This window comes from Rattus rattus, chromosome 7, assembly GCF_011064425.1.
Source record: "Rattus rattus isolate New Zealand chromosome 7, Rrattus_CSIRO_v1, whole genome shotgun sequence".
In the NCBI taxonomy this organism is placed as follows: Eukaryota; Metazoa; Chordata; class Mammalia; order Rodentia; family Muridae; genus Rattus; species Rattus rattus.
The window spans coordinates 21614208-21758386 of record NC_046160.1 but is presented as its reverse complement, the minus strand read 5'-3'; the positions used below and the strand labels follow the sequence as shown (position 1 = coordinate 21758386).

General features: G+C 42.3%; 2 protein-coding genes across 6 annotated transcripts; both read left to right on the top strand.

Annotated features, from left to right (window-relative positions):
• Positions 1–54194: 54194 nt before the first annotated feature.
• Positions 54195–86570, top strand: Ppp1cb (protein phosphatase 1 catalytic subunit beta). Of its 2 annotated transcripts, XM_032908963.1 has the most exons (9): positions 54195–54301; positions 54453–54595; positions 70976–71107; positions 73376–73606; positions 75875–75979; positions 77895–77966; positions 78524–78675; positions 80189–80323; positions 83978–86570. In XM_032908963.1, the coding sequence occupies exons 2-9, from the start codon at positions 54544–54546 to the stop codon at positions 84080–84082; spliced, it is 984 nt and encodes a 327-aa protein (XP_032764854.1). In that variant the 5' UTR covers positions 54195–54301; positions 54453–54543; the 3' UTR covers positions 84083–86570. The 2 variants fall into 2 exon arrangements, with proteins under 2 accessions (XP_032764854.1, XP_032764853.1); XM_032908962.1 differs by having other exon boundaries at positions 54257–54595.
• A 5165-nt stretch (positions 86571–91735) lies between these two features.
• Spdya (speedy/RINGO cell cycle regulator family member A) lies at positions 91736–139289 on the top strand. Of its 4 annotated transcripts, none has more exons than XM_032908957.1 (7): positions 91736–91848; positions 95733–95982; positions 98314–98372; positions 101570–101655; positions 107454–107625; positions 123465–123762; positions 137557–139289. In XM_032908957.1, the coding sequence occupies exons 2-7, from the start codon at positions 95751–95753 to the stop codon at positions 137859–137861; spliced, it is 1152 nt and encodes a 383-aa protein (XP_032764848.1). In that variant the 5' UTR covers positions 91736–91848; positions 95733–95750; the 3' UTR covers positions 137862–139289. The 4 variants fall into 4 exon arrangements, with proteins under 4 accessions (XP_032764848.1, XP_032764852.1, XP_032764851.1 ...); XM_032908961.1 differs by lacking the exon at positions 137557–139289 and adding an exon at positions 133884–134840; XM_032908960.1 differs by lacking the exon at positions 137557–139289 and adding an exon at positions 133881–134840.
• Positions 139290–144179: the final 4890 nt, after the last annotated feature.

The window sequence follows — 144179 nt, the reverse complement described above, 5'->3', positions numbered from 1 at the left end:
CGTAATAGAAAGTAATCACCACATATCTGGAGACCGTGGAATCAGTGTGGCTCAAGCAACTAAAATGGGGGATGTTATTTGTTCGTTCGTTTAATTTTGTACCCCACCCCCACCCCGAGACTATGCTCAGGAGGACTGGAAACCAGAAAACAGCTTAGAGTGCTGTCGCCTTTGAGAAGCTTCAAAGCTGAAAAAACAGAGACCACGTAACATCCGGTCTTTTCTGGGCTGCGAAGTCCGCCTGTCCCGTCTAGTTCCCCTGGTTACTCATTCCTTGAACCAATATTGACCGAGCTACCCCATACAGAGCCTGTGCTAAACACCGGCACTCAGTCTGCACTCTCCCTTTTCTCTCTCTCCCTTCCTTTCTCCATACCTGTCAGCCTCTCTCACCAGCCCCCTGCTTCCCCCACATCTCCCTCTATGCTTCTTTCTCATTAGGAATTCAGTGAACTAAGGCCGAAAGCTCTAGATATTTCCTTGTAGATGAGAAGCAAGGTGCACAAGGTCCTCCAGAACCCACACTTTCACAGTGAGCCCTCAGAATGCCAAGCAACCAGTAATACGCCCTGACCAACCGAAAGCATGTCCCCAGCACTCTCCCACATGTGATTTAAGATATGCACACAACCTCACTATATAATAGGTTAGGTGTGTGTTTGGTGGGGCTATTCCACTCAGGAGGCAAAAGCAGGAGCATTGCAGGTTCAAGACCAGTCTGGAGTGTGGGGGGGGAGGGGAGCATCTCCTCCAAGATAAACAGTGACCCCACCTCTGTAAACTAAGCTGCCGGTGTTACTCAGGGACCAATAAAGAGAAGAGAGAACCTTTGCGAAACTTTCCGATGAGAAAGATTTAATCAGGAAACTGGAACACAGGCCAAAGAAGCCACTGGGAAATCAGCTAGGAGGTGAGGTCCCAAAAGCAATCCTCTCCCACAGTAAACTGGGAGAGAAAGAGCTAGAGGCAGCAATGGACACAAGTCCAGAGTCAGTAGGGCCTGCTAAATGTGGGAGTCGTGGCCAGGCATGTCCCTGCAGGAGCCGGGGTAATGCGGCCAAGCTGTAAGGCCGGGAAGATCCCCACCCCCTGGTTTCCCATAAGAACATCTTACTGGTGAAGCCCAGCCACATGGCACTGGCATAGCAGGGTGGGATAGCCCTCCCAGGGTACTGAGCAAGGGCTGGCCCAGGAAGGAGCAGGTGTGCCCAGCTGGTTTGGCTCTCACTGTATGTCCAGGTCCACAGGTCGGAGCACTTTCATCCTTGAAGGCTTATATCACCCACCCCCTGCCCACTTTGAACACTGACTTCTGGATACTTATGCTGACTTGTTCCACCACATGGTCCTCTCTGCCCTCATCCCCTCCCTCCTCCTTCCCCCTTGCCTCTACCCTTCCTGGACTTCCCCACTTTCCTTTTCTTCCCTTCCTTTCCTGTCTCCCTCCTCCCCATCCTTCCTCTCTGCCCTCTTTCCCTCATTCCTTTCCCTCTCCTTCCTTCCTCTCGTCCTTTTCTACCTCCTTCTTCTGGTCTCTCATTCGCCCTTTTCATGTCTCACTCCATGTGCATCAGGCCGAGCTTTGGAAACTTGTTAGAGAAAGAGAAATTCTCACTACCCTCCCCACGAATCCCTGTGCTCACAATCTCCTAAAGCAGCCTGCACAGGGCAAGCACACCCGTGTACCCCTAGAAGTAGGTACTAGGTGGGTGGTAGCATGGAAGGTGTGGCCAGCTGTGCCTGAGGGATGGGGAAGCAAAGCTGTCCAGAGGAGCCCATGCTGAAGTTAAATCTTGAAGATTATCACAAAACGAAATGAGCAGATAGGACATTCCTTGCCGAGGGACAATATGCACAAAGGCATGGGGACAAAGAAAAGGACTACAACCAAACGGGCAGAGGGTAAGAATGTGAGGAGGGAGAGGGGCACATGAAATGGAAAGGCAGTGCTAGTTGTTGAAGGGTTTTCAGAATATTTCTTTGGGGAGCTAGCAAAAGGTTTGACGCAAGATGTGAGTGTATCAAGGCTTCAGGCCTGTCATTCTGGCTACTCGGGAGGCTGCGGCAGGTAGATGAAAACCTCAAGGCCTGCTTGGGCTCTAGAGTTCAAGGCTGGCCTGGCAATGAAACAAGACCCTGTCTCAAAGGGAAAGGGGGGAGCTGGAGATGTACCTCAGTGGTTGCGAAGAGTGTATGAGGTTCTGGGTTCCATCTTCAGTACTGAAGAGAGAGGGACAGACATGGACACAGGGGATATTCAGCCAGTCCAGCTCCTATTGCAAAATGCCATAACTTGGGTGGTCAATAATCAAGAGCACTGTGTTCTCGACGGTCTAGAGTCCGGAAACCCAACACAGAGGCACTAACAGATCCATACCCCTTCTGAAGGAAACCGTTTCCCTGTGCACAGGTTGTCTGGAGTTTTGTGGGGAAAGAGGAAGCCAGCTCTCCTGGGTCTCATTTCTCTTTCCTCCTATTTCCTCCCCTCCGGATTCAATTATTTGCCAACCCCAACTCCCAGGCGATCACCTTGGTGGTTAGGAGCAAACACATGAATCTAGGGGACTGGTCATAGTAGGAAGCTCATTAGAACTGAGCGTTATTAGCAAGGTCACTCTGTCTACCCCACCAGAGATGCCACCTGAGGGTGGTAGATGGGAGCATGGGCGTGGTAATCCCAGGAGGGAAGGCGAGATGATTGCCCCTCCTCCCTCTGACAGTCAAAGACTGAGAGAAGAATCAAGGGGGGGATGAGAGCTAAAGGGGGTGGGTGAGAGGAGGAGGGAGGGAAAGAAAGCTGGAAAAAAGCAAACAAACCTGCTTGGGGAGAGTTAAGCTTTTCTCCAATAAATCAGTTGTCAGGGGCTGGAGTTGCTAGGTTACAGGAAGGCGGAACAGCCTGCACTGGCTCATTGCTAAAAGGAGCTTTGGGGGAGGCCAGTGCAGTCAGTCAAGTCTTCCTCCTCCAGGCCCAGATCCCTGAGCCTCACCCTAGGTAGGATGATGAGGAGGGTGAGGGGGGTGGGGTGGGGAGGGAGTGCTGCTCTACCTCCAGGCCAAGCCAGCAGGTTCAAACCATGCAATGTAGCACAGGACAGCAGCAGGGAGAGGCCTGAGCTTCAAAGGCATGAAATACATACATCCTCGGGATGGAGCACCAAAAGCCCAGGCAGCCCTCGAATCTAAAGATGTGTAGGTGAGCTGGGCATATGACTTACCAAGGCTACACAAGAGGATACTGGGCATCCATCTCAGGCCAGTAGCACAGGACCCTTCTGCTGTTTGGGGTAGAAAGTACAAAGCATTCATTCACTCACTCATTCACTTCCTCATTCATTCATTCATTCATTCATTCATTCATTCATTCATTCATTCAGTTGTTTCTTTTTTGAGACACGGTTTTTCTGTGTAGCTCTGGCTGTCCTGGAACTCACTTTGTAGAGGAGGCTGGCCTCGAACTCAGAGATCCGCCTGCCTCTGCCTCCTGAGTGCTGGGGTTAAAGGCGTGCACAGCACCACCTGGCTCACCAGTCATTCTTCTTTTTTTTTTTTTTTTTTTTTTTTTGGTTCTTTTTTTTTTTTGGAGCTGGGGACCGAACCCATGGCCTTGCGCTTCCTAGGCAACCGCTCTACCACTGAGCTAAATCTCCAACCCCACCAGTCATTCTTCTAATGTGTGTTTAGACCACAGGTTTTTCTAGCTCTCTAGTATTCTGGATTTGCCTCGTATAAACAAAGTTGCTTTGTAAAAACAAAACATAACAAAAACACCCCAGTTGATTATATTGTAACTCCTATTCCAGGGATAGAAGCATGTATGTGCAACATCGTATGTCACAGGTCAACTTTGGGGAATCAGCGCTCTCCTAATGTATGTCCTGTGACTGGGACTCGGGTAACCCTGCTTGGCAGCAGTGCCTTTGCCCACGGAGCCATGTTGCCCAGGCTCCTGTTTTGTTTTGTGTTTTGTTTAATGTAGCTTTTAAAACAAATTCATATCAATGTTATGAGGAGAGCTAAGTGATAAGGAGTCCAGGAACGGTTACTCATTTTGCTTTCTTAGACCAAGAACGAGTGAATGGATGGCTGTGCCACAAAGATTTGAGTTTGACACCACGTGGTCTTCAGTGCATGTGTTGGGGTTCAGAACTTTCTGGACTAGTGGCCTCCGGGTCTTCAACTCTTTCCCATGGACACACACATGCACATGCTCATGCGCACTCATGCATGCACGTGCAAGTTCTGGGTGTGCTGTAGACAAATAGATGTTACAGAGAGCCACCTAAAAGTCACCTGCATCAAGCCTCCTACCTTCTACTTCAGCATTCAGTCAGGCCTACAAGCTCCTCCAGGTCTCTCCGGGCCCAGGGCTTCTGGAGGCAAAGTATTGGTTGCTGAAGGAGATGCAGATGGCTGTCCAGGGTCAGCCTCTAAGAAGGATGGGGAAGAGATGGGGACACCAGTGGAGTGCAAGCCGGGACGGTAAGGATGGTGAGATCTAGGCTTGAATGAGATCTTGCAGTGTAGTGGGTCAAAGAGAACTGCTATACCCTCAACAGATCTAGTTTTTCGTGTCTATAAAGAAGTATGGAAAGCAGGGCTCCAAGAGATACCTGTGTGTCCATGTTCAGAGCAGCTTCATTCGCAATAGCTAAACTATCAGGCCAATCCAGCATCTGTCGATGGTTAAGTGGATAAGCAGGTAATGTCTAAATGCACAATAGGCTATTACTCAGCCTTAATAAGGGAGACAATTCTAATATATACGACAATAGGGGTGAGCCTTGAGTACCTCAATAGCGAAGTTAGCTGATCTCAAGAGGATGAGTACTGTACACATCCACTGGTGCGAGATACTTAGGGTAGCCAAAACCAATGGACAGGAGGTAGAATAGTGGTTGCCAGGGATTAAGGAGGGAGCAGAGTGGAGGCTTACTGTTTAAAGGAGAGAATTCTTCCATTTCCCAAGATGAAAAGAAAATAATTTGATGGTAGTTGTAGGCACATAATATTGTGCTTTAAGCCACTAACCTGTCTAACAAACATGGCTACCATGAGGTCAGGATATAGCTCACCTAGCAGAGTGTCTGCCTAGCATTCATGAAGCCTGGACTGGACCTACAGCACTCCCTAAAAGCAGGCATGGTGTCACATGCTGGTAATCCCAGCACTTGGGAGGTGGAAGCAGGAGAATGACTGAAAGTCATGTAATTGACAATAAAAATGCGAAGAAAGAGGCTTAACATGGAAAGTCAATTGAGTCACAAAAGCTACCATGCAACACAGTGATGGGATGAGTGTCTCTTGACAAGGCCTGAGGCGGGAGGGGAAGCTCTGGGTGGTTGTGCACATTATAGGCCTGTGAGTTGCCACTAATGCATCGAGAAAGGAGTAAAGTACTTCCCCTTGGAGCCGTTTAACCAAGAGGGAGTCTAGACTTCAATTCTCCCTTTCTCTTTCTATTGCATGAGTTTGGGTCTGTTTGCCTGAAGGGCGCCTGTGAATCTGTCTGTCCCTGTGTGTGACCGTATCATCCGTGTGTTCTGACAGTTCGTATGTCTGTCTTGTGTCTCTATTACGTGACTGTGTGTGTCTGTCCCTCACAAAGGGCTTTGTTCTAACCTTATTGTATAACAGAAAGCATCACATACATACAGAAGAAACGGGAAGTCATTAACAGAGTTTTACTGGCTCTGACTGATCTCAACTGACCCGGAAAGCAAATAGTACTACAAACACCATTGTTTATCAACCAAGAACCATGGATTTTTTTTTTTTTACCTTTGCAGTAGAATTAAGAAAATTGCTTTCAACATCTGTGTGTTTGCTGCAGTGAGCAAAGAACACGCATGCATTGTTCTGAGTCAGGGGCATGAAAGAGAACGTGACTTCAAGCACCAGCTTACATTGTAAAAGTTGATTCCATGGGAAACCCGAGGCAGGTAAGGTTGGTTCTTACACTGTTCCCTTGAAAGCAGGTTAAACAGAAGGCTGAACACACAGTAGGGCAGACGCCTGAAATCTGCAGTGACCTTACAGTGTTTTACTAACTCTGCTAAGAGGTTCCAGTCTCTCGGAGATATTTTCGTCATCACAGATGGTTGAGGAGGAAATAGTCCTCAATGCCCACTGGGCCCCACCCTGTGTAACCATGAAAGACACAAGAGTGGCCCAAAGCCAGACCTCGTCAGACCTACAGATCTCCTCAAGCCCAAAGAGACTCCTTGAACCTCCCTCTTTTAGAGACTGTGACTGCCCAGTTGGTATCTTGGGGACACCATATGACTTAACCTCACGGTGGGTCTGATTCCTTATCAATAAGATGAGGGGATTCTCTAACAGCTCTGTCGCAGTCATTAAGCAGATAAATGGCCTCGAAGTGCTTAGGACAGTATCTGGCACGTGAATTACTCAGGAATGTTAGCCCGGGTTTCTATCAGAATCACTGCCATCTTCTCCCTATTTTATGCTCAAAGCGTGAAATAAATGGAATGAAGCCGAAGGATGCCAAATCCCTGCCTGAGGCCACACAACTACATGTCGAAGCCAAGATTGTGACTCAGGTCTGCTCTGCCTAAAGTTTAGTGTATCGAATTCATGTCCCTTAGCTCCTGGTAAGGTCTGTGCTATGTGTGGGGAGCTCAGAAACGTTGTGCACAGGTAGCGACATTCAAACTGTGAAGTCGGGCTCTGGACAGCTGGGTTCCAGGCCTCACTGCTAGCTATGCAACCTCGGACGTGCCAGCTTTGCCTCGGAGTCTCGACTCCTCCCCACCCCCACCTTCTCACCCTCACCAGGCAAAATGGGTAATGCGTGCCACCTTTGAGGGTAGTGTCCAAATGGCAGTGAAGTCACCGACTGGAAGGGAAACAGTAATTCTGTGTCTGGAGCAGACAGTTGAACATCATTAGATTGGGGCCGGGGATGTGGCACCCACGAAAGCCTGGGTTCAATCCCAAGTACCCTGCAATGGGCTTGATGGCGTGTGTCTGCAATCCCAGCACTTCAGACAGGAAAGCAGGGGGGTCAGAGGTTCAAGGTCATTTTTGGTTACCTTGTGAGTTTCAGGCCAGCCTGGGCTCACATGAGGTGCTATACCTCAGCAGGGCGATACATGAGACCTATGCTCAATCCCGGAACCACAAAAGAAAAAGTAGATTGTTCTAAGCCTTCTTCCCAGCAGCTGTGACCACCTCGCCTGCTTTCTCCTGGCTCCAGCCCCTGCCCTGGGGACTCACCTGCTCCATCTGCTTCTAAAACACCTCTCTGCCCCTTGACCATCCCTTGTGCTTCTACTCTCATTCCCTGGAAGTTTCTGTCTCTCTGTGTGACTACCCCCCCCAGTCCTCGTCTGTAGTTGAGGCTGCTTCTATGCCTCCTGGGGAAGTAATACTATCTCATCGTAAGGTCCAATCGCAAGCGAAAACAGTGGCTTTGGACAGAGCCTGCCTCTAATGGCTCTATTTTTGTGCCCCAAGCAAATTGTGGTGGCCTTTCCATTCCCATTTCTTCCCTGTGGCCAATCCCAAACTTGGAATTCCTTCCCACTCAGGAACAAGTGATGATCACTAACACCTCCCAAGAGCGTGGTTGTTGTGAGGGCTGGAATCTCCTGCTCAGGCACCAAAGGCATCAACCCCACTTCACATCTCTCACCTTTGTATCTCCAAGAGCTTTGGAAATGTTAATTAATACAAGACACCGCCTAGGACAGCAGACTTGCGGGCCACTCCCTCTCTTCCCAGTGGCAGTTTCTTTCCTACCTACCACTCTCCATTAAGAAGGAAAGTCATGGCTTCTAAGGCCCAAGCCAGCCCTTGTTCCAGCACAGAGGTCACATGCCCCAGCCTGAAACACAGTTTCAGCAACTCTCCTACCTGGTTTCAAATGACTGCTTCGTCCCGTCTGTATTAGGAGCTTACATTAACGTATGGGTTCCAGACACCACCACCCCCAATCCTAAGGGGGTCATGACCTTTCTGCCTCAGTGGCTTCATCTATAAAATGACATAATAGTTCCCAACTCTGGGGGTTGTTTTGAGCCTTAAATGAGATAATATTTACCGGGTGTCTGTTTAGTTCCTGTGTCCCACCCTGCTCCTCCCTCTTATTGACGCCGCCTTTCTACAAAGCTGTGCAGAGAAATAGGAGAAAGGTCATTTGTCAGTGCCACCTGTTCCAAAACAAGACGCGTGTGGTCACTAACTGACCTAGATATAGTCCTTTCTTAAAGTCCTCTCTAGAATCACCCTTCTGTACATACAAAAAGGACAAGACAGCATGAAAGATGCCCTGAAGGGCTAGCCGCAGAGCGGGGCTTGTTGTCATGTGTTAGACACACCAAAACACAGTGTTTTGGCCAGAGATTGCTTATGGTCTACCCTATCGTAATTATTAACCTGACCACGGCTGCAATGAGTAAGAAAGGCCCAGCAAACACACCTCCTTCAGAAGTCTCTGACAGGTAGCACAGAGTCGGTATTCATTCATCTCAAGAGCATAATAACTTAGAGACACTTACCCAGCCCCTATGGCCTCCTTTAACCTTCTCTGGGTGATGCCAGGCAGATGGGACAGACCAGTAACTGGGTATCCCTGACAGCCTCTGAATATTGGGTTCACGCTAATAGAGCAAAAGCGGGGATAGAAGTCTAATGAACAAATGGGAAACGACACTTGGAAGGCAAATACCCTGAGCCTCCTTTAGAAAGCAGAAAGGCAGGGGACACGAAGTACTTGCCCAGCATGTGAGAGACTCAGGGTTCAATCCCAAACAGCTCTCGGTGGGTGAAGGCAAGAGGGTCAGAAGTTCAGGGACATCCTCCAACACAGGTCTAGTGTGTGCCCTGCCTAGCCTGCACCTGTCTCAAAAACAAAACAAAACTTATGTTAACAAGGAAAAAAAGAAAGGAAAAGAAAGCAGAATGGGAAGCTGGGGGTGATGTCCCCGACGGTGCTTCTAAATGGAACCGTGGGCACCAACTGATCCAGACATGCCAGCCTGGGACGGGCTTGTGGTGGGATGTTGTGGTTTGCCCTGGAGTTATCTGTATTTTGGTGCTAATTCCACTGCCCCAAGGACAGCTGCCTAGTCATGTACTCAGGACTCAAGTGACTTCACCAGAGCCTTCTCCCCTTGAATTTGTAAAACATAGGTGAGGGGCAGGTACAGGATAGAAGGAGGCCTGCCATTGGAGGAGAAGGAAGGATGGGCGGGAGAGAAGTTAGAAGGAAGAGGAGGAGACTGGAACGGAAAGGAGAAGAGAGGAGGGAGAGGGCGTGAAGCCATGGCAGGTGACGTCAAGCTTCCGCTCTGTGTATTTACAGGTTGTTATTAACGTTCTTAAGGGATGGATGGTACTGGGCTTTGTATGTTTAGGTGGGCAACAATGGGAGCCAAACGCCAGCCCTGGAAAGGGGAGGGCAGCTGAGGGAAGACGACCTTGGACCAGGGAAGCTGAAGCAAGCAGAACAATGACAGAGAGGCGCACTCTAGCTTTCTGTCCACTCACGAAAAGCCATACTCACCTGAGAGGATGGAACTTCAGCTGAGAAAATGTCTCCAGGCAGCCAGGCTGCAGACCAGTCTATGGGCCAGGTATTAATGAGTGGGAGAAGGAGGCCCAGTCTACTGTGGGTGGGGCCACTTCTGGGATGGTGGTCCTGGGTTCTAGAAGAAAGCATGAGCAAGCCATGGGGAGCAAGCCAGTAGGTAGCACCCCTCCATGGCCTCTGCATCAGCTCCTGCCTCCAGGTCCCTGCCCTGTTTTGTGTTTTTGTTTTTACTTTTTATTGACTCCCTGTGAATTTCACTTCATCTACCCCAATCCCACTGAACTCTCTGTCCTTTCATGTTTGCCCTCTGCCCTTGCAACCTCTCCCTCAAACACAAACAAAAAGCACAACAAAAACAAAATCTCATCGTGGAAGCTGTAGTGTGTCACTGTGTGTCACACGGTACCCCTTTTGTCCACACATCTTTACCAGCAAATGTTCATTGCAGTAAGTCATTGGTCTGGTTCGAGGGTCTCGGGCTTCTGCTACTCCAGTCCTGGATCCTCACTCGGACTCCTCTCAGATATCATGTTGTTGGCCTGTGTCATGGAGATCTGCAACTTTGGATCTGCAGGACTGGCCCCTTCGTGCACTCCAGTTCATAGATGGGGTGGGCCAACCCAAAGCCCTGGATCTGCTTGGGTGGGAACTGAGTCGGTCAGCATACCAGCTCTCATGCACACACCGCCAGGGCCAGCTCTACTGTGCTGCCCCGGACAGCTCACCTTTCTTGTTCGTGCCAGCCTCTAATGGCTCCCTGTTTTTTGTCATGTGATATCCCCACACACACATCCGACCCCAGGTTGGTTTTTCTCTGCGTCCTCTCCTCTTTTCCCTGTGTCTCTCTTTGGAAAGCTGTTTCCGTCAGATTTAAAGCCTGTTAAAATAACCGAGAACACTCTCTGCCTTAGCTTTTCTGTCTCCAGGACAAACTGCCAGACAGAAACAACCTAAGGAAAGAAAGATTGTCTCGCCCATGGCTTCACAGTTAAATCCATCAAGGGGAAAAGGGCATGGCACAATAGAGTTGTTCAAGTAGTGCCAGCCAGGAAGCAGAACAAAGGGAATCGTGAAGGACCCGGATCAGGAAGCTGCTAAAACACCAAGACAGAAACAAACAACACCCACCCTCGTGGTCTGTTTCCTTAATTTCTAGGGTCTGCAGAAATTCCCATAGAGCAATCTCACTTCTAGATGATTAACCTTTGTGTGTATGCAGACAGATCTTCTTTCCACATTCTCAGCTCCCAGGAGCTTGGCTTCTGTCTGTGGACTCTCATTCAACTTGCTACAACTCATTACCAATCCACTGCACCATGCTTCCCTCCCATGGGCTCTGAGATGTTAAATATTAGGAGGAAACAATGCTTTGATTTACTGTGTCCCCTCCCTGTTGTAGTAGACAGTGCCCAGAGACTTGGGTGCCTGCTCAGAGGGTCACTAGCCACGGCAGTGGTTCTCGACTTTCCTAATGCTTCGACCCTGTAATACAGTTCCTCACGGGAAATTATTTCTGTCACTGCATCATTACTGCAATGTTGCAACTGTTAGGAATCACAATGTAAATTTCCAATATGTAGGGCATCTTATATTCAATGTCCTCCAAAGGGGTCATTACCCACAGGTTGGGAAATGCTGGTGTAGAGGTTGTAATTCCAGGCCCCTAAAGAAGACAGAGGAATCTCCTGAAGTCCTACCTTCAGCTTGTAGCTCTCAGGGGATTCATGCCTATTTCCCCTTTTCTAGGACTCGTGGGAAAGCTTCAAATGCTCTCTGGTTTCTTTCCCCATCTCTTACAGATAACCTTTGCTTCCTGGTCACTTACCTTTTCCCTTCCTGTACATCAGCCCTGGCTGTCCTGAAACTGTCTTGGTAGACCAGGCTAGTCTCGAACTCATAACCTCCCGAATGCTGGCATTAAAGGAGTGTGCCAACACTGCCTGGTGCCTTCTCTCAATAGGGGTCAAGGACATAGTTCAGTGCTCATCTAGTATGTTAAGGCCCTGGATCGATCCCCACATCAGAATAAACCAGATGTGGTGGCACAGGCCCACAATCCGATTGGGAGGTGTTAGCAGGAGGATCAGAAGTTCAGCGTTATTGTCAGCCAGCCCAGACTATCTGAGACAATCAATCAATCAATCAATAAATCTACTTAACAATAGCCACCTGCTGTGCTGTGTCATTAATAAGTGTCTTATTTAACTCTGATAACTTTCCTCTACGATAAGTACTATTACTTCTGCATTTTGCAAAGAGAAATTGAAGTTAAAGTCAAATAGCAGAGCTAAGACTTTAAAGATAGGCTCCTGTTTGCCTTAAGCCCCATCCTGACAGCCCTTCCTATGAAGCTCCCAACAGATCCTTAAGTAACCTTTCACTTGGCCCAGGTTTGTATGCCAAGAGCCTGTGAGAGGTGAGGAGGGTGGGTGGCTGCTGGTCTCGCTTCCTGGAAGTCAAAGGTGGTTATTTGCAATGGGGGTCAGTGGGGGTGGGGGTAGGGGGCTAACTGTGAGGGTGGGGTCAGGCCCACCACACTCACGGAGACCTTTCTACTTAGGACTGAACCACTTCAGTCGGACAAAGCTTGGCGACAAGGAAAGAGTGGAACAAAGCAGTATCCCTCGGGCTGTTTTCCCATGCGCTCAGGGGACAGCAAGAATGAGGAAGTAACATTTAGAGTTGTGGCAGGGGAGCCTTATTTCTGGTAAGGTAGCCAACCCTTCCTCTCCCTGTGTCCCAAACAGCACTGTTGTCTCACCCTGGGGCAAAAGAGCACACTGCCCTTCATGGCTAGCCGAACGGCCTCACCTATTAAGTAGACGAGAAGTCAATGTTTATTTGAGCAGCTAGGTTCTCAGACTATCTGCTTTGCATTATTAATCCTCCAATGGATCCTCTCAGGAAGATGCTCCTGCCCTCCTTTTACAGATAAGAAAATGGGGCCCAGGGGGCTGAAGTGGTTTAGCCAATGCCTTTCAACTAGTGGGTGGCAGCAGAGGGACAGCGTCTTATTACACGGTGGGGCAACCTAGCCCAGGGGAGGAAGGTTAGGCAAGGTCTTGGGGATCTGGGCCTCTCACACACCCCACCTTTCCCCTGAGCCCTTCCCGTGTACTCAGGCTAGCCTCAGACTCTTCCGTATCCCACTCTGTGTCCAAGTAACTTGTACCATGACATGCCCCGACCAGAGACTGTTGCTGGGCTCCACTGTGTCACAGCTCCTCTGATGTCACCCTAGACATTGCCTGTGAGAGTCCCACCGGCCTCCTGTATATCTCCCTGGTCTTTCCTGCTTTGTTTCTAACAACACAGGCTGGCCGTGGCTTGGATTTGACATTGCCCTGGTGACACCTATTCTCTCCTCCTCATCACACTCCTGTCCTGTCCCATCACTCAGGCAAAAACAACAAAACAACAACAAAACAAACAAAAAAACCCAAACAACTAGAATTCTCTCCCAGGATAATGGTTGCCCCAGTATTAGGCTTTGGACACGTAATGTGCACAGGAGAAAGAGGCAGGCAGATCTCAGTGAGTTCAAGGCCAGCCTGGGCTGCACCATGAGACCCTGCCTTGAAGGAAGAGGAGGAGGAGTAGGGAGAAGGGAATAGGGAAGGAAAGGAGGGGAAGGAGGACAGGGGAGGGGGAAGAAGAAGAGAGAAAAATTAAGATCCTTTTAATTAGAGAGAGTAATGGCAAGATTGTCTTAGATAAAACCTAAGTATAATCCTGACTCTATCAGTTAAAAAATTAGGGAGATTTTTCACAAACACCACACACACACACTCACAAGCACAGATGAGTACACACAGAGAGGGGCTTGTATAACCTAAGGCAAGGGAGTGTGGTAACCATATGCCAAGGAATGCCCATAGCCAACATAAACTAGAAAGACACAAGGCAGCTCCCTTCCTCCAGCCTTGGATGGAACATGGCCCTGGGGACACCTTGCTTTTGATGTGATGATACTGGTTTTTTAGACATTTGGCCTCCATAACCATGAGGGAATAAAATCTTGTTTTAAGCCACCAAGTCCCTAGCAATTTGCTGCGGTAGCCAGAGGAAACCCGTACAGGCCCCATAGGGCTCGACTTGCTTTCTATCTGCCTTACTCGAATTACTGTTCTATCTTCCTCCGTCCTCTGGTTTCACAGCCCCTTTCCCTGAGAGCTGGAACCAACAGCCTGCATTTACCCTGCACCCCCTCCATGCCCCGCACTGAGTCAGGAGCTCCACCTGGGCTGTGTCACATTAGCCCACAATCACACAGCTAGAAACTATTAAAGCTGAAGTCTAAACACGGCTCCTGCTAACTTCAAAGCCTGTGGCTGCAACCCTGCTGTCTCACTGCCCAAGGAGGGGCCTTTTCTAGGTACTGGGACATTAGTTCCTGCGTGTCTTTTTCCAGAAGGCCATTGGCATCTCATACAATAAATGGTGTGTGTAAATGTGTGTGTGTGTAGCAGTGTGTGTGTGTGTGTGTGTGTATGTGTGTGCTCACACACTTACATATGCTAAGCCCTGTGCTTAAGACATTGGGTATAACGTTTTATGTTTATCATCAAAGCAACCCCATGAGGTAGAAGCTATTTGTAGACAAGGGAACAACCTCTCCTGGAAGAAGCAACCCTCGGCCCTGGCCTCCTGGGCTTCAGGACCAGTGTTATTTCCTCTGATCTCCCCAGCTTCTCGTTCACACCATTGCACTGGGCTATAATTTGCCTTGGACTGTGTTCAGACTTCTGAAAGGTCTCTGTGTTGTCCAAAGTTTGGAGGACTTCCATCAAGTCCATGTGTGGAGCTTGTCAGCTTCCAGAAAGTTCAAAACACCCACAGCGCCACATAAATATCCCACTGCTTGTACACTCGCTCATGCCCGGGCCGTGTTTTCCAAGGCCTCCTTTGCCTCGTCCAACAGGCTCCTTCCTTCCCCTCCTCATCAGAAACGTTGTGACTGGTTCTCTACAAGATCAATATAGTGTGGAGTTTGCAAAGGATTTATAATCACAGAACATCACAGTGAGGATCACCATCTAAAATGTAGGCAAAGGAAATGTTAAAGATTTCACAAAAAAAAAAAAAAAAAAAAAAAAAAAAAAAGGTTTCACCAAAACACACATCTAAATCTTTCACTTAAGAATGCGTGTTAATGCAATTGGGATAGGGGCGGGGGGGGAGTTAGGGGGAGGGGGAGGGGCAGTGCTCTGCGTGTACAAACCCAGGATACTGAAACTGATTAATTTAGTGTCGGTGGTAATTTGCATATTTTTACTTGAAATGTGGAAAACCTTAATTGAAGAAGCAGCCAGCAGAAGACAAACTGCCTTTGGAAGTGAATCAAGACTCCCAAAAGGTTCCTGGATCATCCTGGTTTTGCAAAGAAGCAAGACTCAACGAAAGAGAAAAAGACTTCTTCACAACTGTGGGAAGACAGGTTAATAGCAGTGAAAGCTTTCCAGCAGGACCCCAGGACTCCGGATTCCAGTCCCAGCCCAAATACACACTTGCTGGGTGGTGCTGACTAGATGTTTATCTTCCCTGGGTGTCAGTTTCTCCCACCTACAGGTAATTTCCGAGGTGGTGCCTACAAGTTCCATGAGGACATTTTAAAATGAGAATAATGGGCTGGTAGTAGGGATCAGCAGGCAAACGCATTTCCTGCCAATCCTGATGACCCGGAGTTTAGTTACCAGGGCCCATGGAGTAGAAGGAGAGACCTGACTCTAAAAAATAGTCCTCTGATGTCCACTTGAATGTCACGGTATACACACACACACACACACACACACACACACACACACACACACCACAAACATAATAAACAAACCCAGAAACAAACATTTTTGAGAAAACGAATTCCAGTCGTTTTTGAATTTTATAAAAACTTAGTGTTTGTGTAATATGGGGGGCAGGAGGGTGCCCGTGTATTACAGCCTACGCATGTGCCATGCCAAGTCAGGGGATAACTTTGTAGAGTTGGTTCTCTGTGCACTGAGGGTTGCAGAGCTCAAGCCCGGGTTGTCAGTCAAGCCTGTGCCACAAGCGCTTTTGCCAGCCGAGCCATCTCGCTGGCCCTCAGCCACGATTTCCATCTTCTATGTCTTTTCCCCACAGTTATGTAACCCACTAAGAGACCGCGGCAAGGAGATCGACTTGCTGTCCCACAGACCTGGGTCCGGAGGGCTGACTACTATATATAACCTGGTCTTCTGAGAAGCGCCGAGTCTCACACACAAATCTCAACTTCAGTGGCACCGCTCTCAAGATGCCAGGGGAACAGCCCTGCCAGAGAAGAGGTTGACGGTGACCTCTGTCTGAATCTTTCACTAGGACACTTCCAGAAAGCCGCCCTGTCATTAAGTCTGCAAAGTAAACCCCACCCTAAGCGGAAGCCCAGCTAGGAGTCATCCGCGGTCGTCCCTGCCGTCCCTGCCGTAAAGGGAAGGCTCTGGCGCTGTACAAGTTCACCAGTGCCTGCATTCAAATGGGCCAGCCTTGGGACCCTCAAGGCTCTGCCCAGACTCCTGGGGCTCTTGGCAGCATTCAGAAGTACATTTCACTGGCCCGTTTAGGTTTCTCCGGGAAAGAGACAGACACAAAGGACCAAGGGATCTGTTAGCCAACCACCAAGAAGAACCCCCCTGGAGCTATAGGCAGAATTTACATATTCAGGAAATCTCACTAAATTCGGAGGCCCAGAGGGTAGTTCCATTGGTACAGAACATGAGGTCCCGAGTTCAGCCCCCAGCACCTCATACATTGGCTGTGTTAGCTCATGCCTGGGAAGTGGAGGCAGGAGAATCAGTAAAGTCATCCTTGGTGATTCAGTTTGAGGCCAACCTGGGCTACATGAGAGAGGCCAACCTGGGCTATGTGAGATCCTATCACAAGGAAAAAAAGTCCATAATTCAGATTTGTCAGTATGCATGTCTAGCTTTTAATGTCTCTCACACAAGCATCATTTTGCTCTTGCAAACCCGCATGAAGCTTCACAGTTAAGAACTTGCATTTGTCCTGAATCCGTCTTTCTAGCGAGTTCTTTTAAAGTGGAAGCCCCAGCTGTTGGTTTTCCCCAAACCTAAAAAAAAGAACCAAAAAAAAAAAAAAAAGCCCCTCTAAGCGGTTCTCACCTTTTTCTGTGGCCCAGCGAGCAGTGTTTCCTCCTCCAGGTCTGAGTAGGGCTGGGCATGGTGGCCTCTGGTCCCAGCACTTGGAAGGCTGAGAGCAGGCAGGAAAACCTTAGGTTTGGTTTGAAACCTAACTATGAGATTCCATCTCAAGTACCTCCTTAACTGCCCCTCCTTGCCAAACAAGCAAACACAACAAGAACACCTTTGGCAGTGGTATAAGTTCCTTCACAGCCCAGAGCGTTCCAGATCCCATTTTTTTCTGAGGTGATAGCAAGAGCGGGACGTTTATTGGACACTTCCATGTGGTACTAAGTACTTTATCTGTGATATAATATCCAGGACAACTCTAAACAGAGGCCTCATTCCCATTTTGTAGATTAAAACAAAACAACAACAAACAAACAAACAAAACCTTCAAAGTATTGAGCTAAGAGATGGCAGATTTAAATCATGTCTGGCTGACTTGCATCTATCCGTCTGTTTGTCTATCTGTCTATAGACAGGGTTTCTCTGTATAGCCCTAGAACTCGATCTGTAGACCAGGCTGGCCTTGAACTCAGAGCTCCTCCTGCTTCTGCCTCCCTAGCACTGGGATTAAAGGCAAGCACCACCACTGCCCGGCGAGCCCCATGTTTTTTTTTTTTTTTTTTTTTGAAGAACACGAGGTTTAATGTCCTAGTACAGAGCTGGGGTTGCCCATGGTCTCTTGATGTACAGAGCCCAGACGTTCTGCCAGTTTTCTTTAAAGACACCTGAGTGTTGATAGCAGGTGGATGTTATTGACCAGCTTACTGTCATCTTGTGCCAACCTTGACAGCCTAACACCTTTTCATCTGGAACTTAATTGTGGACCTCAACTTTGGCCTCATGTTTTCCCATTTTGTCAGCATTAAAACAAAACAACAACAAAGGCCTGGGCCCAAACAGGGAACTTGAAAACCTTCGGAGGAAAAAAGGCATCATACTTCTTGAGCTAAGACTTCTTGTTCTTGTTAAGCTTCTTAAATCATGTCCATGTGGATATGACGGCCTTGCTTCATCCAGTGCTGTTTGGTCCCCATCTGTCTACGGAGACAGGGTTTCTCTGTCTATAGCCCTAGAACTTGCTCTGTAGACCAGGCTGGCCTTGAACTCAGAGCTCCTCCTGCTTCTGCCTCCCTAGCACTGGGATTAAAGGCAAGCACCACCACTGCCCGGCGAGCCCCATGTTTTAATGTGTAGGATACATGGCTCTACAAACTAACGTGTAAATTCCCTGAAAGCAGAGATTCCGTGTTTTCTGCCTTTTGTACAGCCTAGAGGAAACATTAACAATAGTGGATTCTTAGCATTTCTGTGTCAACCAACCCATGATGAGGCATCCCTACCTAGAGTATTCAAACGCCCGAGGTTAGACTGACTGAGAAGGTTAACTGGCTAAGAGAATTTGGAAAGCTAATCTTAGCGAGCCTGATTTAGGATTCCAGAAAGCCCTAGCCAGAAAGGTAGACTTTTTCCTCTGAATTGCTCCAAGGAACAATAAAACATTCAGACCATGCAGGCCTAGGAGTGGCCATGGGACCAAACCTAATCCAACGTCCTTGACATCGGTGGTCCTGAAGGAGCTAGTGCTGCTCTTTGGGACAAAAGCTCCTTCCCTGTGCTGGCTGTCACCCAGCTTGGAAAAGCTCACAGTGCACACTTGTTCCTGTCCTTTGGGCAGTCCCCTTCCTCTTCCGACAGTGACATGAGAAGGAATGTCGCCCTGCATTCCTAACATTCACGTCTCTGTGTTTTAGTCATAGGGCAATCGCTTGGAGCTGTGAATGCATTTCCCATAGGAAAACATGCTATTTATAGAGGTTGGTATAGAGACTGAGTCTTTAAGGCTTCAGTAGTAGTTTTGCTTATTTGTCTGTTTGAGTTCTGGAAATGAAACCGTGGAGCCTTGTTCATGCCAGTCGAGAGCTCTACTCCTGGAACAACATCTACTTTTTTTTCTTTTTTCTTTGTTTGTTTTGTTATTTGTTTGTTTTTCTTAACAGGGTTTCTCTGTTTAGGTTTGGCTGTCCTGGAACTCTGTAGACCAGGCTGGCCTTGCACTCAGAGATCTGCCTGCCTCTGCCTCATAGGTGTTGGGATTAAAGGTGTAAACCATCTTTATCTTTTCTTTATTTTATCTTGGGCCTGTGAGATGGCTCAGCAGGTCAAGGCGTTTGCCACCAAGCCTGCCAACATGAGTTCAGTCCCTGGAATCCAAATGTTGGAAGGAGAAAACTGACCCCTTCAAGTTGTCCTCTGAAGGCTATACATACATACATACATACACACACACACACATACATACTAAAACAAACAAATAAATATTTTTTAAAAGTAACAGCATTTCACGTTCTGCCACAAGGGCTGGAATTACAGACCTGCATCAACACACCCACTTGTATTTAGTCTCTTATTAATCATTCCAAATTGGTCAAACACAGGCATCCTGTGCTGGAGGCCTCTGAGCTAGAACTGACTTGACTGAGGCCTGGCTTTTATGCTGTCAGAAGGTTCCATGCAAGCTTCCAAGGGAAGTGTGTGTGTCTGGGTATGCATTTGCTATGTAGTCCAGGCTAACCTTAAACTCACAGGAGTCCTTCTTCCTCAGGCTCCCCTACACCCAAGGAATGGATTATAAGCACTAACCATCATACATGCTGTGCCTGTTTCTTTCCTATTTGTTTATCTATATATTTCCCCCCAATAATGGGGCTTCAAGTATGTGGTCTAACATGGAGCTGTATGCCCCGCCCTTCTTTTGTATTTGTTCACAGTCGGTTTCTACATGCCACAGCAAATTAAGGAAGGTTTGGCAGTAAACAGAGACAAGTCACGGGAGAATGGCTTCCTCTTAAAGTCTTGCCCCACACAGCAGCTCATAAGAACCTTCCCTGGCTTAACACCCCCCACCCCCTGGGAGCACAAACTACAGATTCCATTTTTCTGGATCCAGTTTCACCCCTTGTTGACTCATCATTTGGAGAACCTGCTGCTTGGCTACCAGACTGCCTTGGTGGCCAGTGGGAATTGTTATAAAATAAAGCATTGCCACTCCTCCCCTCCCCTTCCCCTCCCCTCCCCTTCCCCTTCCCTCCCCTTCCTCTCCCATTCCTTTCCCTTCCCTTAGTTACTCCTCTTTCCTGATGACACAGAGGATAATTATAAATACCTCTGGAATCTTTCCCCTTTTCCAATTTCTAGAAACTTTAAGAAACAAAACAGAGACGTGGGTGGCGTTGGCCTTTAATCCCAAAAGTCAGAGAGGCAGGTGGATCTCTGTGAGTTTGAGGCCAGCCTGGTCTACAGAGCAAGTTGCAAGATAGCCAGGGCTACACAGAGAAACCCTGTCTAATTTGAAAAAAAAAAAAAAAGGAAAAAAAAAAAGAAGGAAGGAAAGAAAGAAAGAAAAAGAACTGAAACAAGACAAGAGAGCTTCCATCAATCTTCCCGCATAAGCAACACTCCAGACCTGTTTAGGAAAAGGAAACGTGTGGTCTAGCATTAGGAAACAATGGAAGAGGGTGTGTTGGGAAAGCCCAGTGTTGGGGCACTCGCCTGGCATACACAAAGCCCTGAGTTCCTTCTCTAACACCAGAGAGAGAGAGAGAGAGAGAGAGAGAGAGAGAGAGAGAGAGAGAGAGAGAGAGAGAGACAGAGAGACAGAGAGACAGAGAAACAGGGAGAGACAGAGATAGATGGAGAGAGAGAGAGAGAGAGAGAGAGAGAGAGAGAGAGAGAGAATGAATTTACATACCATGCATGGCATGCTTAGCACTGGGGAGATAAAAGGTTAGATTTCAAAGATTACATATGTATGTATGTATGTATGTATGTATGTATGTATGTATGTATGTATAAAGGCTACAAGCTACTCTGGTCTACGTGAAGCAGTCTCAAAGTCTCAAACAAACAAAACATAGAAAGCCAGCTATATATTTTATATAAGGAAGGGTCTTACAAGAATCTAAAGACTAAAATGCCAGGAAACAGAAATAAGGGGGAGGGTGGAGAGATGGTTCAGTGGTTGGGAGCACTGACTGGCCTTTCAGAGGACCCTGGTTCAATTCCCAGCACCCACATGGCAGCTCACAACTGTCTGTAACTCAAGTTTCAGAGAACCTGACACCTGCATTCAGACATACATGTACATAAAATAAAAATAAAAATCATTTAAAAAATAGAAATATAAGGGGGGGAATTTGAGCTGGTAAATGGCCCCTTAAAAGCTAGCTAGTGTGGCTATTATTACTATCCAATAGTGAGTTTAAGATGAAAAGTATGTAGCCAGACCTGTAGTTCCTGGACCTTTAGTTCATGGATCTATAGTCCTAGCACTCAGGAGCCTTCAGCAAGACAACTGTAGATTCTAGACCACCATGGGCTCAACTAAGGAGCTCAACTAAAACCCTGTCTCAACTAAGGGCAGAGGAGAGGGGAAGAAACAAAAGGCATTATTAGGATAAAAATGAGTCTATATTTTAATGGAAGTTCTCATTCATCAAAGAGGTGCAAGAATTGTAACCTTTTTTTTTTTCAGTGCTGGGGTCCAACCCCACAGCCTTACACACACTAAGCAAGTACAATACCCCTGAACCAGAGCCACAGCATACTCCCAACTCAGATGCATTTAACATTCGACAGTGTATCATCTGAATTTGATACACTTTTACTTATGCTTCAGACTGGATAAAAGGCCAAGTACTCAGGGAAGACTGGGAGTTGTGCCCCACTCTTATAACACCAACACTCGGAAGACTGAAACAGAGTGGCAGGCATCGGAGGCCAACCTGGGCTATAGAGTAACTTTCAGGACAGCCTGGGCTACATAGTAAAACCCTATCTCAAAATGGGGAAAAGACAGAAACAGAAAACAAGGGGGCAGACTGGAGAGATAGCTCAGTGGTTAAGAGCTCTAGCTGCTCTTCCAAAAGACCCAAGTTCAATTCCTGGGACCGAAGTTCAATTCCCGGCACCCACGGGCCAGTTCACAACTGTCTCCATTACTCCAGTTTCAGAGTTCCAATCTTCACACAGACATACATGCAGGAAAAACACCAATGCACATTTAAAAAAAATGGAAAATGGGGGGGGGTAAAAACAAAACAAACAAGGAAGCTATAGAAATGAATAAAGAATGCACCGTTGTTTTAGAGGACCAAGTTCAATTCCCATGCCAGGTGGCTCGAAAATCAGGAGGGGGCAGGTGTTAAGAAAAATCACTTAGGAGAAGCCATTTGAAATGGCTCTTGAAGGATAATGGAGAAATAACCAGGCACATAGGGGCAGAGGGGAGAGGACCAAGGAAGCATCCCACTCTGAAAGCCAGTGGTGAGGCCATGAAGCTTGGGCAGAGCTCTAACTATACGGAGAAAGAAAAACAGTAGCGATGATTTCACACGCACACAGTCCTAGAAGCCACGACACTAGGAAGAGCTAGAAGACATTCCCCTTCCATACAGAGCATCATCACTACAGAATGGGGGAGGGGTGGTCAGGAAGAATGACAGAAACTTAATAAATAGTTTCTTCTCCCCTGCAAATCCTGCATGACAGGTATGTTGTGTTCTGTGTCATTTACTCTGGTGAGGTCATTTTGGTCTCAGACGATTGCACACTCTGAACAATCACATGACTAAGACCTTTTGGCTGTCAGCAGGAGGTCTGCATAGCAAGAGAAACCTAGCTCAGCTTCTCAGGTGCTAGCAAGCTGCTTCCTTCCGTCTCTCGTTCACTTAATGACAATCTCACTTGGTGAGTGTAACACACAGAAGAGAAGAAAGGGGAGAGAAAAAGTTAGGCGACCATCCCCTGGTAGTGCTCTGACCTAATGCGTTGGCTTGCAGTTGGCAAAGGAAGCAGAAGATCCAGTTTGACAAAAGAAATGATGAACAGTTAGTTACACAATGGGGTTCTGAGCTGGAACATCTTTTGTACATTGCTGGTTTCTACCGTGACGGGTAATTCACTCAATTATGAGCAAACACCTTGGAGAGTAGCGGAGAAGTCTGAGGAGGCAATGAGCACTTTGGAAAGGACTGTCTGTCTTCTTCTTTTTTTTAATCCTTTCAGACAAAATTACAGGTAGGTTGTGTCTCAGATTTTTTTTTCTAACCTAAGCAATTGTCCAGTTATTTAACATGAAGTGGGAATCGATGCCCGTGTAATCCGTTTTTATTTTTATTTGGGGAACAACAACTGAAAGCCAGGATGGGAAGACTAGAAGAATAGACGAGTAATGGAGGAATTGTCCCTCAAAACAGCCTCTTTTAACTGGCCACGGTGGCAGGAAGCAGAGACGAGCAGGGCCTCAAATCAAGGCCAGTCTGGTTTACATAGGGAGTTCCAGGTCAGCCAGAGCTACATAGTGACAAACTGTTTCAAAGAACCAAAAAACTAAACAAACAAAATCCATTTCTTCTGAGTAAGCCTGGTCTTTACTGGTCCTGGATTCCTTGCTTCCTCTCCAACTAAGGGTTTGGTTCTGTGTCCTGAAAGGTGCCTGGTTCTCTCTTGAGAGCTTTTCTTTCTTGTTCATTCTTTAACTCCTTTGTGTGTGTGGGATGGGGCCGGGACTTTTTGAGACCAGGTTTCTCTGTGTAGCCCTTTCTGTCTTTGAACTCACTCTGTAGACCAGGCTAGCCTTAAAGCTCAGAGATCCGCCTGACTCTACCTCCCAAGTGTGGATTAAAAAAGCCACCACTGCCTGTCTCTTTAGCTTCTTTCTTGCCCAACACAGAATGGCAAAGATTATGCAACCCAGGGCTGCTCACGGAGCTGCTTCAATGAAGCAAAGATTCACAGAGGGCCAGGGCCTGCCTTGCCCTAGATGCTGAGAACCCTCCCCAAAGCAGCCCAGCTGTGCCAGGGAGCCAGCGGGGAAGCTGTCTGGGCTGAGATGAGAATACAGGCAGGGAGGGATCCCAGGCGAGAACAGCTGCTGGAGTGTTAATCAGAGGGGCCAGCCCAGCTTCCAGAGAGAGGCCCACACTTTCCCAGAACAGGAAGGATATGGCTGGATGTTGAGGAGAAATCCAGCAGTGTGAATTAGAGGAGATGGAAAGTGGAAAGTAGGAAATAAGGAAGCTGGCGGTGAGAGGCTTCTTGTCCGCCATCTAAGAGGTGCTCTGGAGGCAGAGGCAGGAGGATCTCTGTCAGTTCGAGGCTGACCTGTTCTAGGACTGACAGGATACCTAGAGAAACCCTGTCTCAACAAACCAAATCAAAAGCACGTGTGGTTTTGGCCAGTGAGATGACTCAGCAGGCCACAGCACTTACCTCCAAGTGTGACGTTCTGAGTTTGATTCCCCCAAACGGCTTGGTAGAAGGAAATAACCAACTTCTGAAAGCAGTCCTCTGACCTCCGTCTGTTCCCTGTGACACACGCACACGCACACGCACGCATGCGCACACACACACCTCATCAACACACACACACACACACACACCATCAACACACACACACACACACACATCAACACACATACCATACCACACATACACACACACCCACACACACAGCACACACACACACACACACTCCTACACACACACTCACACACACATACACACACATACACACACACACACACACACATACACACACACACACACACCCTCACACACACACACACACCACATCAACACACACCACACACACACACACACACACACACACACCACCACATCACACACACACACACACACACACACACACACACACACCACATCAACACACAAATGAATAAATAAACATCATTTTGAAAACATGTAGGGTAGAGTGATTGCCCCGCATGCTTGAAGCCGTAGGTTCCATCCTCAGTATCTTACACAAACAGACACGGTACATGCCTGGGACTCCCGTATTCAGGAGGTAGAGGTATGAACATCAGAAGTTCAAGACTGTCCTTAGGATCAGAGTGAGCATGAAGCCAGCCTGAAGACTGCTTGAGACTCTGGAGGAACTATTTGGAAAGATATAGGGGACTGTGAGAGAGGCCAGGTAAGAGATGGTGTTGGGGGACCACGTGATTAAAGCACATGGCACATGTGCATGCGAGTGTCATAATGCAACCCCTTAGTTTCAGTCTAGTACACCTGTTCTATCTTATTGTTACTTGTTATTGTTCATTTCTTAGTGCTGTTTCTTAGAACTCAGCCTGACAGCAAAGGCCTTGGTGGCTAAGTCTTCTAGACTGACCCTAATTATTTTTAACCAATGAGTTCTGTCAACTGAACACAAATTACAATAGCTAAACTCAGTCACTTTGCTACTTTACATGGGTTAATCATACAAACACCTTTATATCCTATAAACATCATATTTAGACACCTTTTGTGATGGTTTGCATATGCTTGTCCCAGGGAGTGATACTATTAGGAGGTGTGGCCTTGTTGGAGTAGGTGTGTCACTGTGGGTGTGGGCTTTAAGACCTTCATCCTAGCTGCCTGGAAGCCAGTATTCTGCTAGCAGCCTTCAGATGAAGATGTAGAACTCTCAGCTCCTCCTGCACCATGCCTGCCTGGATGCTGCCATGCTCCTACCTTGATGATAATGGACTGAACCTCTGAACCTGTAAGCCAGCCCCACTTAAATGTTGTCCTTAGAAGAGTTGCTTTGGTCATGGTGTCTGTTCACATCAGTAAAACCCTAACTAAGACACCTTTATGCCATATAAATGTCGTATAAACAGCTTACACATGATTGTAGAGGACGTCATTGATTTGCTAATGTTAAAGCGTGTGGGGCATTCCATTGAACCTTGTAGGTTTGATTTCTACCTCCTGAATTCCTAAATGCGGATGGACACACAGCCTACTTTACATCTTGCTCTGCCTGTGCTAGAATGCAGCCTTCCTTCCCAGGGAGCCCCAGGTTGGGAAGTTAGCCAATCAAAGGGCTGTGTTGCATTTTTTAGTCAATGCCCTTACCTTTCTAGAATTAAAACTCTAGATTTTTCTTTGGGTAGTCACACTTAACAGAAAACTGGAAAGGGGAATAACATTTGAAATATAAGTAAAAAGAAATAGGGTTGGGGATTTGGCTCAGTGGTAGAGCACTTGCCTAGCAAGCGCAAGGTCCTGGGTTCGGTCCCCAGCTCCAGGAAAAAAAAAAAAAAAAGGAATAAGTAAAGAAATATATCTAATAAAAAAAAAAAAAAAAGTAAAGCCAGGGGTTAGGGAGATATCTCAGTCAGGAAAGTACTTGCAGGTGAAGCATGGGCAGCCTAGTTTGATCCCGAAAGCCATTTTTAAAAAGAGCAAGCCATGGCGGTTCGAGCCTGTAACCCCGTGCCCAGCAAAAAGAGACAGGGAGATTCCTGGGGCTCACTGGCCGGTGACTCCAGCTGAACTGGTCATTTCCAGGTTCGGTAAAATACCAAATCTCAAAAGACAGACTAGAAAGCAATTGGAGAAGATCCGAGATGTTGATCTCTGGCCTCACACACATGTGCACTCTCACTCCTACACATATATAGCTACATATTCATGTATGCACATATGTATACATGCAAACAAACATTAATTTAAAATGAAACTCCACCTAAGAAGAAAGTATCTGTGGGTCTTCTTGGAGTGAATGGGCAGAGGGAGGAACTGGGAGAGGAGCGTGGGGGCTGGGCAGAGGGGGCTGGACATTTTGCACCCAGATTCTACACACGTTTCCACAGCAGAGTGTCCAGTGCTCACACTTTCCAGTGGGTGCTAAGGAAACCACCCACACCCTCCCTCACGTGGGTCCACAGAAGACTTGACTACCTGGTAACAGTACTCCTTAGGGTCAACCCTGGGACCCTCAGCCAGGCAGAAGCAATGCACAAGAACCTGGAAGATAAGAAGGGCCCCCAAAGTCTTCCCAGAGCATCTCTGACTCCTGACTATAAACTAGTTCAGACAACCCTACTTCATAGAGCAGGTGAAACTCCAGACGGGCCTTCTCCTCCTCGAGGAGGCGGCTGTATGTAGCCTGGGAACTGAGTTCAAACCGCTAGTCGTCCCCCTGGCTCTTACCCAGCACAGGACAGAACCTGCATTGCCATGCATGTGTATGGCCTAACCTGGGGCCATCATACTGGGGAGGGCAGGTAGCCTAAGCTCCAACAATGGCACATCAGAGCAGGGAGTACCATACTTCATTCCTCACAGCCCCTAGGTTTGACCTTCCACCTATTCGACATGTGGACCCCAGAAAGCCCCTTCCACACCGCTGTAGCGAAAGGAAGGGTTTGGAGTTTTGTTTTAGGAAAAGGGAGTATACAAATGGATAACAACTTGTTTTAAATTGCTAATGTAGACTGGCCACCTCAGGAGTCAAAGATGTTCTGGGAAGACTTTGGGGGCCACCTCTTAGTCTCCGGAAGTGTTGGTGGGAGGGTCAGGAAGGGGGGCGGTGCTCAGCAAAGACTTCCGCAATCCCTGCCTCTTGTCTACGATCTCAGAGGCAGTCAGCACACCTCTCCGTGATCTGGGCCCACACCAGGCAACTGAACTCTCCAGATTTGTGTAGACTTCTCCAGGGTCTTCCTGGTGTATCTTAAGATTGGGCTTTTATTAAACCTTTCACATGACCAAGCTGATATGCAACATAGGTGTTTTAGCATCCGTGTTAGAAAACTTTGCTAACTACACACGCCGCTGTAACCTACAGCGTGAGAAGCCGCCATTCCATTCCTGCAGCTTCATCCCTAAATTTAGAAGCGAATGTTTCCAGAATATGAAATTAAACCGTAAAGGTCAGAGGACAATGAATAATACGTCGTTTGTGGCTAATTATACTGGTTCTAAAAAAAAAAAAAAAGCAAAAGCTATCCTTCTTCACTATCAAAACTGTGTGTGGTAATTTCACTCTGAAATGTCACAGGGTTGCCCGATTTAAAAAGGAAAGTACAAAGGAACACAAGAATATTTATGTAATACTGAAAGAAAATATTTCTTAAGAGAGTATGACATTTAATTCTTTGTGGCTTCTCTTGTCCTCTGGCTGGTTATAAATAACACAGCTCTCTGAGCTATGGGAGTTAAAGGTTTGTGGTGATTTTTTTCTTTTTCTTTTCTTTTCTTTTCTTTTTTTTTTTTTTTTTTTGTCTTTTCAGAGAAAAGGCCAAATTATTTAGATGACTGTTTCCCAACAGCTATTGGATCCAGTGAACCACAATAATCATACAGTAGATAGGATGACACTCCATCTTTTTCCAGGATGAGATCACCCATACTTTTAACCCCAAACAAGATGCTGTTTTTATCAACCCATGATAGTCCAGACTTCAAAAGTAAAATATTTCCACAATACCCGAATGAAAGTCCTTCCCCTACCTAATTTTTACTTCTGTTGTAATTAAATAGGGGCGCTTAATTGGAAGTGATTTCATCCTAACACCCTGTTCAAACAAGCAAGGCACTGTCGCTGGTAACCAGGAAGGACGCGAGAGTAGCACAACTATCCGGCCAATACTGACTTGATGGGTAGGTACCCGAGGATTCACCTTACAAAAGGAAAGCAAGCTTGCTTTTGCTTTCTGCATGGTTCTGCCCGCCATGCCCTGGAAGAACTGAGAAGGAGATTTCATTCTACATGGGAAACCACTACGCTAGAATTTAGACTCGTGCTCCTGTTTGCTATAGCAACGGCATTGAACAGTTACTATCAGATGCTGTACTGGGTTAGGAGATGAAGCTGAAGAACGTGGTCTTTAGCAGACCATAGTAGTATTCTAGCGTTCTGAAGCCAAGGCAGGAAAATCATGAGTTCAAGGTCAGCCAGGACTATGTAATGAGACCCTAGGAGGAAGAGAGAGCAAGAGGCAAGGATGGAGGGGGAACGAAGGCCAAGGTGTAACGGAACATCCTTATCATCGCAGCCTTTGATGGGTCACGGAGGCAAAAGGCTCAAGATAATTCTCAGCCACATGATGAGTTCAAGCCTACATAAGACCTTGAGACAGACAGATGGGGAAATGAGAGGGAGAAGATCGAGATTGAGAATTCCGATGTATGAGTGCCCCTCCATCTGTGCCCTGTGCTACTCTGGGGACATCGGGAAATACTACTGACTTAGTCTGTCCCACAACGTTTTACATTTAGTGCCTAGATTTAGTTTCTTCGTGACTTGGTTAGAGTTTCTATGGACGTGATAAAACACCACGATCAAAAAGCAAGCTGGGGACGAAAGCGTTTATTCAGCTTATACTTCCCAGTTTAGGTAGTCCCTCAGTGATGGAAGTCAGAACTCAAACAAGGTAGGAACCTGGAGGCAGGAGCTGATGCAGAGGCCATGGAGGGGTGCTGCTTACTGTCCTGCTCCTCATGGCTTGTTAAGGTTGCCTTCTTATAGAACTCAAGACCACAAGCCCAGGGATGGCACCACCCACAATGGGCTGGGTCCTCCCCCATCAGTTACTAATTAAGGAAATGCCCTAGGGACTTGACTCTAGCCTGATCTTCTAGGCGCATTTTCCTAATTGAGGTTCCCCCCTCTCAGGGGTGACTTTAGCTTGTGCCGATTTGACTTAAGGCTGTCCAGCATACTTCACTGGATGTACTTCTGAAGAGACAGAGGCATGTTTCAGGTGGTTATGGTCAGAGACCACATGGTCAGTTTCTCTAGGGTCTATCAAAACCCTGAATTGTTTCCAGTTCTGGTGGGGACTCTTGGTTATCACTGTATCCTCTCAGACACAGTGTCCGTCAGCGAGAGGGTGTGAAATAAAGTACTTGCCCTGCATATTTGACAATACGAGTCCTGGTCTTTTCCAGGCACAGCTCTATTTTCCTGATACTGCCGACCTACTTAAAGTTCACATCTGAGCCAGGTGGTAGCTCACACCTTTAACTCCAGCATTAGGAAGGCAGAGGCAGGCAGATCTCTGGAAACTCGGTGCCAGCCTGGTCTACACAGTGAATTCCAGACCAGCCAGAGCTCCACGGTGAGACCCTGTCTCAAAACAAACCAAACAAACAAACAAACAAAAAACAAACATCCACAGTTACATTTTTATTACTAGAGAAGGCGAAGTCATGGGTTTGCCTTCAATCCGTCCTCATTTGGTGAAGAATGGCTTTATCAGCTGACGTGTTGCTTGCCCCAGATCCAAGTTCTGAAAGATGTTTTGATCCTTTTGAAATGAACGCTCAGCAAGACTGAGATGCATTCCTCCTGAGAGGCCCTAACTCCCAGCTTCTTCAACTGTAGGTTTCCACCCTCGGTGAGGGTCACATGACTGTAGAGGCAATGAGAAATGGCTTAATATAGAAAGCAAAAGCAATATTTTCCTACCATCACTCTTCAGTATTATAAGCATTAAATTATATCATAATAAATTATATATATTATATATAGCAGATTATATAAAAGTATTGCATTATATTATCATGTTATGTTGGATTTTCAAAATTTCTGTTAAGGTCGCTAACTTTGTGTTTTATTTTTTTAAAAAAATTACTAAATTAACTTGGCTTGGTATTAGGATAAAATTTCCAACAATTTCTAGAGTGGCCTGCAGATATTTGTAGCATCCTGTGCCATGTCCTGATACTAAATGGCATTCTCAATGGTGACTATTATAAAATCAAAATATCAGTCAACTCTGAGAAGCACTGAAGACACTCTGTGTTCACAGATAGCATATTTTCAGTCATGAGTTAATTATATGTGTAAATATGAAGGAGAAGGGACAGCAAGGTGGCTCAAGGGCTTGCTGACCAACCGAGTTCAATCCTCAGGGTCCACATGATGGAAGGAGAGAACTGATTCCTACAACCTGATCTCTGACCCCCATTGTGGCATATATGTGATGTGCCTGCCCCCATAAATAAAATAAATATTTTAACATTTATGTTACCTACTGTATAAATACGTAATTACTTATATCCCATAAATAATTTTACTTAAGTAAATGATATTTATTTGTATATAACTATATATAAATATATTATGTAAAGTCATAAAACAAGAATATCAATATCATTATGCAAAAACTAGTGTACAAGTTTTCCTTCAATCTTCTATAAGTGGTAAAATTATGTGTAAACCAAAGAATTGTTTTGGAACAAATTTGTCTGTAATTGACTAACGGTAAATGTTTGATTTGCACAGATTTTTTTAAGATACCTATGTGCTGGTTAGTTTTTGTCAACGTGACACAACCCAGAGTCATCTGAGGGACTGCGTCCATGACATAAGCCTGTGGGCGTGTCTGTGGGACATTTTTCCAGTTTAACCATTGGCACAGGAGTGCCTGCCCACTGTGGATAGGGCCACTCCTGGGTAGGTGGTTCTGGGTTGTGTAAGAAAGCAGGCTGAGCAGATCAAGGAGAGCAAGCCAGGGAGCAGCACCCCTCAATGGCCTTTGCTTCTGATCGTGCTTCCAGCTTCCTGCCTTGAGCTCTGGTCTTGGCTTCCTTCCCTCTGTGATGGGCTGGAACCTCTAAGTCAAATGTGTTCTTTCCTGTTCCAAGTTGCATTTGGTCAGTATTTTATCCTAGCAACAGAACCTGGACTAGAGCGGCCCATATAGTCCCAGGCATGCAAAAGTTACTGGGGATGAAAAAAAAAAAAAATTCATGAGCAAAAGAAGCTGAAGAAGCCTGCTCTGGCCAGTGTTTTATAGAGCACCGTGTCGGGCCTCTCCTGTGATGCAGCCAAGCTCAGGGTTGTTGGTTCAAGAACCGTTTGCTCCTCTTCTGTGGGCCACTTCTAAATCAACAGGAACACCCTCCAGAACCATTGTAACTACTTGGAAAAGTTCTGTTTTGTCTGAGGAGGTTTCAAGAAGACCCCCAATTAAAATGAAAAGAAATCTAGACTGTTAAATTGCAACTTCAGACAGGAGAACTAAAGGCTTTCTCAACCTTACAGTGCTCTCTCTGTACCATCCCTGTCCACTGCTCACAGGACAGTCGCTGTGGTAACAAGTGACAAGAGGAGGCTCTGTCTCCGCCACCCCTCCCCGCCCAGTTCACCTCTTGGTCAATGACACCTGTCTGAGTTTCTGTCAGTATACCTGAGGGTGATTTGTAGGAATAAATAAAGATAGTTAAAACATCTACAGTTACACACCACCACCACCACCACCACCACCACCACACACACACACACACACACACACACACACACACACACACACACACACACACACACAAAGGCTTCGAAGGTGGTGGAATTGGATTCTTTCAGAAAGCCTTGTTACCCATCCCCAACCCCCACCCGTGAAGGAAATGATGCAAACCATTTGTTGCTTGGTCTGGAAGATCCGGTTTCCCTGCATACACACTGGGGTGCAATTCAGGTTATTATACAAACTGCTGGGCATCTGCCTTTGTCAGGATGAAGACAGAGAAGTGTGTTTGCTAGATCTATCTTGGGGATGCCAATAGCCAGAGCTAAAGTAGTTCCAACCCAGGGGCATTTTCCTGTAGCCTTGTTTTTGTGAGTATTCGGTAAGACAGAAGCTCCGGTCTGCCACCTCAAACCTGTTTGTCCCCTTGGCTGGCCTCCACTCACCCTGCCAGCACACAACACTCATACCCCCAGCTTCTTCAGAGTTTCCTACCCAGTTTGTTCCTCACTGTAAGACCATCTGTCCTCACAGACAGGCAAAGGTACTCAGCGTGAGCCTGGGCAGGAATAGGCAGCTTATAAATTCATTGTCTGGGAGACTCTCTGGAGAGACGGCTCGGTGGTTGAGAGCACCGGCTGTTCTTTCAGGGGACCTGGGCACAGCTGTCTGTAACCTCAGTTCTGGGAGACCTGACACTTTCACAGAGACATACATGTAGGCCAAACACCAATGTACACACACACACACACACACACACACACACACACACACACACACACTGAGAGAGAGAGAGGCACACATGGAAGAAAGAAAGATTTTTTAAAAATTCACTGTGAAGGGGTAAATATATTCAATATATTCAAGCAGCTTTAATGACCATGCCTCCCCACTCATGAGCAGCCAGCTCAGGATTATAGCAGAGCTTGTCAAACTACACAGCCATCAATTGAAAGCCCCCATCGGGAGCCTACTATTGTACTGAGAGCAAAGAATGCTTTTATGTTTTTATGGCACAATAAACAAGTGATAATAATAACCAAGGGGTGTGGTCCTGTGTTGGATTCCCAGCACCACAATGAAAGGGTGGATGGATAGATGGATGAATGAATGAGAAAAAGGCACAACAAAAATCCAACAGAGGCTACGCGTAGCCTAAAATACCTACTATATTTATTATCTGGCCCTTTACAGCCAAAGCTGTCTCAAGTCCTGCATACTCGGGTCAGCACGAGCTCTCCGAGGTGAGTTCGGCTATAATCACTACCGACCTATCATTTTCTCCCACCCAAAGTCTTGTAGATGCTGTGATGCTTACGTATACTCAAGAAGGGACTGAGCTTAGACCAGTCCTCGGCGGAGTCAACTGGTTATATAAGTTGTGTAAATTCTAGTCTACCCTTTGACAAGTGACATGGACCCCATGCAAGGTACACGTCACTGGAACATTACATCCAGAGGTAGACGCATTCAAACCCAAGTTCAAAGAGACTATTATACCACAAGAACTCAAGCCCATTCTAAACAGTAAATACAAACAGATTTCAAGTAACTGTATGAGGGCCCATGCTTCCTCTAGACAGACTGAGACCTCAGGTGTGTATGTCCCCATGCTGAGTCCCCATGCTGAGTCCCTAGGCGGTGTGTAAAGCACGAAGGCTGATTGAAGAGGCAGGTTTGTGATTTATCAAAGAATGGCCTTAACTCAGATCTGATTGCTCAAGCCCTTGGGCTTCGTGCCTTCCCGAGTAGTTCTAGGCAATGCCTGTACCAACTCTCTGCTTCTTAGGGTGAGGCCTCCCAGGCTTCAGGCTGACAACTCCCTGCCCCATCTACCTCCTACAATCTTCCAGGCTTCTTCTCGAAGTTAATAAGAACATTCTTGTGCTCACAACCTGAATAACCCTCAGGGTACTGGGGCTGAGGTTACAGTGATTTCCTTGTGATTCATCTGTTTACTTTCTTAGTTCTCTCTCTCTCTCTCTCTCTCTCTCTCTCTCTCTCTCTCTCTCTCTCCCCTCTCTCTCCCCACCCCCAACCTCCTCCGATCTAACTCTCAGAAGGTAACTTTACTTCCTATTTCCAGGCCTTTTTGGAAAATATTTTTTGCTACCCCATCTGCTGCCAACAAAAACAACTTCAGTGCAAGTGTTTTTAACTCTGCTTTTTAAACTCGGCTACTTGAATTCAAGCACTTAGATTGTCTTTGCCTGATTTCACATGGCAATAAAGTATGGGTCTGGGTGAGTGCTCACAAACACTGGGTGAGAGCCTTTGTCTAACTCGTCAGCTTTGTACTCAGCACACCTTTAAAATCTCTGATAGAAATCCAAAGGAGGTAGAAAAAAAAATTCTGCCCTTAAGCAAAGAAATAGTTGGATGCCCCTAAAGTCTCAGGCCAGACGAATCTCTCCCCCTTTTGTTTCCTTTTACTCTCTACTTTTCTCTCTCCTCCCCATACATTAGGGGAGTCTGAACAGGGAAAATATAATATTATAAAAATTCTTGGTTCTGCTGGGCATGGCAGAAGAAGAAGATGGAGGGAAGAAGGAGGAAGAGGGAGATGGATCTCTGAGTTAGAGGCCAGCCTGGGGTACAGAGTGAGTTTCAGGACAGCCAGGGCTACACAGAGAGACCCTGTCTCAAAGAACAAAAACAAAAATATATAGATAGATAAGATAAATACACGTGTGTGTGTGTGTGTGTGTGTATGTATGTATGTATGTGTGTGTATATGTATGTGTGTGTGTGCGTGCACACTGATTTATTTTCTAGTTTGGAAAGGCAGACTTTTGTACAAAATGGATGGGCTGGAGATGTTGTTCAATTGGTAAAGACCTTATGTAGCATACATGAGGCCTGGGCTTGATCCCCGCACCTCCTAAACCAGGCTTGGACTCTAAAGGATATGCTAGAGAGTAATTAGATGAGGTCATCAGTGACAGCCTCTCTGAAGGGTAGCATTTTAGATGAAACTTAAATGACAAGAGAGGAGCTAATCCCTCCCCCACCCAATAAAGGGAGCAGGGAGGTGCTATTACAGGAGAATGAGGATGGAAAGGAGGTCAGGGGCAGCAAAGGTCAGGACAGAGCTCAGCAGTAGGGGTCATCTGGGGAAAGACAGGAGGAGAAGGAGACCAAGAAGAACAATCTTCCATTAAGAGGCTGTAAAATGTGTGCGTGGCAAACACCACCCATAATTTCCTCATTTAGAGACCATGGTCACTGCGATTGCTTTATGCTGCCTTGTTTTATTTGCCCTGTTTTTAAAATGTGTGATAAGGAAGGAGGAGTGGACCATATGGGCTATTTCAGCCTTCATGACATTGGCCCTGGCCAAGTTCACTGTGTATCTTTTCCAAATTTACAAGGCTATGTATGACTCAAGCCAACCGTGACAAGTGGCTAGGAAAAGCAAAAGGGTAGGGATGTTTAAACTGGGTCGACATGGGCCTCAGTGTCTCAGAGGTCATAGGTGTTGAAAAGCAGAAGGGAAGAAGTCAGGACCCAGGGGAGTGACTCCGGCTGAACTCCAGTTCTCGTAAGCTGAGTAAACTCCCTCCCCCCCGGAAAGGATGGAAGCATCAGAATTCTGAATTTCTACTGTTTCCTCCCATTTGGTGCATGTGCAAATTAATGGAAATATAGACCTTGCTTTAAAATGTGTGTTGGATCCAGGCATGTGCCTCAGCACTTAGAAAGCTGAGGCAGGAGCACTGCCAGGAGTTCAAGGTAATTCAAGGCCAGGGTTATAAGACTGTGTGTGTGTGTGTGTGTGTGTGTGTGTGTGAGAGAGAGAGAGAGAGAGAGAGAGAGAGAGAGAGAGAGAGAGAGAGAGGGGGGGGGGGGAGAGGGGAGAGAGAGAGAGGAGAGAGAGAGAGAGAGAGAGAGAATGAAAGGGGAGAGGAAAGAAAATGGGGAGCTAAGCAGAGAACTCTAGGTGTAAAATCTTTGCTGAGCAAATATGAGAACGCGAGCTCAATGCGAAAAAGCAAGGCATGGTGGTACAAACTTGTAAGCCTAGCCTGAAGAGTCAAGGATGATTACTGGGGCTCGCTGACCAGTCATCCTAACCAAATCAGTGAGCCCTGGGTCTCGGTGAGAAACCCTGTCTCAACATACAAGGTTAATGGCTCCTGAGGAACAGCACTCAAAGTTAACCTGGGGCTTCCACGCACACATGCACACATAGCGCACAGGCACACTCTAACACACATACGCCCATAATACATTCTTTTTCTGAAGTATGTTGGTCTGAGGTCAAGGGTTTCTAATTCCATCGCTCTCAGCTCATTTAAGAAAGAGCTGGCTCTGAAAAGATGATTAGCACTAATTAGATTATGATGAGCTGACTAATACGTACGATATCATTTATTCATTATTGATATCTGTTGCTCAGCACAGGCTCTCAGTGGTAGGATTTATGGCTGTGGGAGGGCCTGGGGACTGAATCCAGGACTTAGTACAGGGCAGATGAGCACTCTACCACAGAGCTACACCTCAATCCTTAATTTTATTTTGTATTTCCAGACAGAATCACTAAGTGGACTGGCCTCAAACTCAACAATCCTCTTGCATCAGCCTCCAGAACTGGAATTACAAGCAGGTACTACTGTACTCAGCTAGATCAATGGAGTTAGGAAACCAATTAAGGCCAGAAAGGAGGCGTCTCCCTGTATTCCTAATACCTCAGAGGCTACTGAAGGAGGAGAGCCAGTTAAAAGCCAGCCTGGGATACATAGCCAGAACCTGTCTCCAAAAAAGTGGGGATGGGGGCAAAGGAGAAAAAGAGGAATGGATTCCTGTTGAAATTGAAAAGAAGTTGAAATTTTAGATATTCTGCTATACTCAGAGATTGGTGCCTAGCTGAAGTGTCATCACAGAGGGGTCATCCAGCAGCTGACGGAAACAGATGCAGAGACCCACGGCCAAACATCAGGTGGAGCTTGAGGAATCCACGGAAGAGTGGGTAGAAAGATCGTAGGAGCCAAGGGGTCAAGAACGCCACAAGAAAAAACACAGAATCAACCTGGGCTTATGGGAGACTGAACCACCAACCAGGGAACCTGCATTGGATTGACCTAGGCCCTCTACATATATGTTACAGCTGTGTAGCTTGGTTTCTGTGTGGGACTCCTAACAGTGGGAGCAGGCTGTTTCTAACTCTTATGGTGGCTTTGGGACCCTTTTCCTTATTCTGAGTGCCTCCTCCAGACTTAATACAAGGGGAGGTGCCTTCTCTTACTGCAACTTGATGTGCCATGTTTGGTTGATATCCGTGGGAGGCCTGCCCTTGTCTAAAGAGAAACAAAGGAGTGGATGGGGGAGGGGAGGGGAGCAGAGGGGAGGTAGCAGGGAGGGACAGGGAGGAGAGGAGAGGGGAAATTTTGGTAGGGATATCGTCGTCGTTGTTGTCGTCATCGTCACCACCACCACCACCACCAAGCTGAACAGCGTTGGTGTTACAGAACATTTTCATCAAGCAATAGAAGGCTGATGCATCCTTAGTTCATCATGGGGAACGTTGACAGACATTTTCTGGGGAGATGGAAAGAAGCCTTTATTCACCCTCAAATAGACCCAAGACAAGATTCCATCCAAGTCCAGAACAGGTCGGATCTCACAAGGATCTCAATCAAATGGTCATAGATGCTCTGACTCAAGAAGGCAACGGCCACCCAAGTCCAAGAGAGAGGGACCAATCTCATGACAAGGGAATATGGTTCCAGTTGGGCAAATGACAATCAATTCATCTGGACAGGGAAAGCCAGTGCCAGAGAAACAGTGGCAAAGTGTTCTTTTCAGTCTTTTCTCTAAGCCTGCACCCCAATTCCCAAAGGATAGTCTAGAGGTCATTGCCTGGAGGATGACTTTTAGGCCATAGCTGTAATCCTAGCACTGGAGAGGCCAATGAAGCAGGACAGCCAAGAGTTCTAGGCTAACCTAGGCTACATAGCAAGCCGTAGTGTGGGACACTGTCTCCAAAAACAAACAAACAGGTAAATGTGTATACGTCATTTTTTCCATCCTATTTCTGAACCAGAGCATCTGGCTTTGGATTGGGAATATCCATTTCTCCCTGTTCTTTGAAGGATTATAGTGAACATTTATGTTCAGAAAGTCATGGTTAGCAGTCAAGATGTACAGCCTTGAAGCAGTTGCTAAACTCCTTTGAGCCTCGGTTTGCCTGTAAAACAGAAACGCAGCAGGTTCTGCCTTCTAGGATTATTTCGGGCATCAAAGGATGTATGAGCTAAGAGTATAGCACTCGCTTGCTCACTGCTGTTGCTATGACCTCCTTTGCTGCCGTTTTTCACGTCCTTATTCAGCGACCACAATTCTGTTCACTCAAATTTGAGTTTCTCAAAATCAAGCATGCCCAAGTTCACTGGTTACAGTATCAAGAGATCACACTCTTGTCCGACTCTTAGTATCATCTCTCAAATTGCTTTGTATTAATATTTCAATGCTATGATTCTTAAGGCTGAACAAACTGGCATAAGTGCCCTAAGCCATTTTCCAACCGCACTTCTAGCAGTCGCCACAGAGTTTGACTTAAAGTTCGTTCACCTTTGACCTCAAAGCTTGACATATTTTGCCCTGCATTTTTTTTTTTTTTTTTTTTTTTTTTTTTTTTTTTTTTTCGGAGCTGGGGACCGAACAGGGCCTTGCGCTTGCTAGGCAAGTGCTCTACCACTGAGCTAAATCCCCAACCCATTTTGCCCTGCCTTAGAAGATGAGTGGTATACTATTTCTGAGCTGAAAGTTTCTTGTGTGTGTGTGTGTGTGTGTGTGTGTGTGTGTGTGTGTGTTCCTGTGGAGATCAAAGGCTAACCTCAAGTGTTGTTCTTCAGGTTCCAATAGCCTTGAACTCATAGGGAGCTGCCTGCTTCTGCTTCCTAAGTGCTGGGACTTTATAAAGACATGCACCACTATGCCTGCCCTGCCTTGTTTTTGGGAACAAGAGTTTCTTACTGGCCTGGAACTCATCAGATAAGTAAGGCTACCCGGCCATCGAGGCCTAGGGATACTTCCGTCCCAGAGGTGAGATTACAATAACAGCACAGGCCGTCATGCTTAGGTTCTTTCTGTGTTCTGAGGACAGAATTCAAGCCCTCCTGCTTGGAAGGCAAGCGCTGCACTGACTGAGCTGTCTCCCCAACCGCAAGCTGGAAGTTCCTTATGGACTTCAACCACATACCAACTTATTTAGAATCATGCCTCTAAATGCTTTAATTACACACTATGTTAGATTCACACTATCCTTAAAAAATGAGCAAAAATTAAAATTAGAGTCCTGTCGTTGGCTGAGGATCAGCAATCAGAAGGCGGTAGGGAGGTCCTGTACAAGCAGAGCTGGAGGGCGAGCCACACAGTGCTTTCCAACCTAGCCGGACTTTGAAGGGAGAGCTGCCTCTTCATCGGAACACTTCAAAGCCGTTTATGAACTCTCATTAGGCCTCAAAGCATCGCTGTGACTTGGATAATTACTCCAACCAAAGAGGGAAGAAGATAAGTGGTGCAAATTCCTAGACTAGGCTGAGTCGGCCGCAAAACCACCAGCCAACCTTTTGTCCCTGCAAGGCAACTGTTTCTGCACCTGTTTTCCCCAAATGTCAGCATAAGATTTAGAACCGAGCTGTTGGGGGTTGGGAAGATGGCTCAGTTAATTGAGCGCTTGTCTTATAAGCACAAGGACCTGAGTTCAATCCCTTCAACCCCTGGAACTCAATCCCTAGGATCCATGCCTAAAAGCTGGTTGAGCGCACAGTTTTAGTCCAGGCAGTGGGGAGACGGAGGTAAGGAGATGACTGGAGCCCCGTGCCTGGACAGAGTAGCTTACCTGGAGAACTACAGGCCAGTAAAAGACCCTGTCAAGAAAGGAAGGAAGGAAAACAAAATAGGGGTTGGTAAGATGGCTCAGAGGTTAAAATTATATTTTAGGAGAAAATTAAATTAAAATTTAGGAGGAAAAAAAACTCTGGAAAGTTATCCTCTGACCTCCGTACCATGTGCTGCCATGGTACTTACACAGAAGACACACACACACACACACACACACAATAGATTGGTGGGTGGGTGGGTGGGTGGATGGATGGGTAGATAGATGATAGATTGATAGATATTTAGATACAAAATACATACATAGGTAGGCAGATAGATGATACATACACAGACAGATGATAGATGGATGGATAGATAGATGGATGGATAGATAGATAGATAGATAGATAGATAGATAGATAGATAGATAGATAGATAGTTTTAAAAATTAAAGCAGAAAGTGTTTGAGGACTGTCCTTTGGCCTTTACACGGTACCCAAACACACATACTTGCACATACATAAAAACAAAACAAACAAACAAAAAACCAGGACCTCCTGAAGAGTTGATCTATTTTTACAAAAACGAAAACTGGCTAGTCTCACCAGGAGGAGGAAAGGAAAGTATGGCTGGTATATTGGGGGAATAGTTTGTCTAGCTACTCTGAGATCTTTTATGTATGTCTGCTTTCCAGTGGACTCCTGTCCCTCCCTCACCCCCCACCTCCCAGTAACTGAGCTCCTACACTGTGATACTGGCCAGACTAGAACAACTGGGGTTCCGCTTGGCTGGTCTAACCTGGCTTAAAGAGCGCTGCGGAGAATCAGCCCTACCAGACAGAAAGCGTGTGCTCTGCTCTACCCCATTCTACTCCAGTTCAGTTTCTGCTAAACATAGCTCAGCTCCCAGCTGGCAGGACTCTGAACTATTTTTAGCTGGGTTCAGAGATCAGGGCAATAAATGGAGATAGGTACCTGAGATTTAGCTCTAGTTAAATACACACATGCGCAGGCACACATGGACACACACACAGACACACACACACGGACGGACACACACGGACATGGACACAACACAGCTCTTCAAATTGTTTTATTCCTCTCATTACAAGTGATATTGCCTTCCATGTAGATTTCTTTTTTAAAAAACTGTGCCAAGAGGAAAGGTCACATATTGAAAACAGCAAAAGGAAGAAAACTGAAATGCCCTGTAACCGGACATGCTGCCAAACACACTCTTCATAAGAACTTTTGTGTAAGCATGTAAGTGTATGCTTGCCTAATCACTGCTCACATTAACTTAGTAAGACCTCCAGCATTAAACCAAGCTCTCCCTTGCCCCTTCCTACACAATGTGCCGCAGAAGTAAACCCATGTCTGATTTCTAACACTTTTCATTAATTTCATGATATTTGTTTCATTTAAGGCTTGTTGGTCTGGTTTTGGTGCTCTGAGATGGGGTCTCTTGTGGGTCATTCTAACCATAAGCTCACTGTGTAGCTGAGGGGAACCTTGAACTCTTGATCCTTCTGCCTCTGCCTTCCTAGTGCTGAGATTACAGGTGTGCACCAAGGTGCCTGGCTTGGTTTGACCTGTTTTTAAATTCCATGCAAATGAAACTCTGCCCCTCACCAGTTTTACACGAGTGTGACATTCGTCTGTGCTGTCACATGTAGTAGGTAGGGTTTGGTTTTACTGTGCGGAAGTCTACCGTGCGAACTTGCTGTGGTTTTGTTACGGGCTCACTGTGTGGCACTTAGCTTGTTTCCAATTTGGCAGTTATTACAGTAAAATCGAAAGTGAGCCTTTTAGTGGTTGCATGCACTCATTTCTCTTCAATACCTTCTAGGGCTAGGACTGCTAAGCCACAGGATCGGCTCACATCTAGTTTTCAGAATGGTACCAATATTCTGAAGTAGCCATATGAGTTCACATTCTCACTATCAATGTGAGGAGTTCTAGTGGTCTGTATCCTCGCCAACACTTGATATTATCTGTCTTTTAACACTAGCAAAGTTGTGGCTTTCAGTACATTCTCTGACGCGTGTCTTCTGTACTTTCTTAGATACTTGATGAATATTTAGAATCCTCTGTAAAATCCCTGTTCCTGTTTTTAAATTGGGTTATTTACTTTTTCTCATTGGTTTTTAGGAGTTGAGTTGTTGAATGTACATATGCATATATATGTGGATACACAGACACACAGACACACACACACACAGTCATACACACACAGTCATACACACAGACACACACAGACACACAGACACACACTCATACATACACACAGACACACAGACACAGAGACACACACTCATACATACACACAGACACACAGACACACAGACACAGACACAACAGACACACACACACACAGACACAGACACAACACACACAACCCTACACCACACACACAGACACATACACACACACACAGTCATACACACAGAGACACATACACACACAGACAGACACACAGACACAGAGACACACACAGACATACACAGAGACACACAGACACACACAGACACAGACACAACACACACAGACACACACACAGACACATAGTCATACACACAGACACACAGACACACACAGATACACATACATACACAGAGACTCACACACAGACACATAGACACACACAGAGACACAGACTCACACACACACAGACACACAGACACACACAGCACACATAGACACACACAGGCATACGCACAGACACAGACATACACACACACAGACACACAGAGACACACACACAGACACACACACACACAGACACACACACATACATACACACAGACACACACACAGACACACATACACACAGACACACACAGAGACACACAGACACACAGACACACACAGACACATAGACATACACAGACACACACAGACATACACAGAGACACACACACACAGAGACACCTACTCACACACACTCACACAGAGACACACACACAGACACACAGACACACACACACACACACACACACACACACACACACACACACTCACATTTTCTTTAGGGAAGAAGTCCCTTGTGACTATCCAATGCCAAGCGGCCAGACCTGAAATCATATACATACAAGTAACATTATAAATTGATGAATTATAAATTATAAAATTGAGCAGGTTACATTATTTGTATAATAATATAATTTATATTATTATGTGTAACAACTAAACAAAAAGAGGTCATGAATTTAAATTTAGGAAGGAGCAAGATAAGGTACATTCAAGGGCTTGGAGGAAGGAAAGGGAAAGGGAGACAATGGAATTATATTTTAATTTAAAAAATAAAGAAAGGAGTGGCATGGTGGCACAAGCCTTTAATCCCAGCACTTCGGAAGCAGAGGCAGGTGGATCTCTGTGAGTTTGAGGCCAGCCTGGTTTTCACAGTGAGTACCAGGACAGTCAGGGCTGTATAGAGAGACCCTGTCTCCAAAAGCCAAAATAAATAAATAATTAAATAGGATTAAAAAGTTCTTATTTTTTAAATTAAATTTTTGTTTTCAGCCTTTTCTTTCATAGTTAGTATTTTTTTTCACTGTTTAGGAAACTTTGATGGCCCTAAAGTTATGAATATATCCTCTGATTTATTACTCACAAGCTGTACTTTTTGTTACGTAGGACTCTACATAAAAATTACTCCAAGGTAATTTTCACAGGCTATAAAGTAGAGATCAAAGCTCTTTTCGTAAGATTAGATAACGTCAGAATATTATTGACCAATGATTCTCTTGCCTTCACATCCCAAGTGCTTTGTTAAAACTCCTTATATAGATCAAAGTAGCTTTGAACTCATAGAAATCTGCCTGCCTCTGCCTCCCCAGTTCTGATAAAGGTATGTGCCACCATGTCCATCCCTAGGTGGACTTCTTGATACTGTGTTTCCCAGCTCCTATACATGAGTGTGATGTATAGCCCTGTTTCTTTAGTCTTATGGCTACCATGGTCCTTTTTCACTTTAGTGTTAATGTATGCATAACTGTCTTTAAAGATTCTCCTAGAACATTGCATTTAATGAGTTATATATTCCACTATATGGAAATACCATAATTAACTGCATCCCTAAACACTGGGTATTTGTTTCTACTGTTTGTTTTTACAGGAAATTTGGAGAGAGTAATCATTCCAAATTATCTCAGAGCAAAAGCACTGCTGTGTAAAAGGATGTGTCTGTGTACATGCATATGTGCAATGTATGTGTGCGTGTATGTGTGCAAATGTGTACACTGCTGGAGACAGATCTCAGGGCCTTGCACGAGCTAAGCCAACACTCTATGGCTGAGCTATATCCCTGCCCTGAAAGAGACTTTAAAAAGAGATTGCATATGTGTGCCCGTGTGTGGTGTAAGTATGCGCTCATGTAGGTGCTTGCATATGTGCATGTAGTGCACAAGCTCATGTGTGCGCATGGGTATGCAGGCCAAAGGTTGAAATCAGCCATCTTCCTCAGTGTCTCTCCATTTTATTTTTCAGACGGGCTTCCATTGAGTCTAGAGCCCATCCATTTAGTTAGAATGGACTCTATCACCTGTGGACTCTTAACTCAGCACTGGATTTACTGATACTGTGCCTAGGTTTTCATGTGAGTGACAGAGATTCAGACCCAAGACCTATTTGTGCAGCTCACACTTTCCAACTGAGCCGTCTCACCAAACCCCTCAAGAAAACGCTTCTGAGGAGAAAAAAACAAGACCTCCCACCCAACCAGCCTCACATACCTACACACTCACCCATACACCCCGAGGGAGAGGGAGAGGGAGAGGGAGAGAGGGAGAGAGGGAGGGAGAGGGAGAGAGGGAGAGAGGGAGAGAGGAACAATTCTTGGATTCTTGGTTGGCAGAAGATTAAACTATTTTTTTTTTTTTCGGAGCTGGGAACCAAACCCAGGGCCTTGTGCTTGCTAGGCAAGCGCTCTACCACTGAGCTAAATCCCCAACCCCAGATTAAACTATTTTAAACACTTTTCCTTTTCTGACTAAATATTATATTACACATTTTTCATGACTTACGCAAAATCTATTCTATGTAGAAAATTCCAGATTCCTAAAAGTGAAAGGCTAGAAAATGTTCTACTCAGTCCAGGAGCGGAAGAAATTTTGTTTTTTAACTGCCATTAAAAACGACATTTTTTTGGCATGTTTCTCAGATTTTTAATTTTCTCATCTACACCATAGAGTAAGGAGCCAAACAGGGTGTACACACACCTGTAATCCTGTTGTGGAGGCAGAGGCAGGATATCTGCCAGTTGCAGGCTAGCCTATGCTCTATTGTGAGTTCAAGGCTAACCTGAGCTACGTCACTATATCAAAACCAAGGGCTGGGGGTGGAGCTCGATGGCATAGGCAGGGCTAGGACTCAGTCCAATCCCCAGCAGTTCAAAGGGGAAACAAGAAGATGGGTCCTGACATTTAGATCCCCCCAACTTCTAACATCTCACTATTTCACTTCATGTAGCTCATGAAGTTCATGGGGTCAAAACAGAAGAGTTGAAACAACCAAAGCCTATATAAGGAAAGCCCAGAATGACTTATGGAAATACATATGTTAAACATAAATGGTAGGAGTTGTCCATCTGTGACGGCTCACATCGCTAGTCAGCTTGACAGAACCTGCAATCACCTAGGAGACAGGCTTCTGGATAGCCTTGTGAATGGTTATCTAGATAAAGTTAATTAAGGTGGGAAGACCTGACCTAAGTAAGGAATGCTACTGGGGTTGAATAAAAAGGAAGGAAGTCGAGCATCCGTATTCCCTTCCCTCTGCATCTGATCGCAGTGTGAAAAGTGGCTTCCAGCTCCTGCCCTTATGACTTCTCTATCATGGTGGACTGCACCCTGAACTATGAGCAAAAAATAAACCTCCCTCCTTTATTGCTTTGATTAGTTGCAGCAGTAGGAAAAGCAGCATGCCACCCAAAATATGGAAACAGAAACAAATAGATAGATTTAAGTATGAACAGCCAATGTCCAGTCATCTTCCTTAAGTACTTGAGAAAAGTGAACAAGAAGTTCATAAATCGCAAACACAATAAAGCTCATCAAAATAAACAATTAACATGTCATCAGCCTGTCACCAGATACCTGCTAAACTACCAAAAATAAATAGAAATGTTAAAACGCCAATAATGGCTAGATGGTGGAGAGACCCGCCATGGTTATGAAGCATGAAATTATAGGTTTGGCAAGGGCAGAGAGCAGAGGGCAGGGCCAGATCAGGGAGAGCAAGATGTAGAAAAGGCAAAAGACACACCTTGGATTGGGCAAGGCATGGTACACCCAGCTAGGTATTTAGATGCTATCCCAAGGGTGAAGTGCAGTGGCTGGATGGAAGCTGGTAAATGGTGCGATTGTGCTATTCCGGTGAAGAGTGAGTCGGAGGAATGAGGAGGAAACACAGGTTGGAACAGTGTTCATGCTCAAGAAGATGATTGACACTATCCTTCTCCTGCCAGCCATAGATGCTTGGTGAGGAAAACCACCTGACTTTGCTGTCTCCCCAGCATAGTGGATACCCAATAACTACATATGAAATGAACACACCCAGATCATTTCCTGGGTCAGATAGCATCCAGTTCCGCTCCCCTGCCTTCATATCCCGGGTCCCTCAGGATTGTTATCTAATCCTCTACAACACCATCTGCTCTGGGGTTTCCAGCCTCCCCACTACTGTGCAAACTTCACCGGGGGCAGTGAAGAGCCCTTTCAGGCTCTTTACCAGAATGAGTCTTTTTTTTTAGATGTATTTATTTATTATATATAACTACACTGTAGCTGGCTTCAGGCACACAGATGGTTGTGAGCCACCATGTGGTTGCTGGGATTTGAACTCAGAACCTCTGGAACACCAAGTCAGTGCTCTTAACCACTGAGCCATCTCTCCAGCCCAGAATGAGTCTTTTTAATAAGTTTTGTTGTGCTTCCTCTTGCTTGGTTTTTGAAATCTACATCCGTGAGAAGTTGGGGAGGGAGTAGATAGTGCTGTGAGGGGACTTCCAGGGGCAATGTCTCAAAATACAACATTGATTATCGTGGAGAAAGTTCCCTAAGTAATTCTTTGTTTTGAAACAATCTCACTTAGCAGTCGAGTCTGGCTTTGAACCCACCTCATAGGCCTGGCTTTGCCTCCCATGTGCTGGGGTTATAAATGTGGACCACCAGAGCAAACACAGTAGCCACTTTTAACTGCAAGTCGCTGATCTAAATGGCCCAGTGTTTCACATCCCAGGTCAAATCCTCTCTCTCAGCATTGGTGCTCTGAAGACTTGTGTGACCTTCCTGACCTCCCTGACCTCTTTTTAGTTGGAATTCTAAAAAAGGCTCAGGAACTGACTCACACCTCTCAAAGCAGTCCTGCTGGATTTGCACAAAGAAGGACGGATGAAGGACTTCTTGGGTTTGTTTGGGTTTTTCTGTTTGTTTGTTTTGAGTTTTGGTTTTTGAAGGGAGGGTTTCTTTGTGTAGTACTGGTTGTCCTGGAACTAACTCTGTAGACCAGGTTGAACTCGAACTCAGAGATCTGTCTGCCTCTTCATCCGAAGTGCTGGGATTAAAGGTTTGTGCCACCACTGTCCAGCTAGATGAAGGTCTCTTGTGTGAGTATTGCTCTGACCAGGGAACTATATGCCAAGACAGGAGACTTCCTGTCCTTCTTCAAGTAGGGGGCTTGGAATCCTTCTTGTGGTTCACTTCCTAGAGGACTACCTTCACTATCTAAATTGCCTGCATTCCTTTCTGCTGTGAGTCTCAGCTGACGCCCCCTTGGCTGCCCCCATAGCCCCAGGTCCCTATACATTCCTCTTCCTCTCACTATAGCTTCCAGAGCTGCTACCTAACTAGCCCTAGGCAGTTTGAGGCAATCAACGCCCCTCAGCCTTCAGTTCCAATCTAGGAAAGGAAAACTACTTATTGTAAGCATTCTCAGCCTGTGACCCTGGGATGTATCTCAGCAGGTTGAGCTCTTACCAAGCCTGGGTTCAGTTTCCAGGACTCCATAAAACTGGGTGTGGTGGAGCACGCCTGTAATCCTAGTATTCCAAAGGTAGACTGGTTAGAGGCTAGAAGTGACGTGATGATCCTCGGCTGTATAGCAAGCTTAAGGGCAGCCTGAACTACGAGAAGCCTCGCCTAAAACAAAACAAAATCCCACAAAACACAAAACAAACAAACAAACAAACAGAAAACCCCCAACAACAACAACAAAACCAGCCTATGGCGTCTGACAAAAGAACAATGGGTGTGGTTTGGGCACTGGGACCCAGAGCATCCCTATGAGAGTGCTAGAGTTTGGGTTGCTCATCACACTCTCTAGGTGGATTATGCAAGCTTTCCGTGGAAGAGCAAAGATCAGAGCAGCCTCTGGTGAGCAAGTGGGATGGCATCCTCTGGGCTGCTGGTATTAAAGCGAACCATGGAGACAAAAGGAAAGTTGTTCTGGTTGTCCTGAAAAACAAAGAATGTGGGCAGGCAGGGGATGCCAGGTTCTAAGGTCCCAGAGCAGGAAGAGGAGATGCAGAAACGAGGAGTTTCTTGAGTGATGTTAAAATCGTTGAGAGACAAAGAAGAGTAGAAACAGCAAGGTCCAGATTGCAGGTTCTAGCTTCAGGATTATATCAGCGAGATTTAACCTTTATAGACCTCAACTTTTAATTAGAAATAATTGTGTCTTTTTTCTTTTTTAACTTCTTAGCATCGTCTGCTCACTTGCCGTTTCCCTTTTGTCCTTCCATTTTCATCCCCATCCTTCCATTCAGAAGCCAACTTCTTCCTAGCAACCAAATCCCTGGACACCATGGCTCTGCTGAGTTCACCACCCTAGCGGTAGGCCCAGAGGTATCAAAGCATCCCTGCCTTTTCAGTCTACAACGCTAAGCTTTGGGCTAGGACCATATGAAGTTGGAAGAGAATAGTCTTCATACTTATTACACAGGGCGGTAGAAACCCCTGAGAGGTGTTTTCTGCCGTGCCCAATTAGAATCCAGGGGAATGTTCTTCACTGATGTTTCAAAGACTGGTTGAAGTCTGCACGGCCATCAACTTTTCCCTATAACTGCATTAAATATCAAATTGGTTTTTGCAGACCAATCTGGAAATTCATCATGGTCTCTGTGGAAAAATATATTCTGTGTTCCAAACAATTGACCTTTTTGGAGTTGAGCCAGTTCCTAAGTTGGGGACACTTTGTACACTGTTATATTGTATATATGGGCCTCATTTGTGAGCCTTAGAATCAAATAATTCTCAGAAGTCGAAGGGGCTTTGAAGACTACTTTAGTAATAGAAACCTTTCGTAGATAATAACACCACGAGTCAGAAACATAAGTTTAGTTCTTCATCTACTTTGGTCTCACACCTTTAAGCCAATTCCTTTCCTCCAAACCAACTCAATTTAGTTGGATTTGAGCTTAGTTCTCTTTTCCTCATGTGATCACTGACTTTCCCAAAATATCTCCTTCAGTGTAAAATTAAACACAGTTTCTTAATGTTCAATTGGTCCGTTACACATTTAATTTTAAAGTCTGATCATTGTAAGCTTTCTGTAAATAACAAAGACCACAGGTTGTTTCAATTAATCACATATGTGTTGGGGGTGAAATGGCTCACTTAGTAAAGGTGTTTGCTGTTCCAATCCCTGGATCTCATGTAAAGGTAGAAAGAGATGACCAGCTCCACTAAGTTGTTCTTTACCTGTGTACATGCACACAGACTCTCACACACAGCAATCATACAACTTTTTAAAAAGAACATATGAAATGAACTGGATGCACTTATATAAGTTGCAAATAATAACTCATAAATACTATATTCAATCACTATTTTCTACCTAAAAAGATCTGTTGGTGATGAGTCTAACCCCAGTGAATATTTCTCAGTCACAGATAAATATATGGTTTTATATTAAATATAAAAATAAATGTTTTGGGGTTGGGGATTTGGCTCAGTGGTAGAGCGCTTGCCTAGGAAGCGCAAGGCCCTGGGTTCGGTCCCCAGCTCCGAGAAAAAAAAAATGTTTTTAGTTTGGGGAGATCTATTGATTTCATAACATTTTAGAAAACTCATCTTGATATAGTTCAAAGGCAGAGCAGTTTCTTAGTAAGTGTGTGGCTCTATGTTCAATCCCCAGAGCCAAAAGGAGAGAGTGGCAGGGAGGGAGTGGGGAACAAGAAAGGAAGGAAGGAAGAGTGAGAGAGGGAGAGAGGGAGAGAGGGAGAGAGGGAGAGGGAGAGAGAATGTTAGTTAAACCTTCAACTGAGAAGGTGAATGGGTTTTGGTTACAGGAGACAAACTTGTATTAATGACAAAACGTTTCAAGTATTTCATTTGAAACAAAGTTTCACTTTGTATACTTTCCCTCCCCAACAAGAGGCTACTGGTGTGAACTCCTGGTGTGTTGTGCCTCCTCGAATACTGAAAGAGAAACATTTTTACATATGTAGATGATAGCTTTTTTCTTTGTAACAAACTAAGGCTGGCCTAGATACTTATGGCCTCTTTAAACTCCTTGTAAGAGAAAGGGAATGGCCATAGACTCAACAATTCAGCCACTAATCTAACTGTAATCGCCCTCTACTGAACCTCTCTCTCCCAGCTAACTGTGGCTAGTTAACTCCTTCAATCACTAGGGATTTGTTTTCTAGTCAGTTTATCTTGAAGGATAAAGATAAAATGTTCCACTGAAAATCAACTCCCCCACTCCTGATGGCAGTGGGGCTGGTGGTGCTGGGTGGGTGAGGAGAATATCTGTGTGTCCCTTTTGGGGGCCAGGATAAAGGAAAAGTCTTTGCCCAAGGTCAGGGGAGAGGCATTTGGTTATATTTGCTTTAATTATTTCGGACTAGGGCAGGGTAGCATGTGTACAATAAAAGTACATATGCATGTATAAATATAAAAGATGGGGAGTGTCTTAAAATGATTGAGAATGTGTCTCATGACCTAGTTTTTTTGGCTTGTTTGTTTTTTGAGACAAAGACTAAAGGAGGGAGCCACCACACTCAGTTTTAATTACTTTTCTATAGCTGCGATAGACACCTTGGCCAAGGCAACTTGGAGAGTGTTTAGTTTGGGATTTACAGTTTCAGAGGGTTAGAGAACGTGACCATTGTGAGGGAGAACATGGCAGCAGGCAGCTGTGGCACTGAAGCAGTAGCTGAGAGTTGATGTCCTTTTTGATTGTTTGTTTGTTTGTTTGTTTGGGTGTTTTGTCGGTTTTTTGTTTGTTTGTTTTGTTTTTGATAAGCTTTCTCTGTGTAGCCCTGGCTGTCCTGGAACTTGATCTGTAGACCAGGCTGGCCTCAAACTCAGAGATCTGCCTGCCTCTGTCTTCCAAGTATAAGGATTAAAGGTGTCCGTCACTGCGGTCCTGGTAAATTTTTACATTTCTCTTGAAGGGACACCACAGAAAAGTTCATTGGACTACTAGTAATAAAAATCCTCTCAGCCCTGTGTAATGACACACACGTTTAATCCTAGCACTAGAGAAAAATAGGCAGGCAGATTGCTGAGTTTGATGCCAGCCTGGCCTACAGAGTGAGTTCTAAGCCAGCAAAGGGGTTGCATAGTGAGACCCTGTCTCAAAACCAAAAATACCAAAATGATGCCCTTCCCTGAAAAAAAAAACTCCCAACTTTTTTTTTTTTTTTTTTTTTACTATGATCCATTTCTCTCTCAGTCTTCCAAGACACTGGAAAATCTGACAGGAGTGGAAATCCCGAACTTCTCTCTTGTTTCCTCCAGCCCATAATTCTGTTAGACCAAATCACGCTCCATTTACAGCAACTCTCTTTTCAATGTTCACTTTCTCTCTTTTCAATCCCTTTGGAGGGGAATACCCCCTGCCCTTTTCAGCATGTCTGCATATAATTGAACCCTAGTTGGGGCTAAAACTTAAAGTTCTTTCCCATGGGATTTATGGGTCCCATAAAAACATAAGACATCTATGTAAGCACTCCCAAGTATTCTGAATTCATAAACTCATAGTAGAGATTTGGAGAAGTGACATCACAATATTTACCTCCATCTATAACTGATGTTTCAGTTTCTTAGTTTCTAGAAAGCAGAGAGTTAATTTTGTGGCCCATCTTTATCAAATCAACAGGATCCTACAGCACGCATTTTGCAAATAAAGCTCCTGGCTTAATCTAATCTTTCCCATGCTTAGTTTCCTTTTTTCTATTCTCCTCTGTACTTTTAAAAAACATTTTTATGTATATGGGTGCTTTGTCTGCATGTATGTTTGTGCACTATCTATGTTTAGTGCCCACAGAGAGGGTTGGGGAGGGGGCATCAGATGCCCTGGAACTCGTTAGGTCTCAAACCCAGCACAAATGACAGAGGTACTTAATTAACATGTTAAAGTGGATGTCAGCCACCAGGTTCTCTCAGCCATTCCTACCTGTCACAGGGTATGGCTGGCATACCCACCCCCTGGGCTGCCCTTCCCTATATAATCCAGCCATTTTGGTTATCTGCTTTTTTTTTTTTTTTTTTTAGCATTTTGCCCTCTTGGCTGCTAATATGGCTCTCCTCTCTCTTTCTCTCCTCCTCAGGGTCATGTTCACTCTGAACTTTCCCAGATGCCTCTCCCTCTAACTATGCTCTCCTTTTTTTATCTATAATAAACCTTCTCCTCCATCAATCTTGGAGCAATCGTGTTCTTTCCTTTTTTATTTTATTTTATTTTTTTCAGAATCAAAATTACAGATGGTTGTGAATAACCATCGTGGGTGCTGGGAATCGAACCCATGTCCTCTGCGAAAACAAGAAGTGCTCCTAACCTCTGAACCATCTCTCCAGCCCCTGTATTTGTTTTTAAATTACCCCAACTGTAAGCATTTATTTAAGTTAACTTAAATACTTTCTAGAATAAAGTTAGGCATAAATGAATAAAATATAGAGAAAAGGAGCCATCCCTTTACCTCTGAAAATCCCCAAAGCAAACTGCTAACATGCTAAATTTTAAGATAGAGAAATAATTAAGGGGAGGGAATAAGGAAATTCTAGCATTCATCTGGATGTGTATGCACTTGATTAGACAATGTCTTTCCAAAACAAAGCACATATTCACTCGCGTGCATGCGCTCGCATGCATGCGTGCGCGTGCACGTGTACACACACACACACACACACACACACACACACACACACGTGCAAACCTTAGTTCCTAGTCTCCAAGCTTGAGATAAAGCATATGCATGATTGAAAAAGTATATTGCAATTTAGTATACATTCTAGCACTAAATTCCTGGGTTGGAATCCCAGCTCTGATGTTTGTTTGGAGTGAGACTTATTAATCCATTCAGTGTCTCAAATAATCTCATCCACTTAGCAGATGTAATAATGCTCCCTGACACCTAGGGCTTGCTGTAAGGGTTAAATGAGATAATATTGTGTATTACATCTAAAATAGTGCCAGGACACATGATCCCAGTAAGTGATAGCTATTAGCGGTATGTGAGCAAGGGACTCAGCATCGTCAAGTCTGAGATTTGGAAAAGCACAGATTTGAGAATAGGTAAAGGCTTTGATCTGACCTCTTCGAATCTTTGCCTAGATCTTTTTTCGTGGCTACTCTTCCTACTGCCCTTTGATGGCAATATTAGGTGTTGGAAGGAAAAGTGAGCAACGAACATTTCCAAGTCCCTGAGTTTCTATTTCTCCCTGGCTTGTATAAAGTAGATAAATACTTGGTGGGTGCTGCAGACTCAAAGATCAATGTGGTGTGTTGGTTTCTTGAGATGGGAACTTGTTACACACACACACACACACACACACACACACACACAATTATGTAGCTGAAGATGACCTTGGACTTCTGGATCTTCTGCTTCCGTCTGCCAATTATAGGGATTACAGGCGTCTCATGCCCAGCAAATGTGATTTTATCCTCTAGGAACCGAGTGCAGGAGAGAAATGTTTAAAATCACAAGATAGGAGGATTAAGCAATATAATAAATCAATGAGCAGAAAAGAACTATAGATAGTGGTATCCTGAGTGTTCGGAGATGTATGATATGATGAACGGGCTACAGAAACAGAAACCGGGAGCGTGTAAAATCTTATTGCTGTTGACTGAGGCCAACTTTTACTCTTGTTTCATCTAAGGCTCGCCTGGCGAAATCAGCCACACTGGTGACGCGATGAAGTTCCTCTGATCTGCAATGTCAATCTTTTCAGCAGAGAAGTCTCTATCTCTAACACACCTAGGTTTCCAACATGGGCAACTGCAGCCCACGTTTCCGGGCTAGCGGAAATACGAGCAATTGTTTGGAAAACCAGTGAATGAAGCCAAGAAAAGAAAAGCTAGGCGGGAAGAACGCAATCATTAATTCTGCGGAACCACCAGGCCCCAGGGAGCAGGGAAGAGGAAGGTCATTCGTGCCTACGCGGGCTCTGCCTTCACTTCGTACAGCAAGGCTGGCTCCGCCCTGCGCCTGCGTACTGGCGACTATTCGGCGCAGTGGCCCTGGAGAGGGAGGGAGTCGCACCTGCGCGTTAGCGTCCGCGGAGGGGAGGACGAGGAGCAGGGGAGGCTGGAGGGGGACGTGGCGCGCACGCGCGCCGCTCGGCAAGGCTGGGCAAGGGCGGAGGGGAGGGAGTGACGCTGAGGGCGGAGCTGTCCGCGTCGCCCGCGAGCTTTGCGGAGCTGGGCGGTGCCGAGGAGGAGGAGGAGGTGGAGGAGGCGGTGGCGGCTGGGGTCTGACGCGGCCCGGTTCGTGGGGGCCCGCTTGTTTATTTATTTATTTCTAGTGGGTGCCGCCGGCGTGTGCGCGCGCTCTCGCTGCTCGGCGGGGAGGGGGTGGGGGGAGGGCCGGCGCCCGGGGGGAGTTGGAGCCGGGGTCGAAACGCCGCGTGACTCGTAGGTGAGAACGCCGAGCCACCACCGCCGCCGCCGCTGCCGCCGCCGAGAAGCCCTTGTTCCCGCTGCGGGGAGGAGAGTCTGGTGCCTACAAGATGGCGGACGGGGAGCTGAACGTGGACAGCCTCATCACCCGCCTGCTGGAGGGTGAGTGCGGCGCCGGGTCTCCTCTCAGCCGGGCCGCGGGGCCCTTCCCGCTCGAGCCGAGCTCGGGGAGGAGGGCGGGCTGGTCGGGTGCCCCAGGAGGCCCAGAGCGCGGGCTGGCGGGCGGGCGGGGAGGCCGGGCTGAGGCCCGAGGCCCATCGACCGGTACAGCCTTCCGGAGAGGCGGCCGTGCTGTGCTTGGCCGCTGTGCTTGCCTCTGCTGACTGTTCCAGAGAAGGGGCGAGGATGCCTGCCTCTGGGCTTTGTGTGTCCGTGGAATGTGTATTTCTCAATTCTCTTTGTGCGTTGCCCTTGGCAGCCCCCGATTGTGGTTCCGGTAGTGAATTTTACAAAAAAAGTCCTTCCCAGTAAGACTCTCGGATCGTTTGCATTTTACTGGATGCTCTAGAAAGAATTAAGGAGAGGATACGATGACTAGCTTACCATTTATTCTCTGGCGTACAAAAAATAGTAAAAAAATCTTGGATCAGGTTAAAGACGTCCGTTGGAAATATGAATCGCCCGGATACATGTGCTGGTTTGGGGGGCTTACTTTTTTTTTTTTTTTTAAACATGTTTGAGCCGTGTTTAATTTCTTCCCAAACTTAGTAAATGTCTGTTGTAAAGAACCTCTTGGGCTTAAAAAGTATTTTACAAGTGTTCGCAGCATTTAAAGTTCCGGGTTCTTAGGCTTTTATTGATCAGTTTTGTGTTGGTGGGAACATAGGGAGAAAGGAGATGGAGAGGCCAGCGGTTACATGTATTAGTCCGTTGTGGGATACTATTCAAAGTTAAAGGCGGGCCTTGGTCAAAAGAAGCCTTTTACTCTAAAATTTGCGTCGTCACTAATTGTTTGGGGAGTGTGTAAAAAATGAATTGTCTTTTTGAGTGATTAAGAGTCCTCTTTGTCAGCCTCCTAATGAATGCGTGTGTTTACTACAGCGAAGCATTTTGTGTTTGTGTTTGGAATTTTACCAAAGAGCGAGGAGAGGGGTGACTTCTTCAGTTAAAGTATGAAGTATCTATTCTTTGTTTAAAAAGAAAAAAAAAGAAAACCTCTATATTTGCTCCAGATGTTAAAGCTTGCCAGCAGTCTTAAGGCTGAGAAAGGCAGAACTTTTACCAGGAACTCTTCTTATTTACCTTTTCCTTGAGTATCAAGTTATTCCTGGGAGGCCCCCTGGTGCTTGCTGAGCTCACTACTCGGGACTTCGTGGTCTTTAATTGATAGGAACATCTTGCTCGGTCTGTGAGAAATTTGTTTAAAAAAAAAAAAGTATGCTAGTAGTGCCTGGCTGGCTCTATTAGGGAAATATAGTTATCTTAGATTTTTATATCTTGTCACTCTTCGGAGAAGGGGGAATTTAAGCCCACCGCTGTTTTCATATAATTTAAAATTTAAATTGTTTGACTCGGATTTTACTAATATTTTTAATTTTTCATAAATACCTTATAGCAGATGCATGTATTTTAAATCGATCTAGAAGCCCTTAAATCAAATGTACTTCTGTATGGTTACAGATACTTAATCAAGTGTTTATTGATTGCACTGCCAGGCACCAGGAATCAAAAATAAGGCAGTTCTCACTCAAGGAGCTCATTATAAACAAGTGACTTTTCAGCGTTTGCTAGCTTTTCTGTTCTTCCTATGTTGAACGGACAATTTATCAGTAGTTTTGTTACACCCTCATTCCTTAATCCAGTTGAAGACTGTTTACAACTCCAGTCCCTCCCTCCCCAAATCTAAACCTGTTCAAATAATTTTCAAAGACTTGGATTTTCTAGTGAGTCATTTCAGTCCTTTAAAAACGTTTTTTGAGACAGGGTTTCTTTGTGTAGTTCTAGCTTTCCTGGAACTTGCTCTGTAGAACAGACTGCCTCAAACTCTGCCTCCCCCAGTACTGGGAATTACCGCATGTACCTCCTCTGCCGGGTGGTCTACCTTAGTTTTCAATGATGTTGCATTCTAATTTAACTCAAATTCAAGTGGTGCTATTCTGAAAAGTTGCCTAGTAGAACAGAATGACTTGGTTATATATATTGTGTGTGTCCTAAATGACAGTGAACATTAAAAGATACGTAATTATAGTTAAGATAAATTTCAGAAGACGATTATCATAGCAAGGTACTACAGTTAGTGGTCATTGTATTGAAGAATGTGAAGAGAACCCCCGTGCTGTGCTCTATGGACAAATATGATAACTATGACAGCCTTGGGAGATAGGTGTGTGAATTCAGTTTGTTCAGCCATTTCACAGTGCATATACACTTAAAACTTGTACCTAAAAAGATGCAGCATTGTCTGTCGATTAAAGATTGCTTTTGGCTGGGCAAAAAGATGTGGTTGGGTCTTTAAGCCCAGCACGCAGGAGGCAGAGGCAGGCAGATCTGAGCTCTAGGCCAGCAAGACAACACAACACCAACAAAAAAAAAAACCCTTGCTTTTATAAAACTGTTTTTGCATTAAGAGAAAAAAATTGATCAGGACCTAGCCTCATTAAAGTGTTTACTTTATGTTACAGTATATTCATTTAAACTAATGATTGCCAGTTGAATGCACACACTTTCAGAAACTACTTTTTTTTTTGTTTGTTTGATGTTAAGACATTTAAATAAAATTCTGGTGCATCGTTTGGACAGGGTGTGCTTCTCCAGTATTATTTTCTTGGTATAAGTTTTACAACTGAACAGAAACTTATATTGTTTTGTCACCTGTAGTGACCCTGCTACAATATTCTTGTGATTTCTCATAATTGATTGATTACTTAAGTTCAGATCAGAAGTGGGAGTCACCTGGGGGGGTCTTAGGCCACATTCCAAATGCCAAGTTTATTTTGGAAGAAGTCAAAAGGAGTAAGAAGTAGAATCCTGATGCTTTGGGAAAGAGAATCAAATGGTGCCCTTGGAGGCCAGAAGATACCCAAGAACTGGAATTATGATGTTGGGAGCCACCTTGTGGGTGCTGAAATTTGAACCCAGGTCTTCTGCAAGAACAGCCAGTGTAACTGCTGAGCCATTGCTCCAGCCCAAACCTTCCCTTTTAAAGACAGCTTTGAGATGCAATTCATGGACCACGTTTTGCCTGTTGCTGCTGCGTTAGTGAGTTTTAGTGTGTCTTGTCTTTTGCAGCTATCAACACAGTCAGAACGTTCTCTTCCTCCCTCCCCTCACACACACAAGCCCTGCCTCCCCCTAGTCTAGGCTGTAGAGGAGATTGTTAATCTGCCGTCTTTCTCCGTAGATTTGCCTGTTTATGTACATATTATGCAAATGGAAGTGTATATGATATGGTCTTTTGTGACTAACTTTCTTTTTCTCTTTTAGTTTTTGAGACAAGGCATTACTATGTAGCCTTAGCTGACCCCAAACTCACAGAGATGCTGCTGGGATAAAGGCTTTGTGACTCCTGGGCCTCCTTTAATGTTTTCAAGTTTCATCTATGTAGTAGTACTTCATTCCTTTTATGGCTGAATAATACTCCATTGTGTCTATGTGGTTGATAGCTATTTGAATTGTTTTCCCTTTTGACCTTTGTGGACAAGTCTGCTCTCAACTTCTGTTCAGTTGTTGAGTGGACTTAGGCTTTCAGCTCCCTAGGCTATGTTGCTTGGAATGGTATTGTTACATGGTAACTCTGTTTAGACTTTTGGGAAACTTGCAGCCTGTTTAAAGCTTCTTTACTGGTTACATTGCTTCAAGTTGAGACAGCAATTTAAAAGACAGGTTGAAGTGGGTGCCAGCTGCTCTGGCTGCCGCCTCTTTCACAGGGAAGGAACATCCTCATACTGTGTGTGGACATTAGAAGTAAGAGCAGGCTGGAGAGTAGATCATTGGAGGTAGACTCTCTTCTTTTGCATGTTCTGGGTGAGTGGTGAATCAAGCAACATAGATAGTGTGGTGTTCTTTTTTTTCAAACTAAGTCATAGATAGACCAATCCTTGTTAGTCCAGCAAGTAACAGAAACTGATTTGGGGGTGGGGGCGGCCCAGAGATGTTTTCTGTGAAGTTCCCAAATCATTGAAGTTTAGAGATATATTGGAATTACTATCTGAAGAGAACAGTAAGCCGACTCTAGTATGACTTTTGCTTTGTTGCCACCCTCAACCCCCTTTAAGTATTAAGGGACATTATGCTGAAGATGCTCTACCGCTGAGCTACTTCTCCAGCTCTTTTATTTTTTAACAAATTTTGCTAAGAGAGTAGCCATTCTGGCCTTGAGCTTGCCCTGTATCCCAAGCAGGCCTTGAACTTTGAGTCTTCTGACTTGGACTCCCAAGTAGCTAGGATTACAGGTGTGTGCCATTATACTCTTTGAGTTTATCATTTGACTTCCATTTTCAGTGGCCATAGTGGCAAATCCATACCAGTAGATAGAAATGTCAAGGTATTTTTATATGACTAAACTCGCATTGAGTATTTCTGAAAACAAAAATTTCAGAATTTTAGTGTCAGTAGGCAAGAAATGGTTTACGGGGGTATGTTTGGTAGGCTCTTGACTATCCTGGGTTTTTAGCTTTGTTAGGGTACAAATTTATAACCTCTGGCAATTATTTCTTTTGTAACTATAAATAACCATTTCAGAGCTTATTTTCTCTAGGAAAAAAATAGGATCCATGAAGGTTGGCAAGGGAAGTCAAGGTCACTAATCTTTCTATATATCACTTTATCCTGAAAACTGAGTTGCTATACTTCCAAAGTTGTTATTAGTAGGTAAAGTGTAATTTTTACAGCTGTTCTCTGAAGTCCATTCTATAACAAAATCTCCATTTTAATTAGTGAGATGGAAAAACTGAGACAGCCTTTATTTTACTATGGGAGGTACAAGATCAAAAATGGAGAAGCCCATTCTGATGTGAAAAGAGTTATAAACAGTGTTAGCCAAGGCTCCTGGTTTGGTGGAGGGTGATCTTCAATTCTTGGTAGGAACTTGTAATGTAAGAGGCACAGGTGTTGTCCTTTGTCCAGCTCTTCATGTAGCACAGTGGTTTATAAAGTATTTCTGACCTCCCCGAATCACTGGCCAGATACACTCTCAAATTTCCTTGCCCTGTATAAGGAAGGACAAGCATATGCATATGTTGTATGCATAGCAGAGACATGCTTTTAGTAGTTGGTTTCTGTTCAGACTGTAACAGGCAGGTTCTGACCCAGCTTATTTCACCATAAAGGAGTTTTAGTCCAAGAGCATTAAAATATCCCAGATTAACAGAAGCTACCACCAGAACACCTACAAAACACAACTTTTATGATTAATTTATTTGAAGCAATAGTCATTGTAATTTAGTATAAATTTGTGAAAAAATAATTTCATAAATTATTGAGAATGTTGTTATTCATTTGTGTAAACCTAAAGTCTTCACAAGAGACAGCTAAATTCTTAACCCTCTTTGTTTCACTGTGGTTGGTTATTGTATTTTGTTTGCTTGCTCTGTTCTCATGTAGCCTTGGATGGCTTGGAACTTACTGTGTGGACGAAGCTGGCCTGGAACTTGCAGGGATCTGCCTGCCTTTGCCTTTGCCTCCTGGAATCAGGTTCAATCTGTTTTGATTCATGGCCTTGATTGAAATATGTGAAGAAAACCTGTATTTGTATTAAATCTATGTGGGTATTTAAAAATTACATTTATTTTGAATGCATGCAGTGTGTTTGTATGTGTTTATAAAAGTCAGAGGACAGCATTTGGGAACTGATTCTTTGCCTCTACCATGTTGGATAGCTTTGCTTGTATCAGTATTTTTACAATGGTGTCTTTGCCAGCTATGGTGCCCATCTGTATTGCCCAACACTGGGAAGACCCTGGTCTCCACATTCCAGGCCAGCCAGGGTTTAGATGATCGTGAATACTTTCTGGAATCAACGGGGCTTTTTTTAAAAATGCAAATTGTAAATTTTTTTCTGCATTAACCTAGATCTATCTTGTATTGTAAATGTCTTATGTATGACTTGGTTGTGATGGACATTGGTCATTTGGAAAATAATTCACTGAATTATATACATCTAAACTTATCTAAATGTCAATAGATCTCATCAGAAGAGATCCTAAGACTGGGGTATTAGTGGAGACAAGGTTTCCAGTGTTTACTTCATCATTGCCTACAAGTACCATTTTGTTTGATTTGAGAGTATCTGTTAATTATGTAAGTCTGGTAACAATACTTTTTCAGTCATGTGTTTTCCTTTGAGACAATTACTGTGTTGTGTGTAGCACATGTATGTTTGGATACTTCGCATTTTCTTGTATAAACAATTAAAGATATAATTTCAGGAGCTGGACTTAATTGATATTCTTACTGCTTTTATCTCAATTTTCTTACTGAGTTGCATGGCAGTGAACACTCTAGATTCCTAGTAGTTTGATACCTCTGGTCAGGTGTCTGTCTAGAGTTTTAAGGACATTGCTTTTGTCCCCTTGATGTCAACACAATAGGAGTTCATACTTTGAACTGTATACTTCTTTATTCCAGAGTGATTATGTCCCAGTCCGTTTATCAATATCTTTCACTCTTTGTACTACACCAGCTGTTTTGTTTGCCAGTGCATATGGGGGAATTACTTACAGTGGGTCACACTCAGAAAATCACTAAAAGTTTTACTTTGGCTTTTGTTGCTAGTAGACTTTTGTGCTCAATATAGAAGAATTGCCTGTTTAGAATTTAGGAACTCTAGAGTAGCTGACATTAGTCAATGGTGGGGTGGTAGGAGGAGGGGTGTAAAGGAGATGGAAATACCTAAGATTTCGTGAGGCACACATATAAAGGGATAGAATTGGTTCTTTCTGTTTTCCTGCTGTCCTTTTGTTTTAGAGTAAATTGGAAAGTACAGATGACAGTGAAGGATAAACTCTACTGTGCATACAGGATGCATGAAGACACATCATAAATCCTCAGTTCAAAAGACAATCCTGTAGTGGAAAATTTTCACACATAAAAATTATGCTAAAATGGTGAAGTACAGTTTGGGTTTTTATAATCACTGGGATAGAATTCTTTTGGAGAGACTAACATTTTGCTTAAGATTCAAAGTTAGCCTTCTCAGTGTTGATCATCAAATTTGATTTGTGCTCATCTGCTAATGGTGGTCTGTAATGAGATTTTATGTATTTAATCTTGGAAAATGTCCTTTCACACAGTTAAGAGCTGCCAAATGTTAACAGTGGTCTAATAAGTATATGATTTTAATTGAGCATAATCATCTAAATGTCAATATATCTCATCAGAAGAGACCTTAAGACTGGGGTGAGGTGTTAGAGGAGACGATTAGAATACATTTATACAATTCTTTTGACTTTTTTTAAAAAAAAAATTTATTCATTATATATAAGTACAATGTAGATGTCTTCAGACGCACCAGAAGAGGGCATCAGATCTCATTACAGATGGTTGTGAGCCACCATGTGATTGCTGGGATTTGAACTCAGGACCTCTGGAAGAGCAGTCAGTGCTCTTAACCTCTGAGCCATCTCTCCAGCCTGACATTTGTCTTTTAACATATAGTGTTACATATTTTCACTGCTAGATGAAAGCTGCTTAGCTACACAGTAAATAGATTTTGATGTGAAAATTGCTTTTGCACCTAAGGTCTGAAGGAGGCTATATCTTGAATTGGGAAACAAGTTGCTGTAGATTGATGAGAATAAAGGTCTAACTCATTTTAACTTTTGCTAGCATGAGAAATGAAAATGCTATTGTCAGAATGATGTACACTATGTTTGCAAACTGTGGTGGGGGGTGCTCTTAAAGTTTTAAGTTGAACTTGTTAAGTAGCATTAAGTGCTGGGCAGTGAGGTCACACATCTATACTTCTAACTCAAGCACTCAGTCTGAGGTAGGGAGATCTTGAATTTGAAGTTAATGTAGATTACATATCAAGACCCTGTCTAAAACTGTTCTGTACTTAGTGAACATGCACTGCTCTTGCACAAGATCTATATTTGGTTCCCAGCACCCAACTTCCTGTAACTTCAATGCTAAGAGATGCCATACCTCTGGTCTCCATAGTGCCTGACTCATACACTCATACCTACACATAGACACATTTATTCACATAAACTAATTTTCATTCTAAAACTTTTATCAAGTTAAAATTACTGTCATAATCGAAAAACTAGCAATGATTAAGTTCATGAGGACAAATGAAGTTGGTTACTGATACTGCTGGTTTGATAACATGATAGGTTAAGGTATTTTTCTACAGAATAACAATCATAGACCCTTTACATTTTCACAAACTTTATAAATTGTCCCCGCGCGCCCCCCTCCTGTTTTATATTTACCACCATTGGGTGTAACTTTTATCAGGTTCTGCTGAGCTGTTTTTCTCAGCTTCTTTAAAAACATTCTTGCCTGTAGTCCCACACTGGCTATCCTAGCAGTCTCAGTTTGAACACTAGCTCAACAGCTTAGAGTGTACTAACAACTGCTAACTAGCCAGGGCTATGAACAAACACTCAAAAGTTAGCTCTTTAATTATTGATATTGTCCTCAATGTTCTTAATTGGCTGATTGTCTTTAAAATTATTATCTCAAGTTTTTTTTTAAAGATTATTCCAATCAAATGTAATTGACTTACCATTGGTAAAATAGCTTACTACACTTGACTGATACTTGAAAATTTCTTTTTCAATTCTGAGTTTGAGGCCAGCCAGGGCTACATGGTCTGACCCTGACTCAAAAAACAAAACTAAGCAACAAAATGAACAAATGAAGAATACCACAGCTATGCCTCTAGGGTAACAGCAAAAAGGATAATGGCCAAATCTGTTACCAAAACTACTAAAGCCCAAACAGAATGGCTTTTTTAAACAGCAAAAGAAAAAAGAAGTGCTTACCTAAAATTCCAAATCTAGTAAGACTATCTTTCACCAGTAAAGGAAGAAATAAAGGCAGGTTAGAGCTAAGAAGATTGGTTAGTTAAAGGGTCTAGAAAGATGGCTCAGTGGTTAAGAGAGGGGTAAAGTCCTAGCATCTACATAGCAGCTTGCAAACGTCCGTCCAAGACTCCAGACCCAGGGAATCTGAGCCTCTCTGGCATCTGTAGGAGGCATTTCACCAATGTGATACATATGTGCAGGCAAAACACACACTCATACACATACATGTTTGAAATAGAAAAGTAAGGAGGAGCCTGCCATGGTGGCACTGGCCTATTTTCAGAAGTGTTGTGGGAGGGGCAGGGATGGATGGGTTGGAGAGTGGGTGAGAGCACTTGTTCTTACAAAGCACCAGAAAAGTGGAAGCTGGAAGACAACTAATGGGAGTTCGAATGAATTGGGTTGATGTCCCCCACCTCAAGAAATGCAAAAGCAAAGAAAGAAGGAACGAAAGGACAGATAGGCTAGGCTGGAAACAAAAGCAGAGTGGTGAATCCTGACCTGACTTGTCAGGACCATAGTGAATGTAAATAAAAGAAAAATCTAATCAATACAGACCCGAAAATCCTGAGCAAATTTGTGTCACTGTAAAACCCATTAATGTGTGTTAATTATGATCTTAAACACTCAGCAAAAATGTTTTCATGTTGAGTCTGGCTATGTATAAAAGATAGCACACCATAAACTAATGGGGTGGTTTTAGGAGTCTAAATTCACTAATACTCAGAATGTCAGTTAAGGTAAGTCATGTTAATATAAAAGGGGAGAGTTAGTGGTTGTCTTGATTTAAAAGTATTTGGTAATTGAATACTTTTCCCAGCAGAAACTGCTAGTAAAGTAGAAACAAGCTTATCTTCAAGATAAGGAACATAAATATAGTTGTCAGACCTGACCTGAGTTGCTGGATGCCATTTCCTCCCATTCAAGAACACAGCGGAAGAAACTATAGCGCTTCTGGTCCTGGACGTTCTGGCCAATTCAACAAGGAAGAGAAAATCAACAAGGATTATATCTTGGTCACTGTTCCAGTGCTATGCTATGAAGAGACATCAATCATGACCAAGGCAACTCTTACAAAGGAAGCACTTAGTTTAGCTTTATAATCCTGATCCTCTGGCAGCAGCGGGGCGGGGTCAGGGGAGGAGGAAGAAACTCTGACTTGAGCTTTTCGGAAACTCAAAGCCCAACCCCTCCTACTCCGTGACACACCTACTCTAACAAAGGACTCACCTAATCCTTCTCACACAGTTTATCCAATGGTGACTAAGCATGCAAATCTATGAGTTAGTGGGGGGCAATCTCATTCAAACCATCACATTCCAGTCCCTGGCTTTCTTAGGCTTGTAGCCATATCATAATGCAAAGTACATTTAGTTGAACTTCAAAAGTCCCCATAGTCTTATCACAGTCTAGACATTGTTTAAAAGTCCAAGTCTTTTTTGAGACTCAAGACAATCTCTTAACTGTAACCCTGTGTAAAATCAAAAGGCAAATTACATACTTCTACAGAGGCGCAGAATATACGTCACCATTCCAAAAGGAAGGCAAGAGAGCATAGTGATGAAATATAGGACCACAGCAAGACTGAAACCGAGCAGGATAGGCTCCAAGTTCTGTATCTGTGTCTGATGTCAAAGCACTCCAGATCTCCAATTCCTTTCAATTTTGTTGACTGCAACACACTTCTCTCTCCTGGGCTACAATCTGATAGCAACTGTCCTTGGCAGGTATCCCATGACTCTGACATCTCCAAACATCTTGGGTTCTCCAATACAGTACAGGCTTCAATCACGCCTTCATATGGTCCATACTAGAAAGTCTTTGAAGTCTCCTCTGCTAATGACATTAATCTAAAACTCTTTAATTAGCCTCAGGCAGATGCTTAGGATGTGGGCAAAAGCAGCTACATTTTTTGCCCAGTTATCACAAGAATGGTCTCTGGGTCAGCTGATCATATTCTTCCCGTCTGAAAATACTTGAGATGGGCCTGCACAGTTCAAATTAGCTTTCAGCAGTACTCTTTCAAACCCCACCTACAGCATTCAACTGCTTTCCTAATATCCTCAAAGTCTACTTCTACCAACAAGCTGCATGATCAAGCTTGTCACTTCTGGTAACAACTTCTGTCTTAGTTATTCTTCTGTTGCTGTGAAAGAGACCCCATAACCAAGGCAACTTTCTGTTTTGTTTGTTTGTTTTTTTCACTAGACAGGTTTCTCTTTGCCTGTCTGTCCTGGGGCACGCACACGCACACTTTCCTATGCTAGCCTGGAACTCAGAGCTATTCACCTGCCTGTGGTCCCCAAGTGCTAGGATTAAAGGCATGTACTATCATGCCTGACTTTAAGGCAACTTTTATAAAAGAAAGCATTTAATTGTGGGCTTGTTCACAGTTTATTCCAAGACCATTATGGTAGGAAGCAGACAGGCATGGTGCTAGAGCTGAGATGTGGGGGTGGGCACAGTTGCCTGAGCAACTGAGTTTGGGCTTTTGGAACTTTGAAGCACATCCCTAGCAGCATGCCTACTCCAACGAGGCCACACTTCCTAATCCTTTCCTAAGAGTTCATCAACTGGGGACTAAGCATGCAAATAGGGGACATTCTCATTTAAACCGCCGTGGATTGGAAAAGAACTAAAACTTTATAACAAGTGATTGGCCTTAAAAATTCAAAGAAACTGTCAATTTATAATAATACACAAAGTCAGCATACAAAATTGATTCCATATATTGGGATATATATATTCCAGTGATATCATATAGTGGGAAAATAAAACATTTCCCAAATGTTTTCTCAAAGTTAGCTTGATGAAAAATACACAAGACTGGCACAGTAAATATTACAAAGGGAAAATAGACATTGTTGAGGAAAATAACCAGAGCTAGTAACATAACCTGCAAGTAAAAGCACATACACGATGCACACACAAGAAGTGAAATAAAAGAATGAATGGCAAATAAAAGGCAAGGAAAGGTCATGTGTTGGAAGATGTAAAATTAAGACATCAGTTCTACCAGACTTCTCAGTTCATTTCCCATAAACCCCACGAGTCCCACAAAATTGGGGTCAAACATAAACACAAGCCAATTTAAAAACTTTGGAAAACATAAATATCCAGATTACTCCAAGAACATTAAAAGTTCAGAATCGAAATGTTCCTAATCCCATATTGAGACTTTACAAAAAACAATGGTAGCGTGATGATATAAAAAAGAGACAGTACTAAGAGAATGGTTTTTGTTTTTACAAAGCTGCCAGTGCTGTCTAAGGGGAAAGGATCTTCTGTAACAAATGCTATAAATCAGTTGGTTTTGTGCTTGGGTAAGAATGAACTCTGGGCTGAAGAGATGGCTCAGCAATTAAGGACTCTTGCTGCTCTTCCCGAGGCCCTAAGTACCCATGTGATGGCTTACAACTGTCTGTAGCTCTAATTTCTGGGATCTAGCATCATCTTGTATCTTCCACTGGCACGGACATACATGCAGGCAAAACACCTATACATATAAAATAATCTTGTTTCTAACAATATACCAACTTAAGTTACTTAACCAAATGTCAAAAAATAATATTCTTAGAGAGGGTAGTGGTTTTTTGGTAAGATGCAAAAAGCACTAAGAAGTGAAGACAAGATTAAATTGTTTTAAAATTTATGTTCATTAAAGAACTTTTCATTGAAACAGTATTAAGCGAAGGGAAAAGGTCCATCAGGTTGTAAAGAATAAGCAAACAGAATATTTACATGACTAACTATAGGAAAAGGCACTGAAAACCTTAGTCATGGGGGAAATGCGCATTAATGTTTCATCGAACGCTGCTGTATATCCAGCAAAGCCATTACAATTTAAAATATGGATACTAGCTAGTGTTGGCAAGGTTACAGAGTAGCATGATGGCTTGATTATAAATTGATACAATGTAAAACTGTGCTGGCATCTCTTAAGTAAAAGTCAGCCTTCTCTGTGACTTTGCTAAGACATGTTCAAGAGAAATGTACTTGAAGTTATTGATAGCATTGATGGTGGCACCGAAGTGGTAAGAGTCCCTCAGTGGAGCACTACGGGACTGCACAGTTACCTGGGTAGCCTGTGTCAGAGAAAAGATTATGAACAAAAAAACAGGTTAGATTACCCTGAAGTGAAGGAATAGTGATCTTGGACATTGTTATTTAGGGCACAAAGGAATGAGCAACATCTCTCTCCTGAGCTAAGAAATGGTTTAATTGGTGTGTGGTGGTTAACCATTCGTAGAGTTATGCATTCAGGCTTAGTTATTTCTGTACACTAGTTGTGCTTTTGTTTAGTGATAATATAGTAGATGTTTGCTATATTGGGGTCTTATTTAGCATGGCCTTGTTCAGACTGAAGGATTTTACCAGGAAATTTTATATATAAAGTGGGTAAAGTACTGGTTGTGACAGGTTCTGAATTGTTCCTGTTGCTTTTTGTTTCCTACAGTTCTGTGAAACCTGGGTGTTATGATCCTAAATTACCAAATATTTTATTGTACAGTGAGATAACTTGGCCTTTCTGGGATACCAGAAGGGCCAAACGACAGATGATAAATAATAGTGTCTGAGCTTAATGCCATTTGCAGACTTGACTGTACCTTTATAATGTGATATGACCTTACATCTGGACCTGTAAGTCAGACACGGGAGTCCTGTGAGTCTGTGGGCTGATCTAGTTGCTCATGTAACAGGAACAGCTGATTTCTCAATTTTATGCCACCTCTACCCCTCCAAGACGACTGGGAAATGTAACGTGCTCTTATACCTGAGAGGTCTTCAGGGCATCATTCTGAACTGAAAGAATTGAGTTGTTCTTAGTACTACCTTGGTTTTCTAACATTTGGTCAATTCAGTTTTGAGATTTGATCGCTTGCTAAAGGCCCTTGGAACCTTTAGTTTGTGCTAGATTTCATCAGTCCCTAAGATCTGCTTCAGTCGGAAATGCACCTTTATGTGCTACTAGGTGAGGAGAAAAATTATTAATCCTGAGAATCTGTTGGTTAGGAACACAACTTCAGCTACTATCAATTGCAAATTGGTTTTGTTTGATAAAATTTTTAGTTTTGTAGATTACCATGACTAAGTTAATCCATTTTAAACTGTGTAAATATGTTAATAAAAGTCATAGAATTATTTGCAGGTTTAAAAATTAAACCTATAGCTGGGGTAATGGCTCTGCAGGTGAGAGTTCTTTGACCAAACATGAATGAAGAGAACTCCCAGCACCAGTGTTAAAAGCCAGGGGTAGCGGCCTGCGCCTTATCCCCATCCTGTGGAAGATGGCTATCACCTAACTCCATGTTCAGTGAGGGAGCCTGGGAATAGGACAGAGGGTGTTAATGCAGACGGTCCAGTGCCCTTTTCTGTGTTCTGCTCAACTCACAGATGAGCCTGTAATAAATGAACACATTTAATTTATAGAGAACAGAAAAGGGTGTCCACTTACACCTGACATTTTAAACGACCCACACTCATCTTCTGACTTCATTGTAATTGCCATTAACTTTCAACTAATTTTGTTCATAAAGTATAAAGTATAAATTGTGAGCCTCGTTGATGTTTTTTAGGGTCTCATATTGTTCAGGCTGACTTTGAATTTAGAGTCCTTTCATCTCAGGCATATGCCATTCTGCCAACTTTAAATGCTTTTGTGAGAACCAAAAGTGCTTCTGTTGGCTCCATTGCTGCTATCTTTAACAGCTAATACAGAGTGGGCTTCCAAGTGCTTGCTGAATTGATGACTTCTGAACAATCATTTTTAGTTCTGCATTTACTTGGCCAGAGATCTTTAATCTTTCATGGTGCATACTTTTCTCACTTAAACTAAAAGTTTTTCTAATTTAAAACTAATGCCAAACCAACTATGGTGGCACACACCCTAAGTCCTAGCACTTGGGAGACAGAGGCAAGTGGATCTCTGAGCTTAAGGTCAGCCAGAGCTATACAGTGAAGCAGTAAAATAAATAAATACAAGCAAACAAAATCCAAATGCCAAAACCAGGTGTAGTGGTAGATGCCTGTAATCCCAGCTCTTGGAGGGTAGAAGTAAGAGCATCAGGAGTTCAAGGCCATCCTCTGTTACTTAGTGAGTTCAGATTCAGCCCAGTCTATATTAGATCGTGTCTTCAGCAAACAAGAGAGTGAGTGTTTGTGTGCGTGTGCGTGTGTTCTGTCTGTCTGTCTGTCCTTTCTTGCTTGAACATACTCAATCAAGGACATGTGTATGCATGTGTGAGGACAGGAAACAGCCTCTTACAGTATCATTCCTTACTTACCTCCACTTTAATTTTGTCTTTTGAGACAGTCTCTCACTGGCCTGGAATTCACCCTTGAATTCAAAGGAATCAGCAAAACTACTCTTTTAAAAATATAAACCCAACACAGCTTTACATGAATGCTCAGATTACAGTGTTAAAAACTTGGATTTTTCCAAGCAAGTTGGGCTGGCTGGCCAGGGAGAGCCCCAGGGGTCTACTTCCTAGTTCTGCCTTCCTGGTGCTGGGATTACTTCACCCTGCTTTTTAACATGGGTTCTGGGGATTTAAATTAGATCCTTATGCTTTTAAGATAGTCTTATTAGCTGGTATATTTGCCAACATACATTTTAAATAACCCACACTCGTCTTAATTGTAGTTGCCGTTAAGTTTCAATGTATGTACAATGTTGCATCCTTCTATCTCTTTCTTGCTATTTTGAAGTTAAAATAGTCACAGAATATACAATTTTAATGTATGAGTGACTGATTTGACTTTGGTTTTGAGACAGGGTTTTTCTGTATACTTTTGGAGTTCATTCTGTAGACCAGGCTGGCCTCAAACTCATAGACTAGAGACCCACCTGCCTCTGTCTCCTGAGTGGTGGGATTAAGGGTGTTTGCCACCACTGCCCAGCCTGACTTTTTAAGCCTGTTTGAATCTGACAAAGGAATCATAGCAGTTATTAGCAAGAGGGAAGAGAGGGGGAGGAGGGAACAGGGGTGGCATGTTTTAGTGTTTATTTTAATCAGCAACTAGAAGTGTTGTTGGTAAGCCTTGGTGCTGCTGATACTTGACAGAACTGTTTGAAGCTGGGTCACCTCACCCACCCCCTTTTCTTCATGGCTACTGGTTCCCTAGTGATGCTGCTCTGCTTCTTGCTAGGTATAAGGCTTGATTTAATGGGAGGCTAGGCCTTCAGAGATGCTAGCCTTGAAGTTCATTAAGTATCTTGGTCTACTGGCTCACGCTGGCCACTGGAGAACAATGAAGAGTACATTTACTTGGTGAAGATTTGAGGAGTATCCTAGGAAACCAGCAACACTGGGAATTAAATACCACAGTTCACAAAATAAACTCACTGTTAGCCATACAACCCAGTCCATGTGTGGTTTTTGGTTTGGGTTTTGGGTTTTTTGTTTTTTGTTTGTTTGTTTTTGTCTTCAAAATACAGATGTAGCTCTTTTTAAGCATCTTTATTTTATGGATAATTTTGCAAAACTGATGAACTTCCTCATTGTTTTATCAGTACGAGGATGTCGTCCGGGAAAAATTGTGCAGATGACTGAAGCAGAAGTCCGAGGACTGTGTATCAAGTCTCGTGAAATCTTTCTTAGCCAGCCTATTCTTTTGGAATTGGAAGCGCCACTGAAGATTTGTGGTATGTAATGGGTAAAGTTAAAAATGAGTTTTCTAAAGCACATTTTCTCCTATATGTATATTGAGGGTGAATTAGAGAAAATGTCTAAATTTGATAGGTTTATTAAATTAGAATCCATTGGAATTCATAATAATGACAGGTTAGAAGCAACAGAAATATTTGGTACATTACAGAAGGTCAAAGGTTGCTATTTGTAAAGTATAAAGTGGCCCAGGAGATAAAGAGAAGAGTGTTAAGAGACATGAGTAGATCCTAGGAGATTGCTAAAATCAGTGGAATGTAATTTAAAGCACATCCCTAACTCACCAGATTATAAACAGGAAGTGCCAGAGATTGCTGTTTAGTGCCTTTAAGTGTGTGAGGAAATTGCATGCTAGAATGCTGCTTAGAAAGAACAGTTAATAGGGCCAGGCAGTGGTGGCCACGCCTTCAATCCCAGTGCTCCAGAGGCAGAGGCAGGCAGATCTCTGAGTAAGGCCAGCCTGGACTACAGATGGAGTTCTAGGATAGCAAGGACTACACAGAGAAACTGTCTGGACAAACAGTTTCTATGGTTTCTATGGTCATCTAGCTTGTGATTTTTCAAGATACTACTTACAATCTGGATTTGTTCTTTTAAGTCTTTTTAAAGGAAATTAATAAATTAAAAAGCATTTTTCTTTTTTTTTTTTTTTTTTTTTTTTTTTTTTTTTTTCGGAGCTGGGGTTCTTTTTTTTTTCAGGGGCCTATGCTTCCAGGCAAGCTCTACCACTGAGCTAAATCCCCAACCCCGCAGCATTTTTCTATGGTTCATATATAACAGGAAATTGTGTAAATACTACAGCATGCTGGTTTTTCCTTTGGTAATGCAGGTATTCTTTGTAATGGTTACAGTGTTTCTGAAGATACTTCTGTGCACTTAGGATAGCTTTTGCCAAATGCAAAAATGCTTGTTTCTAAGCTTGTTTCTACCTTGAGCCCAGGTAACTTGAAGATGTTTGGGGTATTTTCTTTAAACTGCTCAGAAGTGTTTGTTTGCTAATGGGGTGTTTACTATCCTTCCCCAGGCTACTGCCCTTTCCCTACCAGGGTTCCACTGAGCTTAGAATCATACTGTGAGGGCAAAGGCCCTGGGGCCTGGGGCCTTGGGGCCCTGGCACCTGGTTTGGAGGAGGACCTTGTCCCTCCCTGGAGGTTGCTGGTCTGTTGTTAGGAACAAGATTGGAAGGGACTCATTCTATCAACACTCAGAGCTTCATATTGTCCCCCAGCTGTGGTTGCAGGGTAGTAGAGGCTATGAGTATCTCCTAAGCTCAGCACATCAGGCTTCTAGGGTAGTCAGAGAAGCAGGTCTGGGTGAGGTAACAGGGTTTGGGAAAATCATAGGGGAGTGCAGTAAGGTTAGCATTATGTAGGTTGAATCTCAGGAGAATGGGTGACCATGTTCTCCTTGGACAGGGACTGCTTGTGGAAGGGCTCCCTTGAGTCCAGACTGAGAGTTACCCAAGTGGTTGCCCACTTGTCCCAACTTGGAGGGCCTCGTTCCAGGGGCTATTCATTGTGGTTAGATTAGGGTACTACAGATTTAGTGTACGTCTTTTGTTCTTTGTATTCTCTTTCTCTGTGAGGTTTATCAAATCCTGTGGTGCCTTGTACAGCATCCATCAAATGCATAGTAGCAAAGTACATGTTGATTAGTCAGCGTAAAGTATCACTCTTAAGGCAAAAGCAGTAGTTTGAGACTTTGTAGAAATGTTGAGTGTCTTCTAAAGTAATAACAGCAAGTTGAAAATATAGTAAGCAGAAGAGTACATTTAGAACACCATGGCTGAACATCGTCACTTGACAGGTCACACTGTGGACTACCAGTAGTTTACGTCATGAACACTTGTGTGGTGGGGAGCTACAGCTCCTGCTGCCACTCAGCGTCTCCCAAGGATTGGAGCACATCTCACCAGCCTGGAGAGTCGGTAGAGCTGCAGTGATCGTCCGGATCTCATACTAGTACCCCTTCAGTGTCACTTAATATAGCAATAATTGAGCTAATAGAAGGTACAACAAGTATGACCTGAGTTTAGCTAACAGCTAGTCAGAGTCACTGTGCCAGTTATCTATTATTTCATAAGAAATTGCCTGAAATTTGTGTGGAGTACAACAGTATTAGTTTATCATCCCAGTCTCTATAGGGTAGGGAGTCAAACACAGCTTTGCTAGATCTTCAGGTTCTAAGTCATAGAAGCTGCATAAAATTACAGTCAATTTTTCTAACCTGACTTCTTTTGCTTTTAGGAGATATTCATGGACAGTATACAGACTTACTGAGATTATTTGAATATGGAGGTTTTCCACCAGAAGCCAACTATCTTTTCTTAGGAGATTATGTGGACAGAGGAAAGCAGTCTTTGGAAACCATCTGTTTGCTATTGGCTTACAAAATCAAATACCCGGAGAACTTCTTTCTTCCAAGAGGAAACCATGAGTGTGCTAGCATCAACCGCATTTATGGATTCTATGATGAGTGTAAGTGGTGGGATTTGAAACACTGGAGAGGAGCTTCATGTGCTTATACAGTTCAGAGGAAGTTCTTTGATTTAGGGAAACTGGATTTTTTTTTAAAAATAGGCTCTCAGACAAAGACCCAGAAAGAGAGCCAAAAGCTAGGAAACACATGGACTTGCTCTCTTGGGATCTCCTTGGTCATGTTTCAGGCTGGCTGCAGCTTAGTTGGCTGAAGGAAGTCCTCTTTTAGTTAGTTATCTGGTAAAATATCCAAGTGAAACAAACACAGGTCACTACAGACAGTGGTCTTTTTTTCTGCTATTTGATAAGGGTTGCTGTGTGTGTGTGTGTGTGTGTGTGTGTGTGTGTGTGTGTGTGTGTGTGTGTGTGTGTGTGTGTGTGCGCGTGTGCATGTGTGCATCATGACACACATTTGGAGATCAGAGGACAGCTTGTAATTGGTCCTCTCCTTGTACCTAAAAGTTGGAAGTGTAGAGAAATGGCTCAGCAGTTAGGAGCTCTTGGGCTTGGTTCCCAGCACCTGCATCAGGAGACTTACAGCTGCCTTTAGCTCCCTCCAGTTCAGGGGATCCCATTCTCTTTATGGCCTGGACATCACTTCATGCATATGGTTAATACACAGAGGCAAGCAGGTACACATACATACATACATACATACATACATACATACATACATACATACATACATGTAGAATGTCATTTTTTTTTTTTTAAGATTTATTCATTTATTATATATAAGTACACTGTAGCTGTCTTCAGACACACCAGAAGAGGGCATCGGGTCTCTTTACAGATGGTTGTGAGCCACCATGTGGTTGCTGGGAATTGAACTCAGGACCTCTGGAAGAGTAGTCGGGTGCTCTTAACTGCGGAGCCATCTCTCCAGTCCGTCATTATTTCTTTTAATCTATTTATATACCTAGAGAGGCTACTGAGTCCGTTGTTATACAGTGTTCTTGTTTTTTAATGAGTCTGATTCTTCCCATTGTCATTACCCTACATTTGGATTTGATTTTTCAGTTAAATTAAATATGGTAGTAGGTATATTTGGTCACTTACAGTTGAGCCATTTCTAGTAGTTTTCTGATTAAATTTATTTCTGATTGCTAAATTATCCATTGGAATCTACTTTTTCCTGTTTTTTTTTTTCTTTCTTAAATATGGTAGCCTTCATCAAACTCATAGCTCAGTTCCTGTGCTGATATAACATGTTTGTGAATGTGTTGTATATGCTAGTCACTTGTAACATTGGAATGTAGAAATATTCAAGGCAAGTTACTAAAAAGACATCCAGAATTTATGTTATAATAGTAATCATTCTGTATTAGAGTTTTATATTACATTTTTGTTAATTAAGTCAGACGTGCAGAAGAAGTAAGTTGAAGTGCATCAGAGTGAAATCTATCGTTCTATGAGGTGTATTGGTATGTTCTTAGATGATAAAGTGAGGCATGAATGCCCTTATGGGTAGAAAGGACATCACCTGGAACAATGTGTGGGAAAACTGCTTGTAAACAAAGTCTATAAATTATACTTACTCATTACTTGGACATGAAACAGGAAATTAATAGTTGTGACTTTCATCCTTTCTTTGGCTTGGTAGTTGAACTTAATGCCAAATCAGGAAAATCAGGTAACTCTTAGTGGAAGCTGTCTTTGTTATAGCTGGGCTATGGGAAAATTATAGCCTTGTGCTTTTCACTTGCTGTAGTGGCAAGGTGTAATTTGCTCTAAAGTGAGTACCACTTAGGCACTTGGAAGTGTTTCTTTGCTGGCAGTAGGTTTATACGTCGTTACTCAGTGCATTAAGTTAACATGGACCAGCTCCAGAGGTACCATTTCACCTGTGTCTACTTACTTGGCTAGGAAATGTACTGAATGGAGAGAGATTAGCTAATACTTTATAGATGATTTCAGAAATATTGTACTATAGTGATTTTTATAAGATAAAGTTGTTTGATGAATGTGTTTCATAGAATAGTACAGTCTTTGAAGTCTTTGGCAACTCTACAGAAGATGTTGAATGTTTTATTCTTTTAGAACTATATAAGCAAAAATAAATTATGTGTGGTACAACCTGAATGCTGACAAGTACTCAGACATGAGCTACATCTCAGTGCATGAAACTAACATAGCTCACTTGCTTACAGAAAACAGGGTGAAGTAATCAAGCACAGAGAAGAAAATTCAAGTATCATATTCTGGCTTTCAGTTAACTAATGAGAACAATTATTGATTCGTTAATTCTCTGTTTTCCTTTTTTTATAGGCAAACGAAGATTTAATATTAAATTGTGGAAGACATTCACTGATTGTTTTAATTGTCTGCCTATAGCTGCTATTGTTGATGAGAAAATCTTCTGCTGTCATGGAGGTAGAGTAATAAGTTTGCTCTTTAGAAGAGAACTGTAGCACAGTGCTGTGGGGAAGCTGAGTGTGGCTGAGGTGTACAGCCATTAGAAGCCAGCTTGCCATAGCAGACTCCAGATTGCTTAGGAGCCCTACCCGTCTCAAGATAATAAATCCAGCACTGGTCCTTATAAAGAATTCCTCATATAAAGATGTTAATGTAAGAGTGGTCCATACACACTAATCCCAGGATTCAGAGACTGAGGCAAAAGGATCTCAAGGCCATCCTGGGCCATAGATTCTATCTCAAAATAGAAAAGGAAAAGAAAGAAGATAACTATATGGTGTATGGAGTATTTTCACTTTGCCTCAGTCTAGGCTTAACCAGCTGGTCAGATCATTTCCTGTGGTGCTAGACTCTAGCTCATGCCTCAGATTTTAGTAAAAGGCACAAAGCCATCATTCAAAATGAGAGGCTAGGGGTTGGGGATTTAGCTCAGTGGTATAGCGCTTGCCTAGCAAGCACAAGGCCCTGGGTTTGGTCCCCAGCTCGGGGGGCGGAAAAAAAAATGAGAGGCTAATTACATTTTGGTCTGTATTAAAATACCCTTTATCAAACTCTAAACAACATAATTCATAGGACTTCTAAGTTTTGTGCACTACGTCAACATGCTAGGAAGTGAGGGCATTAGAATATAGAGATTAGAATTCAGGCCAAAAAGGTTAAGCTTTCCACCTTAGCACCCAGCTTTACTTCAGTGTGTTTCAGTGTCTCTCACAAGGAACTCCGTTTCTGATTTATGCTCTGAGGAGTGTCAATGGCTATGACTATGACTGGGGGACTTTGTTTATGAAGTGTAGTCATCATAAACAATTTGTTCTACTTCCGATGAAGGTTTTTTGTAAGTTCATATACATGAGAATTCACCGGAGAATATGCAATAAACATTTCTATGATGTTGTGCGCATGCACACATACATGCACGAAAAGTTTTTCAAAAGTTAGGAAAGATTATGATAAAGCCCTGTGACCTAAATTCAGTCCTTAATGAGTGATCGTCAGGCCAGTGAGGTCATCCTTAGAACAAGGTAGAGACAAAGCAAATATACCTTTACTCTCAGCACCCAGGACACAGGCCGGTGGAGTTCTGAGTTCAAGGCTGTCCTGGTCTATGTACCAAAGGCCATGCCAGCCAGGGTTTCACAGTGAGAATCTGTCTCACCACCCACACATACATGTGCACACACTCGCACACACTGTGGAACAACTTAATAACTATTAGGTTTTCATATAGGGAAGAAATTTAATGAAATACAGGAAAAATTGTTTCTTGGTACCATACATAGTAATGCTGAAAGGATGGGTGGCGAGGCCTGAGATGTGAGCAGTTTATTCTGACAGCACGATTCACTCTCTCTTAGTTGAAATAATGTTGTTCCCCTTAGATACTAAACCTTGAAGGAACGATATAGCTCTTGGGCATTGGCTATGGCAGTTTGGAGTGTATGTAGTTAGTTCATTCCTTGTGGTACTTGAGCTGCCTGCTAGAGAAACAATACCTTACATTTATGTTCTACTTTAAAGATAGATTCTTGTGCTTTTTTTTGTTTATCTTTCTGATAAGTAGTTTAGTGCACATTTGTGCAAATAATGAGCATGCTGAGGTGGGCATGGGGAGAGGTTCTTAGGGGACCAAGAGAGGGGCTTTAACTTGACAGTAAGAATACTTGGAGGTTTGGTGGTCATGAAGGCACAAAAGCAGTAGGAAAGGTGCAGCTAAGCCTTCTCAAGAAGGATGAGGGCAACTGAAAGAAAAGAGTAGAGTTTCTCCTTGGAGTCTCTTGAAGGATAATGAAATAATCCCTTGGTAGAAAAATAGAAAAGATAACATAAGTATAATATTCTGCTAGATATCAAGTCTTTCTCTGTTTATGTTTAGGACTGTCACCAGACCTACAGTCTATGGAACAGATTCGGAGAATTATGAGACCCACTGACGTACCTGATACAGGTTTGCATATGCAGAAGTTTAATTAATTGCTTTATGTAAAATGTCGATGTGCTTAAACCTAATTATATTTAGTGAAAGTCATTCAGAAACCTAGTATCATCCCTAAAAACAGTTAACAAAGTGATCAGAGCAATCTTGAAAGAAAAAAAATAAAGGAAAGTAGTAGCCTTGCCAGTTTAAATTATTTAAAGGCATTAATGTGTCCATGGCTTCATGGTAAATAAGTACAGTAGCACACTAGGCTGGTGCTCAGTGTAGTGTAGTGTAAGAAACGGACAAGCCGGCTGTGTGGGGAACGATAGCCAGGAATTAAATAAACAAGGCTTCCACGTATTATACTTGAGTGTGCTCACATGTTTCCTGTATGTAGAAATCAGAAAGTACTACCCTAGGAAGCCAGGAGAGGTTGTACTTGTGTGGCTGCTTTTAATAAAAGAATGGTTTAGGGACCAGTGATGATCATCAAGGTATAAGAAGGCAGGAGAAATGTGCTATAAATGTGTGCTGTGTTCTGTGCTTTCTTCTATGTCATTTTTTTTTTTTTCTGTTTTCTAAAGGTTTGCTTTGTGATTTACTGTGCTCCGACCCAGATAAGGATGTACAAGGCTGGGGAGAAAATGATCGTGGTGTTTCTTTTACTTTTGGAGCTGATGTAGTCAGTAAATTTCTGAATCGTCATGATTTGGACTTGATTTGTCGAGCCCATCAGGTATACAGTATATTTTATTGTTAATTTCACACATTTTCACTGATTGGTAGGTAGATAATTTACCTTGATGTCTTTCAGTTACTGTAACACTTGACCAAGGCAACTTAGAAAAAATTTAATTTTGAACTCACAGATTCAGAGGGCTAGAGTCTTTGACTGTCAACTGTGGCATGGAGGGAGGTGGCAGTCAGGTAGGCACAGCTCTGGAGCAGTGGCTGAGAACTTCCATCTTGAGGCAACTGCCTTGAGGCAGAGAGAGAACTGACAGTGGCTTGGGCTTTTAAAACCTCAGAATCCCCAGGGATATCTAATACTCTAACAGTTTCACCTTCTGAGGAACAAGCATTCAAACAGATGAACTGATGCCTAGGGAAGGTAGTCAGGGAAGGGGGCTGGAGCGTTGACTCAGTGATTTAATAGCACTGGCTTTTCTTCCAGAGGACCTGGGTTTGATTCTCAGCACCCTGTGCCAGCTCAAAACGTATGAAACTCCAGTCCCAGGAGGTCAGACGCCTTCTAGCCCCCAACAGCACCAGGCATACAAGCAATGCACACACACTTGCAGCAAACTCCCATCCACACATAAGATAATTGATTACACACTTAAAAGGTACTAAGATTTATATGGGAATAGAGTAGACGAGGAGGCCAGACTCTAGATCCCACAAGTCAGTGACCAGGCAGGCAGTGTTAGCTAAGCCAGCTCGATCTGCATGATTGTTTCAAAAGAGAACATTCTATAGTACAGTGAGCTAACTGCAGCCCTAACGGTGCTTTACTGAAGTTTCCAGAGGTGGTCTGTTCTCTGTGCGGCCTCTTCGTAATGTGGTAATACTCTGATGCATCCAGATGTGTCAGAATTGCTTTTTGACAAAAAGAAACAGGGATATGAGAATTTGTCTGAGACAGTTATGGAATGCAATTATAAACTAGTTTATAATATAGTTATTTTATTTTTTTTAAAACACATTGGTACTGTAAAAAGGGTGTCCACTGTTCTCAAAAGTGTTCATGATCCTTAAACCATAATTAGTTTATAATACATTGACTGAAAATATTTTTGTCCTCTTAATTTTATTTTTAAAGTGTGTATTTTATTTTCTATGTGTAAGTGCATGTATGTGAGGGCCTAGTGCCTACAGAGGTCAGTCAGATGAGCATGTCAGATTCCCTGACCTAGAGTTTCAGATGGTTGTGAGCCACCATGTGGGTGTCTGAGAACCGAATTCAAGTCCTGAAAGAGCAACACGTGCTCTTAACCTCCAAGCTGTGTCTTCAGCTCCATTGGCCTCTTTTCTTTGTTGGTTTGGTTTTGTAGGTTAAAGTTGCGTGTGTGTATGTGGGTGGGAGGGTGTACAAATGGAAGATCCAGTTTTTCTTCCCACATTTGGGAATAAGATCAGGGTCTCAGCAGCAGATACGGAGAGGCTTTGCCTTCACCTCAGTAACCTGCATTAGTACATGTGCTTCAAATGATCCACTAATACGCGTTTTTTGTTATTTCTTTTGATAGGTGGTAGAAGATGGATATGAATTTTTTGCTAAACGACAATTGGTAACTTTATTTTCTGCCCCAAATTACTGTGGCGAGTTTGACAATGCTGGTGGTATGATGAGTGTGGATGAAACTTTGATGTGTTCATTCCAGGTAAGACATGAAGTACAAATGTAACTCTGTCTTTCCTTCCCCTCGTCCCTTTCCCCTCCCCCTCTCTTACCTTTGAGACAGGATCTCCCAATATAGCCTGGGCTGACCTTGCACTTGCACTTGCAGTCTTCCTGCCTCTCCCTCGTGAATACCAGGATGATGATCATATTGCCCTGCTTGGCTTGTTTTCTAACAATTTAGACATCCATTGATACCATTATTAAGAGTAATTTTTCTTTTTAAATAATCTGTCTTTGGGCAGAGTGTGTTGAAAATGAGTTTAATTCATAATTTAGTACCATTCAGGGCTAGAGGTAGTTCAATGGTAAAATATTTTCTTATCACATGTAAGACCTTTGATTCAATACAGCAATGGAGGGAACCCCCACTCTACCCACTCAGGGGTGGGGGAGACCCAGAAAAATGTAATTCCCATCCAGACGCCATTAGAAGTTTCTTTTTTGGTTATGGACTTTGTAGCTTTGGGTCTGTGTAACTGAATAGAGTTTCAGAACACTTTAGGATGAATCATTCTTGTTTCAACTGTTTAAACTGTTAATCCTTCTGTTATATGCTGAATAGTGTCTAATTACTAAAGGAATGTGAATAGTAAGCTGGGGAGGTGGCTCAGGGAGTAAGTGCTTGCCATGTAAGGACTCAAACCTTAGTCTGGATTGCAGTGCTCATGGAGCAGTGGCATGCACCTGTAACGCCAGGTTGAGGAGGAGGAGGAGACAGGAGACCAGGGGTTTGCTGGCTAGCCACCGCAATCCGTTAATAGACTTCAGGTTCATCAAAGCAGCTGAGGAAGACTGGCTGGCCTTTCTCTCAGACACTGAAGGTATCCTCCTACACAGAAAAGAATAAATACAGAGGATAAACTAGGTGTTTGTTTTCTTTAGCAAGATTAGTGTATGAGATAGGCATTGGGGAAGAAAGAGATGAAAATAAGACTATTTACCTGAGAAGGGGAATTTCCAGTCATCCTAAGTACACTTAAATGCGCATTTCAGAGGACTCGCTCTGGATGCTTTGTTGTGCTGCTTGTGGCTGAGCAAGCTCACTGCAGCAAAGGTGACTTGATGAGTCTGACTTTACATGTTGGGACTGCATTCATAACTCTCATACCAACATCTGAGGATGCACACATTCCACGTATAAAATGGCACAGTATTTATATATTCCCTTACATATTCTTCCTTTCTGTACAGTTTAAATGATCTCTAAATTGTTGACAATGCTTGGGACAGTGTATATGCTGTTTAAATTAGAATCATGTTGTTGACCTGGTGGTGGTAATGCATCTTAATCCCAGCACTTGGGAGGCAGAGGCAGGTAGATCTCTATGAGTTCAAGGTCAGCGGGGTCTACAAAGTGAGCTCCAGGACAGTCAGGGCTATATAGAGAAACCCTGAGGGGGAAAAACAACAACAACAAAAACCCCACCAAAACCAAAAAATTCCTTAGAGAAGGCCAGAAATGTCTAAACACATTCAATCCAGAAACTTCTTTTTCTGAATAATTTCACTCTAATACAGTTCAGTCCAACAGCTGAATAATTGGTTGCAGATCACTAGTGTGTACACCTGTCAGCAAGGTTTCTATGGCTCTTTCCCCTGTGTTAAACTACATCCGTCAACTATAGCTGAATGTCAAACGGTTGGTTTCTTCATTATATATTAAGGGTTCTAACCAACTCTTGTCCTTCAGTAATTGTCATAAAGGAGTCTGATTAATGTATTTATTTCTTTTATTGGGACACCTTAGTATGTAGAGTAGTTTTAAGAAGTACTATACTATATAGGGGCTAGAGAGATGGCTTAGCAGCTAAAACCACCAGCTGCTCTTCCAGCAGAGCTGTGTTCAATTCCCAATACCTGCATGGCAGCTAACAAGTGTAGCTCTGGCTCCCAGGGATTCAACACCCTCACATAGACATAAATGTAGGCAAAATACTAATGCACATAAAGTTAAATGATTTTTTTTTTAAAAATGACATAAATTTTTTCCATCCTTTTTATTTTTATTTGTGCCCACTATGAGTGTAATGAAAAGTGACCAGTGTTTACGCATGCTGTGGTTGCATACATCTTCAATCCCGTTACTCGGGAAACAGGCAGTATCTTTGAGTTCAAGGCTAACCAGGACTACATAGCAAGTTTGAGGCCAACCAGATGACATAATGAGACCCTGTCTTTAAGAAACAAAATGTTGGGTTGGAGAGATGGCTCAGCGGTAAAAAGCACTAACTGCTCTTCAGGGGTCCTGAGTTCAATTCCCAGCAACCACATGGTGGCTCCCAACCATCTGTAATGGGATTTAATGCCCCTTCTGGTGTGTCTCAAGACAGCTACAGTGTACACATAATAAATAGAGTAGTATGTGTACACATATAATAAAGTCTTTTTTTTTTTTCATTAAAAAAGGAAACAAAATGTTGCAAGGGCACAATGGAACAGTTTAAACTGATGGAAATGCAGATTACTGCAGCTGCCTTGAAACACAGTTTGGCAGTTAATTAAAAGGGTAAACATTGCGTTATTAGATGATTGAGCACAAGTAGGTACACATAAAATCCTATATAACGTCGTTTATAATAGCTAAAAGTGGAGGCAACCCCAGAGCCCAGCTGAAGAATGGATAAGTAGTATGCACTATGCTGTCTTTCCGTACAAGAGAACATTTTAAAAAGCAATAAAAGTGGCTGCAGACCCTGACAGACAGCACAGCATGGGAGAGTTTTGAAATCTTAAGTGGAAGAACCTATTCACACAGATCGAGTTACTTGCTAACAATATTAGTGATGCTAGTAATTAGCATAAGTTACATGGAATAATGCAGAATAGGCAAGTCTGTAAAGACATAGGGTGGGCGATTGATTGCTAACAACGAAGAGTTTTGGGGCTTGGACAGAGACTACTAAAATCAGACATTGTAGTAAATATATAACATGCTAAGTAAGTATAAACATACTAAAAACATGTACACTTTAAACTTGAAGGTATGGAGTGAGCCGTGGTGGTGCATGCCTTTGATGCCAGCAGTCGGGAGCAGAGGCAGACAGATCTCTTGAGTTTGAAGCTTAGCCTGGTTTACAGAGTTTTAGGACAGCCAGAGCTACACAGAGAAACCGTGGGGTGGAGGGGGGGTGATTATCCTATGGAAAATACCATAAAAAACTTAAAGACCTACCTGTATATGAAAGGTACAGGCTTATGCCTGTAATCTCAGCACTCAAGTGTGACGTTGGCCTGACTACAACAATGTATCTCAGAAAACCAGGGAGAGGTCAAAATTAAGATGAGAACCCAGGGTTTTTGACTTAGACCAGTATTTTTTCCTCTCTAACAAGGTAAACTAGTACGGAAGATTTTAGTGTAACTTTAAGGGCTCAGCGGTTACGGAGGCTGTATCTAAGCTTGTGTTTCTGAAATCTAAAGTGAATGTTAAGTGTTCTTCCTTGGGGAGGGCAGAGCTGGTGACCAATCCTAGGTACTTCCTGTTGAGCACTCAGGGAGCTGCTCTGCCAAACTAACACTGGAATCTAAGGGATGTTTGTGCAGCGTTGCTGAGCTGTTACTTTCTGTATTCTCACTGGACGATTGATGGTATTTATTGGAAGAATAATATTATTAATAAATTATTTATTTCAAGATATTGAAACCATCTGAAAAGAAAGCTAAGTACCAGTATGGTGGGCTGAATTCTGGACGTCCTGTCACTCCGCCTCGAACAGCTAATCCACCGAAGAAAAGGTGAAGACAGGAATTCCGGAAAGAGAAACCATCAGATTTGTTAAGGACATACTTCATAATATATAAGTGTGCACTGTAAAACCATCCAGCCATTCGACACCCTTTATGATGTCACACCTTTAACTTAAGGAGACGGGTAAAGGATCTTAAATTTTTTTCTAATAGAAAGATGTGCTACACTGTATTGTAATAAGTATACTCTGTTATAATATTCAACAAAGTTAAATTCAAATTCAAAAGTATCCATTAAAGTTCTATCTTCTCATATCACAGTTTTTAAAGTTGAAAAGCATCCCAGTTAAACTAGCTGTGTTAGTTACCCAGATGAAAGCATGAAGATCCATCTGTGTGATGTGGTTTTAGTGTTGCTTGGTTGTTTCATTATTTTGGGCTTGTTTTGTTTTGTTTGTTTTTGCTAGAATAATGGCATCTACTTTTCCTGTTCTTCCCTAACCATTTTAAAAAGTGAAAATGGGAAGAGCTTTAAAGACGTTCACCGACTATTACTTTCCTTCACTCATCTACTTAAGTAACTGTTGGATCTTACTAAGAAAACTGACGCCTCATAATAAAAAGGAACTTTAGAGGCCGATAGGTTTTAAAAATATACAAACTATTTGATCCAATGATTTTAATCAAACAGTTTGACTGGGCAAACTTTGCAGCTGATAATGACTATTTCGCTTTTTACAAATTGCCACTGATTTGGATTTGTGCACTCTAACCTTTAATTTATTGATGCTCTATTGTGCAGTAGATTTCATTTAAGATAAGGCTCATATAGTATCCAAAACTAGTTGGTGATGTGATTATGTGGTACCTTGGCTTTAGGTTTTAATTGGAACGAGACCCCTTTTGGCATGCTTAACTTTCTGGTATTACCCTCACCTGCATTGGTTTTGTTTTTTTGGGTTTTTGTTGTTGTTTGTTTGTTTGTTTTTAGATCCACAGAACATGAGAATCCTTTGTGAGGAGCCTTGGAAAGCTGGCTCTTCTTTCCCTCTCTATGTGAAGGATGTGTTTAAATGAACGCTGGTCAGTGGGACATTGTCAGCTCTGAGCACTGGGTGCTTCACTGGCTAATAATTGCCATGTGAATGTTGTTTTTGACTGTAAGGCTATGTCACTAAAGATTTTTACTCTGCGTTTTCATAATCAAAGGTCATGATGTGTATAGACACGCTTTGTAGTGAAGTATAGTAGCAATAATTTCTGCACATGATTGAGAGTTTATTGCAGCATTTCTTTCCCTGTTCTCTCTTTTTTAAGGGTTAGCATTAACAAATGTCAAGGAATAGCAAAGTCAACAAAGACTTTAGGAGGTGGAATCAAGAACACACAGATTTGTGATTCTTTGGATGTGACACTTATTGGATGTTATTCTAAAGTCTTATTGAACATTGTCAAATTTGTAAGCTTCATGGGGATGGACATAATGTTTATATAATGCCCTTCTTATGTGTTACCATAGATGTGAAACCTTATATTGTCTTTGAAAATGTTAAATTGAGAACTCTGTTAACATTTTATGGATTGGCACATTATATTACTGCAAGAAACATTTGATTTTCAGCACAGTGCAAAAGTTCTTTAAAATGCATATGTCTTTTTTTCTAATTCCATTTTGTTTAAAGCACATTTTAAATGTAGTTTTCTCATTTAGTAAAAGTTGTCTAATTGATACGAAGTCTGTGTTGTTTTTGTTTTACAGTGAGACATGCAAGCACAAATTGACAATAGACTGAAAGTGTTCCTGAGTGGTAGCCATGTTCCATTAGGTCACACATGGTTTTATTAATGTGATTTGATAACTTTCATACTGGAGTATAAATCAAACAATTGCTAGTAGGATTTTAGATGTTATCTCTGAGTAATCAATACTTAAGGTAGCTCAAGAAAACAAGCCTTAGTTTCAATATTAGTTAATCTACCCTAACCTGTATCGTGAATTGTTTTTTTTATAAATGTTCATTCAAATGAAAACAGGGCAGGAAAAGTAAGCAAATTAGTATTGGTTGTTAAAGGAGAGACATTTACCATGTTGAAAAATTATTCAGATCTCTTAAAACTGCTTTATAGCTTCTCATTACAGTACTCAATACATCATGTTTTCCTAACAACAATAACACAGATTATTAATTAAACCAGTTTACTGACAGTCACAAAGACAAACATTAAAATACAGCTTACCTTTAACCCAGTGAGTGGTGAGGCAGCCGGGTGGGTCTATGAGTTGAAGCCTAGTCTACATGTTACAGCATCTGTTCACTAGGTGCAAAGCTACAAGCAATTGCAGAGGATTTGGGTTCAATTCCCAGCACTCACAAGGCTGGCTGTAAGGCCAGGTGAGGGGGATCTGCAGGCACACACATGGCACACATGGTGGGTATATAGACATACATGTTGGCAAAAACCCTCACATACAGAAAAATAACATGTTTAAAGGATTTTTTTGTTAAGTGTTGAGTAAATAAAATGAGTGTTTTTGATTGGAGCAGTTGTCACTGTTTCTTTTGTTTGATTAGAGCCAGAGTCGTGCAGGTTGGCTTCCAGCTCTAGTCTTCTGCCTTAGCTGACACTGTAGGCATGACCCATGTTGGCTTAAAACAGCCATGTTAGGGGCTGGAGAGGTGGCAGTGGCTGCTCTGCCAGAGGTCCAGAGTTCAAATCCCAGAAACCACAGGCTTCTCACAACCATCTGTAATGGGATCCCATGCCCTCCTCTGGTGTGTCTGAAGACAGTGACAGTGTACTCACATAAATGCAATAAACAAATTTTAAAAACAAAACAAAAAAAAATATATAACCCTCTGACAACTGGTAGTTTAAGAATGCCCCAGAAACTGTCTGTGGTAGAACACATGAACCAACTTGGCATACCAAATTAAGCTACTTGTTGCTTCAGAAAGTTTTGGTTTTTTTGTTCTTTAAGATTTACTCATTTTGGGGTTGGGGATTTAGCTCAGTGGTAGAGCGCTTGCCTAGCAAACGCAAGGCCCTGGGTTCGGTCCCCAGCTCCGAAAAAAAGAAAAAGAAAAAAAAAAAAAAGATTTACTCATTTTAAGACTTTACTCTAGCAAGCGCAAGGCCCTGGGTTCGGGCCCCAGCACCAAAAAAAAAAAAAAAAAAAAAAAAAGACTTTACTCAAGTGTTTTTGCCTGTGTGTATGTGTGTACACCACATGGGTGCCGGGTGGCTGTAGAAATCAAAAGGTGTTGGATCTCTTGGGATTGGACTTGTGGATGGTTGTGAGCCACCGTGGGTGTTGGGAATTCAGCCTGGATCCTCTGCAAGAGCATCAAGTGTTCTCAACTCTAGCCCATGCTTAAAAACTCTTACTGTGAGGTGTAGTGACTCACACCCACAATCTCAGCATTCAAACATCTGAGGTAGCCTGTGTGACAGTGCACAGATGATAGCCAGGTAATGCTTACACCATCAAGTTAGTTGTTAGCCACTACACAGCTCTCCCTGAAAGCCACAGCGAGGGTGTGGCCTTGATGGCAGCTGTCTGTGGGGTGTGCATAATCACAGTCTTAAAGGGACAGGCTTGTGTACTGGCACTAAGAAGTCCAAGTGCTCAGTTAAGGTTCTGTGGCTAGCTAGCTCTGCTTTACAGGCACAGTGGGAACTTACATATCCAAAGTCAAACATCCCCAGATACTTTCTTGTGCTGATTTCTATCCTCGTAGTGAGCCACTTCACATATTCCTGAGAAACTGGTATACATAACACTGTATTTTTACACACTCGTCCAATCAGTATTTTAAACAAGACTTGAAAGCAGAAGAGATTGTTGCCTCATTTGCAAAACAATGATTGTGTTATGGGTTCAAGAAAATATGGAGAAAGGCCAGCAAAAATATTTTCAGTAAGGAACAAAAATTGGTACTGTGGAAGAAACTGTACAGAAAAGCAGATTTTATTTTATTTTTGTGTTAAATGACCAAGCTGAATGCTTGGTTTCAATAAAAAAAAATTGCACAAAAACGAATTTTGCACAGCTTGTGTCTCCCAGTAACAGGGGCTGGGCTGGGGAAAGATGGGTATTCATGAATGTGGTTGCTATCCTTGGCACTTAGGGGTGCCAGAGAGGGAGAGGGAGGGAGGGAATGGGAAAAAGTCGCCTTTCACCTATTAGGAATAGGTGTGGTGCAATGGGCGAAGGAAGAGGAGCGTGCAGAATCTAAACAGTATTGGTAATCTGTTCCTTGGATATAAAGTTGGAGTGTGGGGATGGAGAGATGGCTCAGTGAGTGAAGAGCACTTAATGCTCTTGCAGAGGACCCAAGTTTTGTTTCCCGAACCCATACCAGGCACCTCACAACCTCCAGTTACTCCAGTTCCCCGGCTCTCGTGTCCTCCTCTGACCTCTGATGGTACCTGCACACATTCAAATCTTTAGAAATGAAATGTTTGATGGGTGGTGCCTATTTACATCCTTGTAATTGTTGTGGTGTACACGGTTATATATGTTCTTTGTACATATTCTTTTTAAGATACATACGATTTTCTTCATGTAAAATTGTATATGCAAAGAAAAATAGCTTTATTTTAAAAACCTAGTTACCTAAATGAGGACTGCTGAAAATGCAGTAAGGATTCAAGAGTTGCACAGCAGTCTGTTTCCATCTCTGTCACAGCTCTGTGGACAGGATGTGAGATCTGAGGGTGAGACAGGGCTCAATAAAGCACCCTTTCTGGACTGCAAAAGACTACACTCCTGTGGCCCTGTTCCAATCCCTGCATATAGCAAGCAAGTCAGGCTCATTGATTTAAGCTGGCCTTGAAACATTGACATCAGAAGGAAATTTAAAATGGTGAAGAGAGCATATTATAAGCTAGGTTTTATTTTTTTTTTAAGTGGAAATGTTTCAGATATATTTAAGAAATCAAAAGTAGAGGCTGGAGGGTGTCTCAGTGGTTAAGAGCATCGACTGCTCTTCCGTCACCCACAATGATTCTCACAGCCATCTGTAATGAGATCTGATTACCTTTTCTGATGTGTGTGAAGACGGTAGTCATATACATAAAATACTTTTAAAAAGGAAGACAAAGTATAATGTATAGTCCAAAAAATTGTGATTATGGATGCATTATTTAAGTATAGTGAGAACTGCTTCTGTTTCAGACTGCAAAAAATGGACGGGTCTCAAAATTCTCAGAAGGTGAATACCAAGAGCATGGTTCAGAGATTGAAGAACAGGAAGGATAAGAAGAGGGAAAAGAGTGTTTTAGAGGTGGCTAAACTGTTAAGAACACCAACTGCCCTTCCAGAGGTCCTGAGTTCAAATCCCAGCTACCACATGATGGTTCACAACCATCTGTAATGGGATCTGATGCCCTCTTCTGGTGTGTCAGGACAGCAACAATGTACAAGAAAAGGGAAAAGAGCCGGAAGATGATGGCTCCCCCCTTTAGTCCTACTACTCAAAGGCAGAGGCAGGCAGATATCTCTGAATTCAGAGTTCAAGGCCAGCCTGGTCTACAGTTCCAGGACCACTAAAGCTACACAGAGAAATGTTATCTCAAACCAGAGAGACCATTTTTATGTGTGTGTGCCACCTGTGTGCCTGGTGCCTACAATTAAGAAGAAGGGTGTTGGGTTCCCTGGGACTGGAATTACCAAGAGTTGTGAACTGCCATGAGTGCTGGGTATTGAAGCTAGATCCTCTGGAAGAAAACCCCAAAGAGACCACCAGGAACCACAACTCCAATGCAAACACATGACAGCTTTATTCAAGCTCAAGCTTGGGACACAAATCTTCCTGATGCAACAGGAGGGAGATTGACCCTGAAACCACAGGCAGAGGTTTCCAAGCCTTGGCATCACATGGGAGGGTAAAGAATTTTGGCCCTTAAGGGGTTTACAGCACCTGGTTAAACCTCAAGGAGGGAGTATACATCAAAAAGGAGACCCTTGACTTGGGAAAGACTAATATTCATAGCCCACTCTGTTATCAGCCAGCTGCAGCTGCAGTGTCTATTTTACAGCGGCCAGGGACAGTTTGTGATTTTCCTCAGACCTCAGGGGTTGGGGACCATGCCTCTCTAAGGGCAAGTTAACTTCAAATGGAGTTTATTCTGCTACCTCAGTCTCTTCTCTTCATACCCAGTGACATCTCTCCAGCCTCCAGAGACTTGTTTAAATATGGAATCATGTCAGAGTCTCAGATCTGAGAAAGACGAGAAAGAAACAATGCTTTCTGTGTATCTGTCAACTAATAAGCCTACAATATAAGATTTGTCCCAGGATGACACATTTGTGTTCATACTAAGACATACTAAGGTCACATCAGCTGTCTGCAATTATACTGCCATTAAAAAAAAAGTAATAGTAACTTCAAACTAGAACTCAAACTCCAGTGCATTCACATTGTACACAAAAGTCTTAAACCAAAAAGGAACACAAGTGAGAACTGAAGGCCTCACTGGTTGTAACCTTTTAAGGCAAAAATGGATCGAATGGAGGCCAGCCTTGACTACACAAAATCCTATTTTACAGTGTATGTGTGTTGTGTGTGTTGTGTGTGTGTGTGTGTGTACTTCACCTCTCAAGGCTCATGTGTCTTGTGTTCTAGTTAGTTCTGTATCTGTCATCAACTATTTTACAACATGTGCTGGAAAATCACACTTTATACTAATGGCAGAAAATTAGTGATCACAAAAATCCGACACCTGGGGGGAGGGCGAGGAGGGAAGACAGCAGGGAAGGCTCCTCAAGGAAAGCCAGATGAAGCATGGAGAAACCTCAAGAGTTTCTTGACAACACTTACTCACTTAAAGGCCATGGATAAAACAAAAACAAAAGAACCTCAAAAGCCTCCGTCCCCCAAGAAAAATTAGTTCTCAAAGTGATCCTTGTGATTTTTAGTGTAAATATAAGATGAGTTTGATGATCAGAGTTGCTGACCGAGGAATTAATTGCTGGGAAGTACCGCAAACAGGCGAGGCCGAATCTCTCTTAATGCTATAATTATAGTAACAGGAAACCATAGAAGCAGCATCAACCACCAGAATGATTTAAATATGGTCCCTTTCTGGAGTATGCACTCAGTGAGACTAACAGCATGGGAAAACGGATGCGGTGTGTCAACAGAAAAAAAAGGAAAAAAAAAAGCGGATTCTGCATTAGAGGGATGGGACTGGCAAGCATTGAATATGCAACTGCTATATCCCAGACGTCTCAGGAACGCATGGGATGACAAAAGGAGCATTTAGGGCTGTGAACCGGAGAACGTTGCCCTCTCACTGAAGGCCACTTTATTCACACCTTTTGGGCTAGCGTAGTTGGTATCTTCCTCTTCTTACACACTTGTGCACACTCTGTTCTGGAAGCAGCATTCTCTCAGCACCCAGGTGCGAGGCGCGTGCAGAGAGGCAGGGAGGGAGAACGGTGGGCAGCTGTGGTCTGCAGGGCAGCTCCGTCTCCTCGTCCTGTACGGAGCTCCTCAACCGCTGCACACAGACAGCGTTCGCAGGAAAGCGCGATCGCATCAAGGAGGTCCAAAGAGCTAGAGCGGAATAACGGCAGAAGGTAAAGGCGCCCAGCTCAGCGCGGGGACGGGGCGGGGGCGGGGCAACAGCGCCGACCCCGCCCCCGGCTGATCCCGTGTTCTGATTGGCTCCATCGACCGCGTGCTCCCCGCCCGCAGCTTAAGGCTGGTAAGCGGGTGTTGCGGCCTGCGGCTTGCGACCTGCGCGCAACCGCCTGAGGTAGATCGCTGAGGCGGAGGCTGCGGGCCGCTCGCGCTTCGCTGACCTGCACAGGTACCTTCGCCCGCACCGAGCGGCCGCGCCTGATGGCGAATCCCGAGTGTCGGCGGCGCCTGTGCCCTCCGCTCGCTCCCTCAGTCCTGCGTGAGAAGGCGGGGACGCCGCAGCCCTCAGCGCCACAGCTCCCGGTCTCGCGGCCTCGAGCGCCCGGTCCGCTCCAAGGGCCAGGACGTGGGCGAGCATCCCGGAGGCGGGGACAGGCGGCGCGGGGCGAGAGTAGGGACCCCCGGGCAAGCTGCGGAGACTGGCACTGCGGCCCTGGCAGGTGGCGCGGGGTGGTGCACGGTGGGGACCGAGGCTCTGCCTCTTCACGGGGTCGACACACGGGTCCTGCCACTTTGTTCCGTGACCCACGCCCTCGTCCCGAGTCGCCCCGGGGTATTGAGTTCTGAGCTGCTGTGGTCTCATCGCGACCCCCTCGCCGGTCTCTCCAAAAGAACGAACGTTCTCGTGCCTACTTGCCGCCAGTCGCCAGGGAATTGGCTGTTGATTTTCACACAGAAAAACTATTTCTATTTCATGATCCTGTCGCCAGACGCAGAGAGAACTTTCTTCAGATGCGTACAAAATTCAGGTGTATTTACAAAACAAGCAAACAAAAGAACCCTAAACCTCACAAACCCAGACATCGTCTTTATGAATTTTGCTGTGAATTTTTTTTTTCAAATGTTGGGTAGAATGCATGCAAGTGAATTGAGGGATCTTTACCTTATGCTGTGAGACTTTTCCTTGAGAGGGGCAAACCAGTATCTGCTCACCCTAGACAGGAAATCAGTGACAGACCAAAGTAGGAATTCCACCAAGTCCAGTTTGGAGAAGCCTGAGTTTACTGGGGTTACTTACAGGAGTATGGGTGAGGGCTTACTGACAGAAGCCTGTATAAAGCTGCTTCATGAAACACCCATCCAGCACCGGGGATGGCTGGGAGAGCTGCTCTCCTCAGTGGTCCTTAGGCTGTAGAACCTTGAAGGGGGGGCTGGTGAAGGTGTGAGTTATTTTTCAGAGCCTCGTTTTGTTTACTTTGTGAGTCTTAAGCAGCTTCCCTTTAGGACAGAATGTGTCTTGTTTGAAGAAAATTACATAGCTTCTCTTATTTCCCCTTTCAATCTTCCTCTTGAGAAATACCCCATCTTTTAATTTGTTTCCTCTATTTTTTTTATTTGTTTCCTTTATTTCTTTCCTCTTTCAGGAGAACTCTTACTCTTTGATGCATCTAAACAAAGAGCTAAATTAAAAAGATATTGCAAAGTGGAATTTGACACAAGCCGTAGTTTTTCTTTGTAAGCTCTTAACTGCACAACTTTGATCCAGTCTTGTTAACTTCAGTGAATCTCTACTTGGGACATTGCCTTTTCCTGTTTTTTCAAGTCTTAGATGAAATAATCTGATACACGGAGTTTGCATTTTCGCATTGACCTATAGTTTCAATATAAAAACATTGTTTGAAAGTCACTTACCATTGAGTAAAAGTTAGCTCCTGGAAAATGTACCACAGTATTCTGTATTCTGGTATGTCCTACCTCTGAACCTAGTCCTGCTCCATTAATTTGAGAAGCTTGATGACTGTGTGTTGTTGTTGTTGTTATTGTTGTTTTCCCCAGAAGAAAGACAGATGAAGGAATCAAAAGACAAGAAAAATTGTAAAACTTATCATTTCTTTTGTCTAATTTGATTGTTGGTTGGTTCTGTTTGGTTTTGAGATAGAGTCTCTATGTGTTATCCAGGCTTGTTCTCAGACTAAAGATATAGCTGTGCTACAGGTACTGTGGCTAGCAATCCTCTACCTAGTTCCTCTCCCTCTCCCTCTCCTTTTCCCTCTCCCTCTCCTGCTCCCTTCCTCCCTCCCTCCTATCTTCCTCCTTCCCTTTTTACACACACCACACACACCCCACTAGTATTCCTGCTGCCTTCCAAGGCCAGAAGGCATCGAATCCCCTGGAACTGGAGTTGGATGCTTATGAACCCCTGTGTGAGTGTTGAGAATCAAACCTGGATTCTGTGGAAGAATGGCTAGTGCTCTTAACTGTTGAGCCATCTCTCTAGATCCTCTGCCTAATTCTTTATAATATACCCCTACATTGATTAACACTGTAGCCTCTAGCCTTATGTGACCATTAAGTACCCAAATTTGTCTGGGTACAACAAAAGAGTTCAGTTTTTACTTAATTTAAATATGAAGTGGAAGGAGTGTAAAATATTCTCTTATATATATATATTTTTTTTTTTTGTTATTGTTGGGTTTTTTTTTTCCAAGACAGGGTTTTTCTGTATAGCAGCCCTGGCTGTCCTAGAACTCAGTTTGTAGACCAGGCTGGCCTTGAACTCACAGAGATCTGCCTACCTCTGCTTCCCAAATTCTGGGATCAAAGGCATGGGCCATCACTGCCCAGCCCTACTTCATTTTTATAAACTATATTTCAAACTATTTAGCGATTAGCATAAAAATTGAGATATGTATAAAATATTTAAAATGTATCAGGCTTAAATGATTCAGTATATAAAATATTTCATTAATTTTTATATTGATAGATGTTAAACCTATGTTAGATCTATTGCACTAGACATATCAAAATTAACTTCCTTTTTTTAGCACTGAGGATTGAGCCCAACTCATGTGTGCTAACAAGTAGCTATAGTTCCAGCCCTCATGGTTTGTTTTTTTTTTTTAAGTACAGCTTTAAAAATATAAAACTGTGGGGGGCTGGAGATGGTTCAGTGGTGAAGAGCACTGGCTACTTTTCCAGAGGATCCAGGTTCAATTCCCAGCACCCACGTTGTGTTCACAACTGTCTGCCATTCCAGTACCAGTACATCTGACATTCTCACACAGACATGTGCAAGCAAAATACCAATGTACATAAAATAAAAATGCATACAAAATATAAAACTATGGATGTGGCTCTCAGATTGGACAGTATTGACACTACCCAGCTAGTTTTCATATTGGTTCTAGCCTCACCTCCAGCAGGGAAGATTTTAAAAGTCAGGAGAGAAAATCTGTACATAGCTCTTTGAATGCCAAGCAGTATGGCTGCCTGGGTCACTGTGAGTCATAGACTCAGAGGTTCTCATTGGTATCTTGGAGTTGTTCCTTTGTCTATTGATATCTCAATTTCTTACTATTACAGAAACAATTTGGCCAAAAAGTAATATAATTGTAATATTCACTAGTCACCACCAAACCCCAAATAGTAATGAGCATTCACATTGTTGGATAATGACAGATAAATTTCATTCCAGACTTTCATAGCACTATATACTATATGCCTATACCATATGCTTATAGTCAGCTATTCAGATAGAATGGCAACAAATTTAAAATTAGATTAATTTAGAGCTGGGCATGGTGGTATACAGCTTTAAACCCAGACTCAGGAGGCAGAAGCATGCAGATCTCTTAAGAGTTGAGGCCAGCCTGGTCTACCTAATGAGTTCCAGGCCAGCCAAGAACTACATATTGAGACCCCATCTCAACAACACACACTCACATACAACATGAGTTTATAAAAAGCCTGCAAAGCATACATGCCATTTATTTGCTAAAACTTTTCAGAAAATACCAATAACTGCCTATTGAATATGGAAACTTTGTGATCAAGGAACAGTTACCAGGAAAAAAGAATAAACAAGTTTCAGATTTGATTTTGCATTCCAGAGTAACCAAAGCCAAAAGGAACAAGAGGGAGTATACCATTTACCCAGAGGAAGCATAGCATTTCTGAGCACTGTAAGAACAATTTCTAATATGATTCAGTGTTACAACTAACGTTTTAATAGCAAAATCAACATTCTATATGACTGCATATGATAGTATCCAGCTAGTTTTTATATAGAAATGCATGAATGTGATCAATAATTTTGTATTTTTATTTTTATAGGAATCTTGGGAAGCTAAAATGCGGCATAATCAGATGTGTTGTGAGACACCACCTACTGTCACTGTTCATGTAAAATCAGGTTCAAATAGGTCACATCAAACTAGAAAGCCTGTTAGTCTGAAGCGTCCTATTCTTAAAGATAGTTGGCAAGCATCTGAAAAAAATGCACATAATAACAAACCTAAGCGGCCCAGAGGGCCTTGTCTAATTATACAGCGTCAGGAAATGACTGCTTTCTTTAAATTATTTGGTAGGTGTAAAACATTTTATCAGTCTAGTGTTCTTAAAAATTAGAATGTAAATCTGTTTTGTCAGTTTTTTACAGTGTATTTATTTGTGGGGGTGGGGGAGTGCACACATTCACCATGTTTGTGGAGGTCAGAGGACAACTTACTGTGAGTAGGTTCTCTCCTTCCATCATATACATCCCAGGGATTGGACACAGGTTGTCAAGCCCTGTGGTGGTAAGTGCTTTTGCCCACCAAGCCATTTTGCTAGCCCTCTTTTGTCATTTTATAATGAAAATATCCAAATTGATCTGTTTAGGCTATTTAAATGCCAAGCGTATGTTTTGAGCAATTCAGCTAAAAGAGTATAGAGATTCAGCTGAGGTACCAACTCAATTTGACTATGCCAGAAGGTGTTTTCCAAGACTTTTATAGCTAAAACAAAGCAAAATAGGAATATTGATCAATCTAGAAAGTCTCAGTCTTATCTTTTGGATTATTGTTTAAAAGTAAGAACAGTTTTCAACATGTTCATATAATGAAGTTGAAATATATAATAGATATACAATATATAAGACTACTTTGTTTATGTATTTATTAACAGACAAATAGAGACTTCTTTGTAGTATTTATACCAGACAAGAAAGGAGCCTGCTTTTGCAGGTGTGGCAGCAAGGTAGACATTAGAATAAGGGATAGGGTCAATGTTTCCTGATAAGAAATCAAATTATAGGGCTGGAGAGATGGCTCAGCAGTTAAGAGCACCGACTGGTCTTCCAGAGATCCTGAGTTCAAATCCCAGCAACCACATGATGGCTCACAACCATCTGTAATGAGATCTGATGCCCTCTTCTGGTGTGTCTGAAGTCAGCTAAGTGTACTCATATATAATAAATCTTTTAAAAAAAAAGAAATCAAATTATACCACACAATCCACAGACCTTCTTGTTTATAGAGGAAGGCTATGTGAACGTAAGCAAACTTGGCAGGAAATAAAGGATATCAAAATTCAATGATGACATAAAATATATAAGGGATACAAACAATTTACAAAGATTTCCCCATCAGAATGTAGAGTGTTAAATGTTTCCATTTCTTATTAAGAATAAAACAAAATTATTACCCACAAACTTTCCTTTACTCCTCCCACTTTGTTTTAGAAAGGGTCTCACCTATGCCAGGCTAGCCTTAAACTCTTTATGTAGCCAAGGATGACCTTGAGTTTCTAATCCTCCTTTCTTGAGCTGCCAATACTGGGATCACAGACAAGCCAAATTCCTATTTTGTTGGTCATCTCCAGCTCTTATCCACAAACTTTTTGAATACTCTTCAGAATCCTCAGAAAACACTCGAGTCTACCATTTTAGTTAACTTGTGAAATAGAAACAGAATTAACAAAACTAATTCTGAGAAAATCAATAGTCATTCCTAGAATTTTCCAAATATTAATTACAATGGCATAACTTATAACTTGCCAAATGAACATAAAGAACCTTTGCCTTTTTAATAGAATGAAGGGGACTTTCTTATATTCTGACAGTTTTCAGCATATTTTGAGGTTATTTTAATGCTTTCAAATAAAAATGAGTAGTGTTTTGTTTTTGTGATGTTGGCCTTTGTTGTGTTCTCTTTGTTTTTGTTTTGAGACAGGGTCTTAACCATGTATCCCTGGCTGCCTGGAGTAAACCAGACGAGCCTTGAACTCACAGAGATCTGCCTGCCTCTGCTTCCCCAGTGCTGGGATTAAAGGCATGCACCACTACTCTGGGGTAGATATTATTCTTGATTTTGTTGATCTTTCTATCCTAATCGATTTTCTCAAAATTAAATGCTACTTATAAATGTAAGTAAAAGTCAAAATTATTTATATACACATGTTTATATTTTTGTTTGAATAATAAGTAGACTAGAGAGGAAATAGGAGGAAAGGATTTCCCCCATCCAAAAAAAACCCCTGGACCTTAAAAGGAGAAGGTAATAGAAAAACAATACGCTTAGAACAGTATTAAGTTGTTTTTTCTTAGAAGATGAATTATCTTGCACCAGATTCCATTTCTGCCTCTTAAAATTGACACTGCAAAAGAACAAAGAGCTGGTACCTAACAGCCTGTTGGATACTCAGGAAACAATATATTATTCTCCTTTAAATCTGAGTATAAGCATAATAAAGTGAATCAGATGGGAAAACGCACAGTCCTTGCAATGATAAATATACTAAAAAAACTGACAACTTCACCTTAGCAACCATTTTTGTTTAATTTCTAAACATTACTTTAAAATGTCTCAGTTTAGAAATGATTTCTTCAAAAGGAAACATATTTAAGAAGATAACTCATAGCTATCTTTTGTTATAGATGATGATTTAATTCAAGATTTCTTGTGGATGGACTGCTGCTGCAAAATCGCAGACAAGGTAAACTAGAAATAGTATAATCATAAACCATCACTGTTATGTTACTAGACCATAAAAAGTTTTATGATTCAACAAGAACTTTCTCCTTCATTACAGTTAGAAAAATAGCTAGCCTACATTCTCTCTTCAGATCAAAAGTCTTTTGGTGTGTGTGTGTGTGTGTGTGTGTGTGTGTGTGTGTGTGTGACAGCATGTATGCCATAGCCAGTATGTGGTCAGAAGACAATTTATAGATAGAGTTGGTTCTCTCCTTCTACCATGTGGGACATAGGAATTGAACTCAGATCATCAGACTTGACAGCGTGTGCCTTTGCCATTGAGCCATCTCACTGTCCCCCAAAGCAGAATTCTTACACTTAATTTTTATCAAATCTGTTTGGAAACAAGAATCAATAGAGATACCATACTTTGGTGGGGGAAGTGCAAGGATACATTTTCACTCTAGCCTTGCCTTACCTCAGCCTCCTAAGTGCTAGGATAACAGACATATTCTGTGCTCAGCTAGATTCAGTACATTTTGGTTACCTTTAATTGGTATGGAGAAAAAATTCTTGAGACTCATGCCACTAAGGGAATCTTCTGTAAGTTTGAAATATTTTATAAATAATTTAGACATAAAAGTCCAGTTGTCTTTTTAAACAGTTTTATTACTATTTCAATAGGCATTAAGTTGCTGTTGCTATAATTTATAATGGTATAAATAATCTCTTATTCCATGTTGGAATTCCTCACTGCCAGATAACAATCATAGAACACCACTGTCACATTTTTTTGAGAAACACTAGACAAAAGAAAATTGAGAATTATTCTATAAAACAAATGGCTTGTGAGACACAAAAATAGATTAGCAGTTAAAAGCACTTGTTGCTCTTCCAGAGAATTCAAATTTGCTTCTTAGCACCCCGATCTGGCTGCTTATAGCTACCTGTAAGTCCATCTCCAGAGAGCATGGGTTTACTTGTGCATTTGTGCACACATTCACACACATGCTCACATTCGCGCGTAATTAGTAATATTTGTAAAATAATGAATCATTCTCTTTTTGGTTAGTATACAAAGAAATTAATTTCATTGTGACATTTTGATTCACGTGTATCATTATTCCCTCCCCACCCCACAGGTTTAACTATGTAACACTGGCTGACCTAAAACTTTCCCTGTAGAGTTGGACTGGAAGCTATTTACCTACCTCTGCCTCCAGAGTGAGGGGATTACAGGAATGTGCCACAGTGTCCATCTACTTTATTTTCACTCAGACTGGTCACGCATTATCCTCTTCCTAGTAATCTCACAGGCCAAAATTAGTTGAACATGTTCTCAATTAGATATTGGAGTCCCATAAACTGTCTAATATATTAGGAATAGTGATAGTAAATGCTTTTTTGTGGACATATTTCAATGTTTGTATGCTTTTGAGTCAGCTGAAAAGTTGTCCTTTTGCTTTTGTAGATATTCATTTAGACTAGGCAGTCATATATTAATTAAGTCCAATAACAGTTAAAATATAAATAAAAATAAAAGAATGCTAGCTAAAAGAAAATTAGCTTCTGATTTCATACTAAATGTCAAAATGAAGGCTTTTATTTCATACTTAAATGTGACAAAGATAAAAATGTGTAATTTTTTAACTTGGGATGCTGGAGAATCTGCTAGTGGATCAGAGCGCTTCCTGTTCTTGCAGAGGACCCGGGTTCAGTTTCCAGTACCCACATCAAGTGACTCAGAACTGCATTGAGCTCCATCTCCAGGGTAGCTGGAGATTCCTGGCTTCCTCAGGCAACTACAGCACGTGCACGCGTCCACACACACACACACACACACACACACACACACACACACACACGTAATTTAAAACTAAAGTTGTTTTTCAAAATTAAATATTTTGGAAACCTTTTTTAAAAGCTTTAATTTTATGTATTTGGGTGTTTAGCTTGTACATATGTCTGTGCACCACTTTCATGCCTGGTATCTTTGAAGGCCAGAAAAGAGTATTAAATCCCCACGAACTGGGTTTGTAAACAGTTATAAGCCGCCATATGAGAGCTAGGAATCAAACTCTGTGTCCTCTTGAATAGACAGTGCTGTTCTCTGTGGAAACTAGTTTAGAAACATTAAAGCACATACAACATATAATAAAACAAAGATCTTCCTGTGGTTCTTAAAAATAATCAATCTGACTATTTTTGTTTGTTTTCAGGAATGTAAACTATTTTGAGGTAAATCTGAGGCATACTAACATTTTATGATAGACATTTGATAATTCGATGCAGGTGGGATACATACAACTGCATCAGGTGAAGGTGCCTGATGACCCGGTTGATCCCAGGATCCACATGGTGGAAGGAGAGGATGGAATCGACTTCTTCATCTCCACCCCTGGGTAGTAGCCTGACATATAACATAAGTAAACAAAAAACAATAAATGAATATAAATAAGGGTAAAATTTTAATAAAATATCCAAAAAATTTAATCTTTTAAAACAATCAAAGTATCACTTTTCAAATAAACAGTAATGATATAACCAAATATTCAAGTTGGTTTAGAGTCGTGGCAAGCAGTACAGTTTATGTGCTTTAATGTTGGTGTACAGCAGGGGGCAGTGTTTGAAAAGTAACTAACCCAGAAAACTTGACTATGTTATTTCAAAAAATCCTTTACTTAGAAATGAAGGGAGCCCTGGAGTCATCTTGTTGCATGATGCCCTTACAAGATAGTGAACAAGACAGAAAAACCATATTCATATTATAACTTGTTTAACATTAGAGTTTGGCATATGTTCTAATAAGCTAATTGTGTGTCTTTTTAATAAGACATTTAAAATGTTTTCTCAATGAAAGTTAGGCCTTGCTATACAGTTTTAAAACTATTGGTGAATCTAGGTGAAAGACGCTTGGCTACTCATTGAACTATTTCAATTTCTTTATAAGTTTGAAATATAAGATAGAAAAAAGTAGAGTTTTAGTTTTAGAATACACCAGCTATGATAAAATTTAGAAATCCTCCTCACTAAATATAATAAATTATCAATAACTCTTTCTCACACTATTCAAGTGAATCAACTATAGGGGCCAAACAATAAGTACTCTGGTGATTGTATAAAGGGAAATATTGCCTTAAGGTTTAAAGTCAACTATCTTATAGCAGTTGTATTAGTGAAAGCAAACCATTAATACTCATTTCTAACTTTTCCTTGTAGTATCTTTTGGCTATGACCTTTGTTTATTTCAAGAGAGCTAAATTTACTATAAATGAACATACCAGGATAAATTTCTTTATTGCTCTGTAAGTATGCTTTCTACTAAGTGAATTTTATTGGTTATTTACAATATGTGTGATCTGTAATTTAAAGCAGAAATATTTAAATTTTATGGCTATTTTTAATAGGCCTCATTGTATATGGAAATTATATATTTTTCACTTCAATAGGATAGTTTTGTGCTCTTTTCATTGTCTTACATTACAGGCCAGAAATTTGTTGTTCCCACTTCAGGTTACATTGTATCTTTTACATTTTTAACAGTGCTCTCATATAAACTTCCCCAACACACACTCTCACACTCTCTCTCTCTCTCTCTCTCTCTCTCTCTCTCTCTCTCTCTCTCTCTCTCTCTCTCTGTGTGTGTGTGTGTGTGTGTGTGTGTGTGTGTTTGTTTGTTTTGTTTTTGTTTTGTTTTTTTTTTGAAACAATGTAGCCTTGTCTGTGCTGGAACTCACTCTGTAGGCCAAACTAACCTTGAACTCACAAAGATCCACTTACCTCTGCTTCCTGAGTGCTGATTAACAGTGTATACCACCACATCCAGCAAGTTATATATATTTTAAAAGCCAGACTATTTTCTTTTAAATTGCCAGTTAGTATGTAATAAAACCATCATCATACTTTTATAATGTGAGCCTTTGAGGAAAATGTTTTGCATATATTCTTTGTAGGTCTATATCTAAAAGATAGGAATTACATATATTTAATACTTTTGTGTTCACTGATGGTGTCATCAGACACTGAATATTGTTTATTTTCCAGATTTTCTGTTGATATCACATTAACTAGTGATAACTTTGCTATTTGTTAAATTGTTTTAATGATGTCTTTTTCTAATTTATAGGTCATAATTTAGTTAGGAAAAAATATAATTTCAGGCTGACATAAAACTCAGTGGTGGAATTCTTGCCTAGTATGCACAAAGCTCTGGGTAACTTCTCAGCACTGCCCTGCCCTCTGACAGGGTCTCTTTGTATAGACCTGGCTGTTCTGGAACCTGTTCTCTAGACCAGGCTGGCCTTGAATTCAGAGATCTACCTGCCTCTACCTGCTGAGTGCTGGGATTAAAGATGTGTGCCACCATTCAGCACTAAGCTTAAACGTAAGAGTCCAATTTAGAAGCTGTGGTATGCCGGGAAGTAGAGTGCTTCCCTTATATGCACGAAACCTTGGGTTCAGTTACTAGCAACTCCCCCTCCCCAACCAAGAAAAGAACAAAGAATATGCTTTTTCTACCCTATACTTGGACACAGTGATGCAAAGAGAATGTATATACATAATTTTAAGTGTTAAATTAGGGAACTATATACAAGCATTGCAGCACTGGGGGCTGGAGAGATTGGCTCAGTAAGATGGCTGCTCTTCTAGAGGACTGGGGTTCAATGCCCAGCACAGCTATCAGATCCAGGGAATCTGATGCTCTCTTCTGGCCTCTGTGGGCACTAGGCACACCCATGGTTCACAGATACACATGCAGACATGACACTCAAATACATAAAAATAAATAAATAGAAAACACTGGAGTATCACAATAGTTGTCAGCATTGAGGAGTAAGGTTTTTTTTAAATTAATTTTTATTTATATGAGTACACTGTAGCTGTCTTCATACACACCAGAAAAGGGCACCAGATCCCATTACAGATGGTTGTGAGCCACCATGTGGTTGCTGGGAATTGAACTCAGGACCTCTGGAAGAGGTTAAGGCAGTGCTCTTAACCACTGAGCCATCTCTCCAGCCCCGAGGAGTAAGTTTTAACATCTATTTAATTCAGAATCAGAATTGGTCGAAAAATCAGACCAGAAGAGCTTGATCTAGGATTAATTAGACATTTTCTAGAACATAGGGGAAAAAAAGAGCTGAATTTAACATTTGATGATGATTGGTAAACTGGAAGAATTTAATAGTAATAGCTAATTCTATTATGTATAATATTATGTATAAATCACCACATCTTATATATTTATACATTTAGTTTTCTTGGGTTTTGCTTTTTGTTTCTTCAAGACAGGGTTTCTCTGTGTGTAGCTCTGGCTGTCCTAGAACTCCTGTAGAGCAGGCTGGCCTCAAACCCACAGAGATCCACCTGCCTCTGCCTCCAGAGTGCTTAAAGTCATGCACCACCACTGCCCAGCCCATGTAGGCTTCTTATGAAATGCATTTTTTGTTCCTGTCTTGTAAACAAGGAAACACTTTGACTTTATAGACAATAAAGCACTTTGAAGGTCAGGGAAATGAGTGAGAGGCCAGGTATCGTAGTACACAGCCATTTCCCCAGCATTTAGGAAGCTGAGGTGGGAGGATCATGAGTTTGAGGCTAGCCCGGGCAAGAAAAAAAGCAGAGATGCAAATGCATGTATGATATTCCCAAGACCCAAACTCAGCCTTAATGCTGTTAATTTGCCATTTATATATTTCAGTATTAAATCCATATTCAGTATCATACTATTGTGTAGTTTTCTCCATCTGAGAATTAAAGACAAGCTAAAAATTGCTGTAGTGCAAATCTAAGTAGAAGCCTGAAATTGGACTTGTTTCACTTGTTTTGTAATTATAGCCACTGTGTAGTTATAATTTAAGATTGCACTGCTTAACGTATTATATTATATTTCAGGTAACCCAAATTATAATTTCCATCCTGTGTCCATTCGTGTTTTCTGTAGACTCACTCAGTATTTCTTTTCATTAAGCATCTCTTATTAGCCACAGTTCTAAAGCTCACAATTTCTTTCTATAGTCATGTAATGTTTCCTTTCAGTATTCTTGTAACACCCTGAATTTCTTTTTTCCTCTTATTTTTTTTTTAATTTTTTGAGACAAGGTATTTGTAGCCTAGGCTGGCCCCAAACTCTGTGTAGCCAAGGATGATCTTGACTGGATCCTCCTTCCTTCCTACCTTTGCCTTCCAAATGCCACCACCATGCCCAGCAATACTGTGTCATCCTCCCACATCCTCTTCTACACTTACTGGTTACGTGCTTTTTTTCCCTCCTTTGCCTAGTTATTGAATGAGTTCAAATCCAGCCAAGGCAATTTAGAAAGACTTTGACTTAAAATAAAAGGTAAAAAGAGGAGTGGAATTCAGTCGGTGGTAGAACACTTGCCTAACATGCTGAGGTCTTTAGCCTTCCTTTCTTGCTAACTTTAAGCCTTTTCAAAAATGCTGATAGAACCTACTTGGGGTTAGATCAGCTTCCTTGGCTTGAAGATATCTTTCAACAAAGAACCCTAGTAGAAAATCCTAGCTACTATCCTTCAAATCTTCCCCATTTCCTCTGTTAATTTCCTTTGAAATCCATTGAATATGCTGTTATATACTGTATTCTGCTTTCCAAATCTGTTTAACAATTTGGAGGTATTTTGCCTAAACACTGGCAGATTTTAATGAGTGTAGTAAGTGTTTCTATTTAGGAATCTATATTATAAATAGATGGGCATGATAGCCCTCTCCTGTAATGCTCTCAGTATGCAGGAGGCTGAGCTAGAATGATCCTAGACTAAGACCAGCATGGATTATATAGGGAATTCCAGGCTAGCTTGAGCTTTGTGAAACGATCCTGTCTTAACCCACCTGCACTCTCACCACATGCACAGACACATGCTTTAACCCACCACTCAGGAGACAGCAGCAGTCTCTGAGTTTGAGGGCAGTCTGGTCTACACAGCAGATTCTAAGTATCCAGGACATCATAGTGAGACCTTGTCTAACAAACAAACAAAAAGATCAAGAAAGAAAGAAAGAAACCTTTGTAAATATCTGTACCTTGAGCATCACGGACATGATGGAAAGGCATTACTAGGTGGGTTTAAGGAGTGAAGGTAGAGAGCCCTTGCCCTCTCCCCCTGAATGCTCACATTCCTTCTGAACAGGAGATTAGCTGTAGGATTCTGGGAAGGGGAGAATAAAGAGCGTAGTATGTATGAAGGATCTTGCAGTCATGGGCTCAGTTAAGGAACTACAGTATTGTTTGGTGTCATTGTTTGGCTAGCTTGTTGCCTGTAATGATGGGAAGCTTGGAGCCATATATAAGCTCCATACTGCTCAGCATGTGGCACAGGCAAAGGTGATTGCTTCTGGCCTTTTGCATGGAGGACACAAAGAAGCAGTTAGAGTCACATGGATAGTTGATAATACTCAATGCAGTGGCAACTACCTCAGTGTTACACATTTTTTATATTCTCTGAGCTACATTTTGGATATTTCTTTAAATGTATCTTCCATTACTAATTCAATCTTAATTATATTTGTTAAGCATTTTATGTATACTATTTTTAATTTTTTTCAAATACACTTATTTTTACAAATGTTTTAGTTATTTTATTTGTTTGAGTATGTGACTATGTATATGTGTGAGTTTATGTGCACCATTTACATTAGGTGCCTGGAAAGGTCAGAAGATGGTGTGAGATCCTCTGGAACTGGAGTTCGAGGTATTATGAGATGCTGGATATGGGTACTAAGAACTGAAGCCAGGTCCTCTGCAAGAGCAGTAATCACTCTTCACCATGGAGCTATCTCTCCAACCTGGACACAGTTATTTTTGTATTCTGTTTAGATTTGGGGTTCTGTTCTGCTCATGGTGTCTTGCTTCCTTGTATGTTTGGAATGTCTTTGTTGTAAAAGTGACCTGTGGAGCCTGCACTGCTTCTGACTGGGAATCTATCCCATTATTAACTTTATCCCTGTAACATCTTGCCTCATTTTTGTTTTTGTGGAACAGGGTTGCATGTGGCCCAGGCTGGACTTAGACTTACTATATAGCTGAGAATAGCTTTGACCTCATGGTTCTTCTGCCTGAATTCCTTAAATACTGGGATTAGAGATGTGTGCCAACACACTAGTTTAATGTGTCTTTCTTTTCTGACTGCTTTTAAAGATTTTTATCAATGCTTTTGAGCAATTCATCTATGATGTACCATCATATAATTTTCATGTGATTTTTTGTTTCTTACTCATTTCTTATTCAACTATAAGTGTATTTTCAATTTATCTACTTTTTTGAGCATATCGGATAGTTAGAGTAAGCGGGTAGAGAGGTGGCTCAGGGGTTAAGAGCACTGGCTGCTCTTCCAGAGGATCTGGGTTCAGTTTCCAGCACCCACATGACCGCTCACATTTGTCTCTAATTCCAGTTCCAGAAGATCTGACCCCCTCAAGCAAACATACATGTAGGCAAAACCAACAAACAAAATAAGAGTAAATTATTATATTAAAATAGTTATAAATGTTTTAATGTCCTCCTGTATATCAGTTTTGGGTTGGTTTTGATTGAGTATTTTCCTTATCATGGTTTGTATTTTTCTGCTTATCTTTATGTCTGGTCCCCCTCAAGTATTTGGCAAAATACTGACTTCCAAATGTGTATGAGGGATCTGTTTGAATATAGCCCAAAGAAAGATAAGAAAAGAGAGTACCCTACAGTCATTCATCTAGAACTATAAACAGTTCTCCTCAGCCAGAGTGAAAAGCCACAGTTCCTGGAATAATAAGGAAAATACCCTAGAAAAGTCTTGCCTTGGAAAGGAGCTAGTAAGGTCCAGATTGAACATTGTTTGCAGATTCATCTATGAAGTCAGAAATCCTCAAAAGAGATTGATTCAAGGTAACTTTCTTGCATCCCAGAACAGTTCAACAGTTGTAGGACTACAGAAACCCTAGAAGGTGCAACAAGCCATACAATCTGTTGTGTCATTGCTTTTGTTATGTATTTTAGATAGGAGTATCCATTATGTATTGATAATTCTTTCATATTTCTTTTTTTCTTATCTATCGTTCTTGCCCTTACCCATTTCTTTCTTGGGTTGTTCATCCACTTTGTTAGATATCTGGCTAATACAGTTGAAGAAGATGAAGAAGAAGCCAAGTACGAAATTTTTCCATGGGCTTTAGGGAAAAATTGGAGAAAATTGTTCCCTAATTTCTTAAAGTTACGGGACCAGCTGTGGGACAGAATTGACTATAGGGCTATTGTAAGCCGGCGCTGCTGTGAAGAGGTAAGTGTTTAAGGTTATTTCTTATAATCTATCTTTGCTATCCAAGTTTCCTTGGACTATTTACTTATCTTTGGGTTGGGTTGGTTTTTTTCTTCTTTATTTGGGGATAAATTCCTGCAAGTAGCCTGGCCTGCTATGGAACCCACAGTCCCATTTTGTTCCCGTCAGTTTTAGAATAAAAGTGTACCATGCAGCTATGACCTCCCTACTTAGTTTTGAATGATCTATGTCTGCCTTTCTCTTTGTACATGTATACGATCATTAGTCTCGGTCACTATTATGAGTATAACTTTTATATTCTGTTTCTATTTGAATTTTATCACATTTATTAAAAATTGTAATATCCATTTTTCAGAGAAGACTAGTTCTATATTATTCTTATTATAGTATCCCCCTCCTCCCATCTAAAAAATCACCAGTATCCTAGCAAAAGCTTTGTGGACATACTAAAGCATCTTATTATTGTAAAATTAGAGGTGAATAATAATTTCCACTAAAGTACATGAATTTTCAAGTTTCTACCATTGATGCCAATAGCATGGTTACATAAATTAAATAAATTTAAATATGTTTAAAATCCATACCCCTTTTCTCAAAGAATATGAAAAAAATCAAGGTTTCATGAATTCTCCCATTAACCCTTGCATTTCCTCTTCCTGTAAGTGGACAGAGACTTCTGAAGATAGTCTGCTACTCTCTTGACCCAGAAAACCCTACAAAATCATGCAAATCAAGAGGTTCAAATCTTCCTCACTTTTAGAACACTCATTAAACTGCCCAGACTGTCAAGGGCATGCATATCCAAAAAGCGACCAAGTATCTGAAAGATGTCACTTTAAAGAAGCAGTATTCTGGGATTGAATAGTGAAGTTGGTGGGTACACCCAGGCTGAACAGTGGGGCTGGTCTCAGGATTGGTGGTCAAAAATGAATGCTGAATTTTTGTTGTACATACCTAAAAGTACAGAAAGTAATGCTGAACTTAAGGGTTTAGGTGTAGATTCTCCAGTCATTGAACATACTCAGTAATCAGAGCACCTAAGATGTATGGGCAAACTCACAGAGCTTATGTCTGGACGTGTGAGCTTCCCGCCTCAATGAGATGACTGATCCTCACTGAAAAGGAACAAATTGTCCCTAAGCCAGAAGAGGTTACACACACACACACAGACACACAGACACACACACAGACACACACACACACACACACACACACACACACACACACACACACAGATGTAACGGGAGAAACTGAAGCAACAAAAACTTATGGCATAGAAATAAACTCAACGGAAAATAAATGCAGATAAAAGTTTTAAAAAGTACATTGTTTTCTTTTTAAATTTAATTGTCTTAAATTTAACTTGAGACAGGGCCTCTATAGCCCTGCTGTCCTGGAACTGTCTCTGTAGACTGGGCTCGCTCACAGATCCTACTGTCTTTGTCTCCCAGTAGATAGGGCTAAAGGTGTGCACCTTCATGCCCAGCACGTTGTTTTCTTAACATCAGAGTTTATTACGAGAATCTTATTTGTAAGTTATTTTAACCAAATATTTTATTAGTACTTTAAATAACCAAAGTTATAGAATAAAATTAAGTGGAAGCGAAAATTATTGTTAACTCTTGTATTACTGTTTCAGAACTTTGAGAAATGTAAACTAGATAAATCTGTAATTAAATCCTACCCAGTTAAATAACCATAGAGCAAAGGAGCCCAAACCGATGGATTCATTTCAAACTTGAGTAAAGACTTTGACTGCATGTCACAGAATTTGACCCATAATTCTCATTGTTAATTATATTTGTTACTGAGAGAAGATGTAACAAGTATGCATATTTAAATTTGGATTATTGGCTCTTAGAGGAAATGCAAGGAGTCAGAAATAACAGAGGACAGAAAATAAAAGGGAAGACCACATGGCAGGCCAAGACTATACAAAGTTAAATTCAATGGGAAAAGATAAAAAGTTGCATATACAGGGATTCTAAAATTAATATACTGTCATTCAAACTGAACTAATCCATTTACATGATAGCGAAAGAATCCTGTAACTTATGTCTCTATTTCTTGTATCCCTTTTTTTAATGTCTCTACTTGGGTCAATGTTGCAGTCCATTCCTGTAATCTCAGTCCTCAGGAGACTGAGGCAGGAGGATCTCAAGTTCATGGAAATTCTGGACTATACAAATAGTGAGACTTTGTCTTAAAAAGAAATAAATGCCAATTACATAGCAATTTGCCAACCTTGAAAGTGATAGCGGGCCATATTTAAATATTCTAATTTTTCCGAGTACATGCTACTCTGCTTCTGTTCTGTTCTGTTCTCTTCCATTCTCTTTAGAACTGTATTGTAAAGCCCCTTCTCTATTCAACAGAACCTTGTCAAAGCCTCCTATAGCTTTATGATGCCAAAGCATAGGTTAGCTTTTAGTTTTTGGTCCTCAACTTAGCAGCATTTGGCACATATTTCCCTGTTACACTGCTTTCATGTGCTTTTCCAAATATTGGGATTGAGGGTTTTCCCATTTATTTTGTCAGTTCTCTTTCATCTCACCAGCCTTATTACAGTGTCTGAGAGCTCAGTTCTTGCCTCAACTAGAATTAACTTAGTAATGATCTTGTTCATTCTCAATACATTAACTACGAGGGGCTGGAGTGATGGCTCAGCAGTTTAAAACCACTCCCTAGTCATCCAGAAGACCAGAGTTCAGTTCCCGGCACCCATATCTGGCAGCTCACAACCACCTGCAACTCCCAACTCCTAGGAGCGGTCCCTGCAGGCAGATGCATGTGTTCATACACATAAAAGCTATTTTCAGAAGACTTTAACATAGAGATCTAAAGGAAGCTCCTAAGTCCAGATGTGCACATCAGATTGCTTGTTTATTACATTGTCTGATTGAACCTTAAACTCGACATGTATAAAATTCTATTCCTGATTCCTACACACAGACCAACAACCTTGCCTTTTGCAGTCTTCTATGTATTAGTAATGAGCAGTTCCATCCTAGTTGGCTCATGTCACAAACTGTATCTTTGGCTTTTTACTTCCCCCTTGTGTCCTTGCCTTAAACTATTCAGGGGGCTGGAGAGATGGTTAAATGGTGAAAAGCAGGGCTGCTCTTCCAGAGGCTCCTAGTTCAATATCATGGCTTCTCACAACTGCCTGTAATTCCAGCTTTTGGTGATCTGATGCCCACTTCTGACCTATGTGGGCACCAGACACTAGACATACAAGTGGTACAGGCACACATGCTGAGAAAACACCCTTACACATAAAAATAAAATTTAAATTTAAAAACACTAGCATTCTACTATTTCTAGCATTTCTGCCACTGTTTACCACTGGTTGCCTTAAATGTTATCAGAGCTTTGCAAACAGTCTCTCCTGGACATAGAATGCACCTTAGTGGTAGAGTATTTGCCAGGCAAACAGAAAGCCTAGGGTTTAATCCCAGTACCTTAAAACAAAAGCAACAAAGAGTTTCATCTAACCCCCTATAGACTGCTCTTTATATAATTGTGAAAGTAATCGTGTGTTAAGCTTCTGTACAGTATGTTTTTTTAAAATTATTTATTCAATGTATGTGAGTACAATGACACAGACACACCAGAAGAGGGCATCAGATCCCCTTACAGATGGTTGTGAGCCACCATGTGGTTGCTGGAGTTGAACTCAGGACCTCTGGAAGAGCAGTCAGTGCTCTTAACCGCTGAGCCATCTCCCCAGCCCCCAGTATGTTTTTTAAATTGTATTTGTTACAGGTATTTTTACCTGCATGTATATCTCTACCACATGCATTCCTGGTGCCCACAGACCCCAGAAGAGGGCATCAGAACTCCTGGGAGTAGAGTTGTAGACTGTTGCAAGCCATTAGGTGGGTGTGGGACTGGAACTTAGGGATCCTGGAAGATTAGCCTAATGCTCTTAAACACCAAGCCATCTCTCCAGTCCCCACCACAAGGAAATCTTTTTCATGACTTCTTTTCAAAACCTCTCTCTCCCAGTAAGCACCAACTACAAGGATCTTCTTGGTTGAGGGTGGGACTTTGTGTCAACCTCTACCTCTGAGTGCTAGAATTTTGTCTGGCTTGAATCCATGTAGGTTTGAATATGTGGAAGCTAAGTAGTAAGGTATGTTGTTAAGCATCCTATATATTTGTTATTGAAATCCCCATACTAGCATACTGTCAGTAAAAATAATCTTTAGTCTAATAGTCTAAAATTAAGCTAAACTGGAATAGTAGCTACCAATGTGCTTATAATAGTAATATGTATTTGCACAGTATTTTTAGTATTCAAATTCATAGTATTTGAATTAGTATAGCTCCCATAGGCGCATAAATATGAGTGTTCTACCTGCATGTATGTATGCATGTGTGTGTATGTATTATGTATGTATGTATGTATGTATGTATGTATATATGTGTGTGTATATTATGTATGTGTACCACAAGTGTTCCTGGTGCCCACTTCATAAGAAAGCATTAGATAGTCTGGAAATGGAGATACAGATGTTTGTCAGCTACCTATGTGTGCTAGGAACTCAATCCAGGTCCACTGAAAGGGCAACAAGTGCTCTTAACAACTGAACTATCTCTCCATCCCCTAGCCCCTTAGTTTTGTGTTCAGCTCCCTTAAATACTTGTTTGAAGAAAGATGAACCATAATTATATGCAAATAAAAATACACACTTTTATATATACATATATTCATACTATACATACATACTTGCATAAACTCTCACTGTCTGTATGTCCGGCTTCTCTGTAAAGAATGAAGAATATTTCCCTACGAACTCTGATCTTGGCTTCTTACATTATTGCTTCTTAGGCACAGTTCCTTTGTAGTGGAATTAATTTACATTCATGATGGCTTAATTTCTAGACATGACCACATATTAGAGAGGGTGCCTATCTACTGATAGAGACCCCATCCCACTGCCTTTCAAGTACCATAGAATATAGCAGTAGCTTGGAGGGAAAGACTTCTTTATGCTGCTTGTGTACTCTGATACAGTTGCTATAGTAACACCCTAGCTAACCTCTGTTAACTACTACTTGATTTCACATTAGTAACTTAGGAAGCAATAGTACTTGGGCAGAATAAAACAATAAAGGCATGCAAAAGAGATCCTCTATTGGGAATGTGCTAGAAATAGCTAAACTGGCTTGAGTTTCAGAACTAGATAGATAGCAGTGCTTCAGAAGGGATGGCAGTGTTAGAAGCACTACAAAATTCTAGTTGTCATGACTTAGAAGTAAGCTGGCTATAGCATATCTGTAAATATGGATACTTTGACTTCTTTTCATTATTTTTATCCTTTTAATTTCCCTTTCTTGTCTTACTACTTTACAGGGCTCAAAAACACAAGTACCACATTTTTTCTCTTTTGTGTATCTTAGATTTTTATAGAGATGTACACCATATATATATATATCATATCATATATATAACATATATAACATTATATATATATATGACATGAAAAATGTGACAGTGTCACATGCCTTTAATGCCAGCATGTGAGAGGCAGAGGCAGGTGGATCTCTGTGAGTCTGAGACCAAGCCTGGTCTCCAGGCCAGCCAAGGCTACCTAGAGAGATCCTGCCTCAAAATAATAATAATAATTTATAATAATATGATAGTAATAATAAATATTTAAAAGAAAGAAAAGCAACAAAACAAAAATATAAAGGGAACAAATAGGGAGGGTCAGGAGCAAAAAGGGTGAGGGTAGCTGAGTATGGGGTTACACTTGAATTACATTATTTCTGTCCTAGTTAAGGTTTTACTGCTGTGAACAGACACCATGACCAAGGCAACTCTTATAAAGACAACATTTAATTGGGGCTGGCTTACAGGTTCAGAGGTTCAGTCCATTATCATCAAGGTGGGAACATGGCAGCATCCAGGTAGGCATGGTGCAGGAGGAGCTGAGAATTCTACATCTTCATGTGAAGGCTGCTAGCAGAAGACTGACTTCCAGGCAGCTAGGATGAGGGTCTTAAAGCACATGCCCAGAGTGACACACCTACTCCAACAAGGCCATATCTCCAAGTAGTGTCACTCCCTGGCCCCATAATGTTGTTCAAATACATGAGTCTATAGTGCCATATCTAGCCATAGCATAATAAAGTCTATTTGTTCCAATTTCCAAAGTCTATCACAGTATCAACAATGTTAAAAGTCCAAAGTTTAAAGTCTCTTCTGAGAATCATCCAATATCTTAACTGTAATCCCCAAAGAAAGACAGGAAACCAGCTGGGCAAACTCCAAACTGCATCTCCATGTCTGATGTTAAAGCAGTTTTCAGATCTCCAGCTCCTTTTTCATCTTTGTTGACTGCAACAAACTTCTTTTCCCGGGCTGGTTCCATTCCCTGTTAGCAGCATTCCTCGGGAAATATCCTCTGGCTCTGGCATCTTGAAAATTTTGGTGCCTCCAAGGCATCTTCAATATTATGTGAGGTTCAAGTTGGACCTCTACTGAGACCCCTTGAATGAGACTCATGGAGGTGGTGATTGATGCAAAAACAAGAGGAGTTTTATTGTTTCAGCAAGCTGGGGCTGCCCTGCTTCAAGAGGGAGATGGCCCTGAGCAGAGTCTAATAGGGGATTATATACATTTGATAAGGGCAGAATTCAAACAACAGTAACTGCTCAAGATTCTATTGGTGGAGTGAAGTGACCTTCAAACTGATGAATCCATCATCAGTAGACCCTTTGGGACTTTCCAAAGAGGGTCGGTTGGGAGTCACAGGTGGCTTTGTCTGATAGCTGACTTGTAGTTGTTCCAGGACCTAAGCTGGCTCTACCCTTCCTGGAAGGAAGGAGTCTTAGTGTTTGAAGGTTTGTGGTAGAATTTTCCACTAGCCTTAGTTGACCCTAACTCTGGTTCTTCCCTCCTCCTTCTTCTTTTAGCATAGCTTCAATCCTGAAGCTTATAGTCTTCTAGCTCGTACTCCTGATTCTCTGCTTCCAGCTGTTTATATTGTTGCCTTAAGATCATTTACTGGACTGTATTTATTTGTTCTCTTATAAAAGCTACTAAGTGGTTTAAAATGCAGGGGCTGAAAGTCAGAACTAAAAGTAAAATTATCAACGGTCCTAGCAAGGTGGAAATCAAAGTGATAAACCAGGGAAAGCTATTGAACCAAGACTCAACCCATTCTTGGACATGTTCTCTTTCTCTTTTTCTCTTGGCAAATCCTTCTCTAATTTTGGTCATGGAATCTTTAACTACTCCTGAGTGATCTATGTAAAAACAGCATTCTTCCCAGAAGGTGCACAGACACCTTCTTGCTGGAGGAACAAGAGGTCTAAACCATGTCAGTTCTATAAGACCACATCAGAGAGAAAGATCAATGACTCTTGTAAATGGGAGATGGAAGTCTCAATTCTTTCAGTATCTGCATCTATAACTATCCTGAGTTTTTGATAGCTCTGTCCCTGGAGTACTAAGGAGGTAGTTCCAGTGGCTGCACCTGCTGCTCCCAGACCCAGGCTCAGAAGCAAAGGCACAGTTATAGCTACAGACTCTTTCTTGACTTGGTGGTCTCCGTCCCATCTATCTAGCATTTCTTCAAAAGGGTAGCTATTAGCCTTGGGACTAACAGTACTAGGACACAGAAATCTGTCCGGTTCAGTACTTGTGTGTGAACATAGGGAGCGAGGCTCATGGAGCAAGCCCACCATCTATTTTGGGGTGGTATAATGTATGAATCTCAGTAACCTGGGGAATAGGTAAGTTACACAAAGACTGTTAAGACAGTAGGACCTGCCCTAGGCAGAATCCAGGCCCCTTCACTGCCTTCAAGGTAAGACACATTCCTGATTTCTGAGCCTACCAGCAGGAAGATGATACATTAGACAGGGTGATATTTGAGGAGGTAAAAGCAATACCATCATAATAAGGGGGTGCTATATCATAGTAGCCAGCATGAGTTAGTAGCCCCAGGGTTAGATTCATTCAGCACATGGAAGGTTTGATGAGATCAGTCAAGGGTGCTGGGTTAGGTAGATATAGGGTCGGATTCTCTAAAGTATGGGGGCTATTATATGAGCTGACTGAGCTGTCAGAAGGGGGGCTCTGGCAGTTTTGGTGTGAAGCAGTGGGGCCTCCACCCATCCTGAAAGGGTATCTATAAAAACTATATTTGTGGGGGTTGGGGATTTGGCTCAGTGGTAGAGCGCTTACCTAGGAAGCGCAAGGTCCTGGGTTCGGTCCCCAACCCCGGAAAAAAAAAAAAGAAAAAACTATATTTGTAATCATACTTCCCAGGCTTGACCTCAGTGAAGTCTACTTCCCAAAAGACACCCGGTCTGCTTCCCCTGGGCCTTTTTTCTTTCCCTACCTTGGTGTGGTAGGCATTCACTTGTTGACAAACCTGGCATTTTTCTACTACTTCTTCTGCCAGATACCTCAGGTCCATGATGAATGCTTGAGAACCTTTGACTGTTTGTACTAGTTTCTTGGTGCCCAGATGAGTCCATTGGTGCATCTGGGTAAACAGATCTTTTGCTTGGACCCGAGGTAAAATAACTTTTCCTTCTTGTGTCTTGCATTGTCCATCTCATGTAAGGTAATAGTTGGTGGGGTAACCAGAGATTTGGACTACTTTCTCTGGGGAGTACGGTAGAAGGGGCCAACCCTTAGTCTAATCATCCACCCCGCTCTTTTGTCTCTATTAGTTGGACGGTGACAGTGGCAGGGTCTTTTGTAGCAACCCCTTTCACTGTTTTATCTGCAAAGTGGTTTCCCCTAGCTATGAAAGTCTCTCCTCTTTAGTGGCCTGGGCAGTGGGTGATGCTCACCTTTAGTGGTTTGAGGAGAGCTTCCAAGAGAGCCTTGGTCTTAGCTTTGTTCTTAATCTTGCAACTGGATGTCAGGATTCCCCTTTGCTTGTATATCGCCCCATGTACATGAGCAGTGGCAAAAGCATACCTGATATTGATATAGATGTTGATCTTTTTGCCAACTCCCTTGGTTAGTGTGATCAGTTCTGCTTTCTGGGCTAACATTCCAGGGAACAATGGTTCTGCCCAGAGCACTTGTTGCCCATCTACCATGGCTGTTCTGGCCTTGTGCTGCCTGTCTAGGCGATAGCTGCTGCCATCAGTGAACCAAGTAATCTCTATATTGGGCAGTGGTTGGTCAGAGAGATCTTTCTGCCACCCCTGTTCCTCTGCCAGGACCTGCAGATAGTCATGGGCAGGTACCTCAGGATCAGGGTCAGGTAATAGAGCAGCTGGGTTGAGGGTCACCCAGGTGTTAAAGTGACTCAATCCAAAGTCTGGTAGTGGGTCGCATGGGTGTTAGTGAGCCACTGATCAGGTGGCTGGTGCACTACACTCTGGAGGGCATGGGGGACAGCCAAGTCATGTCCCATGATCAGCTTATCCACATCCTTAACCAGGACTCCCTCTGTTGCTATTATCCTCAGGCAGGCAGGCAGGCCATCCAGCCAATACTGGGTCCAGTTTCTTTGATAGGTAAGCAATGGGGCGTTTCCAAGGGCCCAATGATTGGGTCAGCACCCCCTTAGCCATCCCTCGGTTTTCAGCCACAAAGACATGAAGAGACTTGCTGATGTCAGGCAGTCTGAGTGCAGGTACTTCCAAAAGAGCCATTTTAATGGCATTGAATGCATGTTGTTCCCCCTTACCACAGTAAAATCGGCAAACCCAGGAATCAAACACCTACAAAAGCCAGCCATCCCCAAAAATTCTCACACTTGTTTGGGGGTCTTTGGGACAGGGATATGAAAGATGGTTTTTTCCCTGGCCTCTGACAACCATCGCCTCCCATCCTCTAACAGGTACCCTAGGTAACTCACCTTACGTTGGCAGATTTGGGCTTCCTTGGCCAAGGCTCGATAACCCAACTTGCTTAGCTCTATCAGCAGCTGCTTAGTGCCCTGAGATAGTCTTCTTCAGTCTCTGCTGCAATTAGAAGGTCATCCACATTCTGCAGAAGGGTCACCTGTGAGTTAGACTTGTGTTAGATGTCATGATGTAGGGCCTCACTGAAGAGGGTTGGCCCACGAGTTCTTGAATCCCTGGGTCAGCCTGGTCCAGGCGAGCTGTCCCGTGATCCCCCTCTCGGAATCTTCCTAATCAAAAGCTAAAAGCTTTGGAGAGTCAAGGTTAAACAGAAAAAGGCAACTTTGAGGTCCAAATCTGTGTACCAGGTCCTTGTAGGTGGTAATGAGCTCAGCAGGGTGTAAGGATTAGGTACCGTGGGGCATATGTTGGTTGTTCACCAATTTACCTCATGCAGGTCCTGCACAGGGTGATAGTCTTGGGTGCCAGGTTTCTTGACAGGCAGGAGAGGCATGTTCCATGCCGACCAGCACCTCCTTAGCATTCCCCAAGTCTAGAAGCCTGTTAATGTGAGGCCAAATTTCCTCCAGGGCCTCCTGAGACATTGGGGTACTGGTGCATGGATATTGGGGTAGCCACAGCCTTCAGCTCTACATGAATGGGAGGATTCTTGGTAGCCTTGCCCATGCCTGCTGTTTCAGCCCAAGCCTGAGGCTACTTTTGGAGCCACCAGTCCATGTTTTGGGGCATCTTCTTGATATTCTCAGGCAGTTTGTATTCATCTTTCAATCTCATGGTCAGAACCTGCATAGGTTCCCCCTTGGGGCCTGTGATGGTAGGGCTCTTTGGGAGGAAGTGAATCTGAGCACCCATTTTGGTAAGTAAGTCTTGGCCAAGGAGGGGGTAAGGACACTCAGGTATGACTATGAAAGAGTGAGATACCCAGCCTATACCTAGATCAACAGATCTTCGGGTAGTCCACAAGTATTGTTTAGTCCCTGTGGCTCCTTGAACTCAAGACTTTTTCTTGGAGAGGGCTTCTCTGTTTGGAGGAGGACAGAGTGTTGTGACCCTGTGTCCACCAGAAACTGGGTAGGTTTCCCCTCTGCTTTCAGACTTACCCTCTGGGTTTGGGAAGGGGCTCCAAACCTCCCCTCCCCCGCCCTGAACCTAGTCTCTCTCTTCTCCCAGAGTTAAGACTCTTCAGGTCTGTGAGCCATTTTCCTTCTTTCTGGCCCCCTCTCCCTGCTTTTTCTTATTGGGACAATCTCTAGCCCAGTGGTCATGTTCTTTGCAATAGGCATACTGATCTTTCTCAGTGGAGCTCTCTGTCTCCTTACTTGAGGTGGAGGCTCCAGTCCCCTCCTGTTCTCTCTAACCACCACTGTCAGGATATTTTCTGATTTTCTGTCTTGGTGCTCTTCTCTTCGCAGTTCCCTTTCCTCTGCCTCTTTCTGTTTCCTCTCTTCCTTTTCTTCTTCTGTTTCCCTGTTGTGGTAAACTTTCTCAGCTACCTGCACTAGTTCCCTCAAAGACTTATCTTGTAAATTGTCTAGCATCTGGAGCTTCCTCTTTATGTCCTTCACATCTATAAACACCATAGTCAGTGTGGCCCTATGTTCCTCAGTGCTAGAATCATAGTATGTGATTGGCGGAAAGCCTCCATAAGTTGTTCTAGGAAGGCAGGAGGCGTCTCAGTGTGGCCCTGCTGTACCTCTTGCACCTTAGCTTAGTGGGTCACTTTGCTGTATCCTTGAGACCTGCCAAATTAGCCTGGCCATAGACTTTCAAGCACTCCTAACCCACTGCCACATTGTAGTGCCAGTCAGGCCTCCTGGTCTATGTTAGCAGGGTTCAGGGTTAGGACCCCACTATTTCCTGGAATGTTTTTCTTAGCCTCTAGGAGAATTTACTCCTCCTCTTTGGTGATAAAGACCTGCAAAAGCTGCTGACAGTCATCCCGAGTAGGTGGGTATGTAAAAAGAATGGACTCTTTACATTAGTGAGGCCCGTGGGGTTATCTGAAAGGGATGCGTGCTAAGCTTTCCAGTTATAGAGATCAGAGGTGGAAAAGGAACAGTATTGCATTGCCTGATTTCCTGTTGTACCTGCAGGCCCAAAGGCCCGCGGGGGAGGGCCGCAGTTGTGTTGGGATGCAGCTCTAAGCTTGGTGTCCCCATGGCAGGCCCTGTGTCCTCCTCTGGGGCATGAGTAAAGGGGCGCATGGGCCAGGGCCAGGAAAGCCTCAGCCTACTGGGCTCTGGTGGCCCACTTGGGGCAAGAGGGGGGTGGAGATGGGGGATGTGGATCAAGTAGAAGGAGATCTGCAGTTCCCAATTCCTGGAGAACTTCTGTCTTCTTCCCTGAGCCAACCAGTGGCTCAGACTGAGTTTTGAAAGTCAGAACTTTCAAGGGAGACAAGGAAGGACCCAAGCAGGGGGATTAGTTATAAGCTCTTTCCAGACAGTTATATAGGGGACCTGATCTGGTTGACCAGCAGATCCAGATTCGAGTCCTAGGGTCTTACATTTGACTGCCATGGTTGTGGGGAAATCGAAATTGATCCCAAAAACTGCCATTCAGACAGCCACAGGTTCTGGAGATTCTTTTTCTTTATGTCTACTGACAAGTTGTGTGCATGTCCCTGGATCTCATCCCAATGCTTCAGGACCAGATCCAGAGGGGTGGTAGAAAGTTTCTGTCCCATGTCCATAAATTTTGTCAGTCCAAGTCCAAGAACACACACACACACAAAAAAATAGTACATAGACCACTCACCCCTTCCACAGGCGGAACAAATGGGTTACCTGGTAACTCGGCTGGCTCACGCCAGGTCCCAAGTCTACAAGACCAAACAGGAGCGGGGTTTTCCCCACCCCCTCTGGAGAGGTCAGAGTGTCCTCCAGTTTCCCTTGGTCTTGGCATTAAGACACATCTGCCTGCTGCAAATGATGTCCCAGTTACTGTGGCTCTCTGAGCATTCCTGATGCTTGCAAGCACAAACCGAAAGCAAAACCACACACAAACACAAAAGCAATATAGAGGAGACACAGACAACCACAGTACCTGCCTGAGCTGTTCCTCTAATTCACCGACCTTTTGTGGGTCCCCCACAAGATGTGAGCGTCCAAGCCAACACACCAAATGTGAGGTTCAGGTTGGACCTCTACTGAGACACCTTGAATGAGACTCACAGAGGTGGTGATCAATGTAAAAACAAAAAGAGTTTTATTGTTTCAACCTGTTGGGGCCACCCCACTTCAAGAGGGTGATGGCCCTGAGCAGACTCTAATGGGATTATATACATTTGATAAGGGCAGAATTCAGGCAACAGTAATTGGGCAAGGTCCTATTGGTGGAGGGAATCAACCTTTAAACTGATTTGTGGTCAGTGGACTGAATGGACTTTCTTTTTTTTTTTTTTTTTTGGTTCTTTTTTTTTGGAGCTGGGGACCAACCCAGGGCCTTGTGCTTCCTAGGCAAGCGCTCTACCACTGAGCCAAATCCCCAACCCCTAAAGTTGGTTTTTGTTCGTTTGTTTGTTTTTGTTTTTTGTTTTTTCTTTTTTTCTTTTTTTTTTTTTCCGGAGCTGGGGACCGAACCCAGGGCCTTGCACTTCCGAGGCAAGCACTCTACCACTGAGCTAAATCCCCAACCCATTGAATGGGACTTTCTAAAGAGGTCAGTTGGGGGGTCTCAGGTGCCTTGTGACACCTGACAGTTGGCTTGTGGTTTTTCCAGGAACTAAGCTGGCTTTACCCTACCTGGAAGGAAGTGGTCTTAGTGCTTGAAGGTTTGTGGTGGAATTTTCTACTGGCCTTAGATTGACCCCTAGCTCTGGCTCTTTCAATACTTAACCATATAGTGAGTGCAAAGCCATCCTGAGCTATATGAATCATAGTTTATCTTTTCCCTACACCATCTTCATGTGTGTGTACACATAAATGTGTATGAAAATTTTGTATATGTATTATTTTATAGATTTATTATATATTATTTATGTATATGTTTATATAAATTTAAGAAACTTGCATGGAGACTCATGAGATGGCTCAATGGTACAGCACTTGATTTGCAAACATGTAACACCACCATTTGCTGAATAATCTAATACATTTTTACTTTCATATTAAGATTTCTTTCTTGAAGGCAGTGGTGGCACATGCCTTTAGTCCCAGCACTCATGAGGTAGAGGCAGGAACATCTCTTCCCTGGGTTCAAGACCAGCCTGGTCTACAGAGAAAGTTTCAGGATAACCAGGGATACACAAAGGAACCCTGTCTTAAAACATAATAACAAAAAAAAGTTCTTTCTCATCAAAAAAGTATTTAAACCTTATACATACCCTAAAGTAGCTCCTCTACTGCTGCCTTCCCATTTCCCTCGTACGTCCCCAATATAGCTCTGAAATTTCAGAATTTTAAAACATGTTTAAGAAATCACTAGTTTAGACAACTAGTATGACTTTGTTTGGCTCTCATTTTAGGATTATTATACTTATCATTTACTGTGGGTCATTGATAATTGCAGCTAAAGACTTTGACTTAAATCTCATTGATGTTTTGGATTTCATGAGGCCAGCATGTTATAGTTTTCCCTAACTTGACTTCTTAAATGGCTATCATTTGCCAGATGCTAATTATGTGGTAAGGATTTCACATGTAATACTGAATCTCAAAACAATATTTGAGGTAGTTAGCACTCCCATTTTATTGATGAAATAACTGAACCCCAGAAAGGTTAAATAATTTGCTCTGTAGCATATATTGTCAGCAAGTGGTACAGCCAGGATAAGAAAGTCTACAGCTAAAGCCCATGCTTTATTTAAAAACCTTATAACAATGGCTGATAGTGAGAAATCTTAAGTGCTTTATAAAATGTATCCTTTCCTCACAACTCTCTAAAAATATACTCTGGTCACTGTGTAACAAATAAGGAAACATAAGAAAAAAGAAATTAATTTACATTTTTTAAAAAAAGCACATCCCTTAATATAACTGTAAATATTTTAAGATTAACCTAACATAGTTATGAGCCTAATTTTTTAAGCAGCATACACAAAAGTTAAGAATTATATAATTTTTATACTATATTATCTTTCTTAAACTTAGAAATATTTGAAATTTTAAAAATAAATACCCTGGGGCTAGGGAGGTAGCTCAATGGTTAAGAGCACTTCCTGCTCTTTCAGAGGTCCTGAGTTCAATTCCCAGCAACTACATGGTGGCTCACAACCATCTGTCATGGGATCCGATGCCCTCTTCTGGTGTGTCTGAAGACAGCTACAGTCTACTCATATACATAAAATAAATAAATCTTTAAGTAAATCCTTAAATAAATAAACACACATACATACATACATACTTACATATTTACATACATACATACATACATACATACATACATACATACATACATACGTACCCTGGCACACTCCTTTAATCCCAGCAGTCAGGAGGCAGATCTCTGAGTTTGAAGACAGCCAGGTCTGCATAGAGAGACCCTGTCTCAAAAACCAAACTGACTGACTAAATAAACAGCAACTGAAAAGCTTGCTTCATTTATATTATCTGCTTAAACTAATTTACATATTTTGTCAATCTTAATATTAATGATCCAAGTAATCACTCTACAGAAAACGCTGCTGTGGATGACTTGATGTTGCTGATATAACATTGGTAATGTAAGCAGTTTTTTGTTCGAGGTGTGTGTATTTTTTGTTTTTGTTTTTGTTTTCTTTGTCTGTTTGGTTTTTTTTTCTTCTTGAGATAGGGTTTCTCTGTGTAGCCCTAGAGCTCAATTCTGTAGACTAGGTCAGCCTCTAACACAGAGATTCACCTGCCTCTGCTGGTATTAAAGGTGTGCACCACAACTCTCCTTTTTTCCTTTCTTTTTTAGGTAACTTAGCTGTTACTCTAACTTCGGGTTTAGAAAAAGCTGCTCCTAGGTATAATTTCTGCACTTTACTCAATTTTAAAATGTTATTAAATCCACAAAGTAACCTTTCCCCATAGGTTATGGCCATTGCACCAAGCCATTACATCTGGCAACGCGAGCGGTCTGTGCACCACAGTGGAGCTGCTAGGAACTACAACAGAGATGAGGTTCATCTGCCCCGGGGACCTAGTGCCACACCAGTGGATTGCTCACTGTGTGGTAAAAAAGGAAGATACGTGAGACTGGGACTGTCTTCATCATCATCTTCATCCAGTGACATAGTAGAGCTAACGGGAAAACGTTCTCAGGAATTACACAATTCTTTATCAATGGACATGATAGGTGATCCTTCTCAAGCTAATACCTATTCTCAAGGTATGATTTAATGGTAAAGTAGAATTAGACTAATGCATGTTGTTTGTTTATTTAGTCAGACCTTCTAGGCAGGGATGCATAATTTACATCACTGAGTTAAATTTGTATTGAAAGTTTTCCCCCTTCAAGTTACCACTTTTTGCCCTGTCTATACCCATTTTGTGGTAGCCTATACACACTACAAAGGATTTCAACATATCTTAAACTGAACCTCACTATGCCATGAGCTCCAACTATTAATATTAAGGTTCAAAGGGTTTCTATGACATGTTTATTTTATTTAAAAATGTTTTCAAGAAAATAAATTTACTTATAATCACCATCCAACTATTGGTTTCTTCTATATACTTTTGTATTTCTAACAAAATTAGGCCATATTTTAGCCTGGCTAGCTCTTTATTATTTACTATAAATCATTTTCCTAAGGTCTTTGAAAACCTTATTGTGATGGGTGTAATTTATTTGCATATATCATTGTTGAGATCTAAATGATTACTTAGAACAATGGTATATTAACTAGAAAATAATTAATCATAAATAAAAACTATACCATAATTTTCTAATTATTTTTATATGTAGCATTTCCCTGTCATTTTTAGATTTGAAACAGTACAACAATACTCTGCAATAGGACCCTATTTACTTCTTACAAATTTCCCTCATTTGAAAAATAGATTTCACTAGGCATTGGTGGCACACACCTTTAATCCCAGAATTTGGGGATGCAGAGGTAGAAGTTCAAGGCCAGCCTGGTCTGCAGAATGAGTTCCAAGACAGCTAGGACTACAGAGAAACCTTATCTCAAACAAAACAAAACAAAAAAGAAAAAGAGAGAAAGAAAAGGAGATTTCTTGTAGCCTCTCTATCATGGGAGAGAAAAAAAAACAGACCCACATTAGTCAGATTTTTCCTGTTTTTTTTCCCCTCATATTTCTATAAGAATATACTGAATATATAAGACTACTGAAGCTTTACTAAAAGGGAAACTAAACTCTAGTCCAGTGGTTCTCAACCTTCCTAATGCTATGACATTTTAAAACAGTCCCTCATGTTGTGGAGACCCCCAACCATAAAGTTTTTTTTCCTTTTTTTTTCGGAGTTATTTTTGATACTACTTCATAGCTGCAGTTTTGCTACCGTTATAAATCACAATGTAAATATTTGTGTTTTATGATGACTGTTTGATGGTCACGACCCACAGGATGCTCTTGACGGTAGAGCATAGTTCCTGTTACTTTTACTAGACACAGTATTTGCTTAGCAAATTTCACTGGCAGTATAGTTTCTTGCTTTTCAACATCTCCAAGCACACTCATACTCATACTCATATTTGACAATTTTGTCATACTCATATTTGACAATAAATAGGACTAACTTTTAGCTCAACTATAAAGTGTCATTTGTCATCCCTCTTCTATCTCCTAAGTTTTTACATTTACATTCTTTGGTCCTCGGAATGGGTAATGTTTATTGGATAATTTTATTGTTCCAGGCAATACAGAAAGCGCCTTATATTCATAATATACTTAATATTCACTACTATTCAAGGTTACATGTTGTTATCCCTACATAGACAAGGAAACCGAGGCTCATGTTAACTTTTGTAAGGCTTGTACAGTAATATTTGAATCCTGGTCTGGGGACTGGAGCCTGAATTCTTACCTATTATACTCTACTGCCTTTGATCAAACCCTGCTTTAGCAGTGAAAATAAGCTGTGGCAGGAGCCTTTAAGAAGAGCTAAAGGAGAGATGGAAATACCAAGAGCCAAGTTCCTTCTAAAATGCTTGTGGAATGAATTGGGAGAAAATTTTAATCATTTGAACCTGCATCTACAGAAAACAGAAGAGAAATCATTGTGTTTTATTTTGAGCAGCCACTATAGATATCATTGGAGCAGGGAGATATCAGGGAAATTCTAGGTCTTGACACCCCACTAAGGGACTGGAGTGCATGCAGGAAGTAAGGTGCTTGGCTAGTCACTATACTGAAAAAGCTGAGGGCAGGGGTGTGTGTCAGTGGGTAAAGGCTTGCTGCTAAGCCTGATGTTCTGAGTTCAGTTCTTGGTGGAAGACAAGAACTGTCTCCCTCATGTTGTCCTTGGACCTTCCATAGGAATATTGTTGTGCATGAAGCACACACACACACACACACACACACACACACACACACACACACGAGAGAGAGAGACAGAGACAGAGATGGAGAGACAGAGAGATAGAGAGACAGAGAGACAAAGAGACAGAGAGAGACAGAGACCAGAAGGAGGAGAGGGAGAGAAGAAAAGGGGAGGGAGAGAGCAAGAAAGGAAGAGAGACTATAATTAAAAAGCTAAAGCAAGCTTTTGAGGGATTATAAACAAAAGTAAGGCACTGATGGAGGGGAGTTGTAGAAGGGACTGTGGTTTTACGTGTTTATTGATGACATTCCCAATTTAGGATTTATAGGTCCATTTTAGGAAGCAACAAATTTGTTTTGTTTTGTTTTGTTTTGCTTCTTGAGACAAAGTCTCACTCTATGGATCTGGCTGTCCTGGGACTCACAGAAATCTGCCTGCCTCTGCCTACTGAAAACTGGGATTAAAGGCATGTGCCACCATCGCTTAGAGGAAGGAATAAATATTTATCCAACAGTTTTATTATGAATCTTAAGGTTAACTCTAAAAGCCTTTGTTAGTGTCAGAGGGCAAACAATTTAAAGAAAAACTATTGCTAGGTATGGAGGCCAAGCCTTGGAATCTCAGCACTCAGGTTGAGGTAGGAGGAGCCCAAACTAGAAGCTTCTTTGGGCTACACATCCATTTCCTTTTTAAAGGAGAGGGGATAGGGTACACTGGAGAGATGCTACTTGATGGTCTATAGTCATCAAAAACTCATTCCAAAATTCTACAAGAAAGACACACAAGGAGCTGGTCTTGGCTTCAGGTCTTTATGTTACAATTTATGAGGCTAGTGATCACTGTTCCACCTTTCAACCGAAGAAAACAACTTTCTCTCTTCCATCCATCCTAACTTCCTTTCCTCTTTTTCTTTTCTTTTTTTAAAAGACATGGTCTTATTTAATATTGAGTGGTCCAAACTCACTACATAGACCAGATTGGCTTTAAACTCACAGAGATCTACCTGCCTCTGGGATTAAAGGTGTGCAATATCATGGATAAAATGGTTTGTTTGCTTTTGTTGTTTGTTTGTTTCCATGTTTGTTTGTTACATGTACCAAAAAGCATTTTTAACATAAAAATGCCTGTAACATTTTAAAAGCAAAATGTCAGTTTGACAAGATAGAGGGAAACACTGTCAAAACACTTTGGGGGTAATAGACATTCTTCAAGAAGTCAGACACATTATGACTACCAATATTCTGCTAGTCCTTTATACTAATCCCATCTAAGAACCCAATCCCCCAAGACATTTTGAAATATTAATTTTACTACAGAAAAACAAACTCAGGAAAGTCACACCATTTCGAGCTAAAGCAACAGCAAACAGTGTTTTGTCTACATGTGTGTCTGTTACCATGTGAGTTCAGTGCCCACGGAAGCTGGAAGAGAACATAGGATCCCTCAGAACTGGAGTTCATGTGCTCGTGAGCCACCATGCACTGTGTGGGTGCTGGGAATTGAACTCAGATCCTCAGGAAAAGCAGCCAAGTGTTTGAGCTATTTCTCCAGACCCCACTTTTTCTACTTCTTGCTTTGGTGTTGATGTTTGAACCTAGGGCCTTGTATATGCTACACTTATGATCTTCCCTTCAGGTTATACCTTCAAACCCATACATATTTCTATAGGAAACTACTACTGTTACTCTTTATGCTGCGTTCAGCCTCAAGGCACCTACACTACTCTATGCAGATAATTATCTGCAAACCTGAGGGTTGAACATAAAGATAAGGGGAAAAATACAACAAGCCTTACCTTTGGCATTGACAGGCACAGAATATCTATATGTGGGATAACCTATAACTAAATAATTTTTCTTACAAGAAAGTACTATTGTGAACTTTATTTTGTGTCATATTGTCATTCACTGTTCCGGTCACAATCACCTATGTTTAAAATCTTTGCACTTAACTATTAATGTAATTTTAAAAGCGTTAGTTTTTTCTTTATTCCAGCTTGCTCCTAAATGAATGAGACAGAGATTTTAAGATGTATTTAATCAAGCTCTTGATACATATTTGCTGAGCAGTTACTAATCTATTCTAATCCTCTAAAATAATCTGGCTACCTCCTAGCCAAAGTCTCCAAGACACTTACATTTTAGTATTCACTGGCTCTCTCTGCTGCAAGGGTTTTTCCATGGCCTCTCCTAGACCCTCTCCTCTTGACAAATCCCCCTCCTCTCTTCCCTTCCGTCTCCTCCCTCTCCTTTTCTCCCCTTCCTTATCTGGGATTGGAAGTCCAGCCCTATACTGTCCTCTGCTCAGCCACTGGCTGATCAGCTTTATTGACAGATTAGAGAATAAATGGGAAGCAGTGTTTATACAACATCGAGACAGGTGGTTCTCAAAATAAGCATTACAACGCCCTGTCTGGATTGCAACCAGATACAGTGGCAGAGAAATCAACAGTTGAATAATGCAAGGATAATCTTTACATAGTGCACAATAACATTATGCCGATACTTAACAAAGACATAATCAGGGCTAAAGATAGCACTCAGTGTAAGCACATGTTTAGCAGGCACTGATCACTGGGTTCAAGCCCCAGCATCAAAAAATAAACAGAGCGGGACCCATGGATCAATAATGTGATGATCAGGAACATGCTATATGACCAACATTTAGGAGCACAAAGGGTTGCAGAATTATAAACGCAGAACTCTGGAGGACAGAGGATTACTATAGGTTCTAAGCCAGCCAAAGTTAAAGAGAATCCTGTGTTCAACAAACAAAGGAATAGGCTGCAAAATTCTCTCTGTGTAAGAGAAAGTAAGAGATTTCCAGAGCAAATAATACATGAACAGGACATTAAATGAGTGCTATGTTTGCAGAGGCTAACAAACATAAGGAGGAAAGTAAATAGCAAGTAGGAATTTGAAAATATAGATTATCACAAGGTAGTGGTGGTGCACGCCTTTAATCCCAGCACTCAGAGGCACAGGCAGGTAGCTCCCTGTGAGCTAGAGGGCAGCCTGGTCTACAGTTTCAGGACAGCCATGGTTATACAGAGAAACTTGTCTCTTCTCCCTGCCCCCAGCACAGATTGTCTTACACTGAATTGCTAGCTAATGTAGTTCTTTCTACAAAGTAGTTTTGTTCTACAATAACTAAGTCAATAGATAAAACCATACATGAACCAGTGTACACTTCAAGCCACCAGCAAACTTATTTACCATTTACTGGGCAGAAAAGGTAAAGGTGGGACAGGTCCTCTAGAAAGCAACTGGAAGACAGTTCTGAACCAGATCCCTCAAGATCTGAGAGTGATACAAGAGGGTCAGACATAGACACAAAAACTGACATGAAGTCAGGTATATGACACACACCCATAATCTCAGCATCTGGGATATGGAGGAGGACCAGGAGTTCAGGGTCATCCTTGGATATATAACCAATGTGAGGCCAGCCTGAGCTATATGAGACCCTGTCTTACAAAACACAAAGGAAAGAAAGGAGGAAGTAAGTTAACATTAGTTAGCATCTGTCCTACGTATGATTATAATCCTAATACTTGGGATGGCGAGGCATGAAGATCATGAGTTCAAGGTTAGTCTGATATATATAGGGAGTGAAATGCTGTCAGATAGCAGGGGAGAGCATCTAGCCCATAACTACATTGTAAACATAATGAAAGGGCCTTAAAGTGTGTCTCGATGAACTACTTAATAAGTGCTAATTTGTGTATTGTTCAACTCAGAATTAAGATGGGCACAATGACAGAGAGGTGTTGCTCAATTCACTATCCATCGAACACAATATGCTAAGCTGAAACTAAGTACACTGAGTTTGAAATGAAATAGGTTAAAGGGCATTTTTCTCTGCCTTTAGTCCATCCTCTTCATGTAGACACTTAGGACCTGACAATTAATGGGCGTCAAAGTTCTAGTTATAGTACAGACAGAATATAACACCAGAATAGCTCTCCTCCTCAGTCAGTACTTAATGCAGCCAGAATGACTTATCACAAATCAAATCAAACACAAATCAAAGTATGTTACCCTTAGCTAAATCCTTCAATGGCACCTCAGGGGTTTTGGGGGATTGTTTTTTAAGATAGATTCAGGTTGGAGATATAGCTGTTTGTAGAGTACTTGGTTAGCATTCACTAAGCACAGATTGACCACCAGCATCACATCATAAAGGCATAGTGAGTCACACCCATAATCCTAGCATTTTGAAGGAAGAGGACTCAGAAGCTCAGGGTCAACCTCAGCTACAGACTGAGTTTATCTGAGACCTTGTCTTTAAAAAAAGAAGACAAACTCCTTAGAAAGCCTCTAAGGTCCTCCATAGCCTGACTGATGATTGATCTCTTTCTGGTCACCCTGCTTCTACCTCCTAAGTAGTGTATTTTAGCCACTTTCAGCTCCCCATTCTCCACTTTTATATCCCTCCTTCTTCTGGAACTCTCCTTTACAATATATCTTCCTCCTAATTCCATTTCTTTACATCATCATCATCATCATCATTATTATTATTACTATTACTATTGACAGGATCTCACTGTGTTGCCTTGGCTATCCTGAAGTGAGTGCTGGGATGAAATGATTAAATGTCCTTAATCCTTTCCATCATAATCAGTTAGGTTTTTTTATTGTCTTTTGTTTTGTTTTGTTTTGTCTTGGTAATTAAACCAAGTTTAATTAGGGTTGCTTACATATTCTGGGCTTGGGGTTATTTTTTACTGGAGCAAGGGTACCTCCATGACTCCACTCCTGAGGAAAAAATGTTTGTCCTCTCCCATCTGTGCTAGAATATTGATGGTTTTGATCTTGTGCAGGGAAACGGCTGCTGTGAGTTCGTAAGCACAATGCCCGTGTCCTCTGCAGACGTGTTTTACAGCACTTTGCCTCTTATATTCTCTTCACAGCCTTTCTGAATTGTGAATGTGGGTAATACACAGATATCCCATTCAGGGTTGAGCACCCAACAGTCACGTGTTCAGCACTTTGACCAATTATGCTTCTGCATCGACCACTGCCCACTGCAAAAGGCTTCTCTGACCAAGGTTGAGAGCAGCCCTAATCTAGATGTCCAATGTTTGGAAAGCAGTTTGACATCATGTCCATTTAGCAAAGCCATAGTAGCAGGTTCTCCTAAAGCCAATGGCTCCCCAGCCTTGGGCTGGAATATTCTATGTAACTCAAGCTGGCCTGGAACTCATGGCAGTCCTCCTCCTTCAACCTCCCAAGCTCTGGAATAACCGATGTGAGCTGCCATAGACAGAATCTTTTTAGCCAGGTTAAAAGAGTGTCAGATGTAATGACGTGCATCAAATGATGGAGATTTGTTCTTTAGGAACAGAGCTTGTTCATGATACCAGTTATATTGATTCTGATGTTCTTTTAACCTGGTTAAAAAGGTTCTATGGTAACTCACACCCGTAATTCTAGTGCTAAGAACTGCTGAGTTCCAGCACAGCCTGGAAAATGAGATCCTGTCTCAAACCAAGCCAAACCAAGATTCGAGTGTAAGAAAAGAGATTAAAGAGCTACTACATCTTGAAACCAGGTATGGTAGAACATGCCCGCATCCCGGTACTCCAAGGCTCTTCCATCCCGTGCAATGGAAGTGGTTCATCAGCCCCATAGCAATCATGCCACTGTCTCGCCAGCAGGCACGTCCTGTTTTCAAGTCTGGTGTTGTTATAGGTAGCATGCAGGGTTCACCAGGGTGTAAGGCCATTGATGAGGAGTTTTCTCCACCATTGTGAATGCTAGCCCACAGAGAGGCAGCTACATCTAAACAACAGAAAACTGTGGAGCTGTGTAAAAACATAACCATGAAGATGAGTTGTCTGAAAACCATGCATAAGTTCTTTAGACAATATATGTTATTAGAAAATACAAAATGATGGGTGCCTACGAATAACTCCTATTCCTAATGCACGTTCCCAAAGCACATTTCTCCCATCATTGATTCTGGTCATTAATCCCGATGGCCTTGAAACATGGTTAAAAAGATACTGTCTATCGCATCTGTCATTCCAGTGCTCAGGAGACTGGAGCAGGAGGACTCCAAGTGTCATTAGTCCAAGACACCCTGAGCTATATATAGTAAGTTCCAGGCCAGCCTAAGTTACAGAATGAGACCCTGTCTCAAACCATATCAGACTAAGATTTAAGTAGACTAAAAAGATTTAAGACTTGTTACACCCTGAAGCAATGTATGGTGACCATGCCTGTATCCTGGCACTTCAGAAGCCAAGGCAGGAGTATCACGAGTTGAGGCCTGTCTACGATACTCAGGGAACAGTAATGTCTCAAATAACACTTTATATATAGCTAGACATGGTAGTTTACGTCTACAATGCCAGCACTCTGCAGAGGAGAAAGCAGGAGGACCAGGAGTTCAAAGTCAGCCTGGGCTATATTAGCCCTCAGTTTTAAACCCAAGAAAAATAAAACCCAACCAAACAAAAAGAGTTATTATGTCTTGAGGGCAAACCCTACTAATAGTATGCTTGAAGATGTACCAGGTTTAAGGTCCAGGCTTCAATACCCAGAACCAAAAGCAACAACAAAGTTACATCTTTATTATAATTTTTAAAATTACATTATCTCATCAGTTCTCCCCTACTATTTACTACAGCCCTGTTTTCTTTTTGTTTACGGTGTGCGTGTGCGTGTGTGTGTGTGTGTGTGTGTGTGTGTGTGTGTGTGTGTGTGTGTGTGTGTGTGTGTATCTGTGTACTGGAGGTTGGAGAACAACTTTCAGGAGTCAGTTCTTGCCTTCTACCTTGCTGAGGCAGTGTTGTTGCACCAATTAGTCCTGGGTAGGTGCCAGCCTGCAAGCGTCTAGATGATCCTTCTGTCTCCACTTCCCATATTGCTATAGCTATATACTATATATAGGAAGTTCCAAGCCAGCCTAAGTTACAGAATGAGACCTTTTCTCAAACCATATATATGCAGTGCGGATGCCAAACACTGTATTCAAATTTTTTGAAAAACAAAAACATAAAACCAAAAACATATGAATTGTGGGTATCAAACTCAGGCTTGCAGATTTTACACTGAGCCATCTCCCTGAGCTTTCCTCTATCTATCTATCCATCTATCCATCTATCCATTATCTATCTATCTATATCTACATATCTATCATCTATCAATCCATCTATCATCCATCAATCTATCTATCATCTATCAATCCATCTATCATCTATCTCATCCATCCATCTATCTATCATCTATCTCATCTATCTATCTATCTATCTATCTATCTATCTATCATCTATCTATACCTACATATCTATCATCTATCAATCCATCTATCATCTGTCTCTTCCATCCATCTATCATCTATCAATCCATCTATCATCCATCAATCTATCTATCATCTATCCATCTATCTATCATCTATCAATCCATCTATCTATCATCTATCTATCTATCTATCTATCTATCTATCTACCTATTCATTTATTTACTTAGTTTTTTGAGACAGGGTACAGCCCTGGCTATCCTGGAACTCATTCTGTAGACCAGGCTGTCCTTGAACTCAAAGATCTGCCTGCCTCTGCCTCCCAGGCGCTGGGATTAAAGGTGTGTGCCACTAAGCCTGGCTCCTTATTATTTTAAAGTTCCACATAAACAATTAAAATATGGACTAGGTCCAGGCAAGTGATGAATGCCTGTAAGTCCAGTACTTAGGAGGCTGAGGCAGGAATATCAGGAATTCAAGACTAGCCTGGGCTACACAGTAAGATCCTGTCTCAATTTTTTTGTTGTTGTTTTGTTTTGTTTTTGTTTTCTGAGATAGGGCCTCATGTAGCCTCAACATTCTGCTTCCTCCTCTCATATACTGGATTAAAAAGCAGGATCACCACTCCCAAATTGAGACTCTGTCTCAAAAAGAAAAAAAAAATGATAAAGAAAAAAGTCAAAAAGTATTTTAAGATACATAAAGTTTTATCTTAAATACATATAATTTACCTTAAAATGCATATTTTATTTCAGTAGCCAATGACCATCAATCAAAAAAAGAAAATGAAACTAATTTTGTGAAGAAAACCAAATCTATGGGATGGTTTGCAGAGAGCGAAGAATGACAAGGCTCAACTAAAGCACGCTGGAGTCACAGCTACAAAATGGCAAACTAAATGCGAGATGGTCAGATGGGACAGTTACCCAGTTGTTCAATGGTCTTTAGCCTCTGTTATTTTTCAAACAAATGTAAAAGTCACACAAATCATAGTAATAACTAAACATACCAAAAAAACTAAACATACCAAAATAAGGTAAAAACACTTTTCAAGGTAGGGACTGATAATATACAGTTCTAATTAGATACTTCTTTGTCTTCAAGTTCACTGCAGTCATCTCAGGGGCCAGTTCAGTTGTGGTGTGAACCAGAAGACAAGAAGAATGAGCTTAAAAGAGAAAACAATTAAGGGCATAACACTGAATTAATTAGAAGAAACATTTAATTAGTATACTCTGAAAACAGTACTGACATGTGTGACCACGTGACCAGTGAAAAAGTCTAGCAATAGGCACATGGTCTGTACGTGACTCTCCTGTCACAGAAGAGGCACACTGCACTGTAGAAATGCTTTAGAGTTTGTTCACAGAGTGTTGAAATGTTAAACACTGTCCTTCTCCTGTAAGAACTTTTTTTTTTTTTTGAGCATTCGTTTGGGGGCTGTTTGGCTAGTTAGTAAGAAACATTTGTCAGTGATCCCACAGCAACTTTACAGATAAGCTTATACCCAAAAGAATAAGCCTGTTTCATAAATCAATGTATCTGAAACCCATTTCTTGGCCTAAATATTGTGTACCTATGAGTACCTAAACTTGTTTCTTGGAAGACTCTAGCAACATTTTAGGAGCTCCATTTTGCAACTGACTCAGCAAAATAGAAAAATACTACATTTCATTTTCTGTGCTAATAAAAAATAAAAAATAAAAATCCCTGAAGAGTATCTGATAGTTATTGTATGAATGTGTTAGTATGGTCAACATACTTAAAAATCTATTTATTATCAAAAATACACGCATAAAATAAAATTGAAGCTCACTATGGTTTTCCTCGTGAAACACTTCATTTCCAACTCCAATTTCCTTTTGAGAACTTAACTGTAAATTTGTGTTGATGTTTGGTCTGACTTTTGTAGGCAGAATTCCACGTCTCTGTTTTGCAAGGCAAAGCAGCCATTCTCTGATCTCATGTTTTCCCATGAGAGAGCAGTTCACAGACACAAGTCACATCCAAAAGTTCAATACTTGCCTGGCATGCATGGCCCCAGTACTAACAAAACAAAACAAAACAAAACAAAACAAAACAAACAAAAAAAGAGCAGGCCGTGGGTCATTTTATAGCCTCACTTAAGTAAAAACCAGACCACTACTTGCCTTTACTGCTAACATTACACTTTTAATTGTCCAACCTGTAAGAAAAAAATACCTCTTTATTACTTTTTCTGTAAAAGATGATTTAAACAGCAATATGATGGAGTTTGGGACATGTCATTTTACAACCTTTTTATGAAACGACATGTACACCTTCTGAATTACAAAATGATTATTTTGTTTTGTCTTTCAAAACAGGGTTTCTGAGTAGCCCTGGCTGTCCTGGAACTCACTCTATAGATCAGGCTGGCCTTAAACTCACAGATCCACCAGCCTCTGCCTCCCAAGTGCTGGGATAAAAGGCATGCATGTACCACCACCGCCAAACACAAAATGATCATTTTAGCCTGACATATAACCGAAATAAAAATTTTCATCAGGTGGCTGAAGCAAGAAAAGTTACAGCCTAGACTAGACAGTGAACTTTAGTTCCAGACCACCTTAGCTACAGAATGAGACCCTGTCTTTAAAAATACAGAGGAGTTTCTCTCACCTCTCCTGACCTGAGACAGGTGGGGAAAGCTGGCCCCATCCCTCACTAGCTGTAGCTCTCAGGAGAGTGAGCCCTGCCCCTTGCGTGGTTAGCACAGTAGAGCTGGCCCTGGTGGTGTTTGTGAGGGGGAGCTATTGGGCTGACTAACTCAGCTACCTCCCAGGCAGAGCTTTGAGTTGGCCCACCCCAGCGTCTCCCCTGTCTATGAACTGCTGGAGTGTGTGAAAGGGGTGAAGATCCAAAACTACAAGATCTCCGTGACACAGGGCAACAACAGGATATCTAAGGAGCCCCAGGGAGGATCCAGAATTGAAAGTACAGCAAAAGCAGAAGCCAGAGACCTGAAAACAGACCAGTAACTCACTGCAATGTGTGGCAAAAGGGTATATACTGTGGGACACACTACAGCTTGCATGACAAATTGTAATTCTAATTTCATTTTATTTTGGGAAGGCATTTGCAAGGGTGGAGGGCGGATAGGAAGAGATGGGGAGATGAGTGAGATTGGGGTGATTGTGGGGGAGAGAGGAATAATTTTAAAATCACAAAAAACAGGCTGAAGATGTAGCTCAGTAGTAGAACACATAACTAGCATGTGCGAGATCCTGGGTTTGATCTCTAGCACCCCAGACATAAGAAACAACAAAAGCCCCACTCCTGATATGTTACTCATGTTTCCAGCATGCACAGCACTATTTAAGACTTGGAACCAAGACAGGCCAAGCAACTTGAAGATTTAACACATCCAAAGCTACCTGTGGGGAAGAAAGAGAGCTGCTGTGGGATCAGCCTGCTTGTGCTTAAGAGCGCGGAATTCACATTTTGAAAAGTAATTCTGGGGCGGGCGCGCGCGCATTGGCTCTGGGCTGATGGCTCTGTGACACTCCTGGGGCTCACTTGCATGGTCCTCTGGTGTCCCTGCCACCTGCCCTGCTACCGCCGCGTGCACCGCCTCGACTCAGGATCGGCTGTATGATTAGGCCACAATCTTTAATGAGTAGATATATCCCCCAGTTCTGTGGTGTTCTGGGTCACACATTTATGGAGTTTCTGAAGGGCAATGGAGATGACTGCCAGGCACAGCATGACCTCTATGCAGACAAGTGAACTGTGGAAATTCATTACTACTCCACCAAGAAGTCGCCATTAAGAGCGGATAGCCTGGACACAGGCGTGTTGAATTGAAATCTGCGAGCATTTTCCAAGCGTTCAGACCTGGATGGGGCAAACCTCAGTGCTCTTCCTTTGCCTCAGTATTCCTGGATTGAAGAGTCACTACTTCTTGTGAGGCGGTTCATTCCATTGCCCGTTTCTCCCGATTCATACTCAAAGCACTGAGAATTTCAAGTGGAGTATAGTGAATATTGAAGTAGACTTCAGGTTGCTTTTTGGTTTTGTTTTGGTTTTTTTTGTTTGGAATCATTTCTGTATTCAAATTTATAATTCTTTCATAACCCTATCGGGTGTTCTTTAAACTAAATTACTATGGCTTGAATGAACTGCCCTGCTCCTGTGGAAGTCACATACAAGAACATGAGATTTCTTACTACACACAATCCAACCAATGCAACCTTAGACAAATTTACAGAGGAACTCAAGAAGTATAGGGTTACCACAATAGTAAGAATATGTGAAGCAATGTATGGCACTACTCCTGTGGAGAGAGAAAGCATTTGTGGCCTTTTGATGATGGTGCACCATCCAACCAGATTGTCGATGACTGGTTAAGTCTTGTGAAGATTACGTTTCGTGACGAAGCTGGTTGCTGTAATGCTGTCCATTGTGTCACAGGCCTTGGCAGGGCTCCTGTGCTTGTTGCCGTAGCCTTAACTGAAGATGCAATGAGATATGACAAAGGCAATGCAGAGCTTTTAATGGCCAGCGACTTTTGGATCTGGAGAAGTACGGTCCTAAAATGCAGCTCCGCTTCAAGGATTCCAACGGTCACAGAAACAACTGTTGTATTCAATAAAACTAGGGTGCCTGATGCCACTGCCTTGGAGGTGGAACTTCAGATGGGACCTGCTTTGTCATATGTAATTAACCAATGTGTCAGCTTACCGAATAAGTCTGCAGAAGCTCCACGGGAATATTGAAAATCTTTTACCAGGCCATGAGCTTGACAGAATTGCAACCACTATATTTAGGCTTGGACACTTAGCAGAAGGTTTTTGCTGGTCAACATTTAAAATGTGCTCATTATTTGTACCAATTGACCTTTCCTAAAATAAAGTATTGAGTAATGTCATTAAATGTACTCCTGTGCCAGAATATTATTAGCCTGTAAGGAATTTAGAAGGATTAAGTGCCAAAATGCCCAGCACAATACTTGTATATTTTTAGAGTCATACAGAACCAAAATTCCAAGAACTAAGAACTCTCTAGACCTTCCATGGTCTTCCTTTAGTCGCTTCAAACACCGCAGGGCTTCTCTCGTTATCTGCCTGCTCACTCCATGTTTCCATCTCCCACACTCACAGCAGAAGACATCAGGTTTGCTTAGCCATCATTCTTTTGTTTAAACTAAGCCTTGCGGTGATGATGTAACGTCTCTATCTTATTTCGTGCTGTTTTGGGAAACCTCCGTTTGAAAATCAACGTTGTTACAGAGGCACATATCTTCAATCATGTCTCCAGACAAAAAGCCTGACAGTTAATTTAATGTTTGCACTCAGAGGTGCAACCTAACAGGGAGGGCCTGAAAAAAAAGCGAGAGGAGGCTATTAAATATTTTTAGTAATATGTTGTCTTTGTCTTGTGCTGAACATGTAGAGGATGCTCTGTAACTTAGTAAATATTTTTAAGATGTAGAGAAACATTGTTGTAGCTAACCAATTCTTAATCAAAATGTCTGAAATTCTTGTGTTTTCCATACCTATCAGACATTTTCCAACTTGTTTGAATTATGGTTTTCCCTTCTCTTCCCAATCTCTTGCAAAAAAGAAAAAGTGGGATCTGCTAGTGAACTGAGATTTTTTTACATGCCTTTTGAGTTATGTAACTTAATAATTGGATACGTGATCATTTGTCTTACTATGTAATCGATAAAGCAGTGATGTGTATTAATGTTAGTTCAAACATGTATTTATACTGTCTGGGAATGTGTGGTGATAGCTCTGTGGGAGAGATAGTTTGTTAGTGTTCACCAGCTTATTAAAAACCCAGTGCAAGAGCTTCAACATCTAAATAAATGATGACACATTCGTCACCGAGGTCACTTGCTTAAAATTAACTTAATTTGTAGAAAACAGTGGACTCAGTTACTATCATTTCAATGTATGGACAAACTTGTTAGGGTTACTGGGTGCTTTTTATTAAAAATTGCTCTTTACAGGTCTAGATAAATTGTGAATCAATTGAATTTGGGTACCAAGGGAAAACAGTTTGTAATCAATGATGACCTTGATTTTTAATTCAGTTCCATCAGTCACTTGTAGCTTTGTGCAGTTTCCAATCGAATTTTCCCATTTTTAAGTTCATAACATATCTGTATATATTTTGAAATTAATTTGAACCTGTGTATTTGGCACATGGTGGCTTAATAAATTTTAACTTTCAATTAAAAAAAGCAATTCTGCAGGTAAGGAATTGCATTTTGCTATTTTACTGCTCCTCAAAGAGGTATGTTTATTATTATACAATGATATAGTACTGAACTATATAGAACAATCCTAACAGTTAGGAATCGTTCTCTGGCTATGTATACATGGATACAAACATACCTGTGTTGGCAATAGTGCCAATTTTAAGAAGTGCCTTAGCAACAAAAATATGAAGATAAACCCAAGGTCCTGTGAATTCCTACTGCTAAAGTGGAGACATAACTGCTTTACCTGAGCTTTGGCAATAAAATGTCACATGACTTCTGGGTGCGCTTATGCTTATTATCCCAGGACTCAGGGGGTGGGGGCAAAAATACTGATTCTAGGCTAGCCTGGGCAAAGAAAGATTCTGTCTCAAACAGAATGAAAAGGGAAAAAAAAACATATTTCAACGATGTTTAAATTTTTGTTGTTGTTTTGGAGCTAGGATCTCACTATGTAGCTAGCCCTGGCTGGCCTGGAGCTCACTGTGTAGACCAGGCTAGCCTCAAACTCAGAGCTCCACCTGCCCAAATTCTTTACTTGTCCCGCAAGTACCGAGGTTCACAGTGATCAGCTTTACTTTTTTCCATTATTCGACATTCATGGATGCTTCTGACGCCTGACTCAGTATCTCTCCACCCCAACTCCAAGCATATTAAAGTAAAAGTATTCTTTGTAACCCTGGAGGAAAGGGCAAATATAGTGAAGACTGCTGCCCATACAGAAGAAGACAGACAGATCCTTGGTTGCGCTTTTTGTTTTTCTAACTCAAAATGTTTATTGTTGGGCACGGTGGCACTTACCTTTAATCCAAGCCCTTGGGAGGCAGAGGCAGGTAGATCTCTGAAGTGTAAATCTGTGGTTTCTCTGGTGACTCAGTTGTGTTACGTGATGTGTTTCTGGAAACTGTCTCCTGAGAGATGTTTTGAAGCAGACACATGAGAGGATGCTTTGCTGAGAATAGACACACTGTTTTTCTGGAAGCAGCACGAAAAGGGCCATGTGATGCTTGCTAGAGCTATTTGGAAAGGGTATAACTAGAACCCGACAGACAGTGGACGATGCTATGCGGTATTGGTACGCCTTACCATCCATTGTTGGGCTTTGCTGTTGCTGGTCTTCACAGTCATCATTTGTTGTGAATTCACAGAGAGAAAAGCACCAAAGAATTTCTGGTGGTGTTCTGGTGGCTTCTTGCCACTTCCAAGGACTTGGGCTGATTGGCAAAGCCTAGTGGTTTCTTCTGAATCGACTGCTGTTGTTGATTTGTGAATGGTGTTTGAGAGTGGGTAGAGCTACACTGGCGATCTGTGTGAACTGAACTGCTGATATCCTGACAACACAGACTGGATTCTATAAAGAACTATTTCTAAACAGGTCCACCTCCTCCTTTGCCCCATTAACCTTTCCTTTCTACTACCTCTGGTGGGTGGTGGGCTAGAAGGGAGGTCAAAGCATTTTAAGAACCCTTATTAAAAGTAGGTTTTTTTAAAACAAAAATCAAAGCCTACAGAGCTCTGCGAGTTTGAGGTCAGCCTGGTCTACATAGTGAGTTCAAGCACACACAGAGCTACAAAGTTAAAATCCTGTCTCAAAAAATATTTATGAGGTAAGTATACATGTGCCACTGCATGGAGGTCAGAAGACAAGTTAAAAGGAGTTCTCCTACCGTGTGTCAGACTTGGTGACAAGTACCTTTACGTGCCAACCCATCTTGCTAGCCTCAATCCCTTTTTCCTTCATACTCAATAACCTAGAAACCATTTAAAATAACTTAGTGTGTCAAATGTTAGAGACATGTCTTCTTTTGAAGTCTCACTATGAATAAAATTAACATCGTCTGGCTGTCCCTGGATATGATTATGCTCCATGAATCATGCCAGTGGTGGTTTTCTTATTAACCCTATCATGGTGCTCTTTCATAGCTCAAAACTTAGGATTTGTCCTTGTGATCCAACTTCAGCAAAAAGTCAATTATATTCCATAGTATTAGTTTATAAACTGCCAAGAATTTATTTTGCAAAGGTATTAAACGTCTCCAGAAAAAAAGTCAAATATGCATGGTTACAAAAATCTCTTCCTGATCCCTAACCCCAAATTTTCCTCTTTGGAGGAAGCCATAGTATTAGGCATTTTTCCGTCATGTGACAACTTTATTTATACAAACCTACACGTAATTCTGTCTTTAACCCACAGTATGGCTAAATCACATCACCTTTTACTTTTCTCATTGACATTGTCATCTCAGCAGCACGCAAACACTGTGTTCTTTTTAACTACTGCATTCCATGATTTATTTAGGTAAGTGATAAACATTCACCTGTTTCTAGCCTTACTTTCATACAAATACTTCAGGGAACATTCTTTTGCCTGTTGTGTAATGGCCATCAGATACAATTTAGGCTCAGAGGGTATGTAAAGTTTTATATTAAAAATAGGTACAGTTGTTTACAGGAGAGTGCTTGTTTCTCCATTTCCATCCCAACTGTTAGCCAACATTTTATGTGTCAATCTAAAATGTGAAGTCTGTCACTGTTCTGTTCTTTTCTTGAGATAGGTTCTCATGGTGTAGCCCAGGTTATCCTAGAACTCATTAAGTAACCCAGGCTAACCCAGAATTCATTATTCTCCACAGTGCTGAGATTATAGGTATGTTTCCATGCCTGGTCTACCACCGCATAATTTTCATTTAAAATAGGGATGAAGTTGAGGCTTCCTTGTGTGTCTATGTTCATGGAGAGTATATACGAGTGGGTAAAGGTCAGGGGTTGACACTGGATGTCTTCCTCTTCTGCTTTCCGCCTGTTTTTTGAGAGCCTGACCAGCGAGCTCTGGGGATCCACCATGTCCTCTTTTGTTTACTCCAATCTTACCTGCTTTGGATAAAAATAAGCTCGTTCTACCAGAGCCTGAGTCTGCCTCCAAGAGATTGTCCCTGGCTGATGTCGATAGTGTCATTTATATCCTATGCTGGAATATGGTGTGGATGACTCATGAACACATACAGGCCGAGTACCCACTCTTGCCTTACACTACTGTGGAGACTCAAACACAGGAGTGGAAAGTGCAGTAGACTCTGGCCCTGCCTAAGAATTCATATTCAAAGATCAATTAGCAAACTCAGCAGTACTACAGAACCAACTGGAAATTACAGATAAGGGCCATGAGGGTTCAGAGGCAGCAGAGCAGCCTAGCCTGAAGACAAGAGTGGTGAACTGAAGAAAACTATCAGGGTAAGACGGTTTTAAACACAGCACAAGAAGGATACGCACTGCTCCCTTAGGAGGGGAGACAGACTTAAACGTCAGCCTGAGGCATTTGCACGTGGCCTGGTAAGCAGTTAGGTCACGCCCCTGAGGCTGTAGAAAGGGTATTTTATGAAGATTAATTTAGCAAGGAAGTATATGAGATGCTAGAAAATAAGTTATCAAGTTATTAGACACCTTTTTGCTTGAAAGAATGGAAAGATTTTAATGTAAACAGAACAGGAATTTTATCAAGAAATTGATCTCCCTCCTGTTTTTGAGATGGGGGGTCTCGATGTTTTAGGCTAGCCTAAAACTTGCTATGTAGCCAAGAAACTGAACTCATCTTCCTGCCCCACTTCCACATGCTGGGATTACAAGCATGTACCACTGCTGTCAAAACAAAAAGGAAAACTCTGTTTGGGTAAGAACTATGTACTGGAAAGAAGGAGGGGGGAGGGGAAGGGAGAGAAAGAAAGAGAAGAGAAGAGAAGAGAAGAGAAGAGAAGAGAAGAGAAGAGAAGAGAAGAGAAGAGAAGAGAAGAGAAGAGAAGAGAAGGCAAGGCAAGACAAGACAAGGCAAGGCAAGGCAAGACAAGACAAGACAAGACAAGACAAGACAAGGGCTGGAAAGATGGCTCAGGATTAAGAGCACTGGCTGCTTTGATCTTCAGAGGCCCTGAGTTCAATTTACAGCAACCACACAGTGGCTTACAATTCTATCTGTATTGGGATTTGATGTCCTTCTCTGCTGTGCAGACATACCTACAAAGCACTTATATATGTAAAATATAAAACGAACCCTTATTGGCCAGACTTTGATGGCACATGCCTTTAATCCCAGGAGACAGAGGCATGTGGATCTCTGAATTCGAGGCCAGCCTGGTCTGCAAAACAAGTCCCAGGACAGCCAGGGCTAAACAGGGAAACCCTATCAAAAAAAAAAAAAAAAAAAAAAAAAGGAAAGAATAACTTTTAAGTTGGAACTATATTAGGGAGTTTGGAACCTTGCTATGTAGACTAGGATAGCCCAAAATCACAGTGAATTTCCTGCCTCTGCCTGCTATGTGCTTAAGGCATGCACCATTATGCCCTGCTACTTGTCTAAAAGCCAAATCGGCCAGACACAGTGGTGATGTATGTACATGGCTTTGTGCTATGTTTTGTGGGGCTGGGGTAGGAGTGTAATGGAAATCCACCCTTTAGGCAGATAGGACCTCTGCAGTCTTGAAATCAGAGTATCTGTGATTACCCAACTGAGACCCCAAAATATCCCATGGATGCCTAGTCACCTTCCCTCCTTGAACTGGGGCAGGGGGTGTATGTTTCAGCTACCCACCAACTCCTGCACACCCACCAGAACCAACCAGCTTCCCCACCTCCCCACTGCGCTTTCACATGGTTTTAGGGGTGGCACGGCTTACAATAGGTAGGTTTACTGGAGTTGGAACTCCAGTGATGTGGCTTTTCCAGGCCCCTTGGCATGTCCACACATCAGTATTTTACCTCAATAATCACACTGGCTTTAACCCCAATAACCAAACAAACTGGAGTTGGATGGAATGGTTTCTTTGTCTGTTGGTGT

Bases quoted from the DNA above. Each gene is read 5' to 3' on its own strand.
- Spdya (XM_032908957.1), top strand. From the start codon at position 95,751: ATGCGGCATAATCAGATGTGTTGTGAGACACCACCTACTGTCACTGTT. The intron at 95,983-98,313 runs GTAGGTGTAAAA...CTTTTGTTATAG, and splicing joins TGCTTTCTTTAAATTATTTG to ATGATGATTTAATTCAAGAT. The intron at 101,656-107,453 runs GTAAGTATGCTT...CCACTTTGTTAG, and splicing joins ATAAATTTCTTTATTGCTCT to ATATCTGGCTAATACAGTTG.
- Ppp1cb (XM_032908963.1), top strand. From the start codon at position 54,544: ATGGCGGACGGGGAGCTGAACGTGGACAGCCTCATCACCCGCCTGCTG. The intron at 71,108-73,375 runs GTATGTAATGGG...TTTTGCTTTTAG, and splicing joins AGCGCCACTGAAGATTTGTG to GAGATATTCATGGACAGTAT. The intron at 78,676-80,188 runs GTATACAGTATA...TTCTTTTGATAG, and splicing joins TGATTTGTCGAGCCCATCAG to GTGGTAGAAGATGGATATGA.